The 144179-nt window shown below is 39.5% G+C and overlaps 4 protein-coding genes and 3 long non-coding RNA genes across 8 annotated transcripts in view; 4 read left to right on the forward strand and 3 right to left on the reverse strand.

Annotated features, from left to right (window-relative positions):
- The first annotated feature begins 12669 nt into the window (after positions 1 to 12669).
- LOC130997112 (uncharacterized) lies at positions 12670 to 15637 on the forward strand. 2 transcript variants are annotated; one of them, XR_009092971.1, is made up of 4 exons: positions 12670 to 13072; positions 13648 to 13741; positions 15308 to 15396; positions 15480 to 15637. It is a non-coding gene; the product is annotated as an uncharacterized LOC130997112 (long non-coding RNA). The 2 variants fall into 2 exon arrangements; XR_009092970.1 differs by lacking the exons at positions 12670 to 13072; positions 13648 to 13741 and adding exons at positions 14973 to 15035; positions 15114 to 15221.
- Positions 15638 to 32673: 17036 nt separating this feature from the next.
- On the forward strand, positions 32674 to 35839 carry LOC130997113 (uncharacterized). Its single transcript, XR_009092972.1, has 3 exons — positions 32674 to 33068; positions 35024 to 35087; positions 35598 to 35839. It is a non-coding gene; the product is annotated as an uncharacterized LOC130997113 (long non-coding RNA).
- Positions 35840 to 43433: 7594 nt separating this feature from the next.
- LOC130997114 (uncharacterized) lies at positions 43434 to 45579 on the forward strand. Its single transcript, XR_009092973.1, has 2 exons — positions 43434 to 44827; positions 45338 to 45579. It is a non-coding gene; the product is annotated as an uncharacterized LOC130997114 (long non-coding RNA).
- A 10278-nt stretch (positions 45580 to 55857) lies between these two features.
- LOC130998497 (uncharacterized) lies at positions 55858 to 58452 on the reverse strand. The gene has a single exon (XM_057923915.1). It carries the CDS (start codon positions 58450 to 58452, stop codon positions 55858 to 55860), a length of 2595 nt encoding a protein of 864 aa, XP_057779898.1.
- Positions 58453 to 85427: 26975 nt separating this feature from the next.
- LOC130998499 (uncharacterized) lies at positions 85428 to 85766 on the reverse strand. The gene has a single exon (XM_057923916.1). The coding sequence runs from the start codon at positions 85764 to 85766 to the stop codon at positions 85428 to 85430; it is 339 nt and encodes a 112-aa protein (XP_057779899.1).
- A 12549-nt stretch (positions 85767 to 98315) lies between these two features.
- On the reverse strand, positions 98316 to 99197 carry LOC130997115 (RING-H2 finger protein ATL70-like). The gene has a single exon (XM_057922374.1). The coding sequence runs from the start codon at positions 98972 to 98974 to the stop codon at positions 98468 to 98470; it is 507 nt and encodes a 168-aa protein (XP_057778357.1). The 5' UTR covers positions 98975 to 99197; the 3' UTR covers positions 98316 to 98467.
- A 42618-nt stretch (positions 99198 to 141815) lies between these two features.
- LOC130997116 (uncharacterized) overlaps positions 141816 to 144179 on the forward strand; it is a 3361-nt gene continuing 997 nt past the window's right edge. Inside the window, exon 1 of the mRNA XM_057922375.1 lies at positions 141816 to 142375. Coding sequence (XP_057778358.1) covers positions 142070 to 142375 — 306 coding nt within the window. The 5' untranslated portion in view covers positions 141816 to 142069. The remainder of the gene's footprint in view (positions 142376 to 144179) is intronic.

Consider the following 144179-nt stretch of genomic DNA (forward strand, 5'->3'; position numbering starts at 1 on the left):
GATTAATTTTAAATTGATTTACTGTTTCAGATGAACCGATGACACAATTACTTAGAAAGGCAGCTAAGTACAATTGGACAGAGGAGTGTGAAGATAGTTTTCAAGAGCTCAAAAGGAGATTGACTACACCACCAGTGCTGATAGTCCAAGAAATGGATAAAGAGTATACCATCTACACAGATGCGTCAAAGAATGGGCTAGGATGTGTTTTGATGCAAGAAGGAAGAGTTATAGCCTATGCATCACGACAAATTAGACCCCACTGAGATAAATTATCCAACCCATGATTTAGAGCTTGCAGCTGTAGTGCATGCCCTAAAATTTGGAGGCACCATCTCTATGGAGTTAGATGTGAATTTTTTTTTTCACGGATCACAAAAGTTTGAAATACTTTTTCGAGCAGAAAGATCTTAACATGAGGCAAATGAGATGGCTCAAATTAGTAAACGATTATGACTGCGATATTAATTATCACCCTGGCAAGGCCAATGTAGTAGCCGATGCATTGAGCCGAAAGGTCTCGTCTAAGTTAGGATGTCTTCTCACGAGAGGGAATGTGTTTATAAAAGACTTTGACAAGATGAGGATAGAGGTGATGAAACCACCTGAGACGATAGCGAGTATTGTTGCGACGATGCCTAATTTGAGAAGCACAAAGGAAAGATGAGAAAATAAAAAAGTTACGAGAAAGGATAAGGGCAAGAGATCTTAAGAATTACAAAGAAGCATCAGACAATGCTATCTTCTTTGAAGAGAGAATATGCATTCCCCGCGATGATGAACTAAAGAATAAGATCATGAGTGAGGCTCATGACACGCCTTACACCGCCCACCCAGAAGGCACAAAGATGTATCAGGATTTGAAAAAGAGATTTTTGTGGGACGGAATGAAACGAGACATAGCTTCGTTTGTAGGACGATGCTTAGCTTGTTAGCAAGTGAAAGCGTTACACCAACGATCCTATGGAAAGCTAAACCCGCTAGAGATTCCCAAGTGGAAGCGGGATCACATAGCAATGGATTTTTGTGACAGCTTTACCCAAAAGTTAAAAAGGAAATACAGCAATTTGGGTAATTATAGATCGACTAACAAAATCTGCACATTTCATACCGATTCCAATCACGTATGGATCAGATAAGTTAGCACAATGTTAGGTCCGGAGGGTCTCGAATAGGTGTATGGGGGGGAATACACCTATGGGCTATTTTTCTCCTCTAAAACAGAGGGATCTCAAGAAAGAGATCAAAACGAAACTTTACAAGCAAACTAAGATACCTGTTAACAGAAAGGAGTTTTGACCAAACAAGATTGACGATTGATACTGAAAAAACTTTTCAGTAAGGAGTTATCGGTTAAGTTACTGGAACTTAACTGATGCATGTAAATGCTTCAGTCGAGTTTGTTAAAACAGAGATGATATCACTCTTCCAGACTATTAGAGGATAGATCAGTCAGACTAATATCATACGCAGCGGAAATAACTTTGTTTCGTAATAGCCTCGGTTGAGCACGTTGTTAGTCTTAGGTTTCTCTTTACAGTTAATCAGAATTCAGTTTATCAAATGAAAGAACACAAGTAAGAATGTAAAACTGAAACCTGTAAATAATACAGAGACTTTTACGTGGTTCGGAAAACACTTCCTACATCCTGAAGGAATATTAAATTGAATTAACGTTCCGTTTGCCCGATGATCCTTTCTTGGTTATTATTAATTTACCATACAACGATTAAATCCTAACATGCTCCTATGAATTTAACAGCTGCACGTTGGAGTTCAGAAATACCTGAAGAATTCAGAAGAATTCGTCAATCTGTCGCTGAACAGGTCAGCCAACTTCAACGCTCCGTTTGACCCCTCAAACGACCTCCAATCGTATTTTGTGCAGAAATACGACTTTTTCGTCTTCGAAAGAGCTTTCCGTGGCCGCCTGATTCGTCTGAATCGGAGTTCTGTGGAGGAAGTTATGCCCGTTTTACGGAGACTGCCAGAACTTGGTTTCCTGCGAAAATCTGACTCCAGCTCTGATCTTCTCGACTGTATCCCGCTCAGCTTTCACCGTTGGATGGACAACGATCTATGAAAGTCCCAAGAGAGAAATAAGCCCCACACGTTTTTTTTTTTTTTTTTTTTTTTTTTCTTCCCTGCGCCCCACAGCTCTCAAAACCCTAATATTTTATCAGTGTGTTTTCCTGAGAGCTGACAGCTGTATTTAAAATAAAATTAAATACGTGTGGGCACAGAATTAGTGTAGGAGGCGTCTTTCTCTCCTTCTAGGGCTAGGAGACATTGGGCCAGTCCAGGGACCAGATACAAGGAATAAAGATGGGCCTCAAATAAATTAATTTATCTACGGTCAGCCCAGACCATAATTAATTTATAAATATCAGTTCATTCCACTAGAGAACCGATATTGACTTACCCCTTTATTGCCGGTGATGAGTCGGGGGCTTGTATTTAGACTTATTAAATCTCCGTATTTAAAATATCCGACATCCATTAATTAATTAGAGCTCTGACAGCTTAAATTAATTAATCTCTTAATAATTCCTTAAGCAGTACCACTCAAACTTTATTATTACGCCTGAACTTAATCAACCTGCAGGGTTTAGCGTAATAAACCTTATTGAGCTCCTTAAGGGGATGTCATTATCCTATACCGGATACGGGTACTAATACAGATTAATCAAATATCATATATTAACCGCTATCACCCAAGATACAGAGTACTCGAGTTAGTATATAACTTTCACCCATAGTAAGTCAAAGTGATATACGAATTAATATATATATCTGAATACTTATTAGTATTAAGATTTATAAGTCACCGAGATCTTGATTCTTCACTTAAGTCAGATAGAAGAATACATCTCAAACTGTGGTCCTATCAATACGTAATGACGTACCAGTATAGACAAGTAGCCAAGACAAACTACTTCCATCTATACTGCAGCCTAAACCAATAACTTGTCCTAGAGTTATTTCGGCTGTGATTATATTATATCTCTTAAGGTTATTCCAATTATATGGTCTTCTGTGATCTACAACACACCATATAATCTACTTATATAGAGATAAAGAACATACATATGCAATCATGAACACAATCAGATAGGAGATTAGATAGTGAACTTAGGAAACATTGTATACAAGCATAAAACGTTCTTGCTTTCAGTATACAAATCCAACACATCCACGGTCGGTTGATCAGACCAACAATCCACTCCGCAAGTGCTTAACTGGTGCACTGCAAACCGAACCGTGTGCTTGCCGGGTGCACACAACCGTACCACTGAAGATTCCACTCTTCAGTACCACTACTTCACTCGCGTTGGATTTCTCACTCCTAGCACAACCTCCGCTAGGATCTCACGGAGTCAGAGTACCTTCCTGAACTCCTTTACCACTCAAACACTCGATTCTATCTCTCAAAATGAGGTTTGAAAACTTGCCAACTATACTTCAAAGAACAAGTTCTTTGGAGCAAGTTTGACCTAAGCTTCTGGGTTAACAGAGGTTTGCCTAAGGTCTAAGAGAATGTGTGTAATCAGCAGTGACCGATTTTTGGTTTTGGAATTCTCTTCTTCGATTCAAGCTTTGGGGAGGTTAAGCTTTTGGCTGAGAAACTATTTTGGCAGAGTTTCAGCTTATGTCGTTGAATCGGTGAAGATTGAAGTGATCCTCGAGCGCTATTTATAGGAGAGGTCTTGAATAGATCCGTTGGCGGAGAACGTCTTCAACATTTCTTCTGTTGGAAAGCTTTTCGAATTTGGGCTAAGGCTTCTATCTTCGAGGTTCCTTGTTTGGTGGGAACGGCTATGTTGAAGAGCAAGAGATGCGACGTCTCTGATAAAGTAGCCACCAAATAGGAATGACCTTTGTAGAGAGGAATGATCCTGAGATCTCTGCATTTAATGTGGCTGTACTTTTGGAGTACGTGGGTTCCTTTGAACGTTGGAAGTTCAGTCCGAGGAAGAATGTTTAACTGATACTTGACTTTAGTATCAGTCCGCTGAGTCCACGCGGCACGCATTAAGTAATCAGTTTCGAACTGATTCTTCAACTGATACTTCAGTTGGTATCTTCAGTCTTCAGTCCTTCGTCCTTCAGTGTTCAGTCTTCAGAACCGCAAGCTAAACTAGAAACGAACTCTAACACTTGAGTTCAAACAGTTCTAGTCTATTACAATTAAGACCTATGGATTTTGGTATCATCAAAACAAGGATTAGGATATTCCATAAAGTTCCCAATAATTTCCCCCTTTTTGATGATGTCAAAACCACATAGCAGTTCTAGACAAATAAAAAGACTGAACTCAGAGCACAAATTCTAAATCAGGGTGAATATTATTCCCCCTTAACAATAGAACCTAAAAACTTGTACTTAGAGTCAAGAACGCAACAGTTCTAACACAGAACAAGGAGAAGACAGTAAAACATTAATCAGAGCCTGGACAAAGAGTCATTGTCTTCAGGTTGAGATCAAAAGAAGTTATTTTCATTAAAAATTAAGATTGATAAGACGTCAGTTGAGGTACATAGCAAGACTTACATTGGAGTAAAAAGAAAAACAAAAACGTCATGGGAAACCCATGGACTCCAGCAGTCTGCATCGCTGCGCCTTGAACTTCTTGATCTTCATCTTCTGTCTTCGTGTTCCTAAGCTTGTTCCACTCTCACTTGTTTTCCGTTGACTTGACGTCTCCCTGGCTAATCTTCCTCATGATCATTGTGATGATCATTTTGCTTAATCGACTTCAGTCTTTTGACTTTTCCCACTTTTTGGCAACATAAAAAAGGTAGAATTGACTGAAGGATGAAGCTAAGACCATGCGAGCAAACAGAATCGCAGAATGGTCCAGAGAAAGATGCTGAGGGTAAGAGGGAGGTGGAGAATGCGGAGGTTTAGAGAAAGGAAGAAGTGAAAGAGGAGGGAGAAGATGAGAATGGGGGAGACGAAAAAAGAGGCAGGGGTTGATTTGCATGGCTCTCCAGAATGGGAAGAGAAGAGAGCGGCTATCAAGCAAACCAAAGGAGGTTGAGGAGAGGGTTTTTGAGGAAGAGAAAGAGGCATATGAGGAGAGGTGTGTGGGGAAGGAAAATCGAATCAGTGACTATTGTGAGGATAGACACTGTCGATGTTGCGCCGACTGACAACGAGCTCCTGCTCATTGTTGTTGCACCACATGGAAGCTTCACAAAAATGTGAGGCTTTCCTGAGAGCCAGGTGAAGTCCTTCTTCTTGAGACAGGTACTTCAAACCATATGGGTCGGGCATGAGGATGGAAGACGCTCGCTTCGCTGGATACAAGTGAGGGTAGTGCAAGCTTTGACGTCGGAGAGACGTTGAGATCCAGTGGAAGGGTATGGTGAAGACCAAGTATGTGAGCGTCATTCTCCCACTCCACGACTTTGCAGTCATTGAATTCTCCTATTGTCGGAACAAATTTTTCTGCAACTTTGAAAAGATTGGAAATTTTTCTCACAGTAAAAGCTGTGGAGAGTTGTTAGTTGATGCAGAAAATATGTGAAGACATCATGGTATAAATACACAAATTTTACCAAGTAAGAAGATGAAAAGTTTTTCAAAAACTGTGCCTAAAATATTTTTGAAGTAAAAATTCACGTCCGCCGTCACTGCAGGGGACGAAAGCTTCAAAAGGTGAGAGATATCATTGCATTATGTCATGTCAACGAGATTCTCAAGAAATTTGATTACAGAGGCAAAAGGTTGGAAAGATTTTTAGAGAAGATTAGGACAAGTTCAAACAAATACGAATTTTCCCTTTCAAAAAGTACTTGTCCTTCTCGGATATTCCATTTTCCAACAATCAGTTAAAGTTTTTGAAAGAAACTTATCACACTACAAGAATTGTGTGTTGGATTTGTATACTGAAAGCAATAACGTTTTATGCTTGTATACAATGTTTCCTAAGTTCACTATCTAATCTCCTATCTGATTGTGTTCATGATTGCATATGTATGTTCTTTATCTCTATATAAGTAGATTATATGGTGTGTTGTAGATCACAGAAGACCATATAATTGGAATAACCTTAAGAGATATAATATGATCACAGCCGAAATAACTCTAGGACAAGTTATTGGTTTAGGCTGCAGTATAGATGGAAGTAGTTTGTTTTGGCTACTTGTCTATACTGGTACGTCATTACGTATTGATAGGACCACAGTTGAGATGTATTCTTCTATCTGACTTAAGTGAAGAATCAAGATCTCGGTGACTTATAAGATCTTAATACTAATAAGTATTCAGATATATATGTTAATTCGTATATCACTTTGACTTACTATGGGTGAAAGTTATATACTAAATCGAGTACTCTGTATCTTGGGTGATAGCGGTTAATATATGATATTTGATTATCTGTATTAGTACCCGTATCCGGTATAGGATAATGACATCCCCTTAAGGAGCTCAATAAGGTTTATTGCGTTAAACCCTGCAGGTTGATTAAGTTCAGGCGTAATAATAAAGTTTGAGTGGTACTGCTTAAGGATTTATAAAGAGATTAATTAATTTAAGCTGTCAGAGCTCTAATTAATTAATGGATGTCGGATATTTTAAATACGGAGATTTAATAAGTCTAAATACAAGCCCCCGACTCATCACCGACAATAAAGGGGTAAGTCAGTATCGGTTCTCTAGTGGAATGAACTGATATCTATACATATATAAAAGCTGGTCCATCTAGCCAAAAAAAAATTCCCGCCCTTTTACTCAATTTATTTTTGGAAAGTTGATCTATATTTAGAAAGTTAACTAATTTATAGGATGATATATATATATATATATATATATATATATATATATATTCTTAATTAAATGTAATTAAATCTACATTTAATTGAACGACATTTATTCCCATCATCTATATCTGAGTAAAAGAATGTAAAAATTTGTAGATCACTAACTTCAATTAAATCTTTTGTGAGAAATATTCATCCAATAAATAAAATTCAGAATATAAATACATATAAATTGCATGGGATCTTGTAGTCATTTGCAAAAGTGAATATTCTTTTTGATTTACACGCAATTTTAGACTATAGATTGTTTTTAAATTTAAGAGAATCAAAAATTATTTACGAACTCGTAGTAATATCTCATATAAATTATTTTTGATTTACACGCTATCTCATAGATTGATTTCTAATTATTTTCAATTAAATCTTTTGGAGATAAACAAAAGAAGGGCTATATAAGGCGGCTGTTAATTTTTTGTTGTGATTTTGGCAAAGTATTACAAATAATAATAATAATAATAATAATAATAATAATAATAATAATAATAATAATAATAATAATAATAATAATAATAATAATATTCTTACTAATGCTAAACACGACTAGGGATGGCAATCGGGTACGACGGATACGGATAGTGACTATCCATACCCATACCCACGAACTAAATGGATAGTGGTTGCTATCCACGAAACTATCCATGGATATCAAATGGTATCCAAACCCGCTACCCGCGGATACCCGCTACCCGTCGGGTATCGGCGAAACCCGCTATCCGACGGGTATCCGTCACCCACTATCCGACGAATACCCGCTATCCGCCGGATACCCACTATCCGCTGGATACCCACGAAATAGAATTTAAATATAAATTTACAACAAATTTAATAGAAAAAAAAAAATCAACACAAATAGCATAGTTCAAATCCACAAAGAACAATGTTTAAATTCAAATTCACAAAGAACAATGTTCAAATTCATCAACTAAAATATAAAATCCAACAAAGAACAATGTCTATAATTGCTCGACAGTAGAAATAGAACCCTTTTCATTGAACTCTTCTTCTTCATCTTCAAGACAAGTACAAAAGCTTCCATTCTTTCCTTGACCTATGAAATAAGCAATTATTTACATTAGATATATGAAATAAAAGATTAATTATAATTATAAAATTACATACCTTCAAGTTGATTTCGTAGCCAATTTTGAGTACACATTAATGCTTCTAATAGCTTTGGTTTGAGACTATTGCGATGCTCACTTAGAACCCCCCACTAGCCCATAATCTCAAAATATGTATTTAAAGCCCATATTTTATAGAATTTTTTGTGGATATTTGACGGGTAATTGACGGGTAACTGGCGGGTATTTTTCGCGGATAAATGGGTTTCGCGGGTATGGATAGTAAGTATCTAAACCCATACCCACGAACTAAATGGATAGTGAATTGTACCCACGAAACTATCCGTGGATATCAAATGGTATCCAAACCCACCCTAATGGGTTCGGGTTTTCGCGGATATCCGCTACCCGCGGGTAGATTGTCATCCCTAAACACGACACAATAAATCATCCAATCATATCTTTATAAATCATGACCCACATTGATTATGTTTCTATGTTTTGTCTAACAAATCAAAATACCAATATACCAATCAACTATCAACGAAATTATGAAATACATATTAAGTAGAGTAAGGTATTGATTGGTATGCATGATTAATGAGATTTTTGTATCATCTTTACAACTAAACAAAAGAGATGAAGAAGAAGCCCTATCTCAGGCATGCATGGCGTCAAATCTAAGAGAGAGAGAGGTGATTGTGTGAAATGTGTAATTTGGCAACATTCCATATATATCTCCAAAAAATGTAACAACTTTTTATTATCACCAAACCAAACACTACAAGAAAATGCGGCTCTAATGACCGAAATTTCGGTCGTTAATATTTTTAACGACCGATTTAACGATCGTTTTTTTCGGTCGTTGTTTGCATCGTCGCCCGAGTTTTAACGATCGTTTTTTCGGTTGTTAAATTTAACGACCGAAATTTCGGTCGTTAAAAAGAGAAAAAAAATAAAAAATATAAATAAAAAAATTATTTTTTTTTATTTTTTTAAATAACGACCGAAATTTTATTTTTAACGACCGAAAATTCGGTCGTTAATAATTAATAAAAAAATATTTTTTTTTCGAAAAAAAAATATATATATTTTTTATATCTTTGTATCCCACAAGTATTTTTAGTGTATTTCTAATGTATTTTGACCTTAATTGCATACCATTTGACGAACTTCCCAGTAGGTCACCCATCTTACTTGTGCTCTAAGTCAAGCACGCTTAACCTTGAAGTTCCTTTCGAGTAGTCACCAATAGAGAACACTCGTATTATTGATATATATAGTACCTATTAATTCATTTAAACTCTAATTCAATATAAAATATCATTAATCATTCATAACCTTATAATATGTCGAGATAATAACTAAGATTTGTGGTGTCGGCGAAACATTGACGATAAATATACGATCGAATTTAAAATAATAAAAAAATAATATTATCGTAATTAAAAAAAGAAAAGAAAATATGAGTATGAAAAATAACAATCAAATATACAACAAAATCAATATTAAATCAAATAATCAATATTAATAAAATTAATATTTGAAAAATAATTTTATTATTTTAAAATAATAAAATTATTAATATTTTGAAAATAATGAATCTAATAATTTAGAAAATCTAATAAGTCTAATAATTTATTATAATAAGTCTAATAATTTATTATAATAAATCTAATAATTTATTATTATTTTCAAATAATATCACATTTTTATTAATAATCAATATTATCTATTTTTATAGACTAATATTATGAAAATAACAATCATTTTCAAAATATTCTCTATAATTTGAAAAAAATAATTAAATAGAAAATTAATAAAAAATAATTAAATATTTATATATATATTTATATATAATCAAAAAATAAAAATAAATAAAACTAAAAACGAAATTTAAAATTTTTAAAATTGAAAAAATAAAATTAACAACCGATTATTCGGTCGTTAATAAATAAAATAAATAAATAAAAAAATAAAAATAAATAAAAAAAATATAAAAAAATAAAAAATAAATAAAAATAATTTTAACGACCGAAAAATTCGGTCTTTAAAAAAATAATTAAAAAAAATATTTTTTATTTAAAAAATATTAAAAAATAAAAAAATTAAAAAATAATATTAACGACCGAATAATTCGGTCGTTAAAAAAATTATTTTTTTTAAAAAAATAATTTTTTAATAAAAAAATAAAAATATATATATTAACGACCGAATTTTCGGTCGTTAAAATTAAAAAAATAATTAAAATATAAAAAAATAATTTTTACGACCGAAAATTCGGTCGTTAAAAAAAATTAAATATTAAAATATTAAAAAAATAATTAGCGACCGAATTTTCGGTCGTTAAAAAATAAAAATAAATAAAAAATAAAATCGGTCGTTAAACGGTCGTAAATCGGTCGTTAAGGCCGCAAAATTAACGACCGAAATTTTCGGTCGTTAAACGCGTGTTTTTTTGTAGTGAAAATCAACTCCATTATCAAAGCATCTCATTCAATATAATTTACTATTAAATATATACGTTTCATATATATCTCCCATCAAATGTGTATCCCCGTGGCCTATATAAACTAACTTTTGGTGTGAAATTTTTACTTATACTCACTTCTTCTTTTGATATTTATCATTTCTCTAATCACAAACATGCCGACCATGTGGTCTTTAGTAAAAAATTTGCAACCAAATAATGTCAGATCTGCAATGAATTAAAATGAGACTCGTGTGTGCATATAACCGCTCATCGCAAAGCACCAACAATGTTATCAGTTATGAGTGTATTTTTCATGATTGTGAGGTAAAAAATCTCTATTCACTGAACTATTACGTATTTAGGCATTCTTGCAACATTATTATGTTCTTCTAATTTAGTTGTATTTTTTCATATAGGGTGACCGCATCCATGCTACACTTGATCGCACGTTGATCCCCAAGTTCAAATATATCTTGAAAGAAGATAGTGTTAATGCGATAAAAAAACTTTTTGGTGATGCATGATAGAAACAAAAAGTGTAGAACGACGACAAATGTCTACTATATTAAATTTATTAATTGTAGTGATATAATTTTGATCCTTTGACGTACGTGCTTTTCTCACAACCAGTCTTTAGCTTTATTTATATTTTGTAATGTCAAAGTTTGCATCTCTGAGTTTGTAAGTGGCGTTTCTTGGTTTTAATGGTGGGTTGCTCATGGTGTGAGATGTTACTTGATTCTTTTCATGCAGGTTTATGTTGGTTTGCAATTGTTTTTTCATGTATTATTATTTTCACCTTTATTTTTAACTAATTTATAACATAATTGGTATAACAATTGTATAATAAAATATTTTTAAAATTCATTTATTTTAGAGATTATATAAAAGTGTCTTTCAGAATGTTACAATAAAATGCTTATATTGTTCGATATCTTACTTAATCAGGTATAGACAACCTATGAACTTTTACGTAAATGGATGAATTTTAAAATAAGTTATGATATTTTTTATTATTTTATATCTTTATTTTAATTTTAATAACTTTCACAAAAATATATTCATATTTCTTTTAAAAAATTAGTTAAGCAAAACCAAATTTTAACAACATATGTAATCTCGTGCATCGCACGGGCAAAACACTAGTTTATAAATTAATTATGGTCTGGGCTGACCATAGATAAATTAATTTATTTGAGGCCCATCTTTATTCCTTGTATCTGGTCCCTGGACTAGCCCAAAGTCTCCTAGCCCTAGAAGGATAGAAGGAACGCCTATTACAGATTCCAAGCGTCCCACACGTATTTAATTCTATTAAATACAGCTGTCAGCTCTCAGGAAAACAGACTGATAAAATTAGGGTTTTGAGAGCTGTGGGAGGCGGAGGAAAACGTGTGGAGCATTCTCTCTTGGGACTTTCATAGATCGTTGTCCATCCAACGGTGAAAGCTGAGCGGGATACAGTTCAGAAGATCTGAGCTGGAGTCAGATTTTCGCAGGAAACCAAGTTCTGGCAGTCTCCGTAAAACGGCCATAACTTCCTCCACAGAACTCCGATTCAGACGAATCAGGCGGCCACGGAAAGCTCTCTCGAGGACGAAGAAGTCGTATTTCTGGGCGAAATACGATTGGAGGTCGTTTGAGGGGTCAAACGGAGCGTTGAAGTTGGCTGACCTGTTCAGCGACAGATTGACGAATTCTTAGGAATTCTTCAGGTATTTTCTAACTCCAACGTGCAGTTGTTAAATTCATAGGAGCATGTTAGGATTAATCGTTGTATGATAAATTAATAATAATCCAAGAAACGATCATCGGGCAAACGGAGCATTAATTCTGTTTAATATTCCTTCATTGTGGTCATAGATGACGCATTATAGACAACATGCAATGAAAAATGTCGTCTATATGTCAATAGATGACGCGTTTCGTCTTGTTTGTTGTCTATAATCGAGAATTTACACGACATACGGCAAAAAACGTTGTCTATTATATGAATAGACGACGTTAGATGGGCCACGTCGTCTATAATATGCGGTCATAGACGACGCGCCATATGCATGTTGTCTATTCATATAATAGACGACGCAGCACTGGTGATAGACGACGTGCTTGAGCACTGTGTCGTCTATGTGCATGGTGAGGCGCTAATAGACGACGTGCGAAGAAGGATGTCGTCTTTAATGCAATAGACGACAACGCATAATGCGCGTCGTGAATCTGAAAAAATCAAATTAGGGTTAGCTTGTTTCCCACTCTCTCGCGCCGCTCTCTGAAATTTTCTGGCTCTTCTCTTGAATCTTTGAAATTTCAATTAGCCGTCCACCGTCCGACGCACCACCGTCCGTCGCACCCACCGGCGCTTCACCCACCGCAACACCTGACGCCTCACCCCCCTCGTTGATCGATTTTGCCGCCCACCTCCACCTCGGCGAATGGATTAGGCGACGCCCTAGCCGCCGCTGTTAAGAGCCACCACCGGAGAGGGATCGACGTCGCGAAGCCCTTGCCGCCACTCTACTTCGCCTCGACGATATTCTGCCGTCCATCTTCGCCCCAGAGACGTCCCAAAGCCGCCGGATTTTATTCGGAGGGCTGAGCTCCAAGTTTCACCATTGACGTCTGCACTCTCCGGCCCGCTCAAGCTCGCCCTTCTCCATTCTTCTCCAATTTTTGATCGATTATTCCACTCGCCCCGCTCAAGCTGCACTCCGGTGAGTTTCATAAATTCATACCCTGTTTTTGTGATTAGTGCCCTGTTAATACCTTGATTAGTGCCATGATTAGCTCCAATTATTGATCAATTAATTATGTTAATGTCGATGAATGGTGGTGTTGCAAAAGCATGTATCTTTGATGTCGATGAATGGAGTTTATTGGACCACGAATGTTGATCTTAGATAGTAAATTAATGGAGTTAACCATGGAGTATGCAGAGTATGCAGAGTATGCAAAGTCTTTTAGATTGCAAAGTCTTTTTGATAGGGTTTGTTGCTGAATTTCTAGAGGGGGGGATCATAACCCATTTTTCCTGATATGTGGGATCCTTAACTTGAAATCTGATGTCTGAAATTAAGACATGTTCTCTGATCAGTGAAATTAAGTCTTATCTGTATTTATTTGTATTATTAGACAGAAATAAGAACTGAGGACCATTTAGTGGATTATCAAGAAACAATTTACACATGTGAAAATACTTTTGCAATGTATTGTTGGATATATTTATTTGATTAAAGATATTGATTTGTATTTAAATTGATAGACAATTAATCTATACTTTCTTAAATAGGTGTTGGTGTTTTGTTAAATTGTGGGAGGAATTTCAGAAAGTGTTTATTCATCCATTTGGAAGAGAATCGACAAGAAAGGGATAAGCTTCAACGGTGAGTTTGCTATATCTTATTTTTATGTTTTCACCATGGTTCAAATGGCAACCATGGTTAGATAAGCATGTATCTAGGTTATTTTTGCACAATGGTTATGTAAACACTGTAGATAAGCATGTATCTAGGTAGTTGATATGGAGAATAGGTTGGGGAATGGCTCGTTCCATTCCATTTGTTGCTGTGGTGATGGCTTGGAGCCGATTATGTGTTATGTGTGTTTATGTGTTTGTGTAAGAAATAGGCACAAGTAATCATAAATATTTGTGAAATTTATAGGTTAAGTAAAATGACATATATTTTTTTAATGCCCACTCTGTGAAGAATGAGCATTGTGTTGAAGTTGATGATGATGATGTTAAGGAAGTTCCTCGTGACAATGTCTTGTCGTTGGTCAAAACACCGAGAACTAAGGTATAACTTTTAACTTATATAATATTACTTTATAGTTGTTAATTATTCAACATTCCAGTTAAAAAAGGATGTGAAGGATACATTGAAGTTGAAGGCAACCGATGTACCAACGACATTAAGGATGTTGCACAAATACGCATGTGTTGCACTCAATGGTGGTCGCACTATTCAATTCACCTTGGATCCTAATGTCTTTGGTAATAATCGAGAAGTTTTTGTTGAATTTGATGAAATCCACAAAATGTGTGAATTGGAGCATATCGCAGCATCGAGCATTTGTGTCTACATATGGTAAGTCTTTTATAATTCATTAGTTAAAAATATTTGATATTGTTCATAAGTTTCTAATTTGCTTGCAATAATTTAAAGGCACTTATACAAGGAGTGTGAGGCTTCAAACATTCTTGATAGAATTCGATTTGTTGATCCATATTTGGTATCTTGCGATCCAAGTGTTGACCAAAACGAACAAGCGAGTAGGTTAGGCCAGAGGTTGATTGGTACCAAAAACAATCAACTTGTTATGATGCCATGCAATGTAGGGTACGTGAAAATGATTAAGTTTGTTTTAATTAAAATGCTTATGATACTTGATGGTATAACTATTAAATTTTTTATTAGTTGGCATTGGATTCTTTTGGTGATTGATCCACATAAAGAAACTGTATATGCGTTGGATCCATTGTTAGATGGTACCCATGTTGAGGATTGGAAAAGCATGATGACGTTGTAAGATTTATCGTTTTTTTAAAAAAAAATTAATTAGTATTATATTTTAATGTGTATTCTAATGTGTATTCTAATGTGTAGAGCCATGAAAATGTTCAACATTAGCATAGGAACAAGAGGGAGGAAGAATCCTTTGTGGGAAACGATCAATGTATGTAATTTCTTACCTTAACATTATGTTTCACTTCGATCAAATAATATGTTTACTACTTTATTATTTGTGACACAGGCTCCACAACAACCTGATGGAGCACAATGTGGATTCTATGTTATGCGATTCATGAGAGATGTCTTTGACAATCTTGTATCCGATCACTCTCTCCCATTAGCTACGTTGGTAATTATAATTTAGAATTTTAATCAAATTAGTTCAAGGTTTCATTTATGATGTATTACTTAATGATCACAATTTTGTATTTATAGTTCACAGGAGGATGTTATTCCAAAAAAGAGATTGATGAAATGAGGATAGAGTGGGCAGAGTTTCTAAGTTCGATTGATGATTGATGATGGTAAGTTTGATACAAAGTTAATTCTTTAATATTTTTTAGATCTAAAGTTTATAAACTAATACATTCATATTTTGATCATACAGATGGTGTAACTTTGACACTCAAGTAACCTCATTTTTGACTCACATGTATTATGATCAACAATATTTTTTTGGATTTGATGTAGAATGTTTGTATGATGGATACTTTTTCAATGTAGGATGATAATTAACTTTGAAACTAATGAATGACCTTTTTATTATTTGTGTATATATTTTAAATTATTTATTATGAATTTTTAGATTTCATAAAATATTTATTTGAAAAATAGGAAATTTAAGTATAATTGCAAAATTAAAATAAAAAATTAAAAAATTAAAAAATTCAACGAATAGACAACATGCGCATGCGCGTTGTCTATCAGCTAATAGACAACATGCGCATGCACGTCGTCTATCAGCTAATAGACAACATGCGCATGCACGTCGTCTATTACGCGTCGTCTATTAGCTGATAGGCAACGCGCATGCGCATGTTGTCCATTAGCGCTCTCAAATAGACTACACCTACATAGATGACATGCGATTTTCAAATAGATGACACGCTTCGCATGTTGTCTATTAGCATTTTGCTTGTAGTGTCAGTTAGAGAAAGATTTTGAATTAAAACACAAAGCTCTTAACTGAAGTAACTGATTTTAAATAGTAAGCTTAAAAATACTTACTGATCGACTGATCATTGTAGTCAGTCGATACCACTTGATCCTGGTTGACTTATCAGGACGAGTTTCCTTCAGATGAGGGCTTGTCTTCATTGCGTTCCACGTCAACGGTCGTAGAACAGCAGTTGGTTGACCACCAGTTAGCACGACTGTTTGAGAAAGTCTTCAAACACAACATCACTCTTCTGGATTGATGAGGCCGATCCTTCCACATAGATCGTTGAACCTTTCTTCTGGAAGAGCCTTGGTCAGCAAGTTCGCTCTCTGAACAGCAGTTGGAATCCATTCTACAGAGATATCCTTCTTTTCGACGCGATCACGAATAAAGTGATGTCGAATAGCAATATGCTTGACTCTGGTGTGATGAACTGGATTCTGGGAGATTGCAATAGCACTGGAGCTGTCGCAATAGATTGGGACTTCCTTTTTGTCTATCCCATAGTCCTTCAACTGTTGGACTAACCATAGGAGTTGTAAACAGCAGCTTCCCGCAGCAACATATTCAGCTTCAGTTGTGGAGGTGGCGACTGAAGTCTGCTTCTTTGAAAACCATGAGATGAGCTTGTTGCCTAGGAATTGACAGGTTCCAAAGGTTGATTTGTGATCAATTTTGCATCCTGCAAAATCTGAGTCTGAATATCCGGTGAGCTTGAAGTCGTCGTCAGCTGGGTACCACAATCCTAAATTGGGCAAAATTCGCTTTGCTGCATCCAAATGAGCTTCCTTTGGATCTGACTGATATCTCGCACAAACTCTGACTGCATATGCGATATCTGGTCTGCTCGCAGTCAAATACAGCAATGATCCAATGATTTCTTTGTACTTGGTTGAAGATACATATTTCCCTTCTGATCCTGGATCAACTTTCCAGTTTGTAATCATTGGGATCTTGACTGATTTCATGTGCTGAATACCGAACTTGGCTATCAGTTCTTTGGCATACTTGGACTGATTGATCAGTATTCATTCGCTGGTCTGCTTGACTTGCATTCCTAGAAAGAAATTCATTTCCCCCATCATGGACATCTGGAATTTGTTGGTCATGATATCAGCGAACTTCTTGCATATGCATTCGGATTTGGATCTGAAAATTATGTCATCGACATAAATCTGAACAAGTAGAAGATCTTCTCCTTCTTTGAGGGTGAACAACATTATGTCCACAGATCATTTCTTGAAACCTTGTTCAACAAGATACTCAGATAGAGTATCATACCCTGCTCTTGGAGCTTGCTTCAATCCATAGAGTGCTTTCTTCAGTTTGTATACCTTTTCTGGTCCTGCAACCTCAAAGCCTGGAGGTTGTTCCACGTAGACTTCATCGGTGAGCACTCCATTGAGAAATGCACACTTCACATCCATTTGGTGTACCTTGAATCCTTTGTGAGTTGCGAAGGCTAAGAAGAGTCTGACTGCTTCCAATTTGGCAACTGGGGCAAACGTCTCATCGTAGTCGATACCTTCTTCTTGACTGTAACCTTTTGCTACAAGTCTTGCTTTGTTTCTCACAACATTTCCCTCTTCGTCTTTCTTGTTTTTTAAAATCTATTTCAAACCAATCACCTTTGCATCGTCTGGTCGATCCACAAGCTCCCAAACTAAATTCCAATTGAATTCATTGAGTTCTTCTTGCATTACGATGACCCATTGAGTGGACTTCAGAGCTTTTCGACATCCTTGGGCTCTGTAGATGATAAGAAACAACTAAAATTCTTATCTTCGTTGATGCAGTTCTGGTTGATATCAAAGACGAGGTTGCACATTGATTTTCGAGTCTTGACACCGTCTGATGGTTCTCCAATGATGTTATCCTTTGAATCGAGTTCAAACCATCTTCGATACTTCTTGATCTCTTCTGGTGATAGTGGGGCTTCTTCAGTCAGAATGGTTCTGAAGTGTTGAGCACCTTCTGGAGCAGGGAAGTGTTGAGCTGGAGCTGCTTCGGCATGTTCAACTCGTTCTTTGGCAACTGGAGTTCCTCCTTGACTGATGCCATCTGCATTGGCTCCAGTCTGAGCTTCAGACCTTTGGCTGATCTTCTGATACTGAAGCTTTTCAGTATCTTCATCTTTTCCAGGTCCCCACACCAGGACAGTAGAAGGCTCGGTGTTGTCGATTTCAGTCTTGGAAACTTCAGTATTCTCAACACTTCTTTCAGTTTCCTATTTCTTGAAATCATCTATAGACTCATCAAAGACAACATGTGGTGTTTCTTCAACATAAAGAGTTTGAGAGTTAAACACTCGATAGGCTTTGCTGGATCGTTCTGTTCCAGAGTATCCAAGAAAAATTCCTGGATCAGCCTTGCTATCAAATGTGTTTAACCTCTTCTTATCATTTTTGTGGATGAAGTACCTCGAACCGAAAGCATGAAAATATGCAATTGAAGGCTTCCTGTTCTTCCATAGCTCGTATGGAGTTTTTCCATGTCTTTGAGTGAGGAAGGAGCGATTTTGCGTGTTGCATGCGTTGTTGACTGCTTCGGCCCAAAACTTCAAGAGAAGTTTTGATTCAGCCAGCATCGTCCTTGCTGCTTCCTTCAAAGACCTGTTTCTTCTTTCTGCAACTCCGTTCTGTTGAGGAGTCCTTGCTGCAGAAGTTTGATGACTGATTCCTTGTTCCTCACAATACTCACGAATGACAGTATTGAGGAATTCAGTCCCACGATCTGATATGATGCTGATGATGTTGACTTTCTTTTCAACGCTCAGTCTTCTCAGCAGCTTTGACAATTCCAGCAGTGTCTCTCTCTTGGTGTAGAGAAAGATAACCCAAGTATATCGTGAATAATCATCCACAACAACTAAGGTGTACTTCCTACCGTTGTAGCTTCTTGGAGAGATGGGGTCAAACAGATCCATGTGAAGTAGTTGAAGAATCCTTCCAGAGGAGTGTCCTGACTTTGACTTGAATGACGTCCTTGTCTGCTTTTCTCTTTGACATGCTTCACATTCTTGCTTCTTCTGGAATACAATAGAAGGCAAACCTTCTACCAGTTGATGTCTAGCAAGCTTGTTGATCGTCTTGAAGTTGAGGTGGTTGAGTCTCCTGTGCCACAGCCAGTTGAGCTCCGAGCTGCTTTTGCTGATGAGACACGTTTCTGGAGGGCTGTCTTCCCATGAGACGATGTAGAGACTTCCTTGTCTGAATCCTTTCAGAACCACCTTTCTTTGATTGTTTCTAACAGTGAATTCATCCTTTTTGATCTTCACTGTGAAACCGCTGTCACAAAATTGACTCACAGACAATAAATTATGTTTAAGACCAGAAACAAAGCTAACATTATTGATACTAGCGTTACCCATGTCGAGTACACCATAGCCTTTTGTTTCTCCGATTGAGTTGTCTCCGAATGCAACTTTGGATCCAGCTTTCTCAACATACTGAGATACATATTCTTTGTAGCCCGTCATGTGCTTCGAGCAGCCGCTATCCAGATACCATGTTCTGATTGAAGCTTTAACTTCTTTCTTCTTTTTATGTTTCCTGTTTTTGACCTGCAAGGAAGAGTTAATTTAGGTACCCAATCAAGATTTGGGTCCTTCAATGTTAGCTCGAGTTCCCTTGGGAACCCATATCTGCTTCAAAACTGGTCATGCTGATCTCTTGCGCTTTGCTGATCATCTGACTGAAGTAGTTGACGCTTCAGTTGGCACATGAGCATTCTTCTGTTGAGCTTTCCTTTTGAAGGCCTCACTCTTGTAGGAGTTCTGTCTGATGAGTTGTTGAGGTCTTCTTGCTCGACGAAGTATCTTCCTTGAGATACTCGAGTCATTCCAGACTGATGGAGACTTGACTGATGTCGTGGGACATGCGTCATCTGATGTCCAGTCGTTTGTTGTCGTGGATGTCGCTTGACTCGTCTGGACCCATCATTGCTTTGTCTCCATGGATGTTGTTCTTTCTGAAACTGAACTGATTTCAGTTTTTGACTGATGTTGTTGTTCTTCCCCCTGGACTGGTGAAGAAGATTCTTCTTGATTCCAGATGTTCCTTCCCCGATCTTTGACTGAAATCTGCTTTCCAGCCTTCTCAGTAGGATGATCTGGTTGGTGGCCTCCCTTGCTCGTTTGTAGCTTTGTGGAGGAGGAACATTAGTCCTTGCCATCAGTTTGCATTTGCGAACTTCATCCATGTCATGATCTCTTGATTCTTCTGATGTGTTGTTTTCAGAAGTATCGTACTTTGCATTGATCATGACATTCTTTCCTTTATCAGCAGCAGCAACCTTTCCTCCAATGCTTTCAACGAGGCCTTTTGATGGAAAGTTGCTCATCATGGGAGACTTCATCATGCAGTCCTTGACTGTTTCTTCCAGTTTATGATTGAGCCTCTTGATTTCATGAGAAGCTCTGTCATATTCTGAGTTGGAGATTCTGAGCTTTTCTTCCAGTCGATTGTTCTCCATGATCAGCTGATCAATACAAGTTTCATCCTGAAAGTAGATGATTGTTTGATTCTTGGCTCGTTCATCATTGATCTCCTTTTTCATTTTCCGATTCTTCTTGAGGAGATCTTCGAACAATTTCCTCAACTGACAGTGATCAGTCATGAGCTGATCGAACTCGTCAGTTTCATCGGCAGAGCTTTCTCCAGATTCTGAGTGGTCTCCTGAAAACATCAGGAAGTTATCAGTATAAGGAGTTTTTGAATGAGAGATTACCTCTGAGCCATTCATTCCATTGTCGTAGCTGTTGTCAGCCACGCTTTCAGTTTCATTGGCCATCAGGGCTTGGTTCTCATCATCTGAGCTGGTAGAGTTGAAGTCGGATAATTCTGATGTGTCTTCGAAAGATTCAGCATTGTCAGCAACCATCGCTTTCTTCTTCGCATAACTGCGATCCTTCTTGGCTTTCAGCTCTTTGCGCTCAGATTGGGTCAGTTCAGGGCATTCATTTCGAAAGTGCCCTTTCTTTCTGCATCCAAAGCATTCCATATCTTTGATGTCATAGGCGGCTGACTTTCTTTCTCCGCTTCGATCAGTGGAATGTCTGGAGTTGCTTTCTCTTTCCTTTCCTTTGTAGTGCTGCTTGTGGAACCTTCTGTACTTGCGGAATTTGGACTCCATCTTGTTAAATCTTTCAGTCAACAAAGCGTATTGACTGAAGAAGTCCTCGGGCTTGAGTTCCGCCGGCTCCTTTGTTTGATTCTTGCTTTATCTCGCTGAAGCTTTCAGCGCTGCTCCTCTTGAGGTTGATGGGCCATCTTCGTCTGATCCTCCAGCCTTCTTGATTCCAAGATTTCTTTGGATGTCGAACTCATTTGCCAAGAGATCAGAGAAGAGCTTGTTTGTCGGGAGCTGACTGAATCCAGGCTTATTCTGATGAGCGACTGAGTAGATCTGCCATTCTCCTCGTGGCAGTGCTCGAAGCATCTTCAATTTGATTTCTCGTTGAGTGTACTTGTCCTTCGAGATGGATTGAACTTCATTCAGGATTGATTGAATCTGAGTTCCATCTCGTCGACAGATTCATTCTTGAGCATGAGGAAGGAGTCGAACTTCTGGCAAGCTATAGATAGCTTGTTCTCCTTGATTTCCTCGAAACCTATGCACATTCTTTCAAGAATGTCCCACATCTCCTTTGCAGTTCCGCACTTGATGATCTTTGTGACATGCTTGTCAGGAACGGTGCTGGAGATGATGCTTTTGGCGAGGTTGTCTAGCTCATGTTGCTTCCTTTCTTCTGTGGTGAAGTCTGCCTTTTTCTTGATCTGGACCTCATCGTATGGATCCCGATTTGGATCAACGGGAACTCTTTTGACGATTTCGGTGATGGTGATTGGTCCGTTGGTGATGACTTCCCACATTCGACAATATTGGGCGGTGAGGAAGCTTTCAAGCCGAAACTTCCATATGTCGTATTTTTCAATACTAAACATTGGTAGAGAAGATAATCTGATGTGGTTAGTCTCCATAAAAAAAAGAGAACAAATAACAACAGATAACGCAAATAGCAAGTACTTTTTAAAAGAGAAAAGTTTTTCGAGACCTTCGAGAAAAAGGATCTAGTTCAATTAGAACATAATCAGAAACAGAATGTTCTGGCGAACAACCTGCTCTGATACCAATTGTTAGGTCCGGAGGGTCTCGAATAGCTGTATTGGCGGGAATACACCTATGGGCTATTTTTCTCCTCTAAAACAGAGGAATCTCAAGATTTATTTATAGTTTCTTTTTTCGGTCTAGAAAATAGATTTATTTATGTGATAGTTATTTTATTAAAGGTTACGGTGATAACCGAATAAGAAATAGAGACGATGTATATGAGTGAGAAATACTAGAGAGTATTGCCATATTCAGGAGACAATTAAATTGTCGTTAGATTTTGACTAATCGAGATGTCATGTTTGAGTGAGAATAATTGATATTTTATTTTCTTTTATGTGACCTACGTGATAATATATTTGAGATTGATTGATTTATAATTTTCTTAGACGTAGTAATATAGAGATGATAATTTTTAAATGGTGAACTATGATTTTGCTATCTATTATATAATTTTCCTAAGGGAATTTCTTGGAATTGATTTTATGAGTTAGATATGATGAGAATTATGTGTGTTCTAATTATGATTAATTATTGGATCACACCATTAGATGATTTTTATTTATGGTTTTTAATTATGATTTTATGACTTACAGATTTTTCCCAAATTCATAAATCAAACTAAGTTTTTCAAAAACTCATATCTCAAGACTCAGTTTTGTAAAGCACATCTTAATCACTTCAAATCATCACGTATAACGTACAAATCATCACATATAACACATTTCTCATCTCGGTTTAAGAAAAGAAAGATTTTTAAAGGGTATGAGCCCAAGTTTTCGAAAATGAAAAAAATGGGGGAGGGGAAGTTTCTCATGCTTAAAACATCTTTTTACACACACATATCACCACATACATCTCACAACTAGTCTAGATCCAAAAGATCAGAACACTTACTCAAAAAGTTTCAAGAAAAAAGGACGTCTTTTCTCAATTTCTTCAGGTTATAACTCCACTAAACTTCTGGAAACAAGCGTAGAAAGTGTTTTAGGCTAGTTTTAGTGGAGTATTATCTCACAGTTAGGACTGTAACAGCTTGAGCTTCGTCTCCAATGGAGGAGTGAGAGAATGTAGTGAAGGAGAGAGAAGAAGTTGAAGGGCCGAAATAGATGAGAATGACGGAGAGAGAGAAACTCTTCGGTTTTAACAAGATTCTTATTCCTTAAGATAAGAAGCATTAAATGCTCAAATAGTACCTTGTCTCCCCCTTAGCAGCAAGTCTCATCCGCTAATTATCCACATGTGGGAAAAGAGATTAAAATATTGGTGGTGAGTGTAGGAATGTGTGCGGTGGTAATTCTAATCATGTATGCTAATTTTTGAAAATCACACTGACTCAAAAATAAGTGCACACGTAACAAGTAAATCACATAACGTCAAACAAATAACTCACAGAGTTATCACATTAACGGATCATCACTCATCATCACTCTAATCGTCACTCTAGCTTAATCATCTTTATAGTCACTCCCAATCACTTCCTCGACTCTATCACTCGTCTTTCATCTCATCTCAAAATTTAATCAACGTCTCCATCTCAACTCTTACATCATTCTCAATTCTATCAACATCTCTATTTAATAGAAAATCTATCTTCTCTGGTCATCAAAGAAAATAATCTCGCATCTCGACATCGTGTTAAAGCACTATCTCCCAACATAAGGAAAAGTACGGGGTGTTACATCCTACCCCCCTTAAAAGAAATTTCGTCCCGAAATTTGAGTTATTCATCTTCGGGAAAAAGCTCTGGGTACTTCTCTTTCATCTTCTCTTGAAGTTCTGGGGGAATACACTCTTGCTGATTTCAAGTAGCTCATCAAATGTGACTATCAATTTCTTCTACGTTTCCCGTTTCCCAAACTTCGCTTTTTAGCCATCTAGAATTTTGTGCTTTGCCGCTGTTAGAGTTTATTGGAGATTGGCTATTTTGTAACTGCTGCTTTAAACATCTGCTTACAACCCTCTTCTCCTCAAGTTCCCATGTTGACTCTCTTTTGACCGCGATGTCTCCATTGGATTTTCACCAAAGGAATCGACTTGTTCCTCAATTGTTGGATCTTCCGGTCCAATATAGCATCAGGTCTCTCTCTTCGTGACTCAAAACTGGTACCCGGGACACTTCTTCTTGATGGATGATGTGTTTTGGATCAAACACATACTTTCTCAGTTGAGAAACATGGAAAACGTCTTGGACGTTCACGAAGCTCGGAGGCAACGCTAGTTTATAGGCTACTTGGCCTACTTCTTCCAATACATCATAAAGTCTTATATATCTCGGTTTAAGTCTTTCTTTAACTCGAAAATATGAACTATCACTTCTAATCAACTGATTCGGCAGAGCCGAGTAATGACTTCTCTGTCAGAGCAGAGGAATCAACTCCCCGACAGAGGAATGAATTCTCTGCCATCACTTTGTCACGGATGATGTTTGCTTCTTTTCCATCCTCGTTGGGGCTTTCCCAACCTTAGGGTCGTCAAAGGCGATAACTGGTTTCGCCGTGTCACGGCTCATCAGGGGAACGACATCAGCTCCCCGAGATAGGGAAAACTTACATAACATAAACATCATTTCTAACGTCCAAAGAATCTATCAGTGATTACTCAACTGTTGGATTTCTTCTCTCGATTTTGCTAATCGATGTCATAACTCTTTGTACTTACATCATCTTCATTCATAATACTTCAGCAGTCTTTTCTCGAGTTCGGTCCGCAGTGTCAGCGGAGGAATGGTGATTTCCCTGCCAGAGCAGAGGAATCACTAGTCAGAGCAGCGAAGTGAATCGTCAGAGAAAAGGCTCCCGCACTGGAGCAGCTATCTCATCACGCCATAAACTTATGTTTTTATCTCAGCGCTTTCGTCTCATCAAAAGTATAACTCTAATGCTCAATATCTCTATTTACCATCATTACTCCATCTCATCTTAATTAAAATCTCATATCTCAGTACCGTAGTATTCTCTGTAGTGTCTCGACACCCGAAATGACTCATTCACATTTTAACACGTCAAACATCTTTCTACGAAAGATGCCATCTCTTGCTTCTTAATCTCTGATCAAGCATCGTTTCAGTCTTGGCACGTATCCATACTTTCCGTATTTGCGATGTTAGGGTGTCATAAGCTTCGCTCCTGATTTCATTCTCCGGCTCTTCTTATTAGGCACACTCAGTCTCTTTTCTTAAACAAAACGGCATTATCTGCCGCCTCTTGATAATTCTCTACTCTCTCGGCTCAAATCTTTATTCGCAATCTTTCTGTCTTTTTACCCTTCTCTGCCAGAGCAGAGAAATCGTGATTTCTCTGTCAGAGCAGCGGAATCGGCGCTAGTGCAGAGGAATCAGCTCCAGTGCAGAAGAATGCTTTCAGCTCTGTCGTCAGAGCAGAGCAGAGCTCGACTTCAGCTTTGCTTCCAGAGCAGAGCTCGGTTGCAAATCATCGGAAGATAAGATATCGTTTCCCTCTTGCTTCAGCACACAACCTAGACCATTCTTCGGTGCATCAATGCAAATTGCGTACTAAGTCTCTTCTTTAACTCTTAAAAACTTCATTCATAAATGTTCGGCCAAACGAACTTGACTTCTTCAAGCCAAAACTCGCATAAAACTTCTCAACTCATAATCTTTCTAACGCGATCTTGTCTAGGGATTCGCAAAAAACACGGTTCGCGAGATCCATGAGTGCTGTCGGGGCATTCGTCAAACCGAAAGGCATTACTATAACTCATGGTGTCCATTTCTCGTACGAAATGTCGTCTTCGGAACATCTTTCAATCGTATCTTCAGCTGGTGGTATCTCGTTTTCAATTCAAATTTGGAAAAGTGCTCGCTCCTTGCAGTTGATCGAACAGATTATCGATCCGGGGTAACGGATACATATTTTTTTTTATCGACACTTCGTTCAACTCTCGAAAATCAATACACAACCTCAAGCTTCCGTCTTTCTCTTTAACCAAAAAGGATTGGTGCTTCCCGCTGGGAAACACTAGGTCAAAAGAAACCCATATCTAGCAGTTCTTGTAGTTGCAGTTTTAACTCTCGCAACTCTGTGGTGGGGGGTCATCCAGTATGGCGCTTTTGACGTCGGTGACGCGCCGGGCTCTAAATCAATCGTAACCCAAACTGTCAGTCTGGGGTAATCCCGATAAAGTCTTAGGGAAAAACATCTTTATACTCTGGCTCGACTGGTATCATCAACGTTTGCTTTGGATTTGTCTCTCTCTGGCTCGGATATACAACATACGCGGTTGTATCATTTCTCCGCAAGAACTTTCTTGCTTGCCGTGCCGAGATGATCAGCGTCTTCTCCCATTTTCTCTCAATACCAATGAAGGAAGTAGGTTCTTGGCCAGGTGGCTGAAAAGATATCCGTCTCTCCTTGCATTGTACCTTCACATGGTTTTCCTCTAACCAATCCATTCCAAAATTTATATCTAAGTGCCATATAGGCATCAATCTCAGGTATCTTGCCTCGAGCTTAATCGATCTTAACTCGAATTCTAAGTTAGGGCACATGGATGAAACCGTAGTGGTTCAGCCTATGGGTGTGATTACTCATTAGAGGTTGTGGAACAGGCTCTTCGTTCGGTATCGAACAAAATACTATGGGCACATCTTTCAATTCGTCTAATATCTAACAATCTTCCTCGGTTCTTGTCCGGTGCTTTCTGCTCAAGCGCGAACAGTCTCTGTTGATGCGGTTGATTCGCCTGCGGGGCTGGCGGTTGCCTTCTTGACTGGCGTGGTCGAAAGGCTGGCTGTTGTCGCGGTGGTGGAGGTAGCGGTAGAGTTCCCTCCATTGCTTTTGAGTTGCGGCCGAAACTAACTCGGTCGTTCTTCGCTTCCACTTTTCTACCGATTCGGACACTGGTTCGCGTAGTGCCCGACCCTTCCGCAGGTGTAACAGCTATTCTGTCTCATCTTACATTATCTCAAATGTAATTTATTGTTTTTCGACAAAGCGACATCCTTCGCGGTTCTTGAAGGTTTACTGCTGCTGGGGCAGTTGGGCCATCATAAGGCCGTTTGTCTTAGTTCTGATATTGCGGTGGCGCATTTTGACTCTGCCACGGTTTCTTAAGGCCTTGACTTCGGTCGTCTCATTTTCTCTATCCTTCATACTCTCGTTCATAAAAAGATAGATGGCACGTTCAAGTGCTCTAATTCATTTGGGGTGCTGAAGCTCAAATCGCGTTCTCTGACTGCATTGCCAGTTCTATATTCAATGCTCTATTTAATGCTTCAGTACTCATAATCGTACTCCGACTCGTTAAATCATCTTGTACTTCTTATCTCAAACCTGTTCGAAACAATTCTGACATCTTCTCGTTCATCTCTTCTCGATATGTGGCATACCGAACCAAGTCACGGAACTGACGTTCGTAATCAGCTACGGTTTTATTGCCTTATCTCATATCATCAACTCTATTTCTTTCTTCAATCGGTTTCTCTTTCTCGGCAAAGTCTAAGGGGACATGTATCAACCTTAGGATAAATTCTCATAACTCACAAATCATCAGACTCTTACTCAATCATCATACTATTTCTCAATTCTCATAACTCAACGTCGAAGACATCTTTCATGTCTATCATCGTAACATCAGCTCAAAACTCTACTCAAGCATAGAGACTCTCTGGTCATCATCGTATAGACATATAAGAAAAATTTTCTCTTTCGAGAACTCTTACCAATTGCAGGGCATAACGGAAATAAAACATCCCGTTATATTACGACGTTGCTACTCCTATACTAATTGTCATCTCAGTCTGCTATCGTGGAAAACGTCATCTGTTCTAATCTGTCATCTCGATCTCCTTGAATCTGCTATTGCCTATTCTCGCTTAGCATCACTTCTTCTCATCCTCGAAAAGGTTAGCTTTCTACATACTTGGCTAATATAAGAAAATCCATAATCGAACTGTTGTGCTCGTCCCGTAATAATATATTCTACGTCTGCTCCCGTAACTCGTGTTTTCTTCCAAATTCTCTTCTTGTTATGCCATCCTAGTTACCTAGACATTCCTAACTCTTGTCGGATGTGGTAGGGACTAGGATGTGATGAATAATAATGTCTGATCTTGAACAAGACGAGCTCAAGTAATGGAATAATTCCATAATAGCCAGTGCTATCTCAAGGATAATGAAGAAGTTACAATCAAAGGAAGATCAAAAAGTTAGAACAGAAACTAAGATAAAAACTGAGATATGATATGATGGGAGTAAATCAATACTGGAAGTAGAAGCAATCCACTAAGTGGAAAATGAATAAATTGTCCACTGTTTAACAAGGGGCAAGGATTTCCAATCCAAACAATTTAGGTTCAAATACAGTGGATCTAGAAAAATTTCTCAATAGCATATAGTTCATCTCATATAGGAGTTCAAATGGATGCAGAAAAATTTAAAAACGACCAAGCGGGATAGGAACTCAATAAGTCTATTCTCATGATTACTCTAGCGTTGATAAACGCGGTCCCGGTGAAAGTACCTCTACTACGAAGTACACTTGGTCAATAACATCTATGCATCCCATGAGGACTCCATAATGCGTTCGCCCTATTAGGGTCGTGTCCATATGTCGCGATGAAAAATCTAACTCTTATCGCATTATCTCAACTACTGGTCTCTCTGCTTCTCTTCTTTATCTTCTTCTCGGTTTATGCTCCTTCCGTTCCCCCTTCTTCTCGGAGGTATACTACATAGGAAAAGAATTATATATATAACTATCGACTTCGAAACTAGTGAAACTAGCCATTCGTCAAACAAAAATACTAATTCTCTTTTTCTCACTTCGCTTCTATATCTCATAAGTGATCTCAAAATTCTCAAAATTCTTGTCCACTCTAGTTCTCGCTAATCATCGTTCGAAATTCTTGTCAATCTCTATTTCTCATTTATCATCAAGCATCAACATCATTATCATTCTCAAAGCTCTGATAAAGGAAAGTGAAACTCACTAATCATCAATACCTCTGCATATATATATATATATAATGAAAACTGCCTCTCTCTCGAGGTCTTCTACAAAAGCGAAGGTTCTCTGTACAAAACGCCCTATACTATAATGATGCTCTCGCTATGCAAGCACCATAGGGACTAAGCGTCATATAGGTTCTATACTATGCTTCTAGCTATGTACATCGGCTATGCAACACTTATATATGTACATATACATCTCTAGATAGTCTCGGTCGTCATCTATCAATCTCCCCTCTCGTCATCGTCATCATCAACCTCCATATCCTCACTCGGCTCTGTCTCCTTGCTCGGATCTGTCTCCTGACTCTTGTACTAGTCGGTCAGTCGGTAGTTGCTATCGTCGTTCGGCTCATCCTCGACGTTAGTGTCCACCATCAGACCATAAACCGGCACCTCAGGAACAGGTACCCATGTCTCGATTTCGTCAGCAGTAGTATGATGCTGCAATGGCTGGGTCCGTCCGTAGCCGACCGTCATCTCTGGAGTCTCCTCATCCGGATCCTCCTCATCACTATCAAGGTGTGCGGGCCGAGAACTTCCCTCTTGGGCGTCTCGGGACGGTGGGTATAAAATCGAGTGTATATACGTCTGAAAAGCCAAAGTGCCTAGCTCAGGCAATGGGGCAACCCTCGAATAAGGATCAAAGGGAACTCGCTCAATCTGATGCTCAGTAGGAACAATCGGCTGTGAAACATCAGACTCAAAAGAGGCTGGAATCAGATCAGCTGGGGGTAGATGTGCCATCGGAAACAGCTCCTCAGGAAGTGGAGGCACAACAACTAGCTCCCCTCCTTGGGCTGGTCCCTCATACTCTCCATAAAGCGGTGCAGATGGCTCACGATCCGCGAAATAGTGGTAACTCAACATCACTAAAAATCCTCGAAAATCAGTGCCCATATAACGACCAGACTCGGTCCTAAAAATATACCGTGACACCAGTGAAGCTGCACAATCCTGCCACTTGGGTGGCAGCTGTGTGACCAAGTGTGTAATGGCCTCAGCCTCGTCAATCCCGTGGATACTGGCCTCCCACCAACGACGATGGTGAAGCGCTAGAAACTCTCTTAATGTATCGTCTTCTCTCGGTTCAGTAGTCCTGAACCAACGGCGCATCGCCTCGCTATATCGTCTCTGTATCGCTGCCTCTTCTCGACTCTGCATCCTATAATATAAAATATCATGTCCATTAGAAAATGGATACGAAACTCACTTGGTACATCTCAATCCACAACATACTCGTCCTCGTTTGGTACGGCGGGGCATCGACTAAACTAGCCTCAACATCTCTCCTCATATTAGAATTCACCCTCTCAAACAATTCCATCATCAAAACAGTACATAACTCATTAGTGCATCAAACTCAGCTCTCATCAGAAAAGCAATATGAAACAACATCAATCTCTTACCTCGTTAAGCCGGAGGAGATGGGGTGCTGGGGTTTCGTTTCAAAAAGACTCTCTCTCATACTAGTCTAAGAACTTAAATTAGACTAGTACTCAATCTAAAAAGAGTAGAAGCAATCAAAGGTTCAACTCAATCAAGCAATTAACTCAGAGCAGACGACCCGCTCTGATACCACTCTGTCGCAGCCCGATTCCCAACGCTAGTGATAGCAGGGTTCGAGTATCGATACGACTAAAATAAATGAATAAGGAACAACAGAACTAAACTGAACATCGGGCGGAAGCTTACATCAAAACATACTATGGCAAAGCATTATAATTCGGCTCAAGGGTATATGCGTCAACATCGTTATAACTTCTTGAATATTAGGAATTTCAAGAAGAAAAGCAAAGTGGGTACAACGTATTTTCCATAAGGAAGCATAATATCAAGAGTACCACAGCAAAAGGCGTAACAATTATATGTATGAAGACATATAACCGCGAGTATATTGCTTGATTAGAAAGGAATAAAGCATCACTTCACTAAGGTTTTATCAACATTAGAAGGAAAGCAAAGTACATCATCATCCTTAAGACTCTAATATCAAAGGATAGCAGCAAGGAAACTTCATCAGTGAAACCATCCCCACCAGCACCAGTCCAATCTCGCTCCATTGCTTAGCCTGCACATTTAGAAATATATGCAAGGCGTGAGTAATAATACTCAGTGGGCAAATGCCGGAAAAACATCAAAGGCGCTCTTAGAGCTATATGTTTGGAACTTGCCATATCATCAGCAATACACAGAAATAAGTTAGCATCAAAGAATCTGTGCATGCAGTTTTCATAATCATAACATCATAAAGAAACGATAGCGCTATCAAAGTATTCATCATGCATGTACCACATCTACAACTCATCATTATCGATACTGAGAAGTAGGCCTCCCTCTCAAGTACCGTGACTGGCCGACCCGAAGACGGCTCACAGTCACCTCTGTGCACAAAATCCCGCTTGTGGCAGGACCGAATTCATCTCATCAGTAGAGGGTAACATACAAGCTCAACATCAGAAATTGGCAAGTCAAACAGTTCTTAAACATCATTTATCTCAAATCATTTGATAAACTCATAAATATCATCATCAATCATTTTAGAAAGCTCATACGATAAACGTATACTCAAAATATTGCCCACCTGTAGTCCTTCGCTTAAGCTCGGATAGGAATAGGTGACTTACTTCTTCGTCTCGCTCGGATCTTCATAAATCATCAACATCATCACGAAGGTTCATGTGATAAAACAACCTTAGTTAGTACTCAATACTGAAATCCAAACTCGTCTCAACAATAATGTAACACCCCGTACTTTTCCTCATGTTGTGGGATAGTGTCTTAACACTAATAAGAGTACTGAGATGTCGAAATACGAGACTATTTTTTTTATGAGCAGATAAGACAGATTGTCTTTTAAATAGAGATACGAGTGAATAAACCGATGATGGAATTAGAGTGATGAGATTTGAGAAATGAGTTGAGATAGAGATGCTGATTGAATTGAGCTGAGATTTTATTTTATTTCCAACTACCGGGAATAGAGTTACCGGATACTGAATTATTAGAGATTGACTGTCCTATTAAGAAAAATAGGAATAATGAGTTGGAAATAGAGTCGAGGAAGAAAGAGTGAGAAACCTTGATAAATTGAGTCGGTCAAAGAGACGTCTAGCTTATTTGAGTCTGCCGACTGTTTTGATGTGATGTTATGTGAATTTACGTGACTGAGTGATTATGTGATTTTGTGACGTGTGTCAATATGACCATATTATTATGATTTTTATTTGAAACCTTAGCACTTGGGAATTTTTATTAAGTTTCCAAAGAAAGTGCGGCTTATTTTTACCAAGAAATCGAATGATGCCGGTTTATGGAAATTTTTCCAAGCATAATATTTTTTAAATTATTTTTCCTATGATGAGGAATATTATAATTGAGTGAGTGCACTAATATTAGTGCTATAATTATTTTATTTTGGTCACATGAATAATTATACTATGGTACTTTATTAATGAGTAATATTTCCATAGTTTTTGTGATTATTATTTAATCACCCTTCTCACATGATTTATTTTTTAATTTCCCAAGTATGAGACTAATTACTAAAATTTACTAAGTGTAGAGATTGAGAGAGTAGAGATTTAGAGAGTAGAGATTAGAGAGAGTGTAGAGATTATGAGAGAGAGAGATCAAGGCAATTAATGCCAATATTCACTAAGATTGCCAAATCTTCTATAAGATTAGCAAAATCCTCTCAAATCTTTCAAGATAATTCTCTCTCTCACTCCACCCCAAATTTTCGATCACCACCTTCTCCCTCCCTTCATCTCTCTACTTTCCACCATTGACAACCATTAACAAGACCTTCGGAGCTTCACAAAATCACACCAAAAACACAAATCACCCTCTAAATCTTACACTAAACACTTCCACCTCCTTGAATCCAAGAAGATCTTTGGAGTTTGATCTTCAAAGTTAGAGAGAGAAAGTTTGGTTTTGGGTGTAAGTTTGGGTAAGTGATCTCCATATTCATAGATTAGACTTGTTTGAGATTATATATAAGTATTCTTGAGAGTTTGAAGCAAGAAAACCACCCCCTTCATTTTTCTCTAAATTTTCGAAAATATGGGTCTTATACCCTTCAAAAAATTTTCTTTTTCTTTCCTTGAATTGGGGTGAGAAAAATGATCTATGATATGTTTGGTGATGATTGATGTGTGTTTTGCAAAGCTATGCTTTGAGAATTGAATTTTCGATGGAAGTTAGTTTACCCAAAAATGGGAAATTTTGAGTCAATGAGTTAATAGATAAATTGATGATGTAAATGAGTCTATGAGATGTATATGATGATGATTGATGGAGTAAATTGAGTATATGATGTCAAATGATGATTTTGATATGAGTTAGTTTACTAAAATTAGGGCTATGTGTATCTATGCTCTAATTTGTAAATTGATGGTTTATATGTGAGTTAAATGGGTTAAGATTAATAGATATATGATGAGATTAAAGATCCATGTGAGTTCATAAAATTTCAAAGAGTTTAGTTTAATAAAAATTGGGACTTTCTTGTCTATGTGTTTAATAAATGATTTGGCTTAAGATATGTGTAATTGAGCATGATGTTGGTGTTTTAATATGATTGATTAAGTCTTTTGGAAGCTAAGTAAAATTTTGACTTGAGTTAGTTTATGAGAGTTTTTGAGTTTTCATATTTTGAGAAGTCAATAATTGATAAAATGAGGTCTAATTTGCTTTATGACCATTTTGTGAAGTTGTCATGTTTTGTTGAGAGTTTATGTGAATATATGAGTTTTTATTAAAGTTTGGTTGGTATGATTAAAGGGGATTTATGTGTATAAAATGAGTTATATGAAGTATGAGGTCATTTTGAATGATTGAGTGTTTTTAAGCATGAAATTGAGAAGAGGATTGACTTGATACGTTTGTAGAAACGTTTTCCTTGAAATTTGAGTTAAGATGTAAAAGAGGAGAGTTAATTTGAGTATGATGAGTATTTTAAATGTTTTGAATGTTTTTGAGTGTTATATGTGTTTAAAATGAACTTTGATTGGTTTTCTTTGAAGAAATGTTGAATTGAGCATTTAAGAGTTTGAGATGAGTTTTGGTGATTTTTTTCGTAGGCTACTGACCTACTGTGATCGACGGGTTGTCGATGTCTAATGGCTTTGAAAATTTTACAGCATGTCCCTACATGAGTCGTGAGCATACCGGTAAAATTTCAAGTCATTTGGACTTGATTTACTATTTTTAAAAAATGCAAAACCAAATCTGCACATTTCTACCGGGAATTTCAGAGAACAGGGGACAAAGTCATTCATTTCAGTAGCTTCCTGTGTGATCTAGCTTTCCAAATTTTTATGGTATCAACCTTACTGTATGGTCTAGATATCCACCAAATTTGAGCTCCGTTTGACAACGTTTACTATTTTTCAAAAATCAATGTTTCCGATTGCTCAAAACTGCCGAATATGGTAGACCGTGGTAAAAACGCCATATCTCCCAAACCACTTGGAGTTTCTGACTCTACTTTTTTTTGAATGAAACTAGACTCAAATACCTTTCTTTTGGTATGAGTCTGGAGTCCAGAAGATGTCGGAGTCAGAACGTGTTAAATTTTGAAGTTGAGTCAGTGGGAAAACAGAACATGATTTGTTGATGTTTGATTGTATTTTCTTATGTGCCTTATGTGTTTATGTTGCTTAAGTGTTTTAATGAGATTAGACGAGTCTTATATGAGAGATAAATCGAGACTTAGAACCATGATTTTCTTGAAACCTATCCTTGGACTTAAGGATTTGAAATGAGTGAAGAAGTTTATGTAGAGTCGATCAAGAGATAGAATATAAGATAGAGCATGAGTTAAGGCATGAGTTTTTGTCGTTGAGTTCTAATCGAGATTCATTTTATGACATGAACCTTCGATGATGACGATGATCCCTGAAGACACGAGCAGAGCAAGGAAGTAAGTAACTCCGCTTTGACGGGAGTGTTTGAGTAAGGTCTTCAGGTGGGCAATAATTTGAGTATACATATATCATACGAGCTTTCGAAACTGTTTTGATGATGTTATGAATTTATCAAATGCTTTGAGATAAATGATATTTGAGAACTGTTTGACTTGCCGATTTTTGTTGATAATGACTTGTGTGTTACCCTCTACTGAGACGAATTCGGTCCTGCCACAAGCGGGATTTTGTGCACAGAGGTGACTGTGAGCCGTCTTCGGGTCGGCCGGTCACGGTACTTGAGAGGGAGGCCTACTTCTCAGTACCTTTGATAATAACGAGTTGTAGATGTGGTGCATACATGTTGAGATCTTTGACTGCAGTCGTTTCTTTATGATATCATGATTATTAAAACTGCTTACACAGGTTCATTTACGCTAAATTTATTCCTGTGTATTGCTGAGATGGGGCAAGTTTCAAACCTATAGCTCTAAGAGCACATTTCTTGTTTTTCGGCGTTTGCTCACTGAGTATTATGTACTCATGCCCTGCATGTATTTCTAAATGTGCAGGCTAAGCGAGGAGCGAGATTGGTCTGGTGCTAGTGGGGGAAACGTTTCAATCGATGTAATTATGTTTTCGTATTGCCTTCATGTTAATAGAGTCTTGAGGATTGAGATACTTTGTTTTCTTTTGAAATCAAGCAATTTACTCACGGTTATGTGTCTTCATACATGTAATCGATTCGCCTTTTGCTGCGATACTCTGCATTTTATGATTCCTTATGAAAAATGAGCTATACCCGTTTTGTTTTTGTTCGTGAAATTCCTGATAATTAAAAAGTTATAACGACGTTGACGATTTTACCCTTGGGTTCATTTATGATGATTTTCCTTAGCATGCTTTGATGCGAGCTTCCGCTTGATGTTCGACCTATTCTTCTTATCTTTTATTCTTTTAAAAATAGTCGTATCGATACTCGTACCCCACTATCACTAGTGTCGGGAATCGGGCTGCGACAGGGTGGTATCAGAGCAGGTCATCTGCTCTGAGTCTATTGCTTGACTGAGCTGAACCTTTGATTGTTTCTACTCTTTTAAAATTGAGTACTAGCCTAATTTGAATTCTTAGGCTAGTTTGAGAGAGTCAGTTTGAAACGAAACCCCAGCACCCCATCTCCTCCGGCTTAACGAGGTAAGAGGTTGATGTTGTTTCTTGTTGCTTTCCTGTTGAGAGCTGAGTTTGATTCACTAATGAGTCATGTATTGTTTTAATGACGAAATTGTTTGAGATGATGAATTCTGGTACGAGGCAGTTGATGTGGAATACGAGGAGAGATGTTGAGGCTAGTATAGCCGATTGTTTCTGTTGAGCCTCAGATACAGTATGTGCCCTTTTATCCTTATCCGAGGGTTGCCCCGTTGCCTGAGCCGGGCACTTTGGCTTTTCAGATGTATATACACTCGATTTTATATTCACCGTCCCGAGACGCCCAGGAGGGAAGGTCTCGGCCAGTACACCTGAACAGTGATGAGGAGGACCCGGATGAGGAAACTCCAGAGATGACGGTCGGCCACGGACGGACCCAGCCATTACAGCGTCATATCGCTGCCAACGGAATCGAGACATGGGTACCTGTTCCCGAGGTGCCGGTTTATGGTCCGATGATGGACACCGACGTCGAGGATGAGCCGAGCGATGATAGCATCTACCGACTAATCGATGAGTACGAGAGTCAGGAGTCGGAGCCGAGCGAGGAGACGGAGCCGAGTGAGGATATGGAGGTTGACGATGCGACGAGCAGGATTTCAGGAGACGACGACTAGCGATCACGTGTATCTAGTAGACGCGTACATATGTATAGATGCATAGTTGATATATACGTATATGTATATATATATAGGTAGAGAGGCATAATATAGTGTGTATGTGTACATAGCATAGATCTATAGATGCTTAGTACCTATGATGCTTGTATAGTTAAAGCATCATTTTAGTGTTAGGACCTTTGTACATAGGATCCTACTTTTGTAAAAGACCTCGAGAGAGAGGCAATTTTCCATATATATATATATACAGAGATGTAGATGATTAGTGAATTTCACTATCTTTATCAGAGCTTTGAGAATGATGATGATGTTGAGGCTTGATGATAAATGAGAAATAGAGATTGATGAGAATTACGAACGATGATAGACGAGAAATAGAGTAGACGAGAATTTTGAGAACTTTGAGATCACAAATGAGATATAGGAGTGAAGTAAGAAAAACGAGGATTTGTATTTTGTAATGACGAACGGTTAGTTTAGAAGTCGATAGTTATATAACTCTTTTTCCTTTATAGTATACCTCCGAGAAGAAGAGGGAACCGAAGGAACATAAACCGAGAAGAAGATGAAGGAGAGGAGCAGAGAAACCAACCGTTGAGATAATACGACGAGAGTTAGAGTTTTCATCGCGATTTATAGACACGACCTTAATAGGACGAACGTAGTATGGAGACCTCATGGGATGCATAATACTATTGACCAATTGTACTTCGCAATAGAGGTACTTTCACCGGGACCGCGCGTATTATCGCTAGAGTAGTCATGAGGGTAGACTTATTGAGTCCCTATCCCGCTTGGTCGTATTTAAATTTTTCTGCATCCATTTGAACTCCCACAGGAGAAGAACTATTTACTATTGAGAAAATTTTTCCGGATCCACTGTATTTGAGCCTGACCCGTTTGTGTTGGAAATTTTTACCCCTTGCTTTAACAGTGGACAATATATTCATTTTCCACTTAGTGGATTGTTTCTACCTCCAGTATTGATTTATTCCTATCATATCGTATCTCAGTTTCATTCTAGATTCTGTTCTAGCTTTTGATCTTACCTTGATTTTAACTTCTTCATTATCCTTGAAATAGCACTGGCTATTATGGAATTATTTCATTACTTGAGCTCGTCTTGTTCAAGATCAGACATTTTATTCATCACATCCTATTCCCTACCACATCCGACAAGAGCTAGGAATGTCTAGGTAACTAGGATGGTATAATAAGAAGAGTGTTTGGAAGAAACACGAGTTATGGCAGCAGTCGTAGAATATATTATTACGGGACGAGCACAACTTTTCGATTATGGATTTTCTTCTATTAGCCAAGTATGTAGAAAGCTAACCAATTCGAGGATGAGAAGAAGTGATGCTAAGCCAGAATAGGCAACAGCAAATTCAAGGAGATCGAGATGACAGACTAGAGTAGATAATGTTTTCCACGATAGTAGACTGAGATGACGACTAGCATAGATGTAGCATCGTCGTAGTATTAGGGGATGTTTTATTTACGTTATGCCCCGCAATTAGTAAGAGCTCTCGAAAGAGAAAATTTCCTTATATATATGTCTATAAGACGATGACCAGAGAGTCTCTATGCTTGAGTAGAGTTTTGAGCTGATGTTGCATTGATAGACATGAAATATGTCTTTGACAATGAGTTATGAGAATTGAGAAAATAGTATGATGTTGAGTAAGAGTCTTATGATTCGTGAGTTATGAGAATTAGTTCTAAGGTTGATATATGTTCCCTTAGACTTTTACCGAGAAAGAGAAACCGATCGAAGAAAGAAATAGAGTTGATGATATGAGATAAGGCAATAAAACCGTAGCTGAATACGAACGTCAGTTTCGCGACTTGGTTCGGTATGCCACATATCAAGAAGAGATGAACGAGAAGATGTTAGGATTGTTTCGATCAGGTTTGAGATAAGAGGTTCGAGACGATTTAACGAGTCAGAATGCGGTTATGTGTACTGAAGCATTAAATAGAGCATTTGATATAGAACTGGCAATGCAGCCAGAGAACGTGATTTGAGCTTCAGCACCCAAACGAGTTAGAGCACTCAGATGTGCAATCCATCCTTTTCTGGATGCAGGCAAGAAGAAAAGAGAAAATGGGACGACCGAAGTCAAGATCCCCAAGGAGCCGTGGCAGAGTCAAAATACGCCACCGCGACATCAGAACTGAGATGAACAGCCTTATAATTGGCCCAGCTGCCCCAGCAGCAGTTTTTCAAGGACCGCGAGGGTTATCGCTTTGTCGAAGAGCAATAAATTACGTCGGAGAGAACGCAAGATGAGAAAGAATAGCTGTTACACCTGCGGAAGGGTCGGGCACTACTCGAACCAGTGTCCGAATCGTCAGCAAAGTGGAAGCGGAGAACGACCGAGTCAGTTTCGGCCGCAACTCAAAGCAATGGAGGGAACTCTACCGCTACCTCTACCACAGCGACAACAGCCAGCCTACCGACCACATCAGTCAGAAAGGCAACTACCAGTCCCGCAGGCGAATCAACCGCATCATCAGAGACTGTTCGCGTTTGAGTAGAAAGCACCAGTTCTTGTTGTTAAAAGAAGAATAGAAACTTGAGGTTGTGTATCGATTATCGAAAGTTGAACAAAGTGACGTTAAAGAATAAATATCCGTTACCCCGGATTGATGATCTGTTCGATCAACTACAAGGAGCGAGCACCTTTTCAAAGATTGACTTGAGAACGGGATACCATCAACTAAAGATACGATTGGAAGACGTTCCGAAGACGGCATTTCGTACAAGATACGGACACTATGAGTTTATAGTTATGCCTTTCGGTTTGACGAATGCTCCGGCAGTATTCATGGATCTCATGAATCGCGTTTTTTTTTTTTTTTTTTTTTTTTTTTTACGAATACTTAGATAAGTTCGTGTTAGTCTTCATAGACGATATCCTGATTTACTCGAAGAGTAAACGAGAACACGAAGAGCATTTGAGGATCGTGTTGGAAAGATTACGAGCGGAAAAGCTGTATGCTAAGTTTAGCAAATGCGAGTTTTGGCTTAAAGAAACTAATTTTCTTGGCCATATCGTTTCCGCGAGAGGAATTGAGGTAGACCCAGCGAAAGTTCAAGCGGTACAGGAATGGAGATCGCCAACCACACCGCACGAGATTCGCAGTTTTCTGGGATTAGCAGGATACTATCGACGTTTTATTAGCGGCTTTTCGAAAATCGCTAAGCCATTGACGCACCTGCTAAAGAAAGAAGTTAAGATCATTTGGACGGACGAATGCGAGCGAAGTTTTCAAAAGCTAAAGAAGAGGCTTACTTTTGCCCCAGCGGATCAAGAGTATGCAGTTTATACTGATGCATCGAAAAATGGTCCAAGGTGTGCACTGATGCAAGAGTGAAAAGTTATAGCGTATGCTTCGCGACAACAGAGACCACACGAGATGAGTTATCTAACGCATGATTTAGAATTAGCAGCCGTAGTGCTTGCTTTGAAGATCTGGAGACACCGTCTCTACATAGCACTATGTGAGATATACACCGATCATAAAAGTCTCAAATAATTTTTGAGCAAAAAGATCTGAACATGCGATAAAGAAGATGATGAAAGTTAGTGCAGGATTACGATCGAGAAGCAAATTATCACCCTGGAAAAAGCTAACGTTGTAACCGACGCATTGAGCAGAAAGAATCAGGGAGAGTTAAGATTTCTCCTTACACGAGAAGTGAACCTAATCAGGGAATTCGAGAAGATGAATTAGGAGGTAGTAATACCACCACAAACGACAGAAATAATAATTTCTGCACTGAACGTTATACCTGACCTACGATCGAGAATAGTCACAGCTCAGAGAGAGGATGGGAAGATGGAAAGATTGCGAATGAAGATTCGAATCGAGAAAATAGAGAAGTATCAAGAGGCGGCAGATAATGCCATCTTAGTTTTAAGAGAGCGACTGTGTGTGCCTGATAAAGAAGAGCTGAAAGACGAAATTTCGAGCAAAGCTCATGATACCTTTTACACCGCACAGGCGGAAAGTATGAATACGTGCCAAGACTGAAACGACGCTTTGATAGGAGAATAAGAAGCGAGAGATGGCATCATTCGTAGAAGGATGTTTAACGTGTTAACACATGAAGGCGCCACTTTGGCAACCTTATACAATTATACCTATTAAAGACTTCCACAATAGAAGTGAGACCACTTAGCCATGAGTTATGGCAATCGATTAGCAAAATCGAGAAAAGAAAACTCAACAATTGAGTAATCACTGATAGATTCTTTTGACGTTAGAAATGATGATTGTGTAGGTTTTTCCCTATCTCGGGGAGCATGTTATTTTCGAGTTAACAAGAACTCAAACCGAGATATATAGGACCTTATGATGTATTAGAGTAAGTAGGCCATGTAGCCTATAAGCTAGCGTTGCCTCTGAGCTTCGCGAACGTCCATGACGTTTTCCATGTTTCTCAATTGAGAAAGTACGTGTTTGATCCAAAACACGTCATCTATCAAGAAGAAGTGTCCCTGGAACCAGTTTTGAGCTACGAAGAGATAAACCTGATGCTATGCAGGACTGGAAGATCCAATAATTGAGGGACGAATCGATTCCTTTGATAAAAATCCAATGGAGATATCACAGTCAAGAAGAACCAACATGGGAAGTTGAAGAGAAGATGAAAGAGAAGTACCCAGAGCTTTTTCCCGAAGGTGAATAACTCAAATTTCGGGACGAAATTTTTTTTAAGGGGGGTAGGATGTAACACCCCGTACTTTTCCTCATGTTGTGGGATAGTGTCTTAACACTAATAAGAGTACTGAGATGTCGAAATACGAGACTATTTTTTTTATGAGCAGATAAGACAGATTGTCTTTTAAATAGAGATACGAGTGAATAAACCGATGATGGAATTAGAGTGATGAGATTTGAGAAATGAGTTGAGATAGAGATGCTGATTGAATTGAGCTGAGATTTTATTTTATTTCCAACTACCGGGAATAGAGTTACCGGATACTGAATTATTAGAGATTGACTGTCCTATTAAGAAAAATAGGAATAATGAGTTGGAAATAGAGTCGAGGAAGAAAGAGTGAGAAACCTTGATAAATTGAGTCGGTCAAAGAGACGTCTAGCTTATTTGAGTCTGCCGACTGTTTTGATGTGATGTTATGTGAATTTACGTGACTGAGTGATTATGTGATTTTGTGACGTGTGTCAATATGACCATATTATTATGATTTTTATTTGAAACCTTAGCACTTGGGAATTTTTATTAAGTTTCCAAAGAAAGTGCGGCTTATTTTTACCAAGAAATCGAATGATGCCGGTTTATGGAAATTTTTCCAAGCATAATATTTTTTAAATTATTTTTCCTATGATGAGGAATATTATAATTGAGTGAGTGCACTAATATTAGTGCTATAATTATTTTATTTTGGTCACATGAATAATTATACTATGGTACTTTATTAATGAGTAATATTTCCATAGTTTTTGTGATTATTATTTAATCACCCTTCTCACATGATTTATTTTTTAATTTCCCAAGTATGAGACTAATTACTAAAATTTACTAAGTGTAGAGATTGAGAGAGTAGAGATTTAGAGAGTAGAGATTAGAGAGAGTGTAGAGATTATGAGAGAGAGAGATCAAGGCAATTAATGCCAATATTCACTAAGATTGCCAAATCTTCTATAAGATTAGCAAAATCCTCTCAAATCTTTCAAGATAATTCTCTCTCTCACTCCACCCCAAATTTTCGATCACCACCTTCTCCCTCCCTTCATCTCTCTACTTTCCACCATTGACAACCATTAACAAGACCTTCGGAGCTTCACAAAATCACACCAAAAACACAAATTACCCTCTAAATCTTACACTAAACACTTCCACCTCCTTGAATCCAAGAAGATCTTTGGAGTTTGATCTTCAAAGTTAGAGAGAGAAAGTTTGGTTTTGGGTGTAAGTTTGGGTAAGTGATCTCCATATTCATAGATTAGACTTGTTTGAGATTATATATAAGTATTCTTGAGAGTTTGAAGCAAGAAAACCACCCCCTTCATTTTTCTCTAAATTTTCGAAAATATGGGTCTTATACCCTTCAAAAAATTTTCTTTTTCTTTCCTTGAATTGGGGTGAGAAAAATGATCTATGATATGTTTGGTGATGATTGATGTGTGTTTTGCAAAGCTATGCTTTGAGAATTGAATTTTCGATGGAAGTTAGTTTACCCAAAAATGGGAAATTTTGAGTCAATGAGTTAATAGATAAATTGATGATGTAAATGAGTCTATGAGATGTATATGATGATGATTGATGGAGTAAATTGAGTATATGATGTCAAATGATGATTTTGATATGAGTTAGTTTACTAAAATTAGGGCTATGTGTATCTATGCTCTAATTTGTAAATTGATGGTTTATATGTGAGTTAAATGGGTTAAGATTAATAGATATATGATGAGATTAAAGATCCATGTGAGTTCATAAAATTTCAAAGAGTTTAGTTTAATAAAAATTGGGACTTTCTTGTCTATGTGTTTAATAAATGATTTGGCTTAAGATATGTGTAATTGAGCATGATGTTGGTGTTTTAATATGATTGATTAAGTCTTTTGGAAGCTAAGTAAAATTTTGACTTGAGTTAGTTTATGAGAGTTTTTGAGTTTTCATATTTTGAGAAGTCAATAATTGATAAAATGAGGTCTAATTTGCTTTATGACCATTTTGTGAAGTTGTCATGTTTTGTTGAGAGTTTATGTGAATATATGAGTTTTTATTAAAGTTTGGTTGGTATGATTAAAGGGGATTTATGTGTATAAAATGAGTTATATGAAGTATGAGGTCATTTTGAATGATTGAGTGTTTTTAAGCATGAAATTGAGAAGAGGATTGACTTGATACGTTTGTAGAAACGTTTTCCTTGAAATTTGAGTTAAGATGTAAAAGAGGAGAGTTAATTTGAGTATGATGAGTATTTTAAATGTTTTGAATGTTTTTGAGTGTTATATGTGTTTAAAATGAACTTTGATTGGTTTTCTTTGAAGAAATGTTGAATTGAGCATTTAAGAGTTTGAGATGAGTTTTGGTGATTTTTTTCGTAGGCTACTGACCTACTGTGATCGACGGGTTGTCGATGTCTAATGGCTTTGAAAATTTTACAGCATGTCCCTACATGAGTCGTGAGCATACCGGTAAAATTTCAAGTCATTTGGACTTGATTTACTATTTTTAAAAAATGCAAAACCAAATCTGCACATTTCTACCGGGAATTTCAGAGAACAGGGGACAAAGTCATTCATTTCAGTAGCTTCCTGTGTGATCTAGCTTTCCAAATTTTTATGGTATCAACCTTACTGTATGGTCTAGATATCCACCAAATTTGAGCTCCGTTTGACAACGTTTACTATTTTTCAAAAATCAATGTTTCCGATTGCTCAAAACTGCCGAATATGGTAGACCGTGGTAAAAACGCCATATCTCCCAAACCACTTGGAGTTTCTGACTCTACTTTTTTTTGAATGAAACTAGACTCAAATACCTTTCTTTTGGTATGAGTCTGGAGTCCAGAAGATGTCGGAGTCAGAACGTGTTAAATTTTGAAGTTGAGTCAGTGGGAAAACAGAACATGATTTGTTGATGTTTGATTGTATTTTCTTATGTGCCTTATGTGTTTATGTTGCTTAAGTGTTTTAATGAGATTAGACGAGTCTTATATGAGAGATAAATCGAGACTTAGAACCATGATTTTCTTGAAACCTATCCTTGGACTTAAGGATTTGAAATGAGTGAAGAAGTTTATGTAGAGTCGATCAAGAGATAGAATATAAGATAGAGCATGAGTTAAGGCATGAGTTTTTGTCGTTGAGTTCTAATCGAGATTCATTTTATGACATGAACCTTCGATGATGACGATGATCCCTGAAGACACGAGCAGAGCAAGGAAGTAAGTAACTCCGCTTTGACGGGAGTGTTTGAGTAAGGTCTTCAGGTGGGCAATAATTTGAGTATACATATATCATACGAGCTTTCGAAACTGTTTTGATGATGTTATGAATTTATCAAATGCTTTGAGATAAATGATATTTGAGAACTGTTTGACTTGCCGATTTTTGTTGATAATGACTTGTGTGTTACCCTCTACTGAGACGAATTCGGTCCTGCCACAAGCGGGATTTTGTGCACAGAGGTGACTGTGAGCCGTCTTCGGGTCGGCCGGTCACGGTACTTGAGAGGGAGGCCTACTTCTCAGTACCTTTGATAATAACGAGTTGTAGATGTGGTGCATACATGTTGAGATCTTTGACTGCAGTCGTTTCTTTATGATATCATGATTATTAAAACTGCTTACACAGGTTCATTTACGCTAAATTTATTCCTGTGTATTGCTGAGATGGGGCAAGTTTCAAACCTATAGCTCTAAGAGCACATTTCTTGTTTTTCGGCGTTTGCTCACTGAGTATTATGTACTCATGCCCTGCATGTATTTCTAAATGTGCAGGCTAAGCGAGGAGCGAGATTGGTCTGGTGCTAGTGGGGGAAACGTTTCAATCGATGTAATTATGTTTTCGTATTGCCTTCATGTTAATAGAGTCTTGAGGATTGAGATACTTTGTTTTCTTTTGAAATCAAGCAATTTACTCACGGTTATGTGTCTTCATACATGTAATCGATTCGCCTTTTGCTGCGATACTCTGCATTTTATGATTCCTTATGAAAAATGAGCTATACCCGTTTTGTTTTTGTTCGTGAAATTCCTGATAATTAAAAAGTTATAACGACGTTGACGATTTTACCCTTGGGTTCATTTATGATGATTTTCCTTAGCATGCTTTGATGCGAGCTTCCGCTTGATGTTCGACCTATTCTTCTTATCTTTTATTCTTTTAAAAATAGTCGTATCGATACTCGTACCCCACTATCACTAGTGTCGGGAATCGGGCTGCGACAAATAACTTCTCACTCAACGTCTATTTACCCAGTAAAACTAAATCCGTAGGCATACTCGACTTCTAAGGATTCCCACGTCTTACTCTCGATTTAACTCTCAACTCGGGCCATACTCATAGCAGTCAAGCACATAGGTACACATAATCACATAAGCATACAACTTCACATAACATATCACAACAAACAAACATAAGTTTGACTCGGAGACCAGAGCAGAGAAATGCTCGATGGTCAAGGTGGAAAAACTCAGCAGAGCGGAGCGGAGCAGCTCGGCAGAACTGCGGAAAATACTCTCCAGGGCAGAGGAATCAACTTGCCAAGGCAGCGAAATCATGAACTCTCTGGCATAGCAGCAGAGAAATGCCAGAGGAATGACGAACTCTCTGTCGCCAGAGGAATGGCGAACGTCAGAGGAATCAAACATCAGAGGACTCGATCGTCAGAGGATTCGACGTCACATGAATCAGACATCAGAGGAATCGATCGTCAGAGGAATCGACATCAGAGGAATCAGACATCAGAGGAATCGATCGTCAGAGGAATCGATCGTCAGAGGAATCGATCGTCAGAGGAATCGAACTCAGAGGAATCGATCTCAGAGGAATCGAACTCAGAGGAATCAAACTCAGAGGAATCGAACTCAGAGGAATCAAATTCAGAGGAATCGAACTCAGATGAATTAAACTCAGAGGAGTCGAACTCAGAGGAATCGAATTCAGAGGAATCGAACTTAGAGGAATCAAACTCAGAGGAATCGATCGTCAGCAGAGAAATGAACTCGCTGGCAGGGTAGCGGGGAAAAGAACTCTCTGGCATGCCCGCGGGGAAACGATTTCTCTGGCATACCAGCGGGGAAACGATTTCTCTGGCATACCCGGGGAATGACTTCTCGGCTGAGTAGAGCAAGACTCAAGACAGAACGACGCAGTCAAGAGCAACTCGAAAACTCATCAACTTTTTCATTCTAAAAAATCATCAGACACTCTCAAACATCGAAAATACTTATCATGCATCATCATAACTCACTCACGAACTCTTCAACTCTAAAATCATCAAAAATACGTAACTCTTTTCATACGTTCGTACTCAACATCAAAACATCATTCAAGACATAACTTACAGATTTTTCCCAAATTCATAAATCAAACTAAGTTTTTCAAAAACTCATATCTCAAGACTCAGTTTTGTAAAGCGCATCTTAATCACTTCAAATCATCACGTATAACATACAAATCATCACATATAACACATTTCTCATCTCGGTTTAAGAAAAGAAAGATTTTTAAAGGGTATGAGCCCAAGTTTTCGAAAATGAAGAAAATGGGGGAGGGGAAGTTTCTCATGCTTAAAACATCTTTTTACACACACATATCACCACATACATCTCACAACTAGTCTAGATCCAAAAGATCAGAACACTTAACTCAAAAAGTTTCAAGAAAAAGGACGTCTTTTCTCTATTTCTTCAGGTTATAACTCCACTAAACTTCTGGAAACAAGCGTAGAAAGTGTTTTAGGCTAGTTTTAGCGGAGTATTATCTCACAGTTAGGACTGTAACAGCTTGAGCTTCGTCTCCAATGGAGGAGAGAGAGAGAATGTAGTGAGGGAGAGAGAAGAAGTTGAAGGGCCGAAATAGATGAGAATGACGGAGAGAGAGAAACTCTTCGGTTTTAACAAGATTCTTATTCCTTAAGATAAGAAGCATTAAATGCTCAAATAGTACATTGTCTCCCCCTTAGCAGCAAGTCACATCCGCCAATTATCCACATGTGGGAAAAGAGATTAAAATATTGGTGGTGAGTGTAGGAATGTGCGCGGTGGTAATTCTAATCATGTATGCTAATTTTCGAAAATCACACTGACTCAAACATAAGTGCACACGTAACAAGTAAATCACATAACGTCAAACAAATAACTCACAGAGTTATCACATTAATGGATCATCACTCATCATCACTCTAATCGTCACTCTAGCTTAATCCTCTTTATAGTGACTCCCAATCACTTCCTCGACTCTATCTCTCGTCTTTCATCTCATCTCAAAATTTAATCAACGTCTCCATCTCAACTCTAACATCATTCTCAATTCTATCAACATCTCTATTTAATAGGAAATCTGTCTTCTCTGGTCATCAAAGAAAATAATCTCGCATCTCGACATCGTGTTAAAGCACTATCTCCCAACATAAGGAAAAGTACGGGGTGTTACAATAAGTAATTGTAGACTTATCAAGGGTTTGAACAATATTTTCCCTTATGGGATATTACAGGCATAAGCGAATTAAATAAGGAGTTTCATCAGAGTTATGCAGCGAGATACGTTACTATATGTGTGAAGACATATAGCAGGGAGTTCAAATTCTTATAGAGTCAAAGCGTATAAAGATAAATACGAGACATAGGAAAGACACAACCAACTGACAATTCCAACAGCCTTCACCCATCCTCGCGCCCAGCCAGACCTGCACATTTAGAAATACATGCAGGGCTGAGTACCGAAAAGCACTCAGTGGACTCATGCCGGAAATAATTGAAATGTTGCTCTTTAGAGCTATATGTCAACCTTGCCCTTTTCAATGCATCAACAGGATTTAGTGAGATTAAAAATACTTGTTCATGTTTTTCTGTCATAAACTCATTTGCATCATCATAATAATATCATTAGTCTGCAGACATTATATTCAGGGTATGTGCCAACTATGAGAACTCATATAATATATATATATATACTAGGTGAAGAGAAGGAGGCCTCCTTCAAATCACCGTGACCGGCCGACTAGAGACGGCTCACGATCACCTCTGCGCACAAAACCTTTACTGTCATATAAATCAGTTAAAGGCCGATATCTTGCATCATGATCATAGTCATATCTTTCATAGAGGCAACATCCCACATCTCATTCTCATCAATAATAAATATGGCAAGTTGACAATTTTCATAATACTCATCAATAATACTTCAACATGCTTTATTTTCATAAGAGTTTGCATTTGAACTCATTATCATGGTAGCTAGCCATAATAGAGTTAGAATAAAGCCCACCTGTCTCAAGGGTTGATGACGTAAAGCTCAGAGTCGTACTAACGTCGGCCGTCACTCGAACCTTTGGTGGCGCACGTGGTTTAGATTGCCATGTGACAAAATAAACTCTAGTTAGAATTTCATCTAACTAACATCTAATACTTATACTTTCATCATATGCTTAATCTCATCTTATAACTTCTCTACTATTTACCCAATTGAACCTCCCAATTTAATTGGATATCTTATCCAATTAAAAGACTCTCAATCCTAGGTAAATAGCATTCAAATAAATCACATAGTCATTCATACTTTGCAATAATCAATTTTTCCACATAATACACTTTCACAATTTATCACAATAGTCAAATGACTTGAAAATCATTCTATGAAACTTGAAATCTTTTACCCTTGTAAGTAAATTCTCAAATATTCATGTAAGCTTTGAAATAAATATATAAATTTTTTTTAGTAGTATTTTCATGACATAACATGGTGTATTCCTCCACCAAAACTTTAAAATCCTCAATACAAAATCAAAGTAGAATTTTCGGACACCTACAGCTTACCACTCTGCTCCGCCTCAACTTTAAAGAATAAACTGTTTTAACTCAGAAATCTCCTGGATTCGAGACTTATACCGTTGAAAACCTCTTTGAGTCTAGTTTTGTGTAAAAAAAAGTAAAGTGAAAAACTCCAAGTGGTTTAAGAGATATGGGTGTTTTCCCACAGTCTACCAGATTCGGCAGTTTTGCACGACTGGAAGCTAGGATTTTTGAAAATTAGTAAAAGTTGGCCAAATGGTTTGAAATTTGACGTGCATATGTACAACACATGTATCTTTCTTCCATAAAAATTTGGGAGGTTAAATAGTTTTGAAAGTTACTGAAAAGTGTGACTCTAAAGACTGCCCTTCCAAATTTCCGGTGGAATTTCGCAGTTGAAGTTTTATATTTTAAAAAGGTAGTAAACAAAATTCAAATGACTTGAAATTTTACCAGAATTTTTAAGACAAATATATCTACACACCTTAAAATTTTAAAGAGTTTTAGACGAGGGAAACCTCGTCAACTCATCAGTCCAGAACGTAAGAAAATTTTCCAAAATGGTTGAAATTATAACATTTACACATATCATCTTAGATCTACAATTTCACCACCATTCTCATGCATTTTTACACTAAGAACTCATCATCCTTTAAATATCACAACATATAACCCTCTTAAGGGTTTTCAAAAATATATCTTCCATTTTCATGCATCTATCATGTAGAGGTGTATAAGCATGTGAAAAGTAGTGAAAGTTTGAAGGAGTTCATAACACTTTCCTTCATCAAAATTTTCGAAAATTATAGAAGTAGAGAAGGGATTATCATGCTTCAATACACATGCTTGTTCATCATATAAACTTATACATATCATAAGAAAAGGATTTGAAGGTTACTACCAACAAATCAAGGAAGGTGGAGTAGAGGATGGTGCTTAGGACTCCTTGAAGCTTGAGCTTGAAGATTGGAGAACTCTTGATGGCTTTAGGGAGAAAGTAGAACACTTTTGGATCCTTAAACTCTTACTATAATTGGTGGAACAAAAGAAGAAAGTGTGGTGAAGTGAGGGGGGGGAGGAGACTGCCGAAAATATGAAGAAGAAAGGAGGAAGAGAAAGCTTGTCTTTGATGAGAGTGATGGGATGGTGTGATCTTTCCCATTAATGCTCAATCTTGTAGGCACTAGAGAGGTGATGGGTGAGGATGTCATGGGGTGAGGGAAATAGAGAGTGAGAAGAGAGAAGAAGAGAAGAGAGAAGAGTGAGGGACGAGAGAGGGGTCGAGAGAGAGAGAGATGAGAGAGAGGTGTGCATGTGCATGTGAGAGCTTGAAGTGTGGAGGATGTTTGCTAGATAGAGTAGGCATTAGAAGGCTCACTATGCTTGCATGTGCTTCATTTAAGGGGGGAGGAAGAGAAGGGATGGGGGAAAGAAGTAGACGGCCGAGAGAGAGAGAGAGAGATCGAAATATATATATATATACTTGAATAGGGTTGAGTTCAACAGAGAATTATCTTTTTCGAGAGACTGAACAAATCTATATATTTTACGAACAGATCAACATAAGTAATGAACAGACGTATTTAATAAAAATATAGAAAAACTCGCCACCAACAGTGGTGATGCACTGAATCACCAACACCTAAACTAGAAGGTTGATAGTAGATCGGAACCTGAAGTAAATAGACGGACGGATGTTTCTTTTACTATTCAATGGAATAGTCTTTTACAGATACCAAAACATACATGTAAAACTTGAGAGAAAAGATCGGTCCCTTCTACTATTACAGACATGCTATTTATAAGAGATGGAGAGGAGAGGGTAAGATTGTCTTTTCCTTCATGGCACGTGCTCGGTACGTCCTTGACGTCGTTGTCACTGGTGGTTGTCCTTGCTCCAACGGCCTTGCAGCTTTTGTATCCTTCAGAAAGTAGTTGGGAGCTCTTCGCTCGTGCCATCATCTCTAGGTGTTGAAGCCTGCGCTGCCTTCTCCAAGGAGTGCTGGTGCTGCGCCGCATTCTCTTAGGGTGGTGATGACTGCGCTGCTCCTTCATGGGGGGTGGGGTGACTGTACTGCTCCTTCAAGGGGTGGAATGACTGCGCTGCTCCTTCAAGGGGTGGAATGACTGCGCTGCTCCTTCAGGGGGTGGAATGACTGTGCTGCTCTCTCAAAGGGGCACTGGGATCTCCGTTCTTTGTCCTGCACTGTTAGTTTTCCTATTTTGTGCGATAATCATTAAGGCAGTAGATACTTCATATTGGTAACATATGGAATACGGGTCGTGTGCTGCGCTGATGAGGACCTTATCCCTCATCAGCTACTCCCCCCCCTTATTCTACGAAAAGAAGTAGATTTTCACGTGAATTTTCGTAGATGAAAAGTGTTTGCTTTGAGGTATGGAAGAATGGCCGATATCAGGGAAGGCAATGAGTGAGCCTGCGCAGGAGGGCCTCGTATCGCCGCCTGCGCTGACTGCCATGGTACAGAACTTGTCCCATCGCATTTAATGTGATCTGATGTTTTTGAGTACTTTGTGACGTCCTTCCACGCTTCTACTTTTGTGAGGGTGAGATCTCGACCCTCCGTTTTCACCCACCATTCTGGGATGAAATCCCAACCTTCCATTTTCCTTTCACATATCCCAACCCTAATGATTATTCTCCCTCCTTTCCCTCGATTCAAATTCCCCTCTTATAAATACCCCCCATCACCTTCATCTTCTTCTTCTTCTTCTCCTTCTCCGAACTTCCTTTCAGATTTTTCCGGTTTCTCCGATCTCTCGTCGTCCCCAGTTTCCTTGTTAGGCTTCCCCTCCGACCATCACTTCTCCTACCAGGTTAGGTTCTCCCTTCCTCCATTATCCCCTGCGGCCTGCTCGCTTCCTCTCGGTTGTGTTGTTGCGTGTCTGTTTTCTTTTTGTTTTATGTGTTTTTTTTTTCGTGCGTTCGCCATGGCCACCGTGGGTGCCAGACAACAATAAATAAATGAGGCGGATGATATGACGTGCCAAGGTTGTCGTTTTCCTCGTTCCACCATCTCCACTGCCCAAATGGCGAAAGTACGGGGGTTATTACGCATTAAGCCGGATGATCGTGAACTGAAAATCCGGATGCAGCGGGAATCCGGCGATATGCCTGATGCGGACGGGCAATGGCGCCCGGACACCATCCCTATTTGGCATGCGCAGGTGAAGGCGGGTCTGCGCTTACCCCCTTCCCCTTTTCTTGTGGGGATATGTGAACGATTCGGGATCCCCTTTTTTCAGATCTCCCCTTCTTCTCTCCGTAGGGCCCATATTCTACATATCCTCTGCGCTGCTAATAACTACCCCCATAGTGTAGAGTTGTTTCACCAGACCCACATCCTAAAAAAGACCGATTGTCACTACAACTTTACTGCCAAGCCAAAGATGAACTTGACATTCCTAGGTAATCTTCATTCTAGGGATAAGAAATTTCGTGACAAGTATTTCTTTGTACAAGTGCGGAATGGGACTTGGGCGGACTGCGCAGGGACTAACGAGGTGGAGTGGCATCGGACGAAGCACTCCTCTCCCCCAAATAGAAAACCCCTAGGTAAACTAGAAATTGCCTTCATCGATCTCCTGGGCCAAGCCTTTGCTAACAAAGATTTTGATGTCCTTAAACTAGTCGCTTCTCCCTCTGTCTTGGCTGGGGCTGGCCTCTTCTCCCGTTATCCCCAAACCTCCATCGGTATATTCCAAATGTTTGTATCGTCTTTCGTGCTGAAATTTTTCATTTCCTAATCATTCTCCTTCCTGCGCAGGTATGTGGAGATCTGCTGAGCACGGTGCCATTGCTTCATTCAGTTTCCTTCCCGATCCTGCTGTTGAGGGAGACACTACCCCGCAGACTGGGTCGGCGCAGCATGTGTCCCCTGAGTCTTTCAATCCTGGGCAGCCCCGTCCGGGTTCGTCTGCTGCTGACATTCAACCTCTTCAACTCCACGACGAAGGTGATGCGAGTTCCGCTGAGGGTACTCGTAAGCGTCGCAAGACTCGACAGGTAGTCTCATCCAAGAAGAGAAAGGTCCCTGCTTCTGGTGCCGAGAGTAAGGATTCTTTCGAAGCCTTACTCGATGATGTGCCTCATCAAGCTGCGCCGGCAAGGGAGGGGTCTGACTCCGTTGTGGAGATTCCAGGCCCTCGTGCTTTGAGAGATTTGACCGGTCAGGAGTGCCGGTCCCAGATGGAATCGCAGATCGCCTCTGTTGACCTGCGCAGGTACGATGTCATGAACATGGGGGACCTGGCCTTTGACATGTGCCTGGGCGTAGAGCAGGTAAGCTATGCGTGTTCTTGCTTTTATGACATTACTATTGTGCGGATATTTTATTCATGCCCTGGATTGTGATTGTGTCTGCGCAGTTGCGGGTGAAGTGCTTGTCGGCTTCCCGACATATGACCCGGGCAGCCGCTGATCTTCATGAGAAGGAGGGGGAACTCATGGCCTCTCTGGCTGATAATACTGAGTTACGGGAACAGCTGCGCCAAGCTCAGGCTGAGCTGTCCAAGATGAAGGTGGAGAAGGAGTCCCTCGAGACTGAGCTCGCTCGTGTGTCCCAGAGCAAAGAGGAAGAACTCAAGGCTCTCAAGCATGAGATGTCGGAGGAGTGCCGGGCAAAGTTGAATCAAATGAAGACAACGATTGCCGATCAAGAAAACCAAGCCTTCATGAGGGGGATACAAGAGTTTCGCCAACAATACTTCCTGACTGCGCGTGGTCAATTGTTCCTGCGCTATATGTTAGAGGATTCTCTTCAAGCTTTCCGTCGTTCCCCTGACATGCTCCTCTTGATGGGGCCTGCCATGCAGTTCTTGGTTAAGGAAGGCAGTCGGCTCGCTCTTGACCAGGTGGAAGCGACGCCTGAACAGCGCAGCAAGTTTGATTTTAAGGCAGTGCTGGATCAAGTGGATGACACCAGTCTAAATGGGCTGTTGGGCGTCGATCCTTCCGCCCCTTCGACTCCTGGTTGGTGGCTTCCTGGTTTGGATAAAGCCCTCCAGCTCTTTGCTAGGGATGAGACGAAGGACGCCATACCTGCGGCGCCGGTGATTCGATCTCCCTATCTGAATGAGCTGCGCAGCCATATGCGTTCTCCTCGAGGCAACTATCCCGGGGGGAACTTGGTCTACCCTCCTCCAACTTCCTCCTCGGTCGTGCCCGACTCTCAGGGCCAAAAGGGGTCTACCTCCCGAGCGGCGCAGGTTGGGACGGAAGTTGTGGTAACAGAGGCTGCGCAGGAGGAGGTCGTGTTTCAGCTGCCGGTGGTGATGGATCCGGTGATCGAGGAGATCGCGCAGCCTGCCTTTGTTGAAGATCCCCCTGTCGAGGAGTTCATCGTGGATCCTCCTTCTTCTCCCCAACGCCTTGACTGAACAACTCCCTTCTATGTTTCTTTTGTTTGTAAAAGATTGTTCTTTTTGTAGACATTATCCCAGTTGTAAAGTTTCTTTTGAACCCATTTTATATAATCGTATGGTTTGATCTTCTTGAATGCTCTGGATGGTGTTATTTTATTTTGTATAACCGTATTTCGTGTTTGTCTTCATGACCTCCTACTTCTCTGTGAATATGATCGTCATTTTGTTAAGTCTTCATATGTTCATGAAGAATTTTGTTTTAAGTTTTTAGTTCTCTATTTTTCTATCGTTTATGCAGGCATTGTGTATCCCTCTTTTAAGCATTCGTTGTCCCGTTTTCTGCGCAGTCGTATTTGCACGTCCACTATCCCCTTGGTCTGCGCAGTCGTATCTGCACGTCCACTATCCCCTTGGTCTGCGCAGTCATATCTGCGCGTCCACTATCCCTTTGTTCTGCGCAGTTATATCTGCGCGTCCACTATCCCTTTGTTCTGCGTAGTCGTCTTCTTGATATCCTGGCATTTCTTTTTTAGTAATAGTGCTATTTTCTTTCTTTAGATCCTTGGTGATAGTTTCCCTTGAATAGTTTTCCTCAAGATGGTACACCCCTAAGGTGGAACAAAGATGGTACATTTCCGCAGCGCGGCCCTTAAGATGGTATACTTCCGCATCGCGGCCCTTAAGATGGTACACTTCCGCAGCGCGGCCCTCAAGATGGTACACTTCCGCATCGCGGCCCTCAAGATGGTACACTTCCGCATCGCGGCCCTCAAGATGGTACACTTCCGCAGCGCGGCCCTCAAGATGGTACACTTCCGCATCGCGGCCCTCAAGATGGTACACTTCCGCATCGCAGCCCTCAAGATGGTACACTTCCGCATCGCGGCCCTCAAGATGGTACACTTCCGCATCGCGGCCCTTAAGATGGTACACTTCCGCATCGCGGCCCTTAGTGAAATATAGATGCAGTGTGAGTGTGTGTCTAGATGTTATGCAAGTAAGAATATGTTTCCCTAAACCATGAAATCCATTTTATTAAGATATCCATGGCCCAAACCTCGTTAAAACCCAGTGGGAAAAAGAGTGTTTGGTCTACATGATAGTGACTGACTTAGCACTTACACGTAAAATTTCATGAGGTTACTTATGTTCCATGGCCTGGTAAGAGGCCGCCCTTCTTGGTCTGCTAGGTGATAAGCTCCTCCTCCCAAGACTTCCGTGATGACAAAAGGACCTTCCCAGTTAGCTTCAAATTTCCCTACGGGCTTCAAGGCGTCTGCCCGTTTGAGTACCAAATCTCCCTTCCCAAGTCTGCGCAGCTTTACTTTCTTGTCGTAACCAGCCTTAACAATGCTCTTGTATTTTGCCGCCCTTACTTGTAATTCCTCTCTATGTAACTCAATCAGATCCAAGTCCAGTCGGCGCAGTTCCTCATTCTGTGCAGTGTCATAGGTAGTAACCCGATGAGATTCCAGCCTTACCTCAGTAGGTACCACAGCGTTCAACCCGTATACCAAAGTGAAAGGAGCCTCTCCGGTTGCGGTTTTCGGGCTGGTTCTAAGTGCCCATAACACTGTATCTAGCTCCTCAACCCATCGTCCCCTGCTTCGTTCGAGTCTCTTCTTGATCCCTTCACATATGGTGTGATTTGCCAATTCTACCTGTCCATTGGCTTGAGGGTGGGCTACTGACACAAATTTCTGTGTGATGTCCATCCGAGAACAAAAATCTTCGATCTTCTCGTTCGTGAACTGGGTTCCGTTGTCCGAAACCAAAATCCTTGGCACCCCATATCGACAACAGATGTTCTTCCATATGAACTTTTCCACTGTGTTATCATCGATTTTGGTGACAGCTTCCGCCTCGATCCACTTAGAGAAGTAGTCTACGGCAACTATGAGGAAGCACTTGCCTCCCGGAGCAGTTGGTAATTTACCCACAATGTCGATTCCCCATTTGTCGAAAGGATGCGCAGCATGCATGATCCCCATTTCCTCCCCAGGTATGTTGATTTTGGGAGCGTGTTTCTGACAAGCTTCACATTTTTGCACGAAGGCTTTCGATTCTTTGCTGATTCCGGGCCAGTAGAATCCTGCTCTGATTATCTTCCTTGTCAAATCCCTGTGTCCACCCTGATTACCGCAGCACCCTTGGTGGATCTCTTTTAAAGCAAACTGTGCTTCCTCTGGGGCCAGGCATTTCAAAAATGGGTGTGTGAAAGACCTCTTGTAGAGCTGATCGTCGATGAGGCAGTAATTATCGTATTTGGCATACCGTGAAGTATCATCTTCCATTCGTTTACCATTTTTCAGATAGTATATGATGGGTGTTCTCCAATCATCCTTGGTTTCAATGTTGTATACCTGCGCCACCACCGCTGTCTTAGGTTCGAACACCAAGGTAATGTCCTCGCTCCACGTTTGTTCGACTGCACTGGCTACTCTGGCCAGGAGGTCTGCTCGTTGGTTTTCTTCTCTCGGCACTTGTTGTATTTCAAATTTCTCAAACTTTTTCCCAATCTCCTGGACTTTGTCAAAGTAGTGTTTCATTCTCTCTTCTTTTATCCCATAACCTCCTGTTAACTGTTGCGCCACCAATTGAGAGTCAGTTTTAATCATTGCGTTGTCGGCTCTGAGTTCTCTGAGTATGTGGGCTGCCCTTAGCACTGCTTCATATTCGGCTTCGTTATTGGATAGCTTATCTTCAAACTTGATAGCGAATTGGTAGACTTCTCCTTCGGGCGAGGTGATGTAGATTCCCACCCCACATCCTTCTTTGGTGACCGACCCATCAACCTGTGCTGTCCACGGTCCCCTCATAGGCCACCTTGTTGCTTCTTGAATGAAGTCCGCCAGTGCCTGCGCTCTAATCGTAGTGCGCGGCTCAAACTCGACCTCGTACTCTCCGAGCTCTATGGCCCATTTCACCATCTTCCCCGCTAGATCCGGTCGCCCTAAGATTTGTCTGAATGGTATTATTGTTCTCACAATGACCTTGTGTGATAAGAAGTACGGCCTCAACTTTCTGGCCGTGATCATGATTGTGTACGCGGTCTTTTCAACCTCAGTATAGCGTAGCTCTGCACCCTGGATGACCTTGCTTACAAAGTATATCAGTTTTTGTTGCCGGTTCTCCTCTCGGACCAGCACTGAGCTCAGAGATTCAATTCCTACAAAGATATATAGGTACAGTGGTTCTCCTGAAGAAGGCTTTGTTAGTACTGGTAGTTTGGTGAGGTAGGTTTTTAGGTCCTCGAAAGCTCTCTGGCACTCACTGCTCCATTCGAATCGACTTCCTTTCCTTAGAACTTTGAAGAACGGGAGACTTCGCTCAGCTGAGCGTGAGATGAACCGACTCAGTGCGGTAATCCGACCATTGAGTGTTTGAATTTCTTTGACATTCCTGGGTGGTGTCATGTTCAGGATGGCTTTGACTTTGTCGATATTAACTTCAATTCCCTCTGGCGTTACCTTGTAACCCAAGAACTTTCCTGATTGCACTCCAAAGGTGCATTTGGCGGGGTTGAGCATTAGTCTGTTCTTGCGGACTACCGAAAAGGTTTCCTCCAGATCAGCCACGTGAGAACTGGCTTTGATGCTGCGCACCAGCATATCGTCAACATACACCGATATATTTCTCCTTAGCTGTGTCCTGAAAATCTTGTCCATCATACGCTGGTACGTGGCCCCTGCATTCTTGAGGCCGAAAGGCATACTTTCCCATCCGAAGACAAATTGTTGTTCATGCGGTACATTGATCTGTTCATTAAAACTATAGATCTGTTCGTTTTTATTTTGCGAATTCTCTATTCTCCACAATATTTAGCTTCTCTGGTGAACCCTTCTCTACTTGAATAATTATATCTCTTATTTTGTGTGTAGGAATATATCCCAAGAAAATATATCTATTCACGTGTGAGGAAAAATTTATCTCAATTATGATATTACTAATATCATAATAACAATGCATCAATAAATCATATGTGAATATTCTACTAAGTAAAATATTTATATCACATAGACATTTCAATAAAAATATAGGGCGAAGATAGGTTTCTCAAAAATAGAATTTATAAGACTCGAGGAAATAATATCGCCTCTTATTAAACTCTCAAAATTTCTTATCTCATTTATTCGCCCATGTGCATAATTACTCTAGCTACTAATTAATAACTTAATTTAAGTTCGAGCTAGGGCACAAATAGCTTCTCAAAATACGGGGTGTTACAGATCTATCCTAAATCAAGCTCTAAATATCCATTTTCTTTGAATCAAGCCAAGATTGGAAGAGTTTCTCAAGGTTGAAGTCAAAGAAAGATTTTTATTATTTCCAAATCCTTGAAAACGAGCAGAGGATGAAAATCATTTACGTCAAGTATCGAGGAAAGTAAGCTAAAGACTTCAGGTGGGCATTATTTTAATACCCTTATTATACAAGCTTTCTAAAATGAAATGATGTTTATGAGTATGATAATGATTTAAGTTAATGTTATGTTGAAACTAATTGACTTGCCAAGTTTTAATGATAAACTTGTATGTTACCCTCTACTCTTGAGACGAATTCGGTCCTGCCACAAGCGGGATTTTGTGCACAGAGGTGACTGTGAGTCGTCGATCGGGTCGGCCGATCACGGTACTTGAGAGGGAGGCCTACTTCTCAGTACCTTTGATGATTAATAGGGATATGGTACATGCATGATGAATGTTTAAACTGCGCATTTACTTTATTGTGATGTTATGGTTCGCGAAATTGCTTGCACAGGTTCATTTATACTAAAATCCATGTGTAATGCCTATATTGTGGCAAGTTGAATTTATAGCTCTAAGAGCAAGCTTTCATTGTTTTTCGGCTTATGTCCACTGAGTATTCTGTACTCAGCCCTGCATATATCTATAAACATGCAGGATAAGCGAGGAGGGAGATTGGTTTGGTGCTGGTGGGGGCTTGTTTCGGATGATGTTATCCTTTTACAGTATTTCTATTTCATACGGTGGCGTTTTGATGTTGGAGTTATATTATGGACTTAGTCAAGAAGTATACTCTCGACTATATGTCTTCATACATATAGTATGTTCACGTTTTGCTGCGAGACTCTGTAAATTATGAACTTTTGTGAATATTTGACTATGTAACCTAATACTTTTGAACTTATGAACCCGGTAATACTTATGTCTTTGAGATGATGTTATTGTTAATTGCCTTCGCAAGTATTGTTGTGAGCTTCCGCTTGATATTTAATTTGATTTCTCTATCTTTATTTTATTATTTTATTTAGTCGTATCGATACCCAGTCTACGTTATCACTAGCTAGATGTCGGGTTGCAACAGAGTGGTATCGGAGCAGGTCGTCTGCTCTGAGTCTCTTTCTTGATTGAGTCGATTTTCTTTGATCCCATCTATCTTTGGGATAAGTCTAGTCTAACTTGAATTCTTAGACTAGTTTGAGAGTAAGTTTGAAATAAAACCCAGCGCCCCATCGCCTCCGACTTATCGAGGTAAAAGTTTACTGTTGTACTTTATTACTTTTATTATGTGAGTTGAGCATGCATTACTAATGAGATATGTATTATTTTGATGGGTGGATGTGATCGAGACAATGGACTGTGTTATATGCAAGTAATGTTTCAATACGAAGGAATATCAGTGAACGCACAGCCGTTGCATCGATAGTGTACCAAAAAGAAGGAGCACGTTGTCAATGTGAGATATACCAAGTTTCCGTACCCTAGTCTGTAACATTTGCTATTTTCTTCCTTTTAGGAAGGAGAGCCCGGCGGTTGAGATAGTACGAAGAGAGTCTAGAGATTTCAGTAGATTTATAGGGATAACTTATAGGAGTTTCTAGGGCACTATGACAGACGTTGGCTCAAGGTTTCGCAGTTCAGAGTTGACGGCGTCAAGGGCGTTCCACACTTGTTACCGCTACTACCATTGGAGTGGCATAAATAAGGAGCTTTCCTAATCTCGCAGTTTATTGACAAGACACTGATAGGATGAACGTACCATGGAGACCTAAGGGGATGCGTAGATACTCTTGAACATCTGTACTTCGCAACAGAGGTGCCTTTACCGAGACCGCATTGATTATCGCTGGATTAGTTCATGAGTACGGACTTACTGAGCCTTTACCCTATTATGATTATATTTCAATTTTTACTGCATCCATTTGAGCCCATGCTAGAGCCCGAGCCATTTGTGCTCAAGTCAATTTTACCAGATTCCATTGTGTTTGAGCTTGAACCTTTTATGTCCGAGATCCTTACTTTGACGATGGATATTGATTCATTTTTCACTTAGTCGATTGTCCCTTCTTCCAGTATTGATCTACTCCCATCATATCATATCCCAGTTTCTGTTCTAGTTTTTGTCCGAACATTTGATCTTATACTGATTGTGACTTCTTCATTTATTCTTGAGTCAACACCAATTGTTATGGAATCATTCCTATACTTGAGCTTACTTTGTATAAAATTCAGGCATTTTTTTTAATCATCATACCTTATTCCCTTCCACACCCGACATGAGTTATGGATGTCTAGGTAACTAGGACGGCATAGCGAGGATGATGATCCATAGAAAGATAATTTACAAGAGCGGTCAGTAGGATACAAGTATTACGGGACGAGAGCAACTATCAGACCATAGTTCATCTCCCATCAGCCACCTCTGAAGAAGGCAAACCATTCCGAGGATGAGAAAAGTGATGCTGGCAGATTCTAAGGAGGATCAACAGGACAGTTTGGATCCAATGATGTGTTTCATGATAGGAGACTAAGACGATGACTAGTATAGACGTAGCATCATAGTAGTATTAGGGATGTTCCTTTTGATGTACAAATACCCCACATCTCGTCGAAGGGTCCTCGCAAGGGGCAATTTTCTATAGAGATATGTATGAGATGATGATGAGATGGTCTTTAGATTTTCTATGAGCTTTCATTTGTACGTTCTAATTATAAGATGTTTGGATATGGACATTGTTTAGCATGAATTGCGATCATAAGGATATGATTTTAGCAATAAGAATTGGTTTTGCGAACCAGTGGTGTATGAGGATTTATTTTATGCTAACTTGCGTGTCTATCTAGTATGCCACCAAGAAGAAGGAACCATAATCAAGAAGAAGCAGACGAAGATCCTAGAGATCTTACACCGCCACCACTTCCACCATTAGAAAAAGGATTGAGGAACTCTTTTTACGACAGAATCCACCAATCTTTAATGGAGCAGGAGATCCTGTAGAAACAGAAGAGTGGATTCGTAGCATGGAGCGAATCTTCATATTTCTTCGATGTAACGACTAGGAGCGTCTTATGTGCATGTCTTATCAGTTGAAAGGATCAGCGAATTTCTGGTGGGAGGCTAGACAGAAAACCTTAACCCTAGAACAGCTAGAAAACCTTACTTGGGAGCAGTTTAAAGCAGCTGTCTGTGAAAAGTATATACCGAGAAGCTATCGCAAACAGAAGGAAATGGAGTTTGTTAACCTTAAGCAAGGACAGAAAATAGTAGCAGAATATGATCGAGAATTCTACGACTTAGCCCGTTATGCGCCATATCGGGTAGACACTGATAAGAAGACGTCTGATTTGTTTTGTTCCGAACTAAAGCAAGAGATTAGGGTTATGTTGGCAAGTCAAAGCGCACTGACTTACGCGGAGGCCTTGAACAGGGCATTCGACATAGAACTGGCCATGCAACCAGACAGAACTACACACGAGCCAGTACTCCAGGTGACCCCAATCACACAAGTATCTAATTCACCTATTCCTGGACAAGGGTAGAAGGAAAAGAGAAAATGAGATAATCGTGGTCCAGAAGTTAAAAGGCCATGGAAAGGTGAGAATGTGTAGCCACAGTTCCAGGGACAAGGCAAGCCATAGTTTGTTAGACCAATGGTTCCGTCACAAGGACCTCAGGGAGCACCACCACGTCCTAAGTGTCACAATTACACATGGGGGTATGTAGAGCCGGAACCAATAGCTGTTTCACATGCGGAAGAATCGGGCATTATTCCAACCAATGTCCCAATCATTAGCAAAGAACGGGTGGAGAGAAAGTGAACCAGTATCAATCACTTCAGCTCAAAGCAATGGAGGAAATTCTTCCACTACCTCATCCTCTCCGACTTCAACGACCCACAGAAAATATCTGTCCAAGGGATACCATCATGAATCCCAGCCGGATCAGCAGCAAATCCATTATAAACGAACTTTTGCAATTGATCAAAAGCCTCATGACAAGAATCAAGAAGATTTGACAGATATGGAGGATTAAAGGAATACTAATCGTAACCTTAGTTGATTCGGGTGACTTGCACTCTCTTATTTCTTACACATGTGCGGACACATTAGAACTCGACATAGAACCAGCTCGATAGCATTAAAAGTTGCTACATCTTTAGGCTATATCGCCACCATTACGTGTGTATGCCCTAACTTAGAATTTGAATCAGGATTGCATAAGCTTATGGCTAAGGCTCTGAGACTAACGCATGCGTGGAGCATAGATATTGTTTTGAAAATAGATTAGCTATCTGAAATCACACGACGATACAATGCGATGAGAAGCAGATTTTGTTCCAGTCATCCGACAAGGAACCTACACGCAGCACTAAGAGGAAACGGAAGAAAGCACCGATTAACGAAGACGCGACACGTAAGTAGTTACTTGAACACAGAATGAGAATCTAGAGTAAACAACGACGACATGCCAAACGATCTGCGCCTCATAGACCTCGAAAAGGACATGGAATACATTATTTACGTAGATGCAGTAAAGAACGCTACACAACACATTTTGGAATCACGGAACAGTACCAAGACTTGAAGACAAAGTTTTGATGAAGAGGCATAAAACGAGAAGATAGCTTCATTCGTAAAATAGCGGTTGATCGTTAGGAAGTGAAGTCGCTACATCAGCAATCCTATGGGAGGCTACACCCATTAGAAATTTTAGAAGGGAAGTCAGACCACATTGCTAGAGACTTTGTCACTAGATTGCTAATGTCGAAGAGAAAATAAATGGCCATTTGCGCAATTATCGATAAGCTAACGATAGGTTCTTGCTACATACCAATTCTGATGACTTAAGGATCCAACAAATTAGCTCAGATTTACATTCGTGAGATCATGCGATTGCATGAAGTCCCAACAACAATCACCTCGATAGCAATTTTAGCATCGTTTTGTCCTTCCATAGACGGATGGACAATCTGAGAGGACTGTTTACATTCTAGATGATATAGTTTAGACAATGGTTTTAGAAATATGAGCTCAATGTGAACAACTTCTGCTCAAATCAAGTTTTCCTACAATAATAATTTATAAATCGCTATCACCATGGCACCACACGAAGTACTCTACAGAAGAACGCGTCAAACCCTGTTTTATTGGGATGAAGAAGGAGAAAGAAGAGCACTTGGACCCGATGGTTGAAGAAAATGATCACCTGGTGAGATGACTAGGTAACAAATCAAAGAAGGTCAAAATCATCAACGGTTGTACGCGGACACGAGACGAGCAGAGATCCAATTCGAGATTGGCGATAAAGTTGTCTTGAGAGTTCAACCCTCTCTAGGAGTATATCGATTTAGGATCAAGAGAAAGCTTAAGCGCCGATCCATTGGACCATACGACATATTAGAACAAGCAGGTCATGTTGCATACAAACTTGCGTTATCGCCAAGCTTCGCAAATGTTCATGACGATTTCCACATGCCTCAACTAAGGAAGTACATGTTTAATTCTAAACATGTCATTCGCCCGAAGAACTATCGTTTGAACCAGACCCGAGCTATGAAGAAAGATCTGATGCTATGCTGGACAGGAAGATTCACAACTATGAAACAAGTCGATTACTTTGGTCAAGATACAATGGAGACTAGGGATGTCAATGCAGCCCGAAACCCGTGGGCCGACCCGAATAACCCGACAAAATTAGAGGGTTAGGGTTGAAAAATCGCAACCTGAAAAAACCTCCAGCCCGATTAGCCCGCACCCGACTAACCCGGAACCCGATAGGGCTAGCCTGAAAACCCGGTGGGCTGGCCCGATGGGCTGGCGGAATTGTGATTGATGCATCCAGTTACAATTTCTGCTATGTTTAGATCTATGGTATTTGCTTAAATATATATATGTAGCCTCATTAAAAAAAAGTGAAATTAATTAGTTAGAATATATATGTGTGTGTGTGCAATCTCATTAAAAAAAGTGAAATTAATTACGGATTTTTTTGTAGAAATTGATTATAAGTATCTCATTAGTTAGAAATTAATTATTAGTATCTCATTTTAAAGTGATACCAATTTTTTTTTTTTTTGTCAATGAGACGTGCATGGCAAATCCACTAATTATTCAGTAATTATCCAGATTGATTCTAGTGCATTGATACATGTTAAATTTTACTATCTCATTTTAATATAATTTTGTTTATGTAATCTTGAATATCTTATATTTTTGCATTTCATGCTTTGCTATATAATTTATATCTTTAATATCTATGTATACTTTATACATTATACATTAGATCATTAGGAATAATAAAATACAAATGATAATTTTATTTTTACGCCTTTAACCTGATTAGCCCGATGGGCTAGCCCGAAACCCGAAAGTTTAGGGTTAGGGTTGAAGATTTAAAACCCAAAAAAATCTCCAACCCGATTAGCCCGCACCCGACTAACTCGGAACCCGATAGGGCTAGCCCGAAAACCCGGTGGGCTGGCCCGATTGACATCCCTAATGGAGACATCACGATCAAGAAGAAGCAACTTGGGAACTCGAAGAAAAAGACTAAAGAAAAGTATCCTGAGCTTTTTTCCGATGGTGAATAACTCAAATTTTGGGATAAATTTTTTTTTAAGGGGGGTAGGATGTAACACCCCGCATTTTTTCCTTATTACTTATATTATTGAGACATCATTAAGAGTACTAAGATTTTAGCATTAGCTTATAACTGATAAGACGAAGTTTCACAGCAGACTAAGGTAGGAGTATTTTAGAGGTCCAACGATAGAATTTTTGAGTGACTCATACTGATAGAATGAGTTTAGATAGAGATGCTAATTGAATTGAGAATGGAATTATGGTTTCTCTTTTCGGTCTAGAAAATAGATTTATTTCCGTGATAGTTATTTTATTAAAGGTTACAGTGATAACCGAATAAGAAATAGAGACGATGTATGTGAGTGAGAATCACTAGAGAGTATTGCGAGATTCATGAGACGATTAAATTGTCGTTAGATTTTAACTGATTGAGGTGTCATGTTTGAGTGATAATAATTGATTTTATTATCTTTTATGTGACCTACGTGATAATATATTTGAGATTGATTGATTTATAATTTTTCTTGGACGTAGTAATATAGAGATGATAATTTTTAAATGGTGAATTATGATTAATTTTGCTATCTATTATATAATTTTTATAAGGGAATTTTTTGGAATTGATTTTATGAGTTAGATGTGATGAGAATTATGTGTGTTCTAATTATGATTAATTATTTGATCACACCATTAGATGATTTTGATTTATGGTTTTTAATTAGTAAGTGTTTTTTCCTAACTTAGCTTTTCCTACAAGCTTGATCTCATTAATTAGTGTAGAATTATATTTTATTCTTAATCTAAATTAGGGATATTTGTGCAAGTGGGCAAGTTGCAAGTGTGAAGTGTTAGAGAAGCTAGATTTGTAGCTTATTGAGCAAGTTTAAGCTTTAGACAAAATATCTCCCTCTCTCTCTTCTCTCCCCCTCATTTCGATCTCTCTCTTCCTCTCTCCTTCTCACTTTCTTTTCTCTCCCTACCACCATTGATGGTCATTATCAAGCTCCAAAAATCTTTCTCATACTTAGATTTATCCTAAATCAAGCTGTAAACATCCATTTTCTTTGAATCAAGCCAAGATTGGAAGAGTTTCTCAAGGTTGAAGTCAAAGAAAGATTTTTATTATTTCCAAATCCTTGAAAACGAGCAGAGGACGAAAATCAGTTACGTCAAGTATTGAGGAAAGTAAGCTAAAGACTTCAGGTGGGCATTATTTTAATACCCCTATTATACAAGCTTTCTAAAATGAAATGATGTTTATGAGTATGATAATGATTTAAGTTAATGTTATGTTGAAACTAATTGACTTGCCAAGGTTTAATGATAAACATGTATGTTACCTTTTACTATGGAGACGAATTCGATCCTGCCACAAACAGGATTTTGTGCACAGAGGTGACTGTGAGCCGTCGATCGGGTCGGCCGATCACGGTACTTGTGTCGCAGCCCGACAGCTAGCCAGTGATAGCGTAGATCGGGTATCGATACGACTAATAAAATGATATGGTAAAACAAGGAAAACTAGATGACTCATCAAGCGGAAGCTAATAATAATTCATGCTCAAGCAAATAAAATATCATCAATCTTAATAGAAATATTGTCGGCTTCATACATTCAAACGTATCAGGGTTCTAGTCAACGAAAACAAAGGAAGTATAGCTAAATATTTACAAGGATTCAAATTGTTCAGGGTAGCACAGCAAAACGTGATCAGACTATATGTATGAAGACATATAGCTGAGAGTGACAATCCTAATTAAGTTCAAAGGACATAGTCTTCAACTATTCACACTACCGTATAGGAGCAGAATACGGTACTCAAATGTCGTCTAGAAACAACAAACCCTCCAGCAGTTCCCCAATCTCTCTCCTTGCTCATCCTACACATTTAGAAATACATGCAGGGCTGAGTATAAAATACTCAGTGGACATAAGCCGAAAATAAACAATCTCGCTCTTAGAGCTATAAATTTAACTTGCCATTTATACTCAAATCCTCACTTTCTTCATGAACTTCAACTTTCCAACATCACACAACCCAACACCTTCAATATTCCATATCTCAAATTAAATCCATGCTTTTCATTCAAAAGACAAATAAATAACATCTTAATAGCATGTATATACTCTCCACTTAAGGTTAGAAGATGACAATATTTTAGAAGACTTCCAACCCTAGTAATTTTCGAAAATATTGAAGAAAAGATAAGGTGATGTTTTCATGCTTTGATCCTCCATTTACATGTTTATCAAGCTTAAATATAAATAGATTCATGTGTTTAGAAGCTTACTCTATGATTTTTGAAGAGAAAAGTATAGCTCCTCCTTCTTGAAACCAAGCTTTCTATCACACTCTAGCTTTTGATTTATGGAGATAATGATGTTTTGAGCTTGATTTAAGAGCTTCCTATGGTGTAGAATTGATCTATGGAGCTTTGGTTATGCCCAACAATGGAAGGTGTTGATGGAGAAAGAGAGAGAGAAGAGAGATGAAAGGGACGGCTGCTATGGTGAGGATGAAAGAGAAATGAGTTGCTTTATTTAATCCCATTTACTTAGCCATCAAGTATTGGATAAATAACACATGCTTAATTATCCACTTGCATAAAACATCTTATCCCTTTTGCTTAGTTATCCACTTGCTTTGACTCTCCTCTCTTACGTCAGTTCCGCACCAGAGCAGAGCACATCTCGACCACCAGAGCAGAGCTCGACTTCAGCTCTGCCACTCAGAGCAGAGCAGAGCTCAGCTTTCAGCTCTGCCATCAGAGTAGAGCTCGTCTTCAGCTCTGCCTCCAGAGCAGAGCTCGACTTCAGCTCTGCCTCCAGAGCAGAGCTCGATTGAGCTCTGCTCTAGAGCAGAGCTCGACTTCAGCTCTGTCTCCAGAGCAAAGCTCGGTTTTCAGCTCTGCTGCCAGAGCAGAGCTCGGGTTTTCAGCTCTGCTTCCAGAGCAGAGCTCGGCTCAACTTCAGCTCTGCTTCCAGAGCAGAGCTCGGTTTTCAGCTCTGCTGCCAGAGCAGAGCTCGAGTTTTCAGCTCTGCTTCCAGAGCAGAGCTCGGCTCAACTTCAGCTCTGCTTCCAGAGCAGAGCTCGGTTTCAGCTCTGCTGCCAGAGCAGAGCTCGGGTTTTCAGCTCTGTTTCGAGAGCAGAGCTCGGTTTCAGCTCTGCTTCCAGAGCAGAGCTCGGCTCAACTTCAGCTCTGCTTTCCAGAGCAGAGCTCGGTTTTCAGCTCTGCTGCCAGAGCAGAGCTCGGATTTGCCAGAGCTCGACTCGCCAGAGCTGCCACCAACTAAAGAAAGAAAAGAAAATTTTAACTGCATCAATGTTCAACCAACATCTCTATACATCCTTATTTTCTCAACGTATTTCATTCTCTAGTTCCAACATCGAAAATATAATAACTCAATCTATTTGGATATCTCATCTCATCATAAGCTTATTTTTATAACTCAGTGCTCTTAAAAATAAATCTCAAAATATTTAATATGAGGTAAAAAAATGCGGGGTGTTACAACTTGAGAGGGAAGCCTACGCCTCAGTACCTTTGATGATGAATAGTGGATATGGTACATGCATGATGAATGTTTAAACTACGCAGTTAATTTATTGTGATGTTATGGTTTGTGAAATTGCTTGCACATGTTCGTTTATACTAAAATCCCTGTGTGATGCTTATAATGTGGCAAGTTCAATTTATAGCTCTATGAGCAAGCTTTCATTGTTTTTCGGCTTTTGTCCACTGAGTATTCTGTACTCAGCCCTGCATGTATCTCTAAATGTGCAGGATAAGCGAGGAGGGAGATTGGTTTGGTGCTAGTGGGGGCTTGTTTCAGATGATGTTATCCTTTTACCGTATTTCTATTTCATACGGTAGCGTTTTGATGTTGGAGTTATATTATGGACTTAGTCAAGAAGTATACTCTCGACTATATGTCTTCATACATATAGTTTGTTCACGTTTTGCTGCGAGACTCTGTAAATTATGAACCTTTGTGAATATTTAACTATGTCCGCCTTGTAAACTTTGTCGAGAATCCTAATACTTTTGAACTTATGAACCCTGTAATACTTATGTCTTTGAGATGATGTTATTGTTAATTGCCTTTGCAAGTATTGTTGTGAGCTTCCGCTTGATATTCAATTTGATTTCTCTATCTTTACTTTATTCTTTTATTTAGTCATATCGATACCCGGTCTACGCTATCACTAGCTAGATGTCGGGTTGCGACAGTTATTCTCAAATTCTGCCAGTTAATGATTAGATCATGGTCAAGCTTACTCTCACGTTTTTATTCGACAGTTTAACATGGTAAGTGTAATCAAACCTGTTAGGTCGTCCCTAGTTCTTTTGCTTCGGTGGTTTTGCCGCTGGAGTGTGTAGGGCTCTTTAAAAGCTTTAGCAGGGCTCTTGTCTCAGTAGTTTTTAGTCGTAGAAGGTTCTCCCGGGTTCGGGCAGCGTTGTTTGAGGTTGGATAGAGTTGTTTGGTCCTCTTGATCCCATAGGAGTTAAGTGCATCTAGGGGTTCCTGTTCTTGGCTCTTGACCCTGCAAAAGTAAACAGGGTTTTGGCAACCCTTGTGCATTTTGGCGAGCTTGGGGTACCCTTTCGGGTGCAGGCTTGAGACTTAGGTAGGAGTATTTCATGACCTATAGCTTAAGCTTTAGGGCTTATGGTTTAGAACCTAGGATTTGGGATCTAGGATTTGAGGTATTGGGTCATAGGGTTAAGGATCTAAGGGGCTTCGTAGGGGTTTTGGCAACCCTTGCGGGTTTTGGCGACCCTTGCAGGTTTTGGCTGGTATAGAGCTCATTCGAGCTTGTTGAGTCCCTTTCGGGCTTTTTCTGGAGCTTGGCTCATTCGAGCCTCTTGAACCCAATCAGTTTTGGCACAAAGATTTTGTTATTTCTAGAGTAAGGTTCGCATATGTCTTTTTTTTCCCCTCCCCCCCACTTTTTTGGTGATATATGAGTTTTTCATGCGAACATATGACCAATAGTTTTTGACAAGCGACTCAAGATTTTGTACAACCCATTGGCAAAATTTTATTTATGAGAAAATATCCTGGCCAGACCTCATTAAAGCCCATTAGGAAACAAAGTTCCCAGTCTAGAACAACATTAAAATTTAAAGAAATCAGGAAAAAAAATGAAGAAAATAAACAAGCAACGCTGCCAAGTTTATTAGATCTGATCCGGTGAAGTTGTGGTTTCCTTGCCGTTCAAACGAAGAACTTTTTGAACATGTTGATGTTCAAGGGACATGGCAAAGGGAGCCATGTTTCGTCCATGAGCCTGTAGGCTCTTCCTTTTAATACTTTTGCGACAATGTATGGTCCTTCCTAGTTTTGCTCAAATTTGCCAACGGGCTTTAGTGCATCAACCTTTTTCAGGACTAAGTCCCATTTCTCAAATCTCCAGGGGTTTACCTTATTGTCATATCTTGCCTTGATGATGCTTTTGTACTTGGTAACCCTGATCTAGGCTGAGTCCTGCTCCATATCGATTATTTCCAACTCCATCTTTCTCATCTCCAAGTTTTGATCTTTTGTATATGTTTGGACACCCAATGAGAGGCCAACCTTACTTCTGTAAGGACGACGGTGTTGGAGCCATATACTAACGTAAAAGGAGCTTGCCTTTTGCAGTTCTAGGACTTGTCCTGTAAGCCCAAAGGACTGTATCTAGTTCCTCCGCCCATTTTTCTCTACACTTTTCCAACCTTTTCTTGATTCCATCGCATATGGTGCGATTCGTCAATTCTACCTAACCATTAGCTTGCGGGTGGGCTACTGATACGAAGCATTGTTCTATCTCCATACGGGAGCAGAAGTCTTGGATTCTTGCACTTGTGAATTGCGTACCATTGTCTGATATTAGTATTCTAGGTGCACCATATCGGCAACATATGTTTCTCCAAATGAACTTTTCTATTGTCGCATTATAAATCCTTCTAATCGCTTCTGCCTCAGCCCACTTGGAAAAATAGTTAAAAGCCACTATCAAGTAACACTTCTCCTCCTGGAGCTGTTGGTAACTTTCCTACAATGTCAATTCCCCACTTATCAAAAGGGCACACAACTTGCATGACTCTTATCTCTTCTCCTGGTGCATTTATTCTTGGTGCGTGCTTTTGACAACACTTTATCACGAAATCTTAGGAATCTTTGCCCATCTGCGGTCAATAGAACTATACTCTGATGACCTTCCTGGTTAAGTCTTTGTATCATGTGTGGTTGTCGCAGCAGCCCTAATGTATCTTTGTTAATGCATATTGTGCATCCTCCGGCCATAGACATTTGAGGTATGGTTGATCATTTATGAGACAGTATTTGGCGTATGGGTTCTGCAGGGTTAACCCAGGTTCTACATGCTGCCCCGTTCTTAGGAAGTGTATAATGTAAGCCCTCCAATCGGGCTTTTCACGAATCTCCATCACCGCTGTTTCTTCTAGTCCCATTGTCTCTTGTAGCAAAGTTATCTCTCCATTCCACGAACCCTCGGCTGCTCTTTCCATTCTAGTTATAGTATCAGCCCTATCGTTCTCTTCCCTCGCAATCTGTTCAAATACTAGTTTCTCCAATTGAACATCTTTGTTTTTTATGCTGGCGACATAGGCTTCATTCTTTCTTTTCTCACATCATAGAGTCCTGCATATTGTTGGGCTACGAATTGCGAGACAGTCTTAATATGCACCTTAGTTGCTCATGTTTCCATTACGATTTTCAAAGCCTTGATGATAGCCCCGTACTCTGCTTCGTTGTTTGGAAGCTATTTACCTCCGTATTTCGCTCCTACCTGTATTACATCTCCTTGAGGGGACATGATGCATAAGCGGTCCATGGTCGCTCTGGCAATCCTCTTGTGGTTTCTTGTATAAAATCTTATAGGGCTTGAGATTTTATGGCATTTCGTGGTTCGAAATCCACATCTTATTCTCCCAATTCTACGGCCCACTTGACCATTCTTCCGGATAGATCAGGTTTGCCCAGTATTTGTTTGAAGGGTAGAGAAGTTCTTACTACCACTTTATGGGACAAGAATTATAGTCTCAAATTTCGTGTTGTTACCATGATAGCTAGTGCCTATTTTTTCCGTCAGTGTGTAGTTCAATTTTGGGCCTTGCATGACCCTGCTGATAAAGTAGATTGACTTTTTTTGACCTTCTTCCTCTTTCACTAGGACTGAGTTTAGCGAATTCTCCCCAGTGCAAAATATAGATACAAGGTTTCTCCAAGAACAGGCTTGGTAAGAGCTGGCAGCGCTGTTAGGTACTCCTTTAACTTCTGGAAAGCTTGTTGGCATTTTTCATCCCATGCAAATTGTTTTCATTTCCGCAATATTTTGAAGAAATGGAGGCTTCTATCCGCTGACCGTGAGATGGATCGGCTCAACGATGTTATCCTCTCATTGAGCTTTTGAATCCCGTTGATGTTTTGTGCTGAGAACATCTCCACAATAGCCTTTACTTTGTCTTCATTGACCTCTATCCCTCTCGGTGTAACTTGATAACCAAGAAATTTTCCCGTTTTTACTCGAAAGGCACATTTAGCAAGATTAAGCATTAGGCGATGTTGTCTGATGACAACGAAGACTTCCTCCAAATCTCGAGGATGAGATGCAGCTTTCGAACTTTTGACCAACATATCGTCCACATATACCGACATGTTTCTTCCTATTTGGTTTTTGAAAATCTTATCCATCATCCTTTGATATGTTGCCCCTGTGTTCTTGAGTCCAAATGGCATGCTAGCAAACTGACAAACATGGTTTTCGTACCTCAATATCGCATGAATTGTTGTCATTTTCCCCCATGAATTGATTGCTAATATGTGTTTGTATCCCAATTTTGAGTTTTGTTGAGTTTTGATTCCTTGGTGTAGTTTTGGAGTGATTTCAGGGAAAATCAAGGATTAATTGGAGGATTTTGAAGACATGAGATCGAAGTATGTCTCGATAGAAATTCGTGAGCGCAAACGGTGACCAAATCCGAGTCCGGACGAGGGAGAACGGAGCCGAACAAGCGGACTGCGCATAAAGCCCAGACACCCGCGGTCAGGGCCGCGGCCACGGGCCCGACTGCGGGCCTCTGCTCCAAAATTGCCCAGTAACCCGTGGTCCGGGCCGCGGCCATGGGCCCGACCGCAGGCCCGACCGCGGGCCTCTGCTCCAGAGCAGTCCTGAACGTTTTTGACAGTCACCCGCGGTCCGAGCCGCGGCCGCGGCCCATGACCGCGGCCTCCCCTGCTTCCAACCGCGTTTTCAACCACGGTTCATGCCGTGACCGCGGGGAAGAGGCGGGGATCCGCCTTTTGGTGGGCCCAGACGTGATTTTTAGCCCAAAACTCCATTTTGCCCCTCTTTTCTCATATCAAACATCACACACACACTCCATCTTCCCCAACTCTCCAATTCCAAACCCTAGCCTCCATTCTCTACCATTTTTTCTCTCTTCCACAAACAAAAAGAACACAAAAATCAAAGAAAGAAGGGGAAGACTTGGAAATGAGCTCATCAAGATTACATGATTGAAGATCAAGATTATAGGATTTGTCTATGAATCTCTATCTCTTATATCTTTATTTATGTTTTCTTATGACTTGGGATTTATTTTTATTATGAATATGCTTGGCTAAAATCCCTTATCTTAGGGATTAGATTAGATGGATTTGTAATAGATTGATTTCTTTGTTTAATATATATCTTGATTGTGCTTATTGTTATCTTTTCAAGTCCTAGATTTATCTCTTGTATGATTGGTTGGCCACCTTTTGTGCATTTCTAATTTGCGATTTGAATCGGGAGAGGATAATTACAATAGATTAGGAGTTTGATACATATCATCTCAATAAACCGGGAGGTTGAGAGGTGGGTGAGGGCTTATTGATCTTTTGAGCTATTGGGAGTTATAGGTTAGAAATTGACTGGGGACGGCAATTATGACCCATAATCTACTGTTTTAGTCGTCCGGGAGGGGGCTAAAACTAGTGGGGAGATCGCCCTAGATAAGTAGGCCATATCAAGATTTATATTGATTTAGATTGAAGTTCATTACGATCCATCGAAATCTAGTCCCTAGGATAACTTTCCTTCGAGTCATTCCCCAATTTATTAACTAAGTTTATATTATTGTTATTTAGTTTGCTTGCTTTAATTTAACTTTGATTTAACCTTCAATATCTCTTCACCTTTGGTTGTCTAAATAGATTGAAAACAACTATTAATAGTATTTAGAAGTTTGAATTCACCAATCCTTGTGGGATACGACCTTGCTTCCCTATGTTGCAACTACACCGTATACTTGCGACGTGGTGAAAATAATAGCGAACACAAACCTGAATGTGCCTTCACACACTGCAAAGGCATTATTGGCAACGTCGTCTGGATGCATCTTGATTTGGTAGTAGCCCTGATAAGCGTCCATCATGGACAATAGTTTACAGCCCGTTGTAGCATCTACAAGTTGATCAATCCTCGGTAACGGATAATGATCTTTGGGGCATGCAGAGTTGAGATCTCTGAAATCAATGCACATTCTCCATGTCTTTTCTATTTTAGCTACCATCACTGTGTTGGATATCTAGGAAGGATATTGTACTTTCACTATGTGTCCTACCTACAAAAGTGCTCACACATGTTCTCTTATAGCAGCCTCCTTCTCAACCCAAAATGAATGTAACTTCTGTTTCACAGGTTTGATTGTCGAGTCTACATTGAACCTATGCTTTGCAAAACTACGGTAAATTCCCTTTAAATCTGTAGGACTGAATGTAAACATGTCAGCATTCCTCCTCAGACACCTTATTACTTCTACATGTACTTCTGGACTCATGTTTGTTCCGATTTTCATGGTGAACCCTGTTTTTCCTGGTATGAGCTCAATGCTCATGCATTGACCTTGTGGTGTGATTAAGGGTTGTTCTGGATTGTTGCAGTGCTCTTTTACTTCCAAAAATTTTGCTTTAGATCCTGATATCATTCATGTTTTTTGTTTCTTTATTATCAGCGTTGTCTCCGCTGGACAGGATTTGGCCCTATCTATCTACCGACTCACTCTACGAACATAGCATTCCTTGGTTGCGACTTGATTACCATACACTTTCCCCCTCCTCCTTCAACAGGAAACTTCTTTTTTAAATAGTACATCAATGTTCGCTATTATTTTTACTACGCCGCAAGTATACGGTGTAGTTGCAATATAGGGAAGTAAGGTCGTATTCCACAAGGATTAGTAGTCAAATTCTACTGATTACCTTAAGTCATTATGCTAGAGTTATTTAGACTAAACAAGGAGGTGAGTGGTTTGATTAACTAACAAATTCAACGACAAAATAAGAACAATCAAATAAAGTGGATTAATTAAGTGATGAAGGTGGTTTAGGGATTAGGCAACGATGGATTAGCAATGGACTTCAAATTAGCTCAATATTAGTCTTGATATTCCTATTTATCTAGAGTGATCTCCCCACTAGTTCTAGCCCCCTCCCGGACGACTAAAACTGTAGATTACGGGTCATAGTTGCCGTCTCCGGTCAACTTCTAACCTATAACTCCCAAGAGCACAAATGATCGGTAAACTCTCACCCAACTCTCAACCTTCCGGTTTATTGAGTCAATATGTTTCAAGCTCCTAATCTATTATGATTATCCTCTCCCGATTCAAATCACAAATTAGAAATGCATAGAAAGTGGCCAACAATCCAAACAAGAATTAAAGCTAGGGCTTGAAAAGATAATAACAAGGAAATAATCAAGATATATATTAAGCATAATAATCAATCCATCACATAATCAACTAGCCTAATCCCCAAACCAATGGGGGATTTTATCCAAACATGTTCACAAACAACAAACCTAAATCAAAGAAATACATAAATGAAAGAGAGAGTAAGAAGTGACAAATCCTATTAATAAGCTTTCTTCAATCTTCTCTCCTCTTCAATGCCTTCAATCTTGGTAAAAAGATGTGGTAATGGAGGCTAGGGTTTGGTGTGGAGGAATTGGGGAAGATGGAAATGGGTGAGTATGAGCTTGGATGTGAAAAATGGGGGGGGGGATGAGGTTTTATGGCTCAAAATCGCGATTGGGGCCCATTTGGGGTGAAATCCCGCCTTTTCAATGTGGGAAAAATACAGGGGATCCGCAGTCCCGCCCCGCGGCCGCGGGTGGTGACCGTGGGTGTCTCCTGGAGTCGGGGGCAGCTGACCCGCGGTCCCACCCCGCGGCAGCGGGTGGTGACCGCGGGGTACTGGGCGTTTTGCGCAGTCCGCTCGTTTTGCTCCGTTCTCCCTCGTCCGGACTCGGATTTGATCGCCGTTTGCGCTCACGGATTCCTCTCGAGATGTAATTCAATGCCATGACTTCAAAAACCTCCAATTAATCCTTGATTTTTCCTGAAATCACTCCAAAACTACACCAAGAAATCAAATCTTCATAAAACTCAACATTAGGGTACAAACACGCATTGGCAAGCAAAATATGAAGGGAAATGACAACAAATCATGTGGAATTGAGGTACGAAAACCATGTTTGTCAATCAACGCCACTGCTCTGAAAACATCAAGGGCCGAACGCCTAAGAATCACGTTGTACGCAGTTCTTTGTTGATCAATGACGACGAACACCACCATCCTAGTTTTTCGTGCTGCTGGACTTCCCAACATGAGTGGTAGCTCAACATGTACTATGGGGACCACCATCTCCCCTGCAAATCCATAAAGAAGGTCTGTTGCGGTCTTCAATTGAGCATCTATATTCATGGCTTGTAAACATTCCCCATACAGGATTTTGACTGAGTTTCCTGTGTCCACGAAAAATCAATGAACTAGACAGTTTACTAGTTCAACTGTGCACACCAGGGCGTCATTATGTGGCTTCACCAGCAGTCTTTCGTCTTTTGGTCCAAAAGAGAATTCTACATCAGTATTCATGCTGGTAATTGTCATCATCTGCCCTGCTTGGGCTCTGGCAGTCCTGATTACAACTTTCCTAGCTCTATTAGATGTTCTGTCTATGATCACTAATTTCTTAGCAACAAAAACTGCAACTAACACAGGCAATTGTAGCAAATAATAAGCAATCAAGTATCGTATCCACAGAGACTGTAAAACTGAAATTACTTTAGCTATTCCCTAAACACACACTCACAGTAGACAGGCAAAGCAAAAAAAGACGGTGAATCAAATACTAAACTTAATAAAAAATCTAAACAGCAGAAAAACAATGATAAATAAATCAAATATTAAAATACTCTGACCCTGGGGATGTACTTTTACTAATTAATTACATGCATTTAATCTATTGATTCAATTACCAATTTAATCCAACCCTGATGAGAGATCACATAACTATTCACAAGCTTCTCTAACGAACACCTATGAAAGTAGATTAATTTACCCCCCTTCACATTCAAGACTCCAAGGAATAAATTAACTCTCAAGCGTACACAAAGAATAGCTCCCTATAGTTTCACCTATCCCATTCAAGTGTCAAGGCTACTACTATAACATGCATTCCTGAATCGGCTGAACAATTATCGCATTCAAGTCTTCAAATCGAACAACTAGACATGTAAATTATTGGCCAAATAATTCACAAGAAATTAAGCACCAGGAATCATGAATCACAAGTTGGAGGGCAAATTGATATCAATAAATCATACACACATAATTAATCAGCTATATACAAACCTAGATTCAGATTAACAAACTAGCCAGACATACTAAAATAAAACATAAACAAAATAAATAAGAAAGCAATTGTAAAAACTAAATTATATAAAACCGTAGTAAATGAATGTAACAGCTTGAATCTTCAATCTTGCAGAAATCAAAATCCAGTGCTCTAAGAATTGGAAAGCAATAAAAACTAAAGCTATGAAACTGAAAAATAAAAGCTGGAAACCCTAGATAGGTCAAAAGAGGGCCTATTTAAAGTATCAGGGTAAAATACAGTGTTTGGAACCCAGAAGAACTCTAAAAATCGGAAACTCGCAAACCCGCCAAATTCGACGGTCAAACTCGGCGGTCGCCGTGTTGACCGCCGTTTTTGTGCTGAAAAATGACCAAATTCGGCACCCGCCGAATTTAAAATTCGCAGTGCAAAACTGAAACAGAGATCTCGGTGACCAAATCGGCGCTCGCCATTTTGGTCGCCGAATTTCTTCTTCAAAATGCCCATTTTCGGCGGTCAAAGTCGTTGACCGCCGAGTTTTGACTACTGCGTGCGACGTTTTTGTTTCGGCCATAACTTTCTCCTCCAAACTCCGATTTGCAATCCGTTTGCACTCCTGTACTCGTATCGAGACGATCTACAACTTCTATTTCAGCATAGTTTTCCAAATTCGGACTCAATAAACCTACAATTTCCTTGAAAGTTCGAGTAAGAATCATGTTTTACAAGATAAAGCAATTTAAGCACAAAACAATCATCCAACATTCAATTTCCTATAAAATTATCATCAAATGAACAATAAAAACCATGGAAACATGAGTGTTATCAACTCCCCCAAACGTAAGCCATTGTTCATCCTCGAATAATGAGAAGAACACAATCAATAACACGAATGGGTAAGAAATCTAGTTCATCAATGCCTCCGAATAATAAAGAATGATAGAATTCTCAAATCCTCAATAATTAAGCACAAAATTCACCAATAAACACAACCTATAGTAAAATCAACCTTGACATTCCAAACAATTGAATCTCACAAGGTATGTTCTCATCGAGTGAGGAACGTGTATGCTCTCATCGAATTTGATGGAATATATAGGACGTGTATGCTCTCATCGAATTCAATACAATATAGATCACTTACCATAGGCTTGCCAATCGTCTACAATCTCCATCGCTAATAGTGTGCCAGGACTAAGATCAAAAAGGTCTTTTTCTTCGGGTTATAATGTAGGGACATTGGTTAAGGTAGGGAAATATAGGCTAAGTGACTCAAATAGATCAAGAACACCAACCTTATAGCTTCACAAATCAAGTATGGAATAAATTCCATCTTCCACCCAACTATATCACCATAATCAACACAACTCAAGAGATTTAATCATCACAATACAGAACTAAACACTCTTTTATGCTCTCCATTTATTTCCAACACACAAAGTCGATTTTCTAACAAATTTCTCAATAAACACTCGACTTCACACTTTTTTCTCTTTCTTTTTCTTTTCTTTTTTTTCTTTTTCTTGAACAACTTTTTTTTTTCTTTCCACAACTTTTCTAGAGCTTATAAGAGTAAATAGTAACACAAAATCATCCCTTCTTTTTCACAACCCACTATGAATATTCACCACACAAAGATCCCCATATACTTCATCACCCCCTATCATCCGGCTAAAGAATATAAGCTAAATAGGCTCAAAGTGGATAACAAAGGATAATTTTTCCGTTAAGGACAGTGTTTGGAAAAAATTGTGGCTAACGAAAGATGGCCTAAAATCATCTCCTAATCCTGGGCACAACAGCAACCTCGACACAGAAACCATGGCAAGTTCTAGAAGATCACAACATGCATGACAAAACTCACAACAAAGAATAAATTGTGTATGAATAATAGTTATAGCTCAAAATCTCACAAGTTTATTCAACGTCCAAAAGTCAAGGTTAAAATCACTCTAAGGTTATGCAAATTAGTTCCAATTATGCTCAAATCATCAAAGAAAATCAAACTCCAAATTTTTTTCCCATAAATCATCTTTGGCATCTCACCAGAAATCTAATGGAACAATAAATATCTCAAAAACAAAAAACACACACCATCAACCAAGCAGGATAAAACAATAAAGCTAACAAAAAGAATAAAAGTGATACACATATCTATTCTCACCCCCCTTCCCCAAACTTATTACAGAACATAAGTTCAAAAATAAGTTTGGAGGGATGATGATATGTGTGTCACTACTCACAGAAACACATGCTCCATGGTGGTGGTATGAACAAGATGCGAGTTCCCGCATCTTCCAAGCTCAACACTGCACTAAAAACCCCAAACAAAACAAAGAAACAAAAAGAAACAAAACGACACTAAAAGAAAGAAAAACAAAACAAAGAAAAACAGTTGGGTTACCTCCCAACACGTGCTTAATTTAACGTCTAGAGCTCGACGATACCTCAAGGCCTCAATGAACATCAAACGCAGTGGGCGTGACAGACCGCCTAACACGAACAGAGACAGATGACTCATGCGCATCAGCTGCGTGAAAGATAACGCTTCCATTCGGCACATCTATTATAGCTCACCCTGTAGCTAAGAATGATCGACCAAGAATCAACGGCGGATTTTCATCTTCAGGAATATCGAGGACCAAGAAATTCGTAGGGAAGACGAGCTTGTCAACCTTCACAAAGATGTCTTCAAGCTTTCCTCTCGGCTTCACTCTTGATCTATCCGCCATCTGAATCTCCATCGAGGTCGGCTTGAGATCTCTAATTCCCAGCCGCTTGAAAACAGAGATGGGCATCACATTGACATTAGCCCCTAAATCACAAAGAGCCTCGGGAAAGAGCTCTCCTCCAATCTCGCACTCAATGGTGAAGCTACCCGAATCTTCCTTCTTCGGTAGTAGCTTCATTGACAGCTCAGTGCACAAAGCTTTCGCTTGTGGGATTTTCTCCTTGGGATCCTGCAACTTTGAGAGAGTTTGAGGTTGTGCATGCCGGTCCGATTCTTCAAGTAGTCTCTCTAGCTCATCCACTACACGTTGATGCTCTGTCTCCTCGGGATTGATAACTTTTTTCTCATTCTTGCAATGGGAGCTCTCCAGCTTGATTTCCGTGGCATCCACCTTTTCGCTTGGCTTCACAGCACATTGTTCTTCAAGCACCTCCCTCTTCATCAGCCTACGGGGGAATAAAACCTTTGGGATGTATTCCCTAAGTGGAACAGGAGCCTTGTATGGTTCCTCACTTGGCGGTTCGTTCTTCTTGCTCATCCTCATATCTTTTGGATACAGAGTGCCATCGAAAATAGCATTGCATTGGTCCTTTGGATTGATAGTAGTGTTGCTCGGGAATTGGCCTGGCTTGTGCTGCGCAGCTACTTGGTTGGCCATCTGACCAACTTGAGTCTCCAACATCTGCACTTGCTTGGAAAGTGCTGAAAAATTATTTCTAATATGACCCACTTGAGACTCCAAATTGGTCATCCTTGTATTAACAGTTGTCTTCATACTAGACACCTCTGTTAAAACCTGCTGCATCATAACCTCAAGCGATCCTTTCTTCGGCTCATTGATAACTCCTCTACTAGACACAGAAAACCCAGGTGGAGGCTGCAAAGCATTGTTTGGATTTCCATAGGATAGATTCGGATGTAGGCGTCCTCTTGGCTGGAACTGCTGCTGGCCCTGCTGATATTGCTGACCTCTGCTATACATTCCTGGCTGTCCTCGATTCAACTCACTGATCTTAGTAGTCAGCTCTACCAGCTGCGTAGCAATCGTTGCCTGCTGTGTAACCATCGCTGCCATAGGATCAGAGCTGGAAGCTGCTGCCACCCTTTTCAATTGTACTCTCTCTGATGGCCATTGAACACTCGTAGCAGCCATACTTTCAATGATGCTCCATGCCCCGGAACTGCCTTTCTGAAGCAGAGATCCTCCTGCAGTTGTATCCATATGCATCCGTGTTCTCTCCCCACAGGCATTGTAGAACATGATCACAAGCGTGCCTTCATCAAATCCATGCCTTGGACACTTTCTGAGCTTTTCCTGATATCGCTCCCAAGTATCCGCCAGCTTTTCCCCCTCATACTGCTGAAACTGCACGATGTCCATCTTCAATTTCAAAGTAAGGCCAGGCGGATGAAATTTGCACAGGAACGCATGAGCCAAATCCTCCCACACGGTATTCTATCCCAGCTGCAGTGTATGATACCACGACTTCGCCTTATCACGCAGTGAGAAAGGAAAAAGACGAAGACGGATAATGTCATCGGGAACATGATCACTATTTTATTAGCAACAAAAATACCGCAACTAACACGGTGTAATTGTAGCACATATAACAAGTAACCGAGTATCGTATCCACAGGGACTATTACAACGAATCACTCTAAGTAATCCTAATTGAACTCTAGTAATATTCAGGCAACGAAAGGGAGAGATTGGTTGACGTAAATTAAAACGCAAATAGAAACTAATAAAAATACGTAGATAAATTCAAATATGGAAAACTCTGACCCTAGGGATGTATTTTCACCAATCAACTACATGCATTCAACCTATTGATTCAATTACCAATTTTAATCCAACCCTGATGAAAGATCACTATATTATTCACAAGCGTCTCTAACGACCACCTATGAACGTAGATTAATAAACCCCTTTTCGCATTCAAGACTCCAAGGAATAAATTAACTCCAAATAGCACATAAAGAATAGCTTCCTATAGGTTCACCTATCGCATTCAAGACTCAAGGATAATACTATATCATGCATTCCTGAATCGGCTGAACAATTATCGCATTCAAGACTCAAACTGAACAGCTAGACATGTAAATCATTGATCAGATAATTCACAAGAGATTAAGCACCAGGAATCATGAATCATAAGTTGGAGGGCAAATTGATATCAATAAATCAAAAACACATAATCAATCAGCTATGTACAAACCCTAGGTTCAGAATAAAAGACTAGCCAGACATAATGAAATCAAACATAAACATAATTAAAGAGAAAGCAATTGTAAAAACTGAATTTAATAAAAACCGAATAAAAACTGAAGTAGCGACTTGAATCTTCAATCTTGATCCAAGCCTTAAAAACTAGAAAAATAATAAAAATCTAAAGCTAAAAACTAAAGTATGAATGCTAGGGTTCGGTGGTCTGCCGTCTGATGATGTCGTCCTTGAAAGGCCAAAAGAGGACCTATTTATAGGCTTCAAACTTCCTTCGGATCATCATGGAAAGTTGCCATGCAAAGTATACTTCTAAAGGTAATCGAATTCTAAAGGTAATAGAATCGTATAAAAATAAGGCAACTTTCCAGCTGGATGCGTGCTCTGGAAAACGGACCTTGCCAGAGAAATGAGTTACGCCAGAAGAATGGTATCGCCAGCGGAACGGGTGATCTCTCTGGCCTCTGAGCGCTGAACTTTACTTCTCTGATGCTGGCACTTCTCGGCAGAGGAATAGGTGATTCCTCTGCTCTGGCTTCTCGATTCCGCTGCACTGAAGGTTCGATTCCTCTGACTTCGGTTTCTCTGGTCAGCGGGGGAAGCGACTCCTCTGACATTGACTTCTCTGGCAGCGGGGACTCGATCCCTCTGCAATGACTTCTCTGATCTTCGCTAGAGAAATGGTCTCGCCTCTGGCATTGATATCTCTGGCCTCGCGACTCCTCTGGCTAGAGACTCCTCTGCCAGATTTCTCTGATATTCCGCGGATTTTTCTGGACTGGCTTTTGATTCCTCTGCTCTGGCATTCCAGAACACTTAGAAAACGCCTAATTAATCCAAAATTCTCCAACATTGCATTTTTTCATCTGGTAAGCCTAAATCTCCTGCAAAGCATAGAATACACCATAAAACGCACCAAATTCCAGAAGATTATCCTAAAACACGCACATACAAACCCCTAAAAATAGTGTAAATTAAGCATAAATCAACTCCCCCACACTTAGCCTTTTGCTTGTCCTCAAGCAAAATCTATATGAATCCTAGGAAGAGATCGATTTCAACAACGTTTATTTCCATCCAATCATTCACAAAGTCAATTCAAAACTTTACAATCAACATACATCTCTCGGTCATGCAAGTAACTCAAAGTTTAAGAAGCAACAAAAGAGTAATGCAAGTAATTCGATCAGACCCAATTCTCCGCTAGAAGTGAATTCCCTAATGTGATCGCCTTTATAATCAATATCACCATTTTTCACACTTTGTGTGCTTGAGATTTTCGACAGTTGAGCCATAATTCATAAAAGAAAACCATTTGGATGTAATCCAAAGTCTTTTCACGTGGTTTCCCATGCTCATAGTTAGACTAGAGGAGCAGAGACTCAGAGCTATCACATTATAGAACAGGCCAGATGTTTCAGAGCTGGCAATTTTGAAGTTGGCAATTCGTCCAACATTTTTTCACATTTCACAGATAAGATACGATCGTAGGCAATCATAATGACAACACTCCTTCTAGCATCTACCGGACAAATCACGTTTTACTAACTTACAAAAGTGTTGCAACAAAACTCATAATTCTTTGCACAATCAAGAAACATATATCAAAGGTAAAACAAGAATATCCTCCATTCATTCACAAACCCAAAATTCACATCGAAAACCATCTTCTCTTCCACAGATTCATAAAAATTAGCTAGATTCTAGACCAAAAACTAAGCATAGAAAAATCAATTTCGCCCAATTTTTCAAAAAAAATACGCACAAAACACCACTCCCCCACACTTAAAGCATGCCATGTCCTCAGGGCATAAAAGAAATATTAAGAGTGTAGAAAACGTCCCTGATTATCGGCAATGAAAAACTGAATCATCGGGCGAAGTGGTGAAGAAGAGGGTTTGCGGTCTGTTTCAGAGGTGAGAGTGACTTCTCTAGCGGCGCAGCGCGGATAAGCATATCGCTGGCAGAGCAGCGCTTAACGGGGCAGCGAATTGAGTGGCTCCGCTAGATATGTGCAGCGTGGAAAAGTGCAGTGAGGAAAATGGCCGCGCTGGAACATTAAAACCACCAGAAATCTGGCAGAGAACACCTGCCCCCAAACTTAACAAAGAAACAAAAGAAACAAAACAAAACACAACGAAACTAAAAGGAAGGAAAACAAAACAAAGAAAAAAATAGTTGGGTTACCTCCCAACAAGTGCTTAATTTAACGTCTAGAGCTCGACGATACCTTAAATCACGGATCAACGAAGTTGACCACTTCCACGTCGCGGTCCAGCTCTGCTTTGAAATATGGTTTGAGGCGATGGCCATTAACAGTGAAAGTAGACCCATTCGACGCAAGCAACTCATAGGTCCCATTCCAATTACTCTTGTGAACCACGTAAGGACCTCTCCATCTAGACTGCAGCTTGCCAGGAAATAGACGAAGCTTAGAATCATACAAGAGTACCTCATGTCCCGGCTTGAATTCCTTTGTGCGAATGTTCAAATCATGGAACTTCTTCGCCCTTTCCTTGTAGATCCGGGAACTCTCGTAAGCTTCATTCCTCCACTCATCTAACTCCGTCAGCATATCTCGCCTTGTATGACCGGCCTCCTTGAACTCCAAATTGATTCTCCTCGTCGCCCAATATGCCTTGTGCTCTATCTCAACAGGTAAATGACATGACTTGCCAAAGACAAGTTGGTAGGGAGACATACCAATCGGAGTTTTGTAGGCAGTGCGATATGCCCAAAGAGCATCATCTAAGTGCTTCGCCCAATCCTTCTTGTTGGCGATGCTCTTCTCCAGAATTTGCTTGATCTCTCTATTCGCCAACTCTGCTTGACCATTAGCTTGAGGATGATATGGAGTCGTCACCTTGTGCTTTACTCCATACTTTGCCAACGCGCTTGCTAGTAACTTGTTGTTGAAATGCGACCCCCCATCACTAAGCAACGCCCTCAGTGCTCCGAACCGAGTCAAAATATTCTTTTGCAAGAATTTAATGACTACTTTAGAATCATTGGTGGTAGTTGGGATCGCCTCCACCCATCTAGACACATACTCCACCGCAAGCAATATATAGGAGAAACCACATGAAGGAGGGAAAGGACCCATGAAGTCAATTCCCCACACGTCAAATAGCTCCACCTCTACAATGATGTTCTGTGGCATCTCATCCCTCTTTGTAATGTTGCCCATGCGCTGGCATCGATCACAAGACTTCACGAAAGCATGGCAATCTGCGAAAATTGAAGGCCAATAAAATCCACTATGATTTACCTTCATGGCAGTACGGTTGGCAGCGAAGTGACCTCCACTCGGTGAGCTATGGCACTCCTCAATGATCTTTGGCCATTCATGCTCTCTAACGCATCGTCGAATAAAGCCATCGGCGCACCTCCGGTATAAGTAAGGGTCCTCCCAATAATAAAACTTGACATCATGGAGGAACTTCTTCTTTTGATAGTGCGACAATCCCTCAGGAAGAGCTCCAATAACCAAGTAATTGCTATACTTTGCATACCAAGGATCCTTAAATAAAACAGACCTCGCCAGCGGGATGACAAATTTCTTTAGCGAGGCGGCCAGAGGAATGATGGAGTTCTCTGGCAATGCAGCCAGAGGAAGAACTGAATTCTCTGGCGATGCAGTCCAAAGCTGCTCATCGGGGAAAAACTCATTGATGGCTATCTTCGGATTATCCCCTTCGATCGGATTCTCCAATCGAGATAAGTGGTCGGCTACCACATTCTCACACCCCTTTCGATCACGAATCTCCATATCAAATTCTTGAAGCAACAAGATCCATCGAATCAAACGGGGCTTGGAGTCCTTCTTTGTGAACAAGTAGCGGATGGCGGCATGATCAGTGTAGACAATTGAATGAGTTCCAATCAAATAAGAACGGAACTTGTCAAATGCATACACCACAGCTAGCAGCTCCTTCTCCGTGGTTGTGTAATTCCTCTGAGCAGAATCCAGAGCTTTACTAGTGTAGTAAATTACCTTGAATAACTTGTCTCTCTTTTGCCCCAACACAGCTCCCACGGCCCAATCGCTAGCATCGCACATCAACTCAAATGGAGCACTCCAATCCGGCGTGATCAACACTGGCGTAGAGATCAGCGCAGCTTTCAACTTTTCAAAAGAAGCGCGGCATTCATTTGTGAAGTCAAACTTCACATCCTTCTCTAGTAAAGCACAGAGTGGCTTGGACAGTTTGGAGAAGTTTTTGATGAAACGCCTATAAAATCCTACATGCCCAAGAAAACTTCGCACTGATTTCACGGAAGTAGGTGGCGGCAACTTTTCAATGGCCACGATCTTAGCACGATCCACCTCCAATCCTTGTGCAGAGACTCTATGCCCCAAAATAATACCCTCATGGACCACGAAGTGGCACTTTTCCCAATTTAGCACGAGTGCTGTCTCCTCACAGCGCTGCAATACTTGAGCAAGATTGTCTAGACAATTATCAAAGGAAGATCCAAAGACAGAGAAATCGTCCATGAATACCTCCATGATATTTTCAATCAACCCATGGAAAATCGCCATCATGCAGCGTTGGAAAGTGGCAGGAGCATTGCAAAGACCAAAAGATATCCTCCTAAAAGCAAAAACGCCATAGGGACAAGTAAACGCGGTCTTATGCTGATCCTCTGGGGCTATCATAATTTGATTGTAGCCCGAGTACCCATCCAGAAAACAGTAATATTCGTATCCTGCCAATCGGTCAAGCATCTGATCAATAAATGGCAAAGGAAAGTGATCCTTACGTGTGGCTGCATTCAAAGCTCGGTAATCAATGCACACGCGCCATCCCGTGACCAGCCTCGTAGCTATGAGTTCATCTTTTTCATCTTTAACTACTGTCATGCCTCCCTTCTTGGAGACAACTTGAGTGGGACTCACCCACTCACTATCAAAGATGGCATAGATTATGCCGGCATCCAACCACTTCAGCACCTCCTTCCTCACAACTTCTTGCATCGCTGGATTTAGTCGTCGCTGGGGTTGCACCTTTGGCTTGTATTCTTGCTCCAATAGAATACGATGCATGCAAATAGAAGGACTAATTCCTCTGATGTCAGAAATAGACCATCCTATAGCTGACTTGTATTTTCTTAAAACTCGCATCAACTTCTCCAACTCCAACGGAGATAGATAGGCAGATACAATAACCGGAAAAGTTTCATTCTCACCCAAGAATTGGTACTTCAAATGCTCAGGGAGCGGTTTCAGCTCAAGTTTGGGTATGGCCGTAGCTCTGTCTGATTCCGCTGTTCTAGCGGACCCTTCTGCTCTGGCGGGTCCCTCTGCTCTGGCGGATCCCTCTGACCCTGATTTCGCTGGCGATGCTGATTCCGCTGGCGATGATTCCTCTGGCCTGGCTGATTCCTCTGGCGCAGGGAATTCTTTGTCCACCAACTTTCTCCCCCCATCAACAGGTTTGCGAATATCCATGTAAGGTACAGGATCGATGGGATGTCTCTCTATAGCCTCTAGCTCTGCAATATAATCTAAGATTTCATCACACGCCTCGTCTAGATTGGAATAAGGGTATAATGACTGTGTGATGCACTCCTCCAAAGGATCGTCTACAGCTGCAGGGAAATCCACCACAGTATCAATTAAATTACAATCCTCAACTTGTGGCCCGGCAACGGCGCCAAAAAGTTGATCACTATTTTATTAGCAACAAAAATACCGCAACTAACACGGTGTAATTGTAGCACATATAACAAGTAACCGAGTATCGTATCCACAGGGACTATTACAACGAATCACTCTAAGTAATCCTAATTGAACTCTAGTAATATTCAGGCAACGAAAGGGAGAGATTGGTTGACGTAAATTAAAACGCAAATAGAAACTAATAAAAATACGTAGATAAATTCAAATATGGAAAACTCTGACCCTAGGGATGTATTTTCACCAATCAACTACATGCATTCAACCTATTGATTCAATTACCAATTTTAATCCAACCCTGATGAAAGATCACTATATTATTCACAAGCGTCTCTAACGACCACCTATGAACGTAGATTAATAAACCCCTTTTCGCATTCAAGACTCCAAGGAATAAATTAACTCCAAATAGCACATAAAGAATAGCTTCCTATAGGTTCACCTATCGCATTCAAGACTCAAGGATAATATTATATCATGCATTCCTGAATCGGCTGAACAATTATCGCATTCAAGACTCAAACTGAACAGCTAGACATGTAAATCATTGATCAGATAATTCACAAGAGATTAAGCACCAGGAATCATGAATCATAAGTTGGAGGGCAAATTGATATCAATAAATCAAAAACACATAATCAATCAGCTATGTACAAACCCTAGGTTCAGAATAAAAGACTAGCCAGACATAATGAAATCAAACATAAACATAATTAAAGAGAAAGCAATTGTAAAAACTGAATTTAATAAAAACCGAATAAAAACTGAAGTAGCGACTTGAATCTTCAATCTTGATCCAAGCCTTAAAAACTAGAAAAACAATAAAAATCTAAAGCTAAAAACTAAAGTATGAATGCTAGGGTTCGGTGGTCTGCCGTCTGATGATGTCGTCCTTGAAAGGCCAAAAGAGGACCTATTTATAGGCTTCAAACTTCCTTCGGATCATCATGGAAAGTTGCCATGCAAAGTATACTTCTAAAGGTAATCGAATTCTAAAGGTAATAGAATCGTATAAAAATAAGGCAACTTTCAAGCTGGATGCGTGCTCTGGAAAACGGACCTTGCCAGAGAAATGAGTTGCGCCAGAAGAATGGTATCGCCAGCGGAACGGGTGATCTCTCTGGCCTCTGAGCGCTGAACTTTACTTCTCTGATGCTGGCACTTCTCGGCAGAGGAATAGGTGATTCCTCTGCTCTGGCTTCTCGATTCCGCTGCACTGAAGGTTCGATTCCTCTGACTTCGGTTTCTCTGGTCAGCGGGGGAAGCGACTCCTCTGACATTGACTTCTCTGGCAGCGGGGACTCGATCCCTCTGCAATGACTTCTCTGATCTTCGCTAGAGAAATGGTCTCGCCTCTGGCATTGATATCTCTGGCCTCGCGACTCCTCTGGCTAGAGACTCCTCTGCCAGATTTCTCTGATATTCCGCGGATTTTTCTGGACTGGCTTTTGATTCCTCTGCTCTGGCATTCCAGAACACTTAGAAAACGCCTAATTAATCCAAAATTCTCCAACATTGCATTTTTTCATCTGGTAAGCCTAAATCTCCTGCAAAGCATAGAATACACCATAAAACGCACCAAATTCCAGAAGATTATCCTAAAACACGCACATACAAACCCCTAAAAATAGCATAAATTAAGCATAATTTCTTAGCAACAAAAACTGCAACTAACACAGGCAATTGTAGCAAATAATAAGCAATCGAGTATCGAATCCACAGAGACTGTAAAACCGAAATTACTTTAGCTATTCCCTAAACAGACACTCACAGTAGACAGGCAAAGCAAAAAAAGACGGTGAATCAAATACTAAACTTAATAAAAAATCTAAACAGCAGAAAAACAATGATAAATAAATCAAATATTAAAAGACTCTGACCCTGGGGATGTACTTTTACTAATTAATTACATGCATTTAATCTATTGATTCAATTACCAATTTAATCCAACCCTGATGAGAGATCACAGAACTATTCACAAGCTTCTCTAACGAACACCTATGAAAGTAGATTAATTTACCCCCCTTCACATTCAAGACTCCAAGGAATAAATTAACTCTCAAGCTTACACAAAGAATAGCTCCCTATAGTTTCACCTATCCCATTCAAGTGTCAAGGCTACTACTATAACATGCATTCCTGAATCGGCTGAACAATTATTGCATTCAAGTCTTCAAATCGAACAACTAGACATGTAAATTATTGGCCAAATAATTCACAAGAAATTAAGCACCAGGAATCATGAATCACAAGTTGGAGGGCAAATTGATATCAATAAATCATACACACATAATTAATCAGCTATATACAAACCCTAGATTCAGATTAACGAACTAGCCAGACATACTAAAATAAAACATAAACAAAATAAATAAGAAAGCAATTGTAAAAACTAAATTATATAAAACCGTAGTAAATGAATGTAACAGCTTGAATCTTCAATCTTGCAGAAATCAAAATCCAGTGCTCTAAGAATTGGAAAGCAATAAAAACTAAAGCTATGAAACTGAAAAATAAAAGCTGGGAAATACAGCGTTTGGAACCCAGAAGAACTCTAAAAATCGGAAAAACTCGCAAACCCGCCAAATTCGGCTGTCAAACTCGGCGGTCGCCGAGTTGACCGCCGTTTTTGTGCTGAAAAATGACCAAATTCGGCGCCCGCCGAATTTAAAACTCGCAGTGCAAAACTGAAACAGAGATTTCGGCGACCAAATCGCCGCCCGCCATGTTGGTCGCCGAATTTCTTCTTCAAAATGCCCATTTTCGGCGGTCAAAGTCGTTGACCGCCGAGTTTTGACTACTGCGCGTGATGTTTTTGTTTTGGCCATAACTTTCTCGTCCAAACTCCGATTTGCAATCCATTTGCGCTCCCGAATAGGGATGGCAACGGGCCGGATCTGGACCGGATCTCATCGATACCAGATCCAGATCCATTTTTATCTATCAGATCCAGATCCAGATCTAGATCCACGGATCTAAAAAATTTGGATCCAGATCCAGATCCGTCAGATCCGCGGGTCCACGGGTCCAGATCCATGGATCTATTGTTTTTAAAAAAAATTTAATTTTTTTTTTCACAAAATCAACAAGCTCATAATCTAACAATTGTTAAATTTCATTCATAAATGGCTGACCAAATCATAAATCTCCAACTTCTCACAAGCTCATAATCTAACAATAAATTTCGAACCTAAATCAGTCCAAATCAAAACATAAATTTCGAAACTAAATCAATCCAAATCAGAATGAAAATTTGAGTCGTAAACATTGACAAAATCAGAATCTAACCTAAGACAAAATTTCAATTTCAGAATCAAATCAAAATGAACATTTTTTTAATTTCTAACCCTTGATTCAGAGAATCCTGTGGAAGACATTGACGTGGCTGAACGGCAGCGGCGGTGGAGTCTGGCGGCGACTGGACGGTGGTGTAGGGAGGGTAGTAGCACGCAGAGTCGCAAGCGGCGACCGGAGATGGAGATGTGCAGCCTGCAGCACGCAGATTCGCACACAGAGTCGCAGATGGCGGCCGAACTGGAGTGCTCCAAGAGATCCGAGAAGGTGGCCGGCGAGCTAGAGTGGTCCGAGAAGGTGACGGCGGGCTGAAAAAGAGAAAAAGGGGCGGCGGGTGAACAACAAATTGGAGGAGGATGGGCGTCAGGGCGTGTGCTGCAGCAGCTGCTGTCCCCGCCTTCGCCGGCGGCGGGCGGACGAACTGGAGAGGAAGACCGGAGATGGGAGTGAGGCGGCGGTCGGCGAACTGGAGAGGCCGAGAGGAAGATGGGAGTGACTGAGGCGGCGGAGTGAGGGAGGGAGAGGAACCGAGAATGTGGAAATTAGAATTAGAAACTAGGGCTTGGAAAGTTATTCTAATTTTTCTATTATTTTAAATTTTTAATATATCTAATATTTTAATAAAATAAATAATTTATTTTAAATAAAATCGGATCCACGGGTCGGATCTGGGTTGGATCCGGATCTCAAATTTCAAGATCCAGATCCAGATCCGTTTTAAAAAATGAGATCCAGATCCGCGGATCCAAAAAATTGAGATCCAGATCCGTAAAATCGGATCTGGATCCACGGATCTGGACCGGGTCCAGGATCCACTGCCATCCCTACTCCCGAACTCGTATCGAGACGATCTACAACTTCTATTTCAGCACAGTTTTCCAAATTCGGACTCAATAAACCTTTAATTTCCTTCAAAGTTCGAGTAAGAATCATGTTTTACAAGATAAAGCAATTTAAGCACAAAACAATCATCCAACATTCAATTTCCTATAAAATTATCATCAAATGAACAATAAAAATCATGGAAACATGAGTGTTATCAGTCAATCTCTCCTCCGGTGATCATTCTTACTTCGCGGTTGGACAGCCGTGGTGCGGGTGGCGGTCCTTGTTCTCTTTGATCTCTCGGCCAAGCTGCCCCTTCTGCTCTTTCGTATTGATCTAGTAGACCCTTTTCTTACGAAAGATTCAAGCTTATACCTTAAGTGTGTACACTCATTCGTGGTATGACCGAATTTATTATGAAACTCGCATAGTAAGTTACTGGGTCCTTGTTGTGGTGTCCTTCCATGTATGCTTTAGGTGGATAAAACCAATCATTATGTTTGATGGCATGAAATATATCTTCTTGAGTCCTGCTCAAAGGTGTGTATGTTTCATACGTGGGAACTCTGCGGGCTTCATTAATATTTTTCCTTCTATGGTCAACTCTTCTCCCTGGAAAAGGACGTTGTTCCATGATATCCATTCTCCTTTCATTGATTCCTCTTTCCAGTATCAGGCGCTGTTCGGCCGTGATGTTGAAAGCAATTGAACCCCTAGGCGAAAGCACCTTCGCTGTTGATTTATCAGGATATTTGATCTTTCTATGTTCTTATCCTCTTTTAGGTTTCTTTCTTCGGCTCTTGTCGGCCTCTGCCTTTGTGGCCGCTTTAGCTTCCTCCAACTGTATGTATCCAGGTAGACGAGACAGTAGATCATCAAAATCCTTCGGCGGTGCGATTTGTAATACATCAAACAGAGGTCCTGGTTTGAGTCCCCGGATGAAGGTATAGCCTTTAATTACTAATTCGGCCTTTGGCGCTTCTAAGGAAACCATATGGAACCGGGCAGCGTACTCCCTCAAGGTCTCTTGGGGCTCCTGTTGTATATCCATCAGAGACATGGGGTAAACTACTGCATAAACAGGTCATAAAGCTCATCAAAGTTGTGGATAGGCTCGGGCTTTAATTTGTGGAACAATTGTTGGGCCAAGCCGGACAAGGTCGTGGAAAAGAACCTGCAACGAATACCCTTGCTGTATTTGTGCAATATCATGAGCCCCTCGAATCGGGCCATATGAACCTTTGGATCGTCCTTGCCATTGTAATCTAGTGTTATAGGCTTGTAGTGAACCGGTAATATATCTACCAAAATCTCATCTAAAAATGGACTTCTGGTTGCTCGTTGTCTTCAGGGAACTATGTTCATAGGCCTCTTGGCTGGTCGTTCCTCTCTTGTTTCTCGTTCTCTGGTTATACCATCCGTCCTTTGGGTGGTGCTTTTGAGATTTCCAAGGCCCCCTCTTCATATACAGGCTCCCACAAGCCTTCCTTATCTTTTAGTGCTGCCTGCTGATCCCGGACCTATTGTTGCATCTCCTCTAGGTGCGTAGGTAGGTCTACCTCGATCCTCCTAGTCTGATCCCACATCTTCTATTATCATTTGATCCCTCGGATCAACCTCATTTCCATTGACAGGGTTCTCTTGAGCTATAGGGTTCCCTCCATCTTTGGGGTCACCGGTCAGATGGATTTAGTTCTCTTAGCACCTTCATCAGTGTTTTTTACTTGGAAATCCTTTCCTAGGAAGTAATCTGTGGCTCCGGTGTGGTGAACAGGGAACTTGACGTCCCACTCATGCTTACGAGTTGCCTCATAAGCAATAGGTTTAGGGTGTGCGACATAGCATCATTACAATTGGGAACAGGGATATTTCTCAACGGTGTGGTTATGACAGCGATGTTGATGGCGGTATTGACAGGAACTCGATCAGTAGTTTCGTTGTTTATCGCTCCTTCTGCTAGATCTAGAATTCAATTGTGATTAACCTATCTTTAGTTGAAATCTGCACTGAGATCACGATGGACGTTAAGGTTGGAGTTCTCCTTATCCATGACTTCAAACGGAATCGACTATCAAAAAAAGAGCCGGTAACAGGGGAATATCATCAAACGTCTGGGTCGGGTATCGACTTTCCACAGACGGTGCCAATTGTTGTGCTAAAAAATATCACCTATAACATAAAGTAATAAAATACGAGAATGATGCCAAAATAAAGGAACTTTTATATTGAATATAGCGTAAGGCTTTAAGTTATTGAGAATATTTGAATGATGATTTTACAATAGGGTTTCACATGTATTTATAGGTAAAATATTAAGAATTCTAGTAGGAAAATGACTCCTCTTTTACTTGTAATTAGATTATAACTCGTCATGTTTATATTGTATTTCCATTGTAATCTTGGTCTTGGACTTGAGTTGACCGGGCGTCGAGGATTCTTCTGGATAAGGCTAGTCCCACGAGATCAGGCTTGTTCTGTTGAGGATAGCGTTGTTTTGGGCTGATCAACATTATTTGATAGGAATTCTCATTTTACTTCGTTGTATTCTTTTAGTATTTTGGGAATGCATATTTTTATCTTCATCACACATTAATTTAATATGGTTGTGCATGTGTTATAATTGATTTGTTCATAAATTTTTATTGGATTATTATTATTCATAATTCTTATTAACCTTGTTTGTTACATACTTCCTCTGTCCCATTAGGCTTGTCCCATTTTTTTTGGGCATGGTTATTAAGGAGAGTTAAATTAGTGTAGTAAAAGTGTGTAAAAGTGTGGGACCATATTATTTGTAGGGTAAAATCATTACTAAAAATAGAAACATGACAAGATCAATGAGACAAACCAAAAAGAAAAATAGGACAAGATCAATGAGACGGAGGGAGTATAATTTTTTTGTAAATTTTAGATTTGGACCGTAGATATAACGATCATCTGGACCGTATATATATATATATATATAGGGGGCCGCTCCAATGAGACCCCCTAACTTTAGTGAGATCTAGGGCACGATCTGGTGCGTTTATTTTATCAATCATATGGCTGATATTGTATCTGGAGGGTGATTTTTTTTCGCAGGATTCGAATCCTGGAGAGAGCAGAATATTTTAAATTTCGTTATTCATCAGTATATACTGCATTGTTCATCAGTATATACGGCCCTGTTCATCAGTATATAGGTCTTATTCATTACGAATTTTTTAAATTTTATTTTTCATCAATATATACATCTTGTTCATTAGATATACGTTTTGTTCATTAGTATTATATGTCTTATTCAATGTACTCATGTTACAAGAAAAATACCCCCTAATTTTAGTGAGATCTAGGGCACGATCTGCTACATTTATTTTATCAATCCTATGGCTGATATTGTGTTTGGAGGATGATTTTTTTTTTTTTTTGTAGGGTTCGAATCCTGGAGGAAGCAGAATATTTTAAATTTTGTTATTCATCAGTATATACTGCATTGTTCATCAGTATATACGGCTATGTTCATCAGTATATATGTCTTATTCATTACGAATTTTTAAAATTTTATCTTTCATCAGTATACACATCTTGTTCATTAGTATTATATGTCTTATTCATTGTACTCATGTTACACGAAAAATAAGGGGTCTCACTGGAGCGCGCCCCTATATATATATATATATATATATAGGAAGAGGTTCTAATAAAAACCTCTGTTAAAATGAGAACTAGGAACCTAATCTTGACCTTTTAAATATTAGATCTAATGGTTAGGATTTAGTCAACAAAAGAAATTGTGCATCTATTATATTTTACTGTGCAATTAAAAAATATGCAATTTATGCAATTGAAACCAACAATGCAAAATACTCAAGCAAATCGAAATTGTGCATCTATGCAATTGAAACTGTGCATCTATGCAATCGAAAATGTGCATCTGTAGTTTAATCTCAGCCCTCTATTATATTTAAATCAATGGTTTTAAATTGGTTCCTAGTTTTCATCTTAAGAGGGGTTTTTATATTAACCATACCCTATATATATATATATATATATATATATATATATATATATATATAGGGAAGAGTTCAATGGAGACCACTCCCCTATATAGAGAATGAAGACCAAATCAGAGCCATTGATCTCACCAAAATCAATGAATCAGATTCATCCAAATTCTTCAAGTTTAGGAAATCCCGTAAATTTCTCATTTTCCAATTCTGGAAACCAACGAACATTATTATGAACTTACGAACATAAGTATGTTTATTTGTATGTTCATTTTATTGTTATACGAACATATCGACGAACATTAGTATGTTCATTTGTTTTTTATACGAACACATCGATGAACATTAGTATGTTCGTAAGTTCATAATAATGTTCTTTTGGTTCCCAGAATTGAAAAATGAGGAATTTACGGGATTTCCTAAACTTGAAGAATTCAGATGAATCTGATTCATTGATTTTGGTGAGATCAATGGCTCTGATTTGGCCTATATTCTCTATATAGGGAAGTGGTCTCCATTGAAACTGACCCTATATATATATATATATATATATATATATATATATAGAGAGAGAGAGAGAGAGAGAGAGAGAGAGAGAGAGAGAGAGAGATGGCATGGTTTTAGTGAGAACTATAAAAGATTTTCTCTTCAAAATTTAAATTTATGTGATGTATTCATCCAATAAGGTGATAGATTTACTGTAAATCTTGATAATCAAATGATTGAAGATGATTTAATAGTGCTTACTTGAAAGTCTTCGTATATGTATACATATGAATTCGTATTATTCCCATTGTTATACTAGAATTTCACGGGAGGCACATGGATGCAATAAATGGAGGACAACATAATTGGTAAGTATTAGGATGTGAATAAGCTTTTGGTCATCGCCAACTGTTAAACAGTGTAGACACATCCATGCACACATGACACACCAAGCTTCTCATTTTCTGCGCATTTCTTCTTTTTCATACATATCTAGCTTTTGCTGTACAATTAAATGTGTCTTTGAAATCACTCATCCTATACATACTTTCAAAATCTAATTTCCTTTTTGGGATTCTACAACTAATTACGAGCAATACCAGCAAACCGGCGTCATGATTTTGCCTCATCCACAAATCGGAAAATTAATATTCTTAACAAATCCAAGCTAAATTCAAAATATGAACATATATGAATACGTACTTACTCAAATATCCAAATTTCATCTTCATAAAATTCCGCCAAAAAAAAAACAATAGAAGAGTAAAAAAATATATAAGGATATTATATACTCCGATCCATATATATATACTAACTACAATGCATGTCGAGGATCTATACTATACCAAAGATGTAATTAATCAGTATACTTGATCTTTTTAGCAAGAAGCAAAATTCGAGCGATAAATAGAAAAATATGAGAAATTAATTAATTAATCTAAGCTCTATGAGTATACAAGGAAAAACGGAAGAAATTTCCCGTAGAAGTTAATAAAATAAGATGGATCATCCAACCGGCCTGGTGGCGAGCGGCACGACCTCCGCGAGCGGCGTGGAGAGCGGCGTGGGCAAGGGCGAGGTGCGGCAGACGGGGCAGGTGGGGTGGAGGCGCAGCCAGGGATCGACACACCTGACGTGGAAGAGGTGGCCGCAGTCGGGGAGAGCCCTGAGCACGTCGCTGCTCTTGTAATCAGCGAGGCAGATGGAGCAGCAGGCGGCGGTGGAGTCCTTGTGGTTCACCTTCTTCGCCTCCGAGTATAGCAGCTTCGGGTAGCTGGTCAGGGTGGCCTCGTCCAGGCCCCCCTCCGCCGCGGGGTCGTCGGGCGGGGGGCGGGGGTTGCGCTGGGGCAGGACCAAGGCCGTGGCCGCCGTCGTGTTCCTGGTGCAGTAGTAGGAGGCGAGGGTGATGGTGGTGATGAGGAGGAGGATGCCCACGGAGACGCCGATGCCGTAGCCGAACCCGCCGATGCTCTGGGAGCCCAGGAAGCCGCCGGAGTCGGTGGTGGAGTTCATGATGGGGGTTTAATGCGGTGGCGAGCGGCCATGGAGAATGAGGAATGGAGGTTATTAGCTGAGAAGGGAGGTGGTGGAAAGTCAACTCTGCTGGAGGATTGGTTGCTAGTAACAAATTGGGGGAAATTTTAATTTGGGAAGATGCATTTGAATTTAGATTTAACACTTTATTATAGGCTCTGCTTCATGACGCAGCATATTAAATCGTTTTATTATTTCCTATGGAAATAACGGATCCTTATTTTAATTCCCATATTTGGAGTTATCTCCGTCTCTTGATTTTATTATTATTTTTTTTTTTTTGGGTTAGTTATTACGACAACTATATTTCTGGTGAGAATTTAAAAATTTTGCATGGAACATTGTTGTAATATTAATTACACTTGAAAATAAATAAATTTTTCATCTATCATGATATTTGAACTCATGTGTAGCATTTATCCATCGATATGATGTATTCGTATAACAGATATTAACAATTTAATAATTCAAAATAATTCTACGTTCTAGCAATAATTTAACGTTCATTTCAATCATTTTCTATACTTTTCATTGTGATTAACTATTATAAGTATTTATCCTTTATAGATATATAGCATTGTTACTAGTGTATTTTTAAATGATTTTGATAAATTGAATTACCCGTTAAAGAATAAATCATTTAGGAACTTAATGAATTTATTGAAGTTTGATGTAGAGACCACAATATAGAGAAAATGAAATATTACTACGAAGAAGATCCAAATCCATATGAGTGGAATTGTATATATTTGTCAATAAATTTTACTACATACTTTCATTTTCTTTTTCTTTTTTTGAATTAGAATGAGTGGAATTATAATTATTTGTAAATAAATTTTACTATATACTTAGATTTTCTTTTTCTTTTTTCATTTACAATTACGAGAGGTATTTGAATATAATATCAATTATGCAACACGCACGCAGGCGGGACCTCAACACCACACAATTACAAGAAAACTTCAACACCACACAACTGTGAGAAAGCTACACCGCACGCAGGAGGGAATACAACATCATCTAAAAATGAAAAAAATATCACCGTACGTAGGTGGATTGAACCCAAAACTTCTCACAAAGGAGAGTCTTTAGATGCCTCAACTTTGCCACAAAATTTATTTTCGAGTTCAATGATTTTAGCCTTTATGCGTATTATAATTTACAAGTGCGCAACCCGTCGAAATTCGACGGGAAAATATTTTAACTTATTATATAAATTATTTTTAAATTTATTTAATTTAAAGTAATATAATTGAAATTATATTAATTTGAATCATATTCCTCAATTAAATGTTAACCTTTTGTTAGAATAATAAATATTCTTTTTATGTAGATTTTTATTTAATAATATTTTTAAAAATGTATCGATATTGAAAATTTTATTTCATCTGAGCATCATCTCGTCTGAACCTTGTAGGTAGGGATGTCAATCGGACCAGCCCACCGGGTTTTCGGGCTAGCCCTATCGGGTTCCGGGTTAGTCGGGTGCGGGCTAATCTGGTTGGAGATTTTTTCGGATTGTAAATCTTCGACTCTAACCCTAAACTTTCGGGTTTCGGGCTAGCCCATCGGGCTAATCAGGTTAAAGGCGTAAAAATAAAATTATCATTTGTATTTTATTATTCCTAATGATCTAATGTATAAAATATACATAGATATTAAAGATATAAATTATATAGCAAAACATGAAATGCAAAAATAAAAGATATTCAAGATTACATAAACAAAATTATATTAAAATGAGATAGTAAAATTTAACATGTATCAATGCACTAGAATCAATTTGGATTATTACTGAATAATTAGTGGATTTGCCATGCACGTCTCATTGACAGAAAAAAAAAATTGGTATCACTTTAAAATGAGATACTAATAATTAATTTCTAACTAATGAGATACTAATAATCAATTTCTACAAAAAATTCGTAATTAATTTCACTTTTTTTAATGAGATTGCACACACACACACACACACACACACACACACATATATTCTAACTAATTAATTTCACTTTTTTTAATGAGGCTACATATATATATTTAAGCAAATACCATAGATCTAAACATAGCAGAAGTTGTAACTGGATGCATCAGTCACAATTCCATCAGCCCACCGGGCCAGCCCATCGGATTTTCGGGCTAGCCCTATCGGGTTCCGGGTTAGTCGGATGCGAGCTAATCGGGCTGGAGGTTTTTTCGGGTTGCGATTTTTCAATCCTAACCCTCTAATTTTGTCGGATTATTCGGGTCGGCCCACGGGTTTCGGGCTGCATTGACATCCCTACTTGTAGGATCATATCATCATCTAAATTTCGGAAGACGACAACTAATGTTTGAACATCAGACTTTTGAGTATCATCTCGTCTAGACTTTAAAATACAAAAAATGAACTTTTATGCGTCAAGTTTTTTAACATCACTATCTGGAGCTTTAAAAATCAAAATTGACTTGTGAGATTGTATAATTTGGAGCTTCTAACATCATAACTAACTTGTAAACATCATTTTGTATGGAACTTGAAAAAATATTGACAAACTTTTATGCATTATTAGTTCTAAATATTATAATTGGGTTCCAAGAATCATCTCGTTTGGAGTTTAAAAAAACAAATTTAACTTGTGAGTATCATCTCATTTGAACTTTGAATGACCACAATTAAGTTACAAGAATTATCTTGTGTGTAGCTTTAAAGATCATTATCATCTTTAGCTTGTAAGATCATAACTAACTTCTAAACATCATCTTGTATGCAGCTTGAAAAATATTGACAATTTTTTGTGCATTATTTCATGTGGACCTTGAAATATCATAATTGAGTTTCGAGCATCATTTCGTTTGAAATTTAAAAGAATAAAATGGACTCGTGAACATTAATTATCTTCAAATCTTGAGTTTCGAGCATCATTCCGTCTGAAAATTGAAAGAATAAAATTGACTCGTGAACATTATCTCATTTGAAGTTCGAAAGACCATAACTAAGTTTTGAAAATCATCTCGTGTGTAGCTTAAGAAAGTTGACACGAGATTCAAATTGTATTAATTTATTTAGTTATTTAATTGATAGATTTTTATAAAAAATCTATGTTGAATCCAAATTTTATACAAAATATATTATTTTATAATCAAATTAAATTGAAGAAATAATTTACTTAATCAAACCAATTTATTTTTCAAATTAAATTAATTAGACCATGTATTTAATTAAATAAATTTGGTCAAATTAAATTGACAAAACAATTCAAATTGTATTAGTCTCAATCATTCCGCCAATTAAATGTAGATTTTTAATTTGGAGAGCAAGAGCTTATTCTTGTATAAGTTTTATTTTGGTGAAATCTTATAAAAATACTCAATGTGAAATGAGGTGATTTATATGAATTCTTCACTCAATTGAGATTATTATAAATTTGATACATGATTAAAGATTTCTAATATATTTTAACATCATATCCTCTATTGTTCTTTATCTAAATTCTTCATTTATGCATTACTAATTTCATATTATTATTATTATTATTATTATTATTATTATTATTATTATTATTATTATTATTATTATTATTATTATTATTATTGTTATTATTATTCAAATTGTATTAGTCTCAATCATTCCGCCAATTAATTTTATTGAAAATTAAGAATATAAATATTATGATTAATGAATCTTTATATAGAATGTAATAGTTAATTAATTAATAAATGATGAAGATTATATATGGTAAATTTTGAAATGGTGAGATTTTAGATATGCCACATAGGTTAAGGCTTAATCCTATTATATAATAGATGCTAATATAATGTATATACATGCCGCCTACTAAATTGTCAACGGTTTGTAGATATCCCTTGTGTTCTTTTTTCCCTTTACGCTTTGTTACATGTTAGTTGTATGATCATGTGAGTAACGTCTTTCTTTCAACGAACCTCTTCACTTTTTTTTCTTCTTCTCCTTCTTCTGTACGAGTAATTTATTAGTTGGCTAATCAGCGCCATGAATTCAACCGCCTATCTGTCATGCTTCAACAGCATGATCTACGCAGCCCATCATTAATTTAAAATAAAATTGAGGGTTGGTAATATTAAATATTTTAGATATGATATTATACTAATGCGTGACACTAGTTCCAAAGATGACATTTAATTGCTGAATACAAATAACATGTTATGGCTTAATCTTTTCTCAACTTCTTATACTTTGGTGCTCTATCATCCCAATTTCCGTATTCACTATATGACATTTAATTTATTTTACATGATTAAGTCGATGTAGTATGATTAAATATTTTTATTTTTAAAATTATAATTTTACTAATCGATCAAACAAAATTAATTAATTTAAATGACAGAAATAATCAATGATCTTGAGATATTTAATATTAAATTTATCTAAATAAATAAATGATTAGCCTAATTTATTATTTTTATATATAATTTTTAGAAGTAAACGCCCTCTAAAAGCTCGCCTCAAAAAATTGGGATTAAGGATCAAAGTAGCAAGATATTATTATTATTATTATTATTATTATTATTATTATTATTATTATTATTATTATTATTATTATTATTATTATTATTATTATTATTATTAGGGTAAATATCAGATTTTGGCTTATTGTTTAAGAGTTTTCTCAAAAATATCTCACCCTAAGGATAATTACAAAACATTAACCATCGTTTCATTTTTTTTCTTATTTGTGGCCCGTAAAAATATTCAGGCTACCAGTATTTAACGTGTTCCGACCAAGCGCCATGTTGACAGACACATGTAATTAAAAAAAACTAACGACGCTGATTCTAATCCCCTTGCCCTGCCATCTCCTTTGCTTCCCCCTCCCTACCGCCAACTCCTTCGCCACCCTCTGCCCAAATGGTGTGTAATGCCCTGAAAAATTGAGCGTCGATCGGAATATGGTACAAGGGTGGTGACAATTCCACCATGAATCGACGGAAGAAGACAACGAGATGAGGGATTCCACCATGAATCAATTCATAAAGGGGGGGAAATGTGAGGAAGAGAGAACGAGATGTGGGATTTAGGGGATCAAAATGGGGAAAAAGGTGAGGAAGAGGCAGGAGGAAGTCAGCGGTGGCGTGCTGCCCGATCGAAAATTTGAGAAGGAGAAAGAGATGGTTTCAGTTGTTGTTACTATAAATAGATGAGAGGAGATAGGGGCAGCGGCTGATCGACATTGCTAGATTCCGACGCGGTAGGGCGGCATCGTGTTTGTGGGTGCGTGAATCTGCCCAGAGAATGTGTGTGTGTGTAATGATGCAGAGTATTCTCCTCTTGAATTCAAAGCCTTTTCTTTTTCAGCAAATTGCAGTCCCATTTGATGAATTTGGACTGCAAACTTTGTGTGGGTTTCCAATCGGATCATTTATTTGTCAAGCTTCTTGTTTGAGTCCATTGGTTAGCTGATTTAAGGCAGTTTTTTGACATTGACGGAACTTCACCTGCTGTCAAAAATTTGAGCTGGCTCTATTTTCATTTTTCTTTGGGTGTCAACCAATTGAATTGGATAATTGTGAATCCATCAATTTATTGTATCATTTAATGCTCTGTTTTTGTGGTTTGTATTTTAACTCTTGTGTGTATCAGTTTTTGTGCGCATTTTCTATTAGAGAGGGCGGAGAGATTGAGATTGAGAGTAACAGAGATGAAGAGAGTTAGGAGAAAAGGGAGAAGGAAGACGCCGATTGGCCGACGTCGGTCTCGCCGGAATTTTAGAGGCAGTGGCGGATCGCCTTCTCCTCCGCCGCCCACCGCCATCTCCTCTGCCAGCTCCCTCCCACTGCCATACTTCATGTACTTTTTGCAAGATATGGAATTTCTCTAGCCTTTTTTCCTTTTTTTAATTACACGTGTCTGCCAACATGGCGCTTGGCCGGAACACGTCAAATACCGGTAGCCAGAATATTTTTACGAGCCATAAATAAGAAAAAAATGAAACGATGATATTGTTTTGTAATTATCCATAGGATGTGATATTTTGAGAAAACACTCAAACGATGGGCCAAAAACTGATATTTACCTTTATTATTATTATTATTATTATTAAAAAGATATCTCATATATAGGATCGACTGAACGCGGATTTTCTAAATTCTTAAAATATAAATTATTTTGAAGATAAAGTAAATGTTATAAAATCATTTCCTAATATAGTTGGAAGTATAAAATCAAAATTGTGCACCCACTCTAATTTAGAATAGTAAAATCCCTGAAACCAACAAAATAGCATAACAATTTCATGTATAGCAATTTCGGACCAATTGTACGTATTGTTAGTCTATCACACCCAACCCTCTATAACTCTAGATATGTTTTCTACGTTCACTTCTGGAGAAGATTCAGTTTTCTATTGCAGATCATAGGTGACATATTATTGTTCGAAATAATATATACAGATAAAATAAACAACACCAATGCAGCCGCTGCCAACGATAAGCTGTCTGATGCAGGGAAACATAACAAGCCTACTCAGGACTGCAGGTGGAGTCAGTTTTGTAGTGAAAAACGGAGAACATGAAGGAGAAGTTAACTCCAGGGAGGAAGCTAGGGCAAGGGCAGTTTGGGACAACGTTCATGTGCGTTGAGAAGGGGATGAACAAGGAGTTTGCCTGCAAAACCATAGCTAAGAGGAAGCTGACTACCCCCGAGGGCGTCGAGGATGTTCAAAGGGAGATTCAGATCATGCACCACTTGGCTAGACATCCTTCCTCGCTGCTCCATAACAATGTGATTTGCTCTTCAAAATCGGCTCAAGACAGTGGACAGAATTGAGGGAGTCTCTAAATTTTGCTCAACTTTCAATTTGGACAATGAGAGCCACTATCACCTCTTCTTTAAATGTGCAGAAACAAAAAGGGTATGGGACTCAATACGTGAATGGCTCCGGCTCAAACAACAGATAAGCACTATTCCAAGTGTTATCAAACATCTTTTAGCTAAAAACAAAGGTCAACTATTAAGCCTATTATTCAAGAGGCTAAGCCATTAGCTTTGGCCATTGCAGTTATCACCTCTGGTTTGCATATAACCAACTCATTTTGAGGATGAACCCTTTGGAGTCAAGGGTCGGGATTGTTAGAAATATCCAACTTGACATATGTAAATGTCTAAATGAGGTCTACCCCCAGAGAATGTGCGAGCCCGTTTAGAGCTTAACACCATTGTCAATTAACACTCTCAGGTGACATCTTTCCTTTATAAGATCCTTTTGTCAAGATCATCTTACAAAAATCAAATGCCCCCTGCATATCTCTTTTCTTCAATTTTCTTGGGGTCTTTGTCGGTCGTCTGTCGTCAAGAATTCCGAGCAAAATGAATTTGTAAAGTCTTATGCCCTGCAATCAAGATTAGTTAATGGCAAGTATAGGGTTGAACCCATAGAGAGTCAGTGCTCGATGTCACGAATATAAAAAGGGGTTGCCTCTGGGCAAAGGTATCTGATCTCGTACTCAATGTAATCTGGGGAATATGTAAAAGCTGAAATAAAATAAGAAAAATATCAATAATAAAGGAAAACCTGGTCTGGCATAGTCTAGTTAGGTATTGAGTGATTTATCGATCAATGGTACAAGAGTATTCATCGTATCTTCATGTCTTTGGTTATGGACCGTTTGATCAGTGAGATGTGCCCCCATTGTCACGGTGTCACGTACACAAGCTCACTCCACCCTCATACACGCCCTTCATATTGGGTGGAAGTGCACTCTCTTCCTCCCACTGCCCTGGTAGATTCCCCGCATCAAGTTGTAGTTGTGCAGGTATATGTCCAGAATGCATTATGGCATAGTGGACCCAAATGGTCATAGGCATGCCCAAAGCCATTCTACCACTGTCCGCATTAGGTACACTATATGGAGCAGGATTTCTCCAAGCTTTGGCCCACGTATTGCTTGTAACCTGGCCTTGCCCAGAGCGTTGTCAGCTGTATAAAGGGTCGGATTTGGCCAAATTGTATTGAAATCTGGCCTAATGCTTCGGGAACATGTTTGCTCAATTATTGAGGTCATTTTGACCTCACGATTATAAATTATCTCGTACCCAACGTTGACTTAGCCCATACCAAGTATATAAACTTAGCTATGCATAAATAAAGAAGTAAAGACAAAGCAAAAATAGAAATAAAACATACTTGAATTGAAGATGTTTGGGCTAAACAACAAAGAAATCTTTGTCGGCTCCAACTCCGGGCAAAGGAAATAAAAACATAAAACTAAAATGTAAAGTGCCTTCCGGCCTTGTTTGCTTTCTCACTTCACTTAAAATATGTAAAATAAACTAAGAAACATAAAAGAAAAGTGGCCGCGTAGGGGGTCGATCTGAATCAGTGCACTCCGCCAGTGGTGGTCAAAAGTCTGAAAAATAACTCTTTTATTTCGCTGGAGTTGTATCCATATTTATAGATAAGGTAGTGGGCTATGGCTTTGGCACGGAACTGAGCGACAGCTGGGCTAGGGTTGCGCAAGTGATACTTTCCTTCTGCGTCAAACCCTAGTATATGCCGATCCTCTCTGGTCTAGCAAGAATCGCCCATGGAAGGTAAATGGATCTCATTCCTTTTCCGAATTCGTGTCAGAGAGTGTCGTGCTTTGCCCACTTTTCGCCCGATGTTGCTTCTCTCTTGACCTCATCTCATTTGACCTTGTTCCCGCGTTCTCTGATCACGTCCCAGTCTCCTGGGCGTCTTACCCTGAACACGATCCGATCCTGCACGGTACTCGATATGGGTGACTCAACTAGAAACACCTCTAAGTTGACTTGCAATAGAACAAGGACATCCTAGCGATGGTAAGTTGACCCAGTGTCATCTCTCAAGGAAAGTCTTTAAGGGCTTTTAGTAATATCGTAAGAAAAAGCAATAAAAGAAAGCAGTAAAGGTTTTGATTTAAAAACGTATCTTAAACTTAAACGTAAATTGAACTTAAACTTAACCTAGGCAATAATTTAAACAACTCGAATTAAACCTAACTTAAGAAATTAAATACTTGTAAATTTAAAGACTTCTAATCTAGGCGTGAAACTAAAGTGCATAATTTAAATTGCATAATTGAAAAGAAAGCATAAACAATAACGAAAAGCATAAACATGATTAAACGAAAATAACTTGAATTGAAATACGAAATACCGTAATTGTCTTGAACGTGTAATTGTGTCACTCTATCACAATCCAAGAAACTAAACTAAAAACGAAATTGAAATCTAACTTAGAACAATAAAAACTCGAAACTATGAACAACTATGAAAGCAAGTAAATCCTAAGCTTCGGATGCCAACAGATCTCAAAGATGGCGTCTAAAACTAGGGCAAAAGATTGATTATTACAATGAAAAGTATGGCCCTATTTATAGACTTCAAATTCTTAAGGATCACCACGGAGGTTGCCATGCAAAGAAGAATTCTAAAGGCAATAGAATCGTGCAAAATAAGGCAACTTCCAGCTGGATGCACGCTTCTGGAAAACACTCCTACTCTCGCCAACTTCGCAGCTCTCGCTAGAGGAATGGATGATTTCCCTGACCTCGCCAGAGAAATGGTTTGCCAGCGGAATGATGATCTCTCTGGCATTCGCCAGAGGAACGGTGAATTCTCTGCTATCGCCAGAGGAACGGCGATTTCTCTGGCTTCTCTGACTATTGAGCGCTGGACTTTACTTCTCTGATGCTGGCGCTTCTCGGTAAAGGAATAGGTGATTCCTCTGCTCTGGCTTCTCGATTCCTTTGACTAGCGACTTCTCTGACTAGTGATTCCTCTGGCACTTCGATTCCTCTGATTTCTCTGACGCGGGTCTTCGGCTGACTTCTCTGGTCTGGCTACAGAGTTATGCTAAAAACACCCTCTTTAGCCCCGAAATCTCCAAAATTATATTCTTCCATCTAAAAACCTAATCCTCCTGCGAAGCATCAAACAAGCCATAAAACGCACCAATTTCCAGAAGATTCTCTTAAAATAAAGCTTATATAAACCCCAAAATTTAGCACAATTAAGCATAAATCAACCCCCCCATACTTAGCCTTTTGCTTGTCCTCAAGCAAAATCCAAATGAATCATAGGAAGAGATTGATTACAACAATGCTAATTTCCAATCCAAACATTCACAAGTCAATTCCAGATTTTACAATCAACACACATTTTCTCGACCATGCAAGTAATTCAATGTTTAAGAAGCAACAAAAGAGTAATGCAAGTAATTCGATCAGACCCAATTCTCCGCTAGAAGTGAATTCCCTAATGTGATCGCCTTTATAATCAATATCACCATTTTTCACACTTTGTGTGCTTAAGATTTTCGACAGTTGAGCCATAATTCATGAAATAAAATCATTTGGATGCAATCCAAAGTCTTTTCACGTGGTTTCCCATGCTCTTAGTTGAACTAGAGGAGCAGAGACTCAGAGCTGTCACGTTTCAGAACAGGCCAGATGTTTCAGAGCTGACAATTTTGAAGTTGGCAATGGCAATTCGTCCAACATTTTTCACATTTCACAGATAAGATACGATCGTAGGCAATCACAATGACAACACTCCTTCTAGCATCTACCGGACAAATCACGTTTTACTAACTTACAATCATGTTGCAACAAAACTCAAATTCTTTGCACAAACAAGAAACATATATCAAGAGTAAAACAAGAATAACCACCATTCATTCACAAACCCGAAATTCGCATCGAAAACCATGTACTCTTCCACAAATTCATAAGAACTCGCAAGATTCGAGACTAAAAACTAAGCATAGAAAGATTAATCTCGCCCAATTTGAAAGCATAAGCACAATAAGACACCCCCACACTTAAAGCATGCCATGCCCTCAGGGCATAAAAGAAATAAGAAGAGTTGAGAAAACGTCCTTGATTATCGGCATGGAGAAACTGAAGCATCGTGCGAGGTGGTGAAGAGGGGAATTCGCTGTCTGTGGCAGACTGAAGAGTGGCTACGCTGAAGCAGGTCAGCGCTAAAAATAAGACATGCTCACCAAGCATCATAGTATCCGCAAAGCAACCAAAACTTAGGAAAGACACGAAACACCCAACTAAAAACAAAGAAAAACAAAAACTAAAAACAAACCAACGGTGGGTTGCCTCCCACCAAGCGCTAGAGTTAGAGTCTCCAGCCCGACTTCAGATCTGAACTTCAGCAAGGGTTGTACAGAGCTTGAGACTCCACTTCCATAGTCTGACTCTGGTGCTCGTAGTATGGTTTCACTCGATGGCCATTCACTCTGAAACTCTCCTTCGTGTTTTCATTGAGTAGCTCAACAGTACCATGCTCAAACACCTCCTTAAGTAAAAACGGACCACTCCACCTAGATTTCAGCTTTCCCGGGAATAACTTAAGTCGAGAATTGAACAAAAGTACTTTCATTCCAGGGCAAAGCTTCTTATGGCAGATACGGCGGTCATGGAGTCGCTTCACTTTGTCCTTGTAAATCCTCGCATTCTCATATGCCTCATTCCGTAGCTCATCTAACTCCTCTATTTGCAGTGTGCGCTGCTTCACGGCAGAGTCCAAGTCATAGTTGGCAGCTTTGATCGCCCAATAAGCTTTGTGCTCTATCTCCACCAGCAGATGGCAAGCCTTGCCGTATACTAGACGGTATGGACTCATCCCAAGCACGCCCTTGAAGGCAGTTCGGTATGCCCAGAGAGCGTCATTCAACTTTGCGGACCAGTCCTTGCGCGAGGGCTGCACCGTTTTCTCCAAAATCCCCTTGATTTGCCGATTGCTCGTCTCGGCTTTTCCAGAGGTTTGTGGATGATATGGTGTTGCAACCTTGTGCGTGATCCCATTCTTCTTCATGAGCTTTGCAAACAACTTATTGCAGAAGTGCTTGCCTCCATCGCTAATGATAGCTCTAGGAAATCCGAATCTAGAAAGAATGTTCTCTTGCACAAACTTAAGCACCACATTAGCATCACATGTCCGCGTGGGGATAGCCTCAACCCATTTGGACACGTAATCTACAGCAAGTAAAATATATTGAAACCCATGCGAAGTAGGAAATGGCCCCATAAAGTCAATGCCCCACACATCGAAAATTTCGACAATTAAAATGCTTTGGAGGGGCATCTCATTCCTGCGGCCAATATTTCCTACTCTCTGACACCGATCGCATGCAAGAGTGAAGGTGTGTGCATCTTTGAAAATGGAAGGCCAAAACAAACCAGATTGAAGAATTTTATGTGCTGTTTTCTGCCCCCCAAAGTGTCCACCACAATGATCCTCATGGCACATTTTTAACACTTGTTGTTGCTCCTCTGTTGGCACACACCGTCGAATGACATCATCCTTTCCAAGCTTGAAAAGGTGAGGAATCTCCCAATAATAGTGTCTGCATTGAGCTAAAAATCTCTTTCTTTCCTGCGATGTCAGCTCAGGCCGTAGAATACCACAAACTAAGTAATTGACAATATCTGCATACCAGGGCTCGGCACTCGCAGGGCTGCTCTGAACAGCGCTGAGTTCGGCAGAGCTGGTCAGAGTAGAGCTGGCTTCGATTCTGCGCTGGAGATGTCGGCTCCTCTGCTCTGGTACCGACTCTTCTGCTCTGGTATTCGACTCCTCTGCTCTGGCATGGGCAGAGTGGATCTCGGCAGTGCTGCTCTTATCAAGGGTTAATGCATATGTATGCTCAAAAGGAAAAGATTCAGGGATGCAATTGAGACTCGATTCTATCAGATTTTTATCCAATCGGGAAAGGTGGTCAGCTACGTGATTCTCGCTCCCTTTCCTATCCCTGATCTCTACATCAAACTCTTGCAACAGTAAGACCCAACGGATGAGACGAGCTTTAGCCTGAGGTTTAGTCATCAAGTATCGAAGTGCAGCATGGTCACTATGGACAATGACCTTAGACCCAATGATGTATGCTCGAAATTTATCTAAGGCAAAGACCACAGCAAGCATCTCTTTTTCAGTAGTGGTGTAATTTACTTGAGCGCTATTCAAAGTTAAACTAGCATAGTAAATCACACGTAACATCCTATCCACACGCTGACCTAGCACCGCTCCTACAGCAGAGTTAGACGCATCACACATGATCTCAAAGGGTAATGACCAATCGGGTGCAATCACAACCGGGGCAGAGCTCAACTTAAGTTTTAATGTTTCAAAGGCATGCATGCAAGAGTCATCAAAATTAAAAGGAACGTCCTGAGCTAGTAGTTTGCATAGAGGTTGGCTAATTTTATAGAAATCTTTAATGAAACGTCGATAAAAACCGGCGTGACCTAAGAAACTCCTAATCCCTTTTACATCAATAGGGGGTGGCAACTTTTGGATTACCTCCACCTTAGCTCTGTCGACCTCTAGTCCATGCTTAGTCACCACATGACCCAAGACAATCCCACGAGTAACCATGAAATGACTCTTTTCCCAACTCAAAGTTAGGCCACTTTCAATACACCTTTTCAACACAACATCAATCTTAGTTAAACAATCATGAAAAGACTGCCCAAAAACCGAAAAATCATCCATAAAAACCTCCACGCATTTACCAATCATATCAGAGAATATGGACATCATGCATCGTTGAAACGTCCCGGGCGCATTGCACAATCCGAACGGCATCCTCTTCCATGCAAATGTCCCAAAAGGCGTGGTGAATGCAGTCTTGACTTGATCTTCCGGTGCGATTGCGATTTGGTAGTATCCTGACAAACCATCTAGAAAACAATAAAAATCATGTCCTGCTAAACGGTCTAACATTTGATCAACAAAAGGAAGAGGAAAGTGATCCTTTTTGGTGACGGCATTGAGTTTCCTGTAGTCGACGCACATCCGCCATCCCGTAGTAGGGCGCGTCGGTACCAACTCCATCTTGTCATTGCGCACAACCGTCATTCCTCCTTTCTTTGGCACGACATGCACCGAGCTCACCCACTCACTATCGGCAACTGAATAGATAATCCCTTCGGCAAGAAGCTTAAGGATTTCCTTGCGCACAACCTCCATCAGCATAGGGTTCAAGCGTCGCTGGGCATCTCGCTTGGGTGTAGCTCCTTCTTCTAGGTTGATCCTGTGCATGCATGTGGCTGGACTAATGCCACGTATGTCACCTATGCTCCATCCCAGCGCTGCTTTGTTTCTCTTCAACACCTCGAGCAGCGCCTCTTCTTGCTCTAGAGTCAGAGTAGCGAGATGATGACTGGCTTCTCATTTCCGTCTTCTAAAAAGACATACTTGAGATTGGTTGGGAGTTCCTTCAATTCGAGTGCTGGTTTCTTTGCCCCCACCTGTTCCTCCTCTAAGCTGGGCAATGCAGGTTTGGGCAGTGCAGGATTGCTGGGCAGGTCAGCGCTGCCAGGGCTGAAGTCAGAGCAGCGAAGCTCTCGCGTCAGAGCAGCGCCGAACTCTTCAGCTTCCCGCGCTAGTTCTTCCATGTCTGCTGATCCAGCGCAAACTTCCTCGCATTCCTGCTCCTGTAAAAATACCTTCTCAACCAAGCCATTAATAGCATCTATATATGAGCATTCATTCATAAGGTTGACCGAAGGCATAGCCCGATTTTCATGCACTGAGAAAGACACCGACTCCCCCAACACTGACATTTTAATAGTTCCATTTTTTACATCAATCAACGTGTTAGTGGTCGCCATAAAGGGCCTTCCTAATAGCAAAGTATGATCTCTACCATTCTCGTGCACATCCCCAATCTCCAGTACGACAAAATCAACTGGCACTATCAGACCCCCGACTCTAACTAGGATATCTTCTACTATACCACGGGGATACCTGACGGACCTATCAGCAAGTTGGAGGCACATGCGAGTAGATTTTAAATTACCTAACTCTAATTGTTGATAAATAAAGTAAGGCATCAAGTTAATCCCAGCCCCCAGATCCAACATACCCGTGGCTTCCTTACCATTTCCCAAAGCAATATTAATCACAAAACTACCTGGATCGCGTTGCTTGGGTGGCAAAGATTGCTGCATGATTGCGTTTGCAACTTCGGAGACCAACACCTTCTCATTGTCACCGAACCTTCTTTTGTTGGATGCCAATTCCTTGAAGAATTTTACATATGCAGGCACATTTCGGATCACATCAAGAAGAGGCAAATTCACATTTACCTTGGCCAACATGTTGTAGAATTCTTCAAACTGACGGTCCTGCTTCTCGTTTCTCAATCTGTTCGGAAAAGGAATCGGTGGTCTATATGGTGCAGTAGCTTTGTGGAGCTTGACCTCCTTCTCCTTCTCTCCTTCCTTTTGCTTGTCTGCCGTCTCTCCATCAGTCGGGCTGGTCAGCGCTAAGCTCGGCAACTCTGGTCTAGGCTGGACAGAACTCGGCAGCTCTGCTCTGGTCACGGTAGAGCTTGGCTGCTCTGCGCTGGTGAAAGCAGATCTCGGCTGCTCTGCGCTGGTCAAGGTAGAGTTCGGCTGCTCTGCACTGGTCAAATTAGGAACCTCCACTTTGTTATCCACCATCTTACCACTGCGAAGAACAGTTACATCAAGAGCTTGATGCGTCTGAGCAGGTTGACCATGAAACTTCCCGGGTTGCTGTTGTTGTTGGATTTGATTCAAGGCACCGGAAAGTTGTCCAACCATAGTCTCGAGCCTTTTGATCGTAGAAGCTTGAGACTCTATACTTTGTTTGCTCATCTCCATAAAGGCTTGCAGTGTTTCTTCGAGCGTGGATTTTTATGGTGGAATCGACGGCGCATTCTGTTGCGGAATGGATTGCTGTTGTTGGTATTGTGGTCTGTATGGTTGAGAAGGCCCCTGCGGTGGTGGGAAATACTGTTGTTGTTGATAGCCCATCTGGGGTGGTCGACGGAATTGATTCCCCCCAAAATTTTGATTTCCCCATCCTCCATTCGGCTGACTCCTCCATCCTCCAACGATATTTTGTGGACCTTGATTCATGCTCTGGCCATATGGTCTGTTCTGCACTTGATTGTAGGTTTGGAATCCTTGTGCTGCATAGACCTCAGCTTGTCCTTCCGGGGTAAACTCTCCCATTCCATGGCACTCATTAGCTCCATGGCTGAAATCTCCACAGATACCACACGGCTCAACATACTGTATGGCTGGGTTCTGCGGAGTTGACATTGGCAGAGCTGGATTCGGTTGAGTTGTCATCGGCGGCGCTGAGCTCTAAACTGGAGAATTTTCCATCTTTTCCATCTTGAGCTGTTGAACTTCTCGCATGATCGAAGCCAATTGTTGCTGCATCTCGAACTGATTTGTCACGGCACTAGCCTCCACTCTCCGTCCACGGACTGACTTCTGTTGGGAGCTTTCGGCCAAGGTCTTGAAAATCTCTTTCAGATCTGCCGCAGTCTTCCGAGCTATGTTTCCTCCTGCCGTGCTGTCCACCATAAATTGGGCAGTTTGCACTAACCCATCGTAGAAGAACTGCATCAACATAACATTCGTGAATTGATGTTGAGGGCATTGACGGAGGAGTTCTTCATATCTCTCCCAAGCTTCATGCAAAAGCTCATCCGCTCCTTGGGTGAACTTCATTATTTTTGTTCTCAGCTCCTGTGTTTTGTGGCTTGGGTAGTATTTCAGCATGAATTTTTCACAAGCATCTCCCCACGTAGTGATAGAGTTGGGCGGCAGAGAGAGCATCCACGTCCTGGCCCGGTCTTTAAGTGCATAGGGGAAACACTTGAGCTTGAGTTGGTCCTCCGTGAGGCTAAGCAGAGAAATCGTTTGCACTTGTGTGCAAAAGTCTCGGATGAATTGCAGAGCATCCTCGCTTGGCATCCCGTGGAACACCGGCAGCAAATTCGAGTCGTTGGGTTTGAGATTGTAGTTTCTCACAGCAGTGGGGAGCACGATTGCCGACGTGTTGGTATCTCCAATTACCGGCCTGGTGAAGCCTCCCATATATTCCGTGTTCTGGGCCATCTCCTTCTTTTCCTTGTTTAAATTCTGCTTGGTGCAAAAATTGGCGTAGCTGGCCTCTTCCTCTTTAGTGTGTTTTGCCGTGGCTGTCGTGTGCTCTGTATCGGCAGAGCTGGCGTCCTCTCTCGTTGGCTGCTCTGAAGGCTCCGAGTCAGAGCTGGCTGGCGAATCTAGTTCCTCCTCTCCTGCGCTCTGCTCGGGTAGTTCAGAATCAGAGTAGGACTTGGCAGAGCTGGCTTCTTCCTCTTCTACAGTCTGCTCTGGAACTTCAGGTTCAGAGTCAGAGAAGAAATCTTCAGTTTTGTCACGTGTTTCTCCGTCAGAACTGGAGTTTGAACCATCTGCTCTGTCGTTCCCGATCACTCCCTTGCAGCTATTCTTCCTGAAACTCCCTTCGCTCGTACTATGCAAAGGAGACACCAATTTGCCTTTAAGACTACGGCGTCCCTGCATGCACAACACTGAACAAACGGATTAAACGCACCGAGTGGAAGAAACTTAAAAACAGAAATTAAATAAAGCAAGTAAAAACTACACAACTAAAACGCCTAAAACTCTCCCCGGCAACGGCGCCAAAATTTGACTCAACTAGAAACACCTCTAAGTTGACTTGCAATAGAACAAGGACATCCTAGCGATGGTAAGTTGACCCAGTGTCATCTCTCAAGGAAAGTCTTTAAGGGCTTTTAGTACTCCCTCCGTCCCAATATTCAAGTCCCGTATTCCTTTTTGAGCCGTCCCATGTAACAAGTCCCCTTTCCTTTTTTGGCATTAATTAGGACTCAATTAAGCATTTAATTAAGTCTCTCTCCTCCCACAACCAACCCATCTGCTTCTCTCTCTCTCTCTCTCTCTCTCTCTCTCGTCTCAACCCCCACCTACCTCTCTCTATCTCCTCCCATCTCACCGCCTTCTACTGCCTCGCACCTCCGCCGCCTCCACCGCCATCCTCTTCCACCGCTTCCCACCTCTCCACCTTCACCGCCTCTACAACCATTTTCTTCGGCCGAACAAACAGAGCCACCGTTCCTCTCACCCCTCCACCTTTCACCGCCTCCAACAGCTCCTGCTCTGCCTCGCGTCTCCGCCGCCAACGCAACTCGCGCCGCCTCGCGCTTCCGTCTTCACCGACTCCAACGCCACCGCCGCTTCGCGCCTCCTCCTACGCCGCCTTCCACCACGGGCAGATCTGCTCAAATAATTTAGGGATTTGCAGGTATTTAGGGTGGTGCGGTTGTCGCCGAAGTGGGGTTGCATATTTACAGAGGGTGGTGCGGTTGTCGCCGGAGTCAGGGAGAGAATAGGGAAGGAAGAGAGCGCTGGTGGTGGCGGCGGACAGATCTCTAGCCATGGTGGTTCTCTGCCCATGCGCCGGACTCAATTTTGTGATTTTGATTTTGAAGTTAGGATTATTGAATTATGATTTCGTCTATTAGAGTTGATTTTTGATTTTGATTTATGGAAGAGGGAGAAGAGATTTTGCTAGATCTGGGAAATGTAGGTATTGCTATGGGTGTGTGTTCGTCTGTTTTGTGAGACCGCCGGAGAGGCCACCGGAGAGAGACCACCGGACTCCAGTTTTTTAATTTTGCAGTTTTTTAATTTTGCTATATTCCTTGTTAATTTCCAGTTTTTTTAATTTTGCTATATTTCTTGTTGTATTATTCAATTGAATTAGTAAATAAAATAACATTAAATAAAGCACTAATTATGTGGTCCCTATTACTTTTACCTTCACTTTAACTCTCCTAAATACCTGTTTAGCCCTATTTTGTGATGAATCTCTGGGTGTTTACGTGTTATATTGACTTTTATTTTGGTCTCTTTCACTTAAGAGTTGAATGATTTGAGTTTTTGTGCTAATTTTGTTGTCTCAGGATTTTGTGCTCACATTGATTGATATGTGAACAAAATTAAAGTCAGAATTTAGTTGAATGGTCTGAAGAAGAATCAAAGTTCGTCTCGATACGAGTTCGTAGGCGAAAACGGATCTAAAATCCGACTTGAAACGAGGGAGAACGGACCAAAACAAAAACGCTGCGCATTGCAGTCTGCGAAAGGCATGCACGGCGGCGCCGTGGCACGGCGCGCGCCGTGCACGGCGGCCGCCGTCCCACGGCGCCGCCGCCTCTGTTCAGATCCGAAAGTACGATTTTTCGATTAAAAACCCCTTTCTAGGGTTTTACTTTATCATTCTCGTCTCCAGCAGCCTCCATAGGCGATTTTCACCTCTTTCTTAAGGTTTTTAGAGTTCCACAACACTTACTTTCAATCTTGGATTCATTGGATTGCTTTGGATGTCAATTAACACTTCATCGGATTGGTTTTCCTTGGATTGCTATGTTTTGTAAGAACTCCATTTGATTCTCTTTGTTTATGAATCCCTTGGTTATTTAAGTCTTTGTTTCTTGTCTTTAATGAATATGATGATTGAAGATTATTGTTGTTGATTCTATATTCTCTTGGTTTTATGAATCTTTTGGTTAATTGAGTTTTGTGTTTTATGTATTTGATGAATGTGAAGATTGAAGTTCATTGTTGTTGATTCTAGATTCTCTTGGTTTTCTAAATCCTTTGGTTTATTTGAATCTTTATTTTGTGTTTTGATTAATATGATGATTGGAGATAATTGTTGTTGAGTTTAGATAATCTACGTGATTCGTAGTTTGTTGCTATTGTTTACCCTTTTCCTTTCTTGTTGATGAATATTTAGATATTTCTTTTATGGAGATTAAGATTTTCTTGCATTCGAATCTTATGCTTGATTGAGTTTCTTGCCTAGGTAGTTATTAATCTTTGATGTTTACAAGTTTATGATCGTTTGGTTTAGTGTTGGAGTTGGAAACTCTAGTTGATTTCGTTAATGTTCAAATGCCATGTTCTAGTTAGTTCGTCGTTGAGTTGCTTGTGAAATTCTCTTTGATTGTGTGTGTTTGCTTAACATTCATTTGATCAAATGTTAATATGTTATTTCGCCTAGATAATCGTTGTTTATGGTGTTGAATTGATGATTGCTTTCTAGATTGCTAGTTTAGAACCCTAGCTTTGTTTGCCTTCTTGCATTCTTATTGGCTTTCTATCTTTTGCCTAGTTAACTTTATATGCTTTATTTTAATTACGCATTAGTTAATCGGAGAGAAAGTGTCAGACCCAAACTTCTGATTAGAGTGTTTAGATTTCTTTTAAGTTTCTTGTGAGCAATACGATTAGAGCCCTGCTAAGTCTTCCTTGTGAGACGACTTGAGTCACCTTACCACCCTAGGACGACCTCGTATAAATTCGAGTCCATCCGTTAGGTGTTTTTGGATGAGTCAAATTTTGGCGCCGTTGCCGGGGAAGGCTTTAGGCATTTGATTGTGTTGCATTGTTTTCCGTGTTTATTTTTGTTTATTTCTTTTGACTCGGTTATTTTCTCCCTCCGGTGCGTTTGATTTGTTTGTTCGTGTTGTGTATGCAAGGACGTAGAAGCTTGAAGAGAAAGCTTGCACCTTACTACGACAACATTCATCGACCTCGGGAGGTTCTTTCAAGCCTGGAGAAGGAGTCCGAGTCCAGTTCGAGAAGCCTTGTGGAATCACAGTTTAGTGAGGAAAACTGTGAAGAGAGAATTGCTTCCAATCCCATTCTGGAAGCCGTTGAGGAGACACTTTCCGTGCATTCTGAAGAAGAAGAAGAAGCTCGGCCCAATCTTGACCAAGAAGCAATGGCGGAGCAGAATGTCCAGTACATGGGAGATTTTTCCAGGCCAGTTATTGGGACCACTAGCACTTCTGCGATAGTGTTTCCCACGGCGGTCCGGAATTATAATCTGAAGCCCAACGATTCAAACCTGCTGCCGCTCTTTCACGGGATGCCCAGTGAGGACGCCTTGCAGTTCATCCGTGATTTCTGCACCCAAGTGCAGACCTTCCCACTGCTGGAGCTCACCGAGGATCAGTTGAGACTCAAGTGCTTACCTTATGCACTCAAGGACCGGGCGAGAACGTGGTTATTGTCCTTGCCGCCGAACTCCATCACCACATGGGGAGAGGCAAGTGAGAAGTTCATGCTCAAGTACTACCCTAATCACAAGACTCAAGAGATTAGGAGCCAAATAATGAACTTCATGCAAGGAGCTGACGAGCCTTTCCACGAGGCTTGGGAGAGATTCCAAGAGCTCCTCCGCCAGTGCCCACAGCACCAGTTACCACCTGTCATGTTGATGCAGTTCTTCTATGACGGATTGATTCAGACGGCACAGTTTATGGTGGACAGTACAGCAGGGGGCAACATTGCCCGGAAGACAGCTGATGAGCTCAAGGAGATTTTCAACACACTTGCAGCGAGTTCTCAACAGAAATCAGCTAGAGGAAGGAGGGTTGAAGCCAATGCAGTAGCTCCCAACAATGAGCTTCAGAAGCAAGTAGCAGAATTGATGAGGCAAGTTCAGCACCTCAACATGAACCAGGCTGAAGCCCCACCAGTTCACGCGCCACCAGCAGAAGGATGTGGAATTTGTGGCGATTTTGGTCATGAAACCAACGCGTGCCATCGCATGGGGGGATTCACACCTGAAGGAGAAGCAGAGGTCTATGCTGCTCAGAGCTATCCGGGGAGGCCTCAATTTGAACAGAGGCCTATCTTTAATCAAGGGCAACAAAGCTCCAATTCGGGTTGGAGAGCTCAGCAGCAGAACTACACTCAAGCTTATCAGCAGCAGCAGCCCCCGCAGTATCAGCAGTATCAACAGTTCCCTATGCAACAAGGGAATTTTCAGCAACAGCAGCAATACCAGAATGCCTCCCAACAGTGTCAGAAGCAAGCTCAACCGCAGAAGCCGTCTCTCGAGGACACCATGCAGTCCTTCATGGAGATGACCAAACAGAACATGGAGTCTCAGAGTGCTACCATCAAGCGCCTCGAGACTACAGTTGGGCAACTTACAGGAGCCCTAAATCAGCTGCAGCAAGAACAGCCAACTGGGAAGTTCCTAAACCAGGAAAAACAGCCGCGTCAAGCTCATGCCGTGGCGGTAATCAAGGAAACTACCCCAATAACCACGGGGAAATGGAGAAGCAGAACCGTGCAAGCAATCAAGGCAACCCAATGCCCCAGTGAGCCACTGCCACCTGTCACTGTTGCACCAGACCAACCACCACCCAAGCAAGGAGATCCAGGTAGCTTTATCGTTGATATTAGCTTAGGAGGGGTTGAAAAGGTCTTGGGAATGCTTGATTTGGGCGCGGCAGTTAATTTGATGCCGCTTGATATTTTTGAGAGGTTGGGAAATAAAGAGCTGAAATGCACGAACATTAAGATAGAACTAGCTGACGGCTCCATTAGCAGCCCACGAGGCATTGTCGAGGATGTTGAGGTAGTCGTGAGGGGGATTAGTGTTTTAGCTGACTTTGTTGTACTTGATGTGGGAAAAGGGATTAGAGGCGAGAATGGGCATCTCGTGCTACTTGGCCGACCCTTTATGGCTACCACCCATACTCGCATCGATGTGGGTACGGGAACTGTAAGTATGGTAGGGGCAGGTAGAGCGGTAACATTCTCAGTTTTTGATAAAAAACCTACTACCCCCACTTCCTTAATTCAAATCTGCTCTTATGTTGAAACATTTGATGTTTTGGATGAGGATTGTATTGTGCAGGAATTCCTTAATAAGTTTAAGGAGGAGGACGAGATTGTGGAGGAATTCCTTGCTACCTTGCAGGATGAAGCTGACATTGAGCAGGAATCTCTGGATAAGCTGCACGAGGAAGGTGATATTGAGCAAGGCTTTCTGTGTGCCTTGCTCCTAGAAGAGAAGCTTGATAAGGTTGGGTCATTCAATCTCGTGGGATGTGTGGATAGAGGGCCATCCCAGAATACGAGCATGGAGGACTCATTTGGAGGACCCGCAGCTGCAATTCAAGAAGATGTGTTTACAAGGGCGCTAAGGCAGCTGGATCTTCAATCGGATTTTGGTTAAGGGGTTCTCTTAGTCGGGCTGGCGACTTAAAAACTAGCGCTGCATGGGAGGCAACCCATGTTTTCTTGCTTTTTCTTGTTTCGTTTTTCTTTCGTTTTGTTTGTGTTGTGTTTTGTTGCTTCTGCTGTTTGGTGCAGGTTGTTGCGTTGGAGACTGCTTGTTCTATGGATGAGAGAGAGGCAGACATCGTGGGACACTACAGACTCACCACTGGATCGGTATTTAGGGAAGTTTCCTCTTTCACCTCTCTTTTTGTTGCACTGAGGACAGTGCCAGATTTTAAGTGGGGGGGGTGTTTGTTGGTAGTTGTGAATCCTGTGGGTGTCTTTTTATTGTGTTCTTGGGCTTTCTTGTGTGGGGCAAATGGTCTCCTTTATCTTGATTGTTGTTTGGCTTCAAGTAATAATGCACACTTTGATGATTTGTTCACAAGTAAATTTCATGCTTTGTGTTGGCTTGGTTGCTATCTTTGTCTCTCAGGCTATGCATATTCCTCTCTTGATGTAAGTTGTTTAATGTTTTGGATGCAACACCCTTATGAGCTATTCTTGACGTGATTTGTCCGGTAGATGCTAGAGGGAGTGTTTTCATTGTGATAGCCTACGATCTTATCCCTTGAGTTTGAATGTTGGTTTGTTGTGAAGTTTTCTATAGCTTTGGGTCTCTGCTCCTCTGACAGTAGTGTTATGAGCATGGAAAACCACGTGAGAACATTTTGGATTACCTCCAAAAGTGTTGATCTCACGAAAGTTGGCCCATCTATTGAGAATGGAATAACATCACCTTTAAAAGAAAGATGTATAAAATTTGATTTGGTTTGATTGTTTATCATCTTCAAGGAAAATGGGATTTGATTATAAAGGCAATCACATTAGGGAATTCACCTCTAGCGGAGAATTGGGTCTGATCGGATTGAATTGTATCATGTGGTTGTTGCTTCTTAAAATCTTAACAATGAACATCTCGTGAGGAATGTGAAAGGCTAAGAGACTTAGATTGGTTGGAGATGTGAATGGTGAGGAAGTTTTCTTGTGAACTATCTTTTGGTGTCGTGACTTTGCTTGAGGACAAGCAAAGGATCAAGTGTGGGGGGGTTGTTTAGCCCTATTTTGTGATGAATCTCTGGGTGTTTACGTGTTATATTGACTTTTATTTTGGTCTCTTTCACTTAAGAGTTGAATGATTTGAGTTTTTGTGCTAATTTTGTTGTCTCAGGATTTTGTGCTCACATTGATTGATATGTGAACAAAATTAAAGTCAGAATTTAGTTGAATGGTCTGAAGAAGAATCAAAGTTCGTCTCGATACGAGTTCGTAGGCGAAAACGGATCTAAAATCCGACTTGAAACGAGGGAGAACGGACCAAAACAAAAACGCTGCGCATTGCAGTCTGCGAAAGGCATGCACGGCGGCGCCGTGGCACGGCGCGCGCCGTGCACGGCGGCCGCCGTCCCACGGCGCCGCCGCCTCTGTTCAGATCCGAAAGTACGATTTTTCGATTAAAAACCCCTTTCTAGGGTTTTACTTTATCATTCTCGTCTCCAGCAGCCTCCATAGGCGATTTTCACCTCTTTCTTAAGGTTTTTAGAGTTCCACAACACTTACTTTCAATCTTGGATTCATTGGATTGCTTTGGATGTCAATTAACACTTCATCGGATTGGTTTTCCTTGGATTGCTATGTTTTGTAAGAACTCCATTTGATTCTCTTTGTTTATGAATCCCTTGGTTATTTAAGTCTTTGTTTCTTGTCTTTAATGAATATGATGATTGAAGATTATTGTTGTTGATTCTATATTCTCTTGGTTTTATGAATCTTTTGGTTAATTGAGTTTTGTGTTTTATGTATTTGATGAATGTGAAGATTGAAGTTCATTGTTGTTGATTCTAGATTCTCTTGGTTTTCTAAATCCTTTGGTTTATTTGAATCTTTATTTTGTGTTTTGATTAATATGATGATTGGAGATAATTGTTGTTGAGTTTAGATAATCTACGTGATTCGTAGTTTGTTGCTATTGTTTACCCTTTTCCTTTCTTGTTGATGAATATTTAGATATTTCTTTTATGGAGATTAAGATTTTCTTGCATTCGAATCTTATGCTTGATTGAGTTTCTTGCCTAGGTAGTTATTAATCTTTGATGTTTACAAGTTTATGATCGTTTGGTTTAGTGTTGGAGTTGGAAACTCTAGTTGATTTCGTTAATGTTCAAATGCCATGTTCTAGTTAGTTCGTCGTTGAGTTGCTTGTGAAATTCTCTTTGATTGTGTGTGTTTGCTTAACATTCATTTGATCAAATGTTAATATGTTATTTCGCCTAGATAATCGTTGTTTATGGTGTTGAATTGATGATTGCTTTCTAGATTGCTAGTTTAGAACCCTAGCTTTGTTTGCCTTCTTGCATTCTTATTGGCTTTCTATCTTTTGCCTAGTTAACTTTATATGCTTTATTTTAATTACGCATTAGTTAATCGGAGAGAAAGTGTCAGACCCAAACTTCTGATTAGAGTGTTTAGATTTCTTTTAAGTTTCTTGTGAGCAATACGATTAGAGCCCTGCTAAGTCTTCCTTGTGAGACGACTTGAGTCACCTTACCACCCTAGGACGACCTCGTATAAATTCGAGTCCATCCGTTAGGTGTTTTTGGATGAGTCAATACCCGTGCCCAAAAGAAAGGGGACTTCATTAACGGGACGGAGGGAGTAATATCGTAAGAAAAAGCAATAAAAGAAAGCAGTAAAGGTTTTGATTTAAAAACGTATCTTAAACTTAAACGTAAATTGAACTTAAACTTAACCTAGGCAATAATTTAAACAACTCGAATTAAACCTAACTTAAGAAATTAAATACTTGTAAATTTAAAGACTTCTAATCTAGGCGTGAAACTAAAGTGCATAATTTAAATTGCATAATTGAAAAGAAAGCATAAACAATAACGAAAAGCATAAACATGATTAAACGAAAATAACTTGAATTGAAATACGAAATACCGTAATTGTCTTGAACGTGTAATTGTGTCACTCAATCACAATCCAAGAAACTAAACTAAAAACGAAATTGAAATCTAACTTAGAACAATAAAAACTCGAAACTATGAACAACTATGAAAGCAAGTAAATCCTAAGCTTCGGATGCCAACAGATCTCAAAGATGGCGTCTAAAACTAGGGCAAAAGATTGATTATTACAATGAAAAGTATGGCCCTATTTATAGACTTCAAATTCTTAAGGATCACCACGGAGGTTGCCATGCAAAGAAGAATTCTAAAGGCAATAGAATCGTGCAAAATAAGGCAACTTCCAGCTGGATGCACGCTTCTGGAAAACACTCCTACTCTCGCCAACTTCGCAGCTCTCGCTAGAGGAATGGATGATTTCCCTGACCTCGCCAGAGAAATGGTTTGCCAGCGGAATGATGATCTCTCTGGCATTCGCCAGAGGAACGGTGAATTCTCTGCTATCGCCAGAGGAACGGCGATTTCTCTGGCTTCTCTGACTATTGAGCGCTGGACTTTACTTCTCTGATGCTGGAGCTTCTCGGTAAAGGAATAGGTGATTCCTCTGCTCTGGCTTCTCGATTCCTTTGACTAGCGACTTCTCTGACTAGTGATTCCTCTGGCACTTCGATTCCTCTGATTTCTCTGACGCGGGTCTTCGGCTGACTTCTCTGGTCTGGCTACAGAGTTATGCTAAAAACACCCTCTTTAGCCCCGAAATCTCCAAAATTATATTCTTCCATCTAAAAACCTAATCCTCCTGCGAAGCATCAAACAAGCCATAAAACGCACCAATTTCCAGAAGATTCTCTTAAAATAAAGCTTATATAAACCCCAAAATTTAGCACAATTAAGCATAAATCAATGGGCATAGCGCATGTCTTGCCCTTGTATGAACTCGGTACTTGTCTTTCTTGCGAAATGGAGCATGTTCTGCCCTGTGCGTGCATGCACACCTATGTGCCCTACAATGTGCCCTCCTAGACACAAACACACACATAAAAACACAATAAAGACTCGAACTACATCTAAAAATGCACTCGAAAGAGCACAAAAAATGGACTCATCCAGTCTTTTTAAACGAATTGGGGTGTATAGACCTGTTTCTGAAGGGACAACGCAGCTAATTAATAATTGGAGCTTGTCGAGCCACCACCGGTAGCTACCGAGTCTTTCGTAACACCTTCCAAGTAAACACATCTAATATGTTGAGCCTTCGTAGGCACTTGTCGAGTGACTATCGGAAGCCATTGGACCTCATCGGCGCCTGGTGCCATCGACACGCAAGACACCTCATCATCTTTATAATAGGATAATGAGGGAAAAGGCACGTGACACCAATAGGCGTTAAAAATGTCAAGTAGTGACGAAGCCGTCGTTTGAGCTTCGCACAAATAAATAATCCTATGCCCACAACTAGACTAGCTAGCGGTAAGTCCAGAGTCGAATCCACAGGGAACTGAGCAGTAACTTCTCCTGCAAGGGTGTCACTAAAAAGGTTTTGTTTTCTGCAGTGTTCCGACCAAAACGTGGTTATGGGCAGAACGGGTATCCAACCTAAACTGAAATAACAAAGGAGATAAATCAAATAACAAAATAATTCTGACTTGGGTTCGAATCACTAAACATGAATTAACACTCGATCATTGGTGCAAAGATTAATCACTATACTCGCATACCAGTGGTTATAGGCATAAGAATTGTTGTGCCCCTATTGTCACTCGTCACGCACACAACAAACCCCCTTGCCCAATCTATCATTTCAGTTTATGATCCCTTAGAAGGGTCAGCTAATGGAAATCAACTACCCCGGGCAACATCCACGCTCTCTGCAATGGCCTATCGCTAGTTGTGCTTTGCCCAGAATGCTTTAAGAATTAGATAGACCCACTTGACTCTTACGCCGATATTTCACAGCAGTCACGGCTCCAACACCAGTTGTACTATTTTTGGAGGTCGATGGCAACTCGCCTTATGCCCAAATTATTACTTGTGACCAAAACTCCCTAGTTAACTAGTGATCAATTAATTAACCAAGTTGTTAAAGCTTTATTGGAATCAAACCTAGTGTATCGGGAATATGCTCATATAGTTGTTATGCTCAAATTAGACCTCTCGAGTTTATTCATTCATGCTTAGATCATCTTACCCAAATCAGAATATAAACTTAGCCAACCATAACGTAAATAACACAAGCAAAAGATATAAAGGAAAACATAACTGGAATTGAAATTACTTAAATGAAAATGGAAGTACCTACGGCCGAAAGTGCCGTGAAAAACATAAACAGTAAAGTATGAGAATATGCCCACAGCCTGGTCTAGCTTCAACTCTCAAACAATGCACAACAGAACGGAATTTCAGCACCCTTGGCTTGTGAAGCTCTTCGGGTATTTATAGGAGTCATTAGGGTTCGAAGGCCCAGCCCATGACTTGCGGCCGGATCCATGCAAGCATGGAGATGCTTATCCTTTTTCAGACCTAATCTTCATGAAGATATGTTTCCTTTTGGATAAGGCGTTGGTTTGGCCTTATCAGTCTCTTTTGGATAGCTGCCGCCTTCCGCCTTTCTCGGACTCCCACTTGCAATCCTTCCTCGCCCGTCTGTTGTGCCTCCGTCTTCTCTTGCCTGCCAGCTCTCGTGCGGTACTTATGGGCATAAGGGGTGGTTTTGCTTCCAAAATCCCTTTGCTTCCGGCACATACCTCTTTCACGAGAGGTGACAGCGCTTTCGACCCCTGGAGTGCTCGGAGGATTCCGCTGCTCGGATGATTCATCTGCTCGGATGATTCCTCTGGCAAAACCGACTCCGCTGCTCTGGCGTCCAGAGGAATGGCTTCCGCTCTGGCGTCCAGAGGAATGACCTCCGCTCTGGCGTCCAGAGGAATGGCTTCCGCTCTGGCTCTTGTGAATCCTCTGGCAGCTTGATTTCTCTTTACCTTTTGAAACCGCTGGCGGCCTTGATTCCTCTGGCCTTTTGAATCCGCTGGTGGCTTTGTTTCTCTGGCATTTTGGCCTCTTTCCCACAAGCTGGTCCCTGCCATTGAACTACGCCCTCCCAGGCGACCAAACGACACAAACACAAGGAAAAAGACTCGATCTAGACTTAAAACACACACAAAAACATAGCACAAACCTGGGCTCATCAAGTAGGTACCTCTTTTTCCTTGGTGTGAGTTGTTTGACCATCGGAGTACGAAAACCCCCCACGATGCGAGACATATGATGGACAAATTAGTCTCATAACTTAGAGGAAAATTGCGGAAAAAGTTGGGGTATTCGCCACCTTCACTTATCAAGATGAGGTTCACTAGGCTTCTACCGAGACACGCTCAGATCCTGCCGAGCATGACACCTCAGCCTACCAAGCATTGGCTTGCAACAGCAGTGCCACCCACAACACAAGGTAATTTTTATTGGCCCCAACCGAATTAGTCATGGTGTCTGTTGTGTACCATCCGGCGCATACTTAGACATCATCGGCATCTACCGCACACTCATCAACATTGGCCAAGTTTTCGTGGGCTCGGCAACACCTTCTTTGGTCTCAATCGAACACGTATATGTCATTGGCGAGCAATCTTCGATCCCCATCGGTGACAATATATCGGCAAACGCAGATGCCCATGGGACGAGTCACCCGTCTTATGATTGTTAAAACAAATCTAGGTGGGTGACACCAATGGACACTAGGTTGTCCAAGTATATACATCCGCCACATTAGCGCACTCGTCCGGGCCAAACATGCACCCAAGCCCCCCAAATTTACCTTTGGGCGAATTCTCAGCTTGCCACAACTTGATTTGTGCAAATTCTACAGACCTATATACTTATGTCCGAGAATAGCCACTTCAACCTAAAAGCCTGAAAAAGACAATATCTTCTTAATGGACTTTCATTTTCAGGGCTCGGGGATTTTTCTTGTCCCTGTGTCGCCATGTACTGTAAAAAATTAGTTTAGTGAATGAGTATACGTGTGTGTGGAGGGACTGCCCTCGGCCCAACCGAAGTAGGATACCTCTTTTAAACTTGAAATCATTGAAGTATAGGTGATATGTATAAACTAGGCCTATACTTGTTTATACCTATTTCATCCTATACCTGATCAAGCATAAAGCATGAATATGCCTCACTTTAAATTGATGCTTAAGAAGTTATAAGATTATACCAAGTCTTTTGCAAAAGACTTGGATTTTTGGACTCCTTTTCTTTGGGTTCACCTCATCCTCGCCCTCAATTCCTTTGATTGTTGCGGTTATTCTTCCCTTTGAGTATGCCCAAGAAGTTAATATTAATTTACCTTTTATTTATTTATTTAATATACATATTTTTTTCATCAAATATATATATATATATATATATATATATATATATATATATATATACACATAGTAACTTTTTAGTGAAATATATCAAATGCACATATGTGTATAGACATATGCACCATCTTTTAAAATTTTACTAATATCCACTTATATAATTTATACGGTCATTCAACCTAATTATTAACTAACTCAATTTGAGGTCCCAATAAAACATACTCCCTCTGTCCTAATAAAAGTGCCCACTTTTTTTAGCACGAAGATTAAGAAATTGTTTGATATGCTTTAATTAAGTATGGCCCATTGTAATTTAATGTTATTAAATGACTTTTTTATCTTAATTGCTTAGTTAACAAATTTGCCAACAACCACTAAATACAATTCGATTGGGGAAACTCTCCCTCCGGCGACCGGCGAAAATTCTCAAAAAAATAAGGGCAAAATTTATCATTTCAGCATAATTCTAACCATCTACCAACATAGTGCTAGCCCACCCCATAAATCATCATTTCAATTTAATTCAAATAAAAATGAGTGTAAAAGGAAACTCTTCACCAATGTGCAGATTAACGAAAACTCCTCACTCAAACCACTGACTTCTTGGTCTCCGGCACCTCCTTCTCTCTCTTCTCTACTCCTTCCTTGGTTGAGAGCCCCAATCACGGTCCATAACCTCTTTTTCTCTCCACTCTGAATTTTTGCCGCTGCCATACTGAATCTCTAGCGAGGCCGTGCCAGTCATCCCGGCTCCACCACTGCGGAGGGTCGGCGAGACCGCGTCTTCCTCCCTTACAATCGGTCCCTTTCCCCGAATTTCAAAATCGGTGAGCCCTAATCCTTCCCTCTAAAGATTTCACCGCCGTGGTCTCTGTAATTGATTTATGCTTAATTGTTCTAATTTTGGGGGTTTGCATGTGCGAATTTTAAGTGAAATATTCTGGAAAGTGGTGCGTTTATGGTTTGTTTTATGCTTTGCAGGAGATTTAGGTCTTATAGATGGAAGAGTGTAATTTTGGAGATTTTGGGTTAGAATGGTATTTTTAGGCGTACTCTGGTGTTCAGAGCTGAAAAGCCCGCGTCAGAGCTGAAAAGCCCGTGCCAGAGCTGAAAAGCCCGCGCCAGAGTAGAAAAGCCTGCGCGTATAGCAGAGCGTAAATGCCAGAGCAGAGCTGACTTCATAGTCAGAGCTGAAATCTCCAGAGCTGAACTTCCCTATTAGAGCTGAAATCTCCAGAGCAGAACAAACTTGTCAGAGCAGAGCTAAACTCGACAGAGCACAGCTAAATCGATAGAGCTGACTTACGCGCTAGAGTAAACTTGATAGAGCAGAGCTAAAGATCGACAGAGTCAACATATTTTGCCAGAGTCAACATATGCAGAGCTGACTTTCAGCTCTGCAATACTCGCCAGATCTGAACTTTCCAGAGCTAACTTGCTAGCTCTGCCATACCTTTCCAGAGCCGAACTTCCAGAGTAGCCAATTCTCGCCAGAGTGAAGACGACTTGCAGAGCACGCTGCCAGCTGGACTTACCTTTGGATGCACGATTCTATTCCCTTTAGAGTCCAGTTTTACAAGGCAAGTTTGATGGTGATTAGGGTTGAAGGAAGTCTATAAAAGGGCCTTGAACGTGAATGAATAAAACAATCCTTATGCCTCTGGCACTTAGTTAGAATCAACTTCCTTGCCCTAATCTTTAGTTTCCGCTAGGCAGCCAAAGACTTAGGTTTATTGCTTTCTTAGTCTTAGTTTCGAATTCTGTTCTAGTTAGTTATTATAGTTCTTTCAATTCATGTTTTAGATTAGTTCTTCGTTTAGAGTTGTAATCACGTGACAGGTTGCTTCTCGAGACGTTTACGGTATTCTTTAATCAAGTTTATTTATTTTCTTTTACATGCGTTTCTTTAAATTCTGCAATTTAAATTCTGCACTTTTAATTATACAATTTAGTTTATGCGTTTTTATGATGCTTTCCTTTAAATTATACAATTTAGTTTTATGCTCATTAGATTAGAAGTCTTAATTTACAAGTCTTTAAATTCCTAGTTAGTATTTAAATTCCAAGTTGCTTTTACTTTAAGTTCGTTTAAATCTTGCCTAGGGTTTAATAGTTTCTTGCCCAGTTAAATTTACAAGTTTAAGTTTACTTTCAAGTTAAGTTTAATTTCACGTTAAGTTTACTTTAAAAGTTTTAGTTAATAATCTAAGTTTACCGTTTTCGTGTGACATAATTAAAAGCCCTTAAAGATCTTCCTTGAGAGACGACATTGGGTTAGCTTACCACTGCTAGAGTGTCCTTGTTCTATTGCAAGTCAATCTAGCGTAGTGTTTTGGTTGAGTTAGTAATCTGGCGCATGGGGTTACCTGGGCAGAGACAGCGCGACGTGGGCCGTGGTGTTGAGGTGGCGGCCATCCAGTTTCCGGCAGAGAGAGAGAGATTCCAGAGGATAGGAGAGAGGGGTTTAGCGAGAGAGCTCAGAGATGAGAGGGTTAATTAGGAGAGGGAGAGTAGGTTAGTAGATATATATAGGTGGATTAAGTGAATGCTAAACATGTTCTAATTATTATCAAAAAAGGAAATGGGATAAGATAATTGGGACAAACCAAAAAGAAAAGTGGGACAAGATTATTGGGATGGATGGAGTATTATTATTATGATTATCATTATCATTATCATTATCATTATCATTATCATTATCATTTTTAATATTATTATTATTGTTATTATTATTATATTTATTATTTAATTAAGATTTACCCTAATTCAGCTTCTTTTTTAGCTAAATCTATCATCTTGATTGATTCTTCTGCCAAAAATAAATCCCTACCTTCTTAGTATAAATATCACCTCTCTTCGTTCCTTTCCTCACACTCACAGATCACCGTACTCTTCTACTGGGTGAGGTCCCTTTGTATTTTTCTCGCATCGTTTTCTTTTCTCTACATTTTCAAAACTCTTTGTAAGGGATGGCAGTACCTTGGTTTTGACTCCATGTTCTTATGCTAATAAGTGCCTACCTATTACTTTTTGTCATATGGATCGCAGATATATAGTATATTAGACTAGTTGATGTTACATCTATTATCTATCTTATAGCTTATTTGTTTAATAAGTTAAGGTATATCTATATAAACTAGGTATTTTCGTAAGACATATATATATGTAATTAAAGTTATGTTTCTTTTAGATATTGTATTTGAATACCTATATATACACATTTAATTTAGAGTAAAATTTTGAAATAGCCAAAATGAATCATAAAACACAAATTATGGCCACTCATTAAAAAAACATAAATTTTGGCCATTTTTATAGCTTTGGGACGTTTTTGCCCTTAATTGGGCGGACTGGGTAGGGTCAAGAGCGCGGGTCGCATGCCGGGTAGGATCAGGCACGCGGGTCGGGTTAGAACGAAAAAAAATTTTTTACTCCCCCTGCCCTGTCTACCCCCAGACCCCTGACCCCACCCACCCCCACACCTCCCCCCACCCACCCACCCCCAAGCCAAAAAAAAAATTCTTTTTACTCCCCTGCCCTGTCTACCCCCCAGACCCCTGACCCCACCCACCCCACCCCCCCTCCCCCCCCGCCCACCCACCCCCAAGCCAAAAAAAATAAAAAATAAAAATTACTCCCTCTAGATAAAAATAACACTTATGGCACTAATAGTACCATAAGTGCCAACGAAAATCCAAAATAAAATAAAGTAAAATGGTCTTTTTAGCACTTATGGCACTATTAGTGCCATAAGTGCCAAATATGCAAAACAAATATAGAAACAACAGCATAATCTAAACCTTAAATGGAACATTTAAACCCTAAATGGATAATCTAAACCATAAATGCAACATCTAAACCCTAAATGGATAATCTAAACCCTAAATGGATATCTAAGCCCTAGGGGAAGTGTTTAAAAATGTCCTTTTGACACTTATGGCACTAATAGTGTCATAAGTGCCATAAAATAAAATAACAAAAGTAAAATTTGATTTATTTTTATCTAGGGGGAGTAAAAACTTTTTTTTTGGCTTGGGGGTGGGGTGGGTAGGGTCGGGGGTCTGGGGGATAGGGTCGGGGTCTGGGTAAAAAAAAATTGGCTTGGAGATGGGTGGGTGGGGTCGGGGGTCTGGGGGGTAGACAAGGCAGGGGAAGAAAAAAAAATTGTTTGGCTTGGGGGGGGGTCTGGGGGTAGACAAGGGAGGGGAAGTAAAAAAAAAATTGTTTTTGGCTGGTGGGGGGTGGGTGGGGTCGGGGGGGCAGGGGAGTAAAAAAAAATTGGCTTGGGTGGGTCAAGGGGAAGATAGGGGGCAGAGAATTAAAAAAATAAAAAAAATAATTTTTTTTTTGACTTAGGGGTATATTAGGCATATTGTCTAATTTATGGTCATAATTTGTGTTTTTTCACTTAGTGGTCAAATATTGTGTTTGCATCTTCAATGTGGACATTTGACACCATTGTTTCTTTAATCTAGGACTACGTGCATCTATTCTTTAAATTACCAAATGATTAATATATAATAAACGAAAATATTTTCTACTTCTATTTAAAAATAAGCATATGTATATAAGTCAAAGACACCTAAATAGCTAATTATGTTAACAGAAGGTCAACATATATTAATCATTTGGTAACTTAAAGAATAGATGCACGTAGTCCTAGATTAAATGTGTATAGGTATTCAAATACAATATCTAAAACAAAATATATATATATATATATATATATATATATATATATTATTGTGTAACCCGTCGAATTTCAACGGAAAATTATTTTATGCCTTAATTTTTAAGTAAAAATGATAAATTTAATGTATCACTTTATGTCATAATTTCTTAGTAAAAATAATAATTTTAATTTATATTTAATAGAATTCAATCATCTAAGATAGTTGGCTGTGGTGAAAAAAGAAGATAAATCAAAAGAATGATGTTAATATTGTTCAATCACTTAAATCTATTTAAAATCTATATATTTGTACTCATCCCAAATACAATACTCGCCAATTACTTAAATCCATTTGATTTTACAAATACATTTTATTACAATAATAATTATATAATAACAAGTCTAAACATTACAAAGTAAATATTAATAAAAAATAAAATAAATAACAAAAAAATAAAGAAAAATTCATGTAGGTATTTCTATTGATTTTCAAACCCGTTATAAAAAATAATTTTACAGTCCATTCTCGTATCAAACTTGTATAATAATACTTGCGAATTACTCATTCTCATTTTAAACTCGTATATTAATTGCACTTTCGAACTCATTAGGATTTTTTAAAAATAAGTTGTTATAATATTTGCTTATCTATCTTAACCAAACTCAAACACATAATAAATATTATTACTACATCCGTCCCGCTTATAACGTCTCAATTTCATTTTTGGGACATCCAATTATAATGTCCCAATCCAAATAATGAAATAAATTATTTTATCTACTCTCTCTATTTCTGTCATCTTTTAATTTATCTATCTAATTTAATTAAATAGAGAATTTATTAAGAAAAGAAACAGAAAAAAAGAACCTAGAAACCCTTGAAGACACTACTCTCTCTATCTGATCTCCTAATGTACTTTATCTTTATTTACTTTATCCATATTTTTTTGTGGGATGTTATAACTAGGACTAAGGGAGTAATTTAATAGTATAAATATTTGTTAGTTACCTATTTTTGTGTCAAATTCATATAGTAATACTCGTTAATTACTCGAACACTTTTGAATTTATAAACATAAATGGTTATAATAATTGATTATCTATATCACAATTATGAAGTAAATATTTATGATAAATAATAAGAAAATAAAATATTAAATAGAGAAATTTTCACATAGGCATATTGATAAATATTTGTACTCGTCTAGAATATATGTACTCGTAGTCGTCCTATATCCGATAAATTATATGAACCCATTTTAATTTATAAATATAATTTATTATAGTAAATTGGTTATTCTTCAAAAACATCGAACATTATAAAACTAACATTAATAATAAATAGATTAAATAAAAGATATTAAAAATAAAAAAAATTCCACGTATAATAGTTTCATAAATGTTTGCAATCATTTAGAATGTATATACTATTAGCTAAATATTATATATAACAAAAGGCCTAAAAGTTGTAAATGTTTCATGTAAGTATGTCGATAGATGTTTGGACCAATCTAGAATGTATACCCATAGTCGTCCCAAATTTTATTTATTATCCGAACCTATTAAATGTTGCAGTAATTATTAAATGTTACAATAATTATTTATTCATCTCAATAAAACTTAAACATTACAAAATAATTATTAATAGTAGAATAATTCCATGTAAATACACCAACTTTTTGCAATAAAAACAAATTTGACTTCATGTTTTACCAATAATTTTTGGATATTTAATATTAGTTTTGAATATATTGATACATATAGTCGTGTGTTTGGCTTGTTCAAAATTTGGAGCTAATGTGTTTCTTATAATAACATTAGAGTAAAATTTTGAAGTAGTCAAAATGAAGCATAAAACACAATTTATGGTCATACATTGAAAAACCATAAAATTTGGCCATTTTTATTGATTTGGACGTTTTTACCCTTAATGAGGCAGACCGGGTAGGATCAGGCACGCGGGTCGCGTGCCGGGTCGGGTTAGGCACTTATTGCACTATTAGTGCCATAAATGCCAAGATTTTACTTTGGTTTTATTTTGGATTTTTGTTGGCACGAAATAGTGTCAAAAGTGCCAACGGAAATCCAAAATAAAACCAAGTAAAATGGTCTTTTTGGCACTTATGGCACTCATAGTGTCATAAGTGCCATACGTGCAACAGAAACAACAGTAATAGAATCAAGAAATCATAAATGGATCATCTAAACCCTAAATGGATAATCTAAATCCTAAATTGAACATCTAAACCCTAAATGGATAATCTAAACCCTAAATGGAACATCTAAACCCTACGGGAAAGTGTTTAAAATGGTTCTTTTGGCATTTATGGCACTAATAGTGCCATAAGTGCCAACGAAAATCCAAAATAAAACCAAGTAATAAAATCATGCGTATGGCACTTATGGCACTTTTAGTGCCATACGCGCAGCGGGCGCTGACTTTTCCCCTCATACACCAGTCAGTCAACCCTTCGGGACCCCAACAATTGGTATTAGAGCAGGTTGTTCACAAGAACAAACTGTTTTGACCTAGTTCTTACCGAACTAGATCCTTCAAGAGGGTTGTCTGTATTTTCAATTTTTTACTCGCCTTCTCTCTACGTGCGAAGATGTGCTTATCTGTTCTTGGTTATTTGTTTATCTTTACAGACTAACTTCGCAGGTATCGCTCTCACTACTCAACACCTTGAACCAAGAAAAGTGTAAGAACCTCGGATGAAAAGCTCATCCTAAAAGGATGACTCTTGTCAAACTAGCGATAAGAGGAATTGATGGAGAAATCTGTAACACCCCGCATTTTTTTTCCTCTTTATAAATATTTTGAGATTTATTTTTAAGAGCACTGAGATATAAAAATAAGTTTATGATGAGATGAGATATCCCAATAGTTTGAGCTTTTTATATTTTCGATGATGGGACTAGAGAATGAAATACTTTGAGGAAATAAGGATGTATAGAGATGTTGGTTGAACAGTGATGAAGTTAAAAATTTCTTTTCTTTCATTAGTTGGTAGCAGCTCAAGCGAAGCCGAGCTCTGGCGTAGTCGTGCTCTGCTCTGGTGACAGAGCTGAAAATCCAAGCTCTGCTCTGGTAGCAGAGCTGAAAACCGAGCTCTGCTCTGGAGGCAGAGCTGAATCCGAGCTCTGCTCTGGAGGCAGAGCTGAAGTCGAGCTCAGCTCTGCTCTGGAGGCAGAGCTGAAACTGAGCTCTGCTCTAGAGGCAGAGCTGAAGTCGCTCTGGAGGCAGAGCTGAAACCGAGCTCTGCTCTGGAGGCAGAGCTGAAGTCGAGCTCTGCTCTGGAGACAGAGCTGAAATCGAGCTCTGCTCTGGAGGCAGAGCTGAAGTCGAGCTCTGCTCTGGAGGCAGAGCTGAAAATCCGAGCTCTGCTCTGGAGGCAGAGCTGAAGTCGAGCTCTGCTCTGGAGGCAGAGCTAAAATCGAGCTCTGCTCTGGTGATGGAGATGTGCTCTGCTCTGGTGGCAGAGCTGATGTCGAGCTGTTCTCTGCTCTGGTTCCAGAGCTGAGTCAAAGCAAGTGGATAAACATAGCTAAGGGATAAGATATTTTTGTAGATAATTAAGCATGTGTTTATTGAAATACTTGGAGGCTAAGTAAATGGGATTAAATAAAACACCTTATTTCTCTTTCATCACTCATAACAGACGTCCATTTCCTCTCTCTTCTCTCTCTCTTCTCTCTCGACTGTCTTCACCCAACACCATTGATGAGATAGTAAAAAAAAAAACTTCACAAGCTACTTTTATGCCATAACCACCGATTAAATCAAGCTGAAAACACCCTTAAATCCATAGAACAAAAGCTAGGTTGAAGGTTCAAGCTAGGAATCAAGAAGGTGGAGTTATACTTTTCTCTACACAAATCATAAGAGTAAGCCTCTAAACACATGAATCTACTCATAATTAAGCTGTATAAGCATGAATATGGATGATTAAAGCATGAAAACAACTCCTAATTCAAGCTGATTATTTTCGAAAATTATTAGGGTTGGAAGTCTTCTAAAAAATTGTCATCTTCTAACCTTAAGTGGAGAGTATATACATGCTATTAAGATGTTATTTATTTTGTCTTTTGCATGAAAAGCATGGATTTATTTTGAGATATGGAATATTGAAGGTGTTAGGTTGTGTGATGTTGGAAAGTTAAAGTTCATGAAGAAAGTGAGGATTTGAGTATAAAAATGAACCTATGAGATTGTAGCTATGATAGTTGATGGATTAAAATGATGACTAGAGATGATTGATAAAGATTATGATGAATTGGTTTGATAAGAAATAAGGCATACTTGGCTATATGCTTAAGATTGGCTAAATGATGAGTTAATTGGCTAGCTTACCAAGCTACTGACTTGGTTGAATTCGACAGGGTTATTGATACCCAAAAATCTTAACAATTTTATGGTAAGTATATATAAGTGTTATCAACGCTCATGCAAAATTTGAAGTCATTTGGACATCGTTTAATACCCTTTTAAATTATAAATCTCCAACTGCAACTTTCTACCGAAAGTTTGGAAGAAACAGATATTAGAGTCACCTTTCCAGTAGATTCCCCTGAGTTTATGGTTTCCAAATTTTTATATGAACACGATGAACATGTTATCTAGCTACCCACAAAATTTCAAGTCATTTTGACAAGATCTACTATTTTTCAAGAATCGAAACCTCCAGTTGCACAAAACTGCCGAATTTGGTAGGCTGTAGGAAAATGGTCATATCTCCTGAACCACTTAGAGTTTTTCAACCTACTTTTTTTTTAAAATGAAACTAGATTTAAAGAGGTTTCAATTGGTATGAATTCCAAACCTAGGGGAGGACTGAGGTAAAGCAGTTTATTTCTTGAAGTTAAAACAGAGGGTATGAGGTCAAGTATAGACATTTATAACACACCTACTTTTGAATTATTATAATTTCATGTATTAATGGCAATAACTATACACCATATTAATTCATAAAAATGCTAGGGGTATATATATATATATATATATGTGAGACTTATTCTGAGTTTAACTTACTTAACCAAATTTGATTTTCTTGAGATATTTAATCACATAATGGTGAATTATCGAGTATGTATTAAAGAATGTGTTATAATGTTATAACTTCAGTATGTAATTGTAGATGCTATCTAGGTTTGAGTATCTAGGAGTTTGTTCCTTAATGGACTGTTTAGACTTAAAATTTTGGTGATGAATCGAGAGTAGAAACGGTGAACATTTAAGAAGTATTATTAATTATAAGAGTGATTATTTAGGAGGTACCAATGAGAAACGAAGAGTAGTGCTAAGATGAGAACAGTAAACTTAGTGAGGTTTTGTCTGATCGACGTTTATCTTCTTACATGAACCGTCTACGCCAATGATGATACCTGAAGACACGAGTCGAGGGCATAAGTAAGATTGCCCCAAAGTACGAGAACCGAAGCTAGGATTTCCAGGTGGGCATTACTTTCTAATACCCCTTACTGGCTTTCTAAATGATGATTATGATGATGTCTCTAAGTTTTTAAAAATGATTTGAGATAAATTGATGTTTGAACTAATTAACTTGCCGAGTTTTGATGACGACGAGCCTGTACGTTACCCTCTACGGATGAAACGATTTCGGGTCCTGCCAAAGGCGGGATTGTGTACACGGAGGTAACCGTGAGCTGTATACCGAGTTGGCCGGTCAGAAATGATTGTGAGTCGACTGTCAGGTCGGCCGGTTACGGTGCTTGAGAAGGAGGCCTACTTCTCAGTACCATGATGATGATGATGAGTTGTAAAAGTGGTACTACATGCTAAGTATTTTGTGACTGCAGTCTATCTTTCATTACTTTATGATGCTTATAATTTATCAATTGCTTACACGGGTTCTTTTGAGTAAAACCCCTGTGTAAGGTATAAATGGCAAGTTAAATTTATAGCTCTAAGAGCGAGATTGTTTATTTTCGGCTTATGTCCACTGAGTATTTTATACTCAGCCCTGCATGTATTTCTAAATATGCAGGATGAGCAAGGAGAGAGATTGGGGGACCGCTGGAGGGTTGTTGTTTCGAGACGACCTTTGAGTACCGTATTTTGCTCATATACGGTAGTGTGAATAGTTGAAGACTATGTACTTTGAACTTAATTAGGATTGTCATTCTCAGCTATATGTCTTCATACATATAGTCTGATCACGTTTTGCTGTGCTACCCTGAACAATTTGAATCATTGTAAATATTTAGCTATACTCCTTTTGTTTTTGTTGACAAGAATCCTGATGCTATTAGTTTTATAAAGCCAACAATATTTCTGTTAAGGTTGATGACATTTTATTTGCTTTAGCTTGAATTGTTAGTAGCTTCCGCTTGACGAGTCTTCTAGTTTCCCTTGTTTTATCTTATCATTTTATTAGTCGTATTGATACCCGATCTACGCTATCACTGGCTAGATGTCGGGCTGCGACAAAATCATCTGAGATCAAGAAGAATGCAGATTCATCCAATTGAATCTGTCGTCGTTATGAAATCCTCCCAAAGATTAACGAAGCTCATCAAAAAGGAGATTTCATGATCATTCCTCATCCCAGGAAGAAATTTCGCTCATGCCCTTAGGGATGATCAATGATAAGAAACTACCTCCTTAGAACAGACACTGCAAACGAATGAAGCATCTTGATCAACACGAAAACCTCTGTTCCAAGCCAGGAAGTTCACGAAAAAGGAAAAACTGGAGTTGCTTATCTTGAAGTGATAAACTTAAACTAATATTATATAATAGAATAAAATACAAACATAAATCTTTTTTAGATATGAAAATTGATTAAAAATTTAGAAAAAAATAAGAAGAATGAGAATTAAGGAAAATTAAAATAGAGTGATTATACGGCGCCACATAGGATATGATTTATTTTGCTATTATATATATATATATATATATATATATATATATATATATATTTGGATTTTTATTTTGATTTTTGTTTTCTTTTTAATTTTAAATTCTTAAACATTTTTAATTCTTTTAATTTTCACCTATTTTTTAGTTATTGTAATGTTTTAATTTTAATATTCTATATTTTAATTTAATTAATGTGATATTAAATTTTGAATTTTAATAAAACTTCAAATTTTAAAATAAAAGAGTAAAAATGAGATTAAATGGAAATAAAAATTTTAGAGTTTCTTAAATAGTCAATGCACTGTGAAGGGAAGCGCTAAGGTGGGAACCACCAATTAGCGCGCCTCTTCTTAGCGCCTCCCTTTGTGAATACTCTAAGGCTCCGTTTGACTGCCTGTTCAATATTACGCAAACCTAAGGAAACGTGAATATTGTGCAAGTTTCTTTATATTGACGCGCATTTGGTAGCGCTCGGTGGAAAGCGCGATTCCTTTCTTTTTCTGTCTGGTAAACAGAACTCAACTCGTGATTATAACTTAAAATGTCCTGAATAACCTCGTTAATTTTATGTAAAGACAAGCGTGTCCAATTTCAGACAACAACAGAAGATGAAGATTCACAGCCCATTCCAGACTTACATCAGTTTGCAGCCCTACGGGGATTGCAACATGAAAGCTTCTTCAAACCAGCGCCCCATTCAACGCTACCCGCAAACCCTAGCAGGGGTTAATCGAGTTTTTCAGCTTCGAACATAGCAGTCGAATACCAAATACGGAAAATCGAATTTAAATTTTGGAAATAGAAATGAGTTCAGATACAAAAAATTGACCTAGTGATTTGCGACGATGTATGTGTTCTTCGTCGCCTCCTGCATGTACTGCTAGAATGGAAATGCGTGGACAATCCAAAATTTTGAATACTTTGAATCGAAAAAATGAGGGCAATTTGAATTTAAAAAAAAAAAAAAAAAAGTTACCCCAAGAACAGTGTAGCATTCATGGAACGCAAATTGGGGAAGACCCCGCACATGTATTCGTGAAGGAACAGTGATATTGGGTCGGGCCATGTGTAAAAATTGGGCTGCTCATATTAATTTACTTAACTATCAAACGAAATGTAAAGCCCAGTTAGCGAGCCAATATGGCTTCAACCAGGCAGTCAAACAATAAAAGTATTGTGGCCTAAAACGAAATGCTGATAACTTGACGAACAAAGTGATAATATGTAGATAGTTGAAGGACGGAACTGCTATTCGACCCTTGATTTCAAAAGTGGAGCAAGAATCATTCAGCAACAGTCAATCAGTCCACAACCCCAAAATCACAATCTTACATAACAAATCACAGCTCATCTAATACATTGAAACCATTCGCCATTCCGAAAATGGCGATTCCTAGGCGATCGGTAGCTCTGCTCGTAGCTGTATTCAGCATAATCTCGTTGGTCGAATCTAGTAGCGACACGAACCGCGTGTTCTCGCCGTGCGGCGACGCGGCGGTGCAGAGGTCCGATGGGTTCACCTTCGGCATCGCCTTCTCGGCTAGAGACTCCTTCTTCTTCAACACCTCCGTTCAGCTGTCGCCGTGCGACCACCGCCTCGGGCTTGCCTCCACCGCTCAGCTCGCGGTTTTCCGCCCTAAAGTCGACGAGATCTCGCTCCTCACCGTCAACACTTCCAACTTCTTTCCGGTACAATTACTGACTTGTGCTATAGGTGTAGATTGGCATGATGTTATGTCCGCCAATTATTTCGTTTCTCCTTGTCTGGTAGATCTTTCGGATTGTTCCTGAGTACCGTTGCTTTTGATCGTAAAAAACTCGGTTTAAACTTTTGGCTCGGGAAATTGATTTATCTTATCTATTTCGACTAGCAGCTGTTTGTCGTTCGATTAATTGGTGGTGTAAATGGATGTTGTTAGATCAGTGACCTAAGAAGGGGGATTCTTAGATTTATTAGCATTTGTATGTCTGGGTCTTCATCATTGTATAAATAACCCAGCAATGATTGGAAAGTAGAATTGATGATACTTCAGAGAAAATGCACCTTATGACAGCGGGAAATATGTAACTTACATGCATTTAGGATGTGTTTTGCAATTGTGGCAGTGTCCGACCTTTTATTTTGTACTGATAACGTACAAGATGGGGTTTCTACAGATATAGATTAGATTTTGAACTGATGCCTTGTGAAATTGAAATTACTATGTGCGGTTCGGTTGTTCTGCGTGGTCTTTTAGACCATGGTTAATTAGTGATCTATGGAGCACAACTATGTTGGATATTGTATGCACATATGCCTTTATATTTATAGTGATGTCTCACAATCGAATCCTTAAGTTTGTATCCTAATGTGAGATTATGTGAGCTTTCGTGACTCATGATAAATAATCATAAATTTTACTTTGTTCTTCCGTACACTATGGAGGTGTTTGGTTTGAGTGATAAGACATGATTGATAACACCTTAATCAAGTGTTTGGTTTGCATGATTGGGCTCGTGATTGATAATGTGGTCCGCATCTAATCAACCAATTGAGTGATTATTTATCACCCCAAAATTGGGAGGATTATTTAATCACTCCTCCAATCCTATCTATCCCATCCACCAAACCAAACGCCCCTATAGGAATTGTCAACGGGGACTAGGACTGACGTCTATTTCCGACTCATGATTATTAATTATCTGAATGGTAGAGGTAGGAAAAGAATTCACACTAAACCTCTAGGAAATTTCCCTGAGTTTTGAACACTTAGCTTGTGATCTTTAACTTTTCTATAGAGATGGTTGAGTTTCTAAGTATTGTTGAAAATCTAATTTGTTTTTAATGGTCCAATATTAGCCTTCAATTCTTGTCGCCCATGAGCCGAGGATTAATTGGTCATCTTACCATGGCCCTGACCTTGCGAATAGCTTCAAATATTTTGGTTTATTTTGTAACTGATTGTCATATCCAGTATCCTCCAGATGCAGTTCGTTACCTGCCTATACGGTGCAATTTGTGTTGCATACAACTTTAGTGGTTCGAGTGGTTTACAAGGACTAAGACCATCGATTTTCGACTGTTTAGTAGATTTCTTTTGGATAATCTGTATTAGCTCCACTGTGTTGGGAAGCCTGATTTTGGTTCCAAATTAAAATACAGTAGTTTCTCAAATCAATGAAGGTCAAGATATGGTTGTGGACTTTGTAATGATAGATAGAGGTGTTTGTGGTGCCTATTGGTTGGTTTAAATCTGAAAGATGGCAGTCTCGGGGCTTCATGAGTACGTGCTTGCAACTGTGTTTTAACACTACTACACCTACTCAAGATAGGTAATATTAGGTATCATCTTTCCAGGGATCCGAAAACTGTTATTTTCCTGTTAGCTAATTGTATTTTGATTTATGTACATGTATCTATGAATTATATTGACAGATTGATCGAGTAAATGTATTAGGATAAAAGATGTCTTCATATCATCATATTCATCAAGATGATGTTCCATGCTCATCT

This window comes from Salvia miltiorrhiza, chromosome 8 (genome assembly GCF_028751815.1).
Source record: "Salvia miltiorrhiza cultivar Shanhuang (shh) chromosome 8, IMPLAD_Smil_shh, whole genome shotgun sequence".
NCBI classification, from domain to species: Eukaryota; Viridiplantae; Streptophyta; class Magnoliopsida; order Lamiales; family Lamiaceae; genus Salvia; species Salvia miltiorrhiza.

Coding starts and splice junctions, on each gene's coding strand:
- LOC130998499 (XM_057923916.1), bottom strand. CDS start 85,766: ATGCTGACGGAGTTAGATGAGTGGAGGAATGAAGCTTACGAGAGTTCC.
- LOC130997115 (XM_057922374.1), bottom strand. CDS start 98,974: ATGAACTCCACCACCGACTCCGGCGGCTTCCTGGGCTCCCAGAGCATC.
- LOC130998497 (XM_057923915.1), bottom strand. CDS start 58,452: ATGCCTTTCGGCCTCAAGAATGCAGGGGCCACGTACCAGCGTATGATG.